The sequence below is a fragment of the Acomys russatus genome, chromosome 20 (assembly GCF_903995435.1).
Source record: "Acomys russatus chromosome 20, mAcoRus1.1, whole genome shotgun sequence".
Lineage (NCBI taxonomy): Eukaryota > Metazoa > Chordata > Mammalia > Rodentia > Muridae > Acomys > Acomys russatus.
Window position 1 is genome coordinate 6525769 of NC_067156.1, and position 144179 is coordinate 6669947.

Consider the following 144179-nt stretch of genomic DNA (forward strand, 5'->3'; position numbering starts at 1 on the left):
ACATTTTCTACCCCCGGGAATAAATGACTCATTAGTCTTTGCTGCATGGGTGGGTGGTACTGGACAGAGGGCACCACCATTCACTTTCCACCCAGGTACACAGCCACCCTCCACCTTCAAAATAAGGGCAAAAGCAACCAGGAAGATGAAGTCTCTCATGGCCTGCACAGTATGAACATAATCAGTTTTAGACAACACGGAGTATCATGAAGCAAGATGCAGCCTGACCATTGGGTTAAAGAGCGCACAGGTCAACCTGTACTTTAGTGTAAAGTGATGAGCAGACAAAAGGAGATGCATAGGCTGGTCGTACTAATGACAAAAGTTCTAATTACTTCTTTAGAAAGTATGTGTAGTGTGTGTGTGTGTGTGTGTGTGTGTGTGTGTGTGTGTGTGTGTGTGTGTATAGTAATCAGAGGACAGTTTGAAAATGTGGGAGTTGGTTCTTTCTGTCCACTGTGTAGATCCTGAGTGTTGAACTCAGATCTCCAGGCTTGACACTAAGCACTTTCAACCACTGAGACATTTTGTCAAACATACTGTTTATTTCTTAATGTGTTACTACCTTTTTCAGATTATTAATGAAATAATGTTTCTTTTTCTGATTCAGAAACAAACTCAAAGATCTCTGCATAGCAATTTCCCTGGCTTTTCCCTCAACACTCACTCACCCTTCCTCTGATACATGAAATAAAATGCAGGAATCTACGACTGTTCACAACTACCTCTTTGGCCACTGGAGAAAACATGCAACTCTGAGCAGCAGTTACTGAGTCACCCACCGAAAGCAGTGGCCAAGACAGATTTAGTCCAAACCATAGAGTCTATCTGTTAAAGCATACTTCCAACTGTTTCAATACCCAATAACTAGTAACTAGTACATGCTTAATTTAATATTTCATTGTTTTGGCTTTACAGCATACAGTCTAGATATGGACTGTTGGACAGACACATAAAGTTGTGACATGTAACCAGATGGAAACATCTAATTACTCTTTATAAATATTTAATACAGAAAAGCCAGAGTTTTCCTGAGAATTACAGGCTTTGTAAATTACCATGGCAACAATTAGTGTGCTACTCTATGAACAGGTACTAATGAGGAATTGGGGACTTTTGCTTTGATGGAGCATACAATTTTAATCAGTGAATTGGATATTAAAGGTACTCTTGAAAATAAGAATATATCTAACTTTATTAGTAATGTGTTTCTTCCACTTGTTTTCATTCGAATTATTTTTTCTCATAAAAATATAATTTATCATGTACCTACATTTACATGGTACAATAAGCAAATACAGTTTTATTAAATGAAATCATAAGAACACAATATTTCCTCTGTAACTTATGTCAATGGAGGTAAATTGGCTTAAGAAGTTCCTTTGAGAATGCGTAAGATGAATGAGCATAGATTATCCGTGAGTGGGTATAAGCTTTTAGATAATACCATAAGCCTTTATTAAAATTTACTGAAAAATGTAAGAATTGTCAAACCATCTTCCTTTACTATAAAAACATTATCAACACTATTATGACTATTAATTCAACAGGCATTTAAAGAACATATATACTGGTGTAGGTCTTAGGAATTGTACATTAAACTAGAGGATAAGGTCCCTTTTTGTTTTACAGATAAAAACTTATTGTGAAAAATGGAAAAGATACATAAGTATAAATTTTATGTTAATGTAATTTTTAAAATAATAGTTTTCTAAACTAATCCTAGTAGCTCAGTTTCACCTGGTTGGGGAAGGTTGTATTTCCTGTGCTGTTACTGTCCTTCATCGGGATGTTTACAGATGCTGTCTCCAAGGAAACAGAAATTGAATAGAACTATTATAAGGCATGTGAAGTTTTCTGTAAATAACAGATAGGATGTATCAAATACAAGAAAGGCCATGGGAAGGAACAAGAATGGAGTACAATGTTCAAAAGCTAGGGGGAAACTAAGTCACAACAGTGCTGAGATCATAGATGTGACCCGAGATAGAAGTCACTCACTGGTAATAAGAGTATTTTTCCTCATAAGATAACCATGTTGAAAACCTCAGAAATTGTAAAGGGGCATTTAACAATCTTCAAGAGTCTTTTTAAATTTATATTTTATTTATTATATTCACATTACATCCTGATTTTTATCCCCTCCCTCTCATCTTCCCATTCCCACTCTCCCTCCCTCTTCTGTCTATTCCCCTCCCCTAGACCTCTGATAGGGGGAGCCTCCTATCCCAACTGTCCGGCTACAGCCTATTAGGTCTCCTCTGCATGGCCTGCATCCACTTCCTCTATGTGTCTGCTAGGCTAGTTCTTCTTGCCAAGGGGCAGGGATCATATCACAGGCACCAGAGTGCATAATAGAGGTTCAGCAGCAGCCCCTGCCCCATATGGAGTATTGGTAGTTTTTCCATTACATCTGAACAGGGCATCTTGGCTCTCTGCATGCATTGTCCTTGGCTGGTGTATCAGTTTGTGCATCCTTCCCAGCTTTCCCCCATCCCCCACCATGTCCAGATCCACAGACCTTGTTTCTATCTGTGGAGCTCCTACTCCCTCCTGGAACTTCCATTCCCCACCCCCTTCCCTATAACCCTCAGCACACTGCCCAGAGTCTTGCTTCAAGCCCTAGTATCTTTCTCGATCCCCTACTGGGTGGAGTCTTTCAGAAGACATCTGTGTTGGGTTAATATCCATTTATAAGTGAGTATATATCATGCATGTCTCTCTGGGTCTGGATTACCTCACTCAAGTTGATCTTTTCTAGTTTCGTCCATTTGCCTGCCAATTTCAAGATTTCCTTGTTTTTAATAGCTGAATAGTATTCCATTGTGTAAATATACCACAGTTGCTTTATCCATTCTTCAGTTGAGGGACATCTAGTTTGTTTCCAGATTCTGGCTATTATGAGTAAAGATGCTATGAACATAGTTGGGCAAATGTCCTTGTTGTGTGATGGAGCATCTTTCAGGTATATGCCCAGGAGTGGTATGGCTGGGTCTTGCGATAGAACTATTCCCAATTTTCTGAAAAAGTGCCAGATTGACTTCCAAACTGGCTGTACAAGTTTGCGCTCCCACATCAATGGAGGAGTGTTGTCCTTTCTCCAAATCCTCACCAACGTGTCCTATCACATGAGTTTTTGATCTTAGCCATTTTGACAGGTGTGCGATGGAATCTCAGAGTCATTCTGACTTGTGTTTCCTTGATGACTAGGGACACTGACCATTTCTTTAAGTGTTTCTCAGACATTGAATGTTCTTTTTGTTGAGAATTCTCTGCTTAGCTCTGTACCCATTTTTTAAAATTGGATTATTTGGTTTGGCAGTGCTCAATTTCTTGAGTTCTTTATATATGTATTTTGGATATTAGCCTTTTGTCAGATGTAACGTTGGTGAAGATCTTTTCTTAGTCTCTAGGGTGTCACTTTGTTCTTCTGACATTGTCCTTTGTCTACTGAAGCTTTTCAGTTTCATGAGGTCCCATTCATTAATTCCTGATCTTAGATCCTGAGCTATTGGTTTTCTGTTCAGAAAGTTATCTCCTGTGCCAATGAGTTCAAGGCTTTTTGTCACTTTTTCTTCTAACAGATTTAGTGTGTCTGGTTCTATGTTGAGATCTTTATTCCACTTGGACTTCAGTTTTACACAGGTTGATAAATATGGATCTATTTTCATTTTTCTACATGTAGACATCCAGTTAGACCAACACCATTTGTTGATGATGCTATCTTTTTTCCATTGTATGGTTTTAGCTTCTTTGTGAAAAATCAAATGTCCATAGGCATGTGGATTTATTTCTGGATCTTCTATTTGATTCTATTTATTTCTATTTCTATACCAGTACCATGCCATTTTAGGAAGAGATTATTGATCATTGGGAAGAGAAATATTGATAGAAGCTGGATCAGAATAAGTTTACACTGCTGTCTTTGAGGACACAACAATCCATAGAAATGCCTGGGCTCTGGAAACTAGAGCGATCAAGAAAGCCGATTCTCTCAAAGAAGGCCTGGAAAGGACAAGTGTGATGAGATATTGTAGACACCTCAATTATAACCCAATTAGACCTTTGTTAGAGTTTTAGGTGACAATATAAGAAAATTATTTTGTATTTTGAGTCACTCAGGTTGTGCTAATTATTATAGCGTGAGTAGAAACTAATATAACGGTTTGAGCAGCAGAATGAAGGGACGTACATGTGTTAAATAAGGTCTGTTCCTCAGCTGTGTGGAACAATTTCAGCGTGGCAGATGATGACAGGAAGACCACTCAAAGAGCCACCATAGAGGTCATCTACAGCCGTTGTGAAGATGATCTGCAGCCAGTGAGCCCAAAACAATTGTTGTGACAAGTAGGAATATGACTAGTAAAATGTAGATATGAAATCAATATAGTTTTTTAAATTAGGGATTTTTAATTCTTTTTTATTATGATTTATTCACAATCCAGCCTGATTGTAATCCCCTCCCTCTTATCTTCCTGTTCCCACCCTCCCTCCCTCTTCTGCCCTATTTTCCTCCCCTAGACCTCTGACAGATGGGGGCCTCCTCTCCCACCATCTGACCACAACCTATCATGTCTCATCTGGATAGCCAGCTTCCCCTTTCTCTGTGTCCCCAAAAGGGCTCTCTGCCAAGGGACAGTGATCAAATCACAGGCACCAGAGCTCTTGTCAGAGGCAGTCCCTGCTCTACCCCAACCCTTCCATGTGGAGAATGAGCTGTCCATCTGCTACAACTGAACAGTGGGTCTAGGTCGTGTGCTTGCAATGTCCTTGGTTGGTGCATTGGTTTGTGCAGGTCCCTCTGGGTCCAGATCCACCAGCCTTAATAGTCTCCTTGTGGAGCTCCTGACAACCACCCCCAACTCCACCTTCCTTCCCCCCTCCCCGCAACCTCATCCTTCCTTCTATCCCCCAACTCCTTCATACAACTGGCAGCTCTTCGCCCAGAATCAGACTAGGAGTATTTGTCCTGATCCCCTGCTGAGTGCCTCTGAGAATATAGTTTTCAAAGTCACAGGATTGGATGAATCTGTGTTAATGTGCACAGTCCAATATGGCAACCCTAGCTGAATGGGCTGTGAATTAAAATTAGCGAAATTAGATATTCACTTTCAAAAACAGACACGCACGCGCACACACACACACACACACACACACACACACACACACACTCACACACACGCCCCATCCCAGAAACAGTCTCATGTGATAGTTATTGTACTATATTGGACGCAAAAAGAACAATTCTTTCAACCAGAAAAATGCACTGGTCTGGGATACTAGGGGTAAGACAGTATAAAAGAAGGCCATAAGAAGGAGTGAAAATAGATTAACTCTCAGAGTGGAAAAAGAGAGTCAGCAAAGTGGACTGAGATTGCTTAGTGTTTGTCTTTTTCAAGACTCCAAATGATCAAAACAGAAAGATGAAACTCAAAAAGTGTTTCTATATGTGTTTAGCATTAACCACGGGCATGGATGCAATCAGCTAATGGCTAGAGGTATTAACTGCCTCTCGGGTTTTAGTTATTTTGGAGTCCTTTCTGAATTGGAACCTTTCTGAAGAACAAAATCAGCAAAGAAGAATGTAGGTAAGAGAAGAAGTGCGCAGCACTAGGGAAAAGCATTGTGACTGCCATTGCAATGTACCACGCCATCTTTGAATGGATGATGAGTCTGAGAAGAGGGGCTGCCGGAGGAGAGAGGAGGGCGGCCGCCGCCCGTAGGATAAAACGACTTGAGAAACAGAGGCAGCTCATTTCCTATGACCATTCCCAGACTAAGACAAGCTGGAATTAAAGTTTTCTCTCTTTTTTTTTTTTTCCTCTCTTTCTATTGTGGGAGAATTGCTGTTTCTATCACTAATAAATGGCCACTGGCATAGGATTTATCAACCGCGCACTTGTCCTTAGCAGCAGAAAAGCACGCGGTGTCTTAGAAGCAGTTGGCCTCTGACACTACACTGTTCAATGGTTTTGATATGTGCGTGTAAAGGCCAGAAAAGGGCAAGAATCTTACAGGGAGTCAGATCTTAGGTGAGAGACTAATGGGGCTGAAAAACGGGAAGACAACTTTAAGAGTTGGGGTTACTAAGAAGGGCAAAAAGTAGCAATCGTAAGGAGGCAGATCCCCCTGCTTATGACAGTATGATACCTTTCACCCAATTAACATTTCTCCAGTTCACTTAATTCTTTGAAGCACTTTTTTTCTGTTCTGGGATAATTTTCAAAAGTAGACCCAAGTTCTCATCCCATAGGTGTTACCTTATGGACATTAAGTGAAGGAATATTGGAAAATATTGGTAGAATTACCTCAGAACACAAAATTTACTGAATGAAGAGAAAGAAAGCTGTGGCAGATGGCAGCTCTCATTCATGCAGCTCAGGTTTGCTGAGCACTTACTCTGCCAAGCCTTTCCTTGTTTTAAGGAACACAAAAATCTTACAGATGTTGATTATTTCTGAGGAAACTCCTATACCTGAGTGCAAAGAGAGTTTAAGGTGCAAACACAGCTGACTTCTCAGCATTGCGTTCTTAAAGACAAGGAAACTCGAAACCAAAGAGCAACAGCTTTACCTGTCCAATTCCATCAATAGGAATTCCCATGGTTTATAGGAAGATATCCAATGGGTTAGATCTCAAGGATTAGGATAAACCCCCTGTATCTTTAGCTAGATGTAGATTACTCATTCTAAATTAACATGTGTGAGAATATCAGGTCAGGGCCCAGTCATTAACTCGTCAATAAGATGTCAACAGTGTTATTCCCACTCAAGTTTCAAAACTGACATGAACATAAAAATATAAGAATACAAGATTTATGTCTCAGTAAACAAGGCATGGGTACAGAGCTCCTCTTTCTTCAGGTTATAAGAGGATGTGTTTGAGGCTTAGAAGATGGCTCTGCTGCTGAAGTGTTTGCCTCTCAAGCATGAGACCTGTGTTCAGTCCTAGTGCCCATATTTAGAACAGGAAGCCTAACATGGAAATATTCTTACAACGCCAGTGCTGGAAAGGCAGAGACAGGAGGATTCCTGTCACTTGTTCCCTAGACACACTAATCAAATCTGTGAGGTCTGACTTCTGTGAGACCTGCATCAAAAGTAAGGTGAAAGGTAACAGAGGGAGATACCCAGTGTTAACCCTGTCACACACACACACACACACACACACACACACACACACACACACACACACACCCGTACGCACATGTATAGTGGTGGTCTTTATAGACATATACACACAGTGGGGGGGTCTTTATTTTCAGGACAATTAAAGAAAGCAGTATTTACTCTCCTTTTTCAGCATAACCCTAAATGGCCTTTGGGGGTGCAGTTCCTTTTGTTAAATCCTGTGATCATTTATCATGGAATATGAGCTGTTATAATGACAGAATTGACATGTGACATAAGTTCTACTGAAGGTCATGGTTCACATTGGTACTAGTGATCACCCTAGAACTGAGGAAGAGAAAGGAAGTCTGGTGATAACAGTACCCTTCACCAGTGTGTCTGTTGAAGCGTGTGACAGAGATGTGGCCAGTGCCTGTGCTCAGGGACGTTACAATTTAATTCACCCTGAAAAATCCTGGCTCTGTGACACCAAGAATTTTGACTAGCTCGATTACTTCCTTCTTTCCTTCCTTCCTTCCTTCCTTTCTTTATTTCTTTTCTCTTTCTTCTCTTTCTTTCTTTCTTTTGAGAAAATATAATAGTCTATACAAAATGTTGTCTGATCTATCACCTAGTTACTCAAAGCAGGCATGGATAGGTACTGGGAACTCGGAAATTGGGTTTTCCCTACTTTTAATGTCTGTGTGAGTTTTATTTATTTTTGTAGACAATTAGAGACTACAAAGCATAAGCCCTGCCTAATGACACATGTGTGGGGTCTCGGTCGCTAGGAGGCTGAGGAAAGACAGCCACCAAGCTTAATGCCAGTTAAGTGGGGGTTCAAGGTCAGCCTGGATAGCTTAACATAAACCTGTTTCAAAATAAAGAAGAAAGTGGGCAGGGGACCTGGATATGCATGTCAGTGAGGGCCACCTGCCTAGCATGCACGAGGCCCAGTGTGGGGTGATGAAGACAGTGCTCCTTGCAGTCAGGAGTGTCCCAAAGCAGCTCTGGTAATGCACATCTTTACAGTAAGCTTCTCCTAAACTTAAAACTCACCCTGATGACATCTACTGTGACTAGATACCTGTCTGTGATTCTCTCTGTATCTATCTTTTTTCCTCTATCAGCTCTTTCTTTCCCTCTTTCAATTCTCTTTATCTCTTCTCTTTCCTCCCTCCATTCTCTCCACCACCAGCTTGTGGAGTTACACAACTGTAGGACTTACTAAAAAGAATTTGGGGAAAACATAATTCTGGGATCTGAAAAATTCTGGATCTGAATTCTGATTGCATGGTCATTGATAGTATAACTTGGATCAGCTGCTCAGCTGACCCAAGAATGGATGCCTGAGCTCAGAGAACCAACTGGAACAGCGTCGCCTACTCCACAGAGACTCCCTGAGTAGCCAAATGAACACTGGTAATTAATCTGACAGGTTACTAAGACATGATCGTGATATTTATCTTTTAGTGTGTGTGTGTGTGTGTGTGTGTGTGTGTGTGTGTGTGTGTGTACATGTTCATATACGTGAAGAGAGATGTATGCTAACGTATGTGCATGCATGTGAAAAACAGTCAACAAGTCCACATTGATGTCTTCCTCATTTGCTGTCCTTTTCACCTATGTATTTGTTTGAGACTGGGACTCCTGAATTGCCTAGGTTGCTTGGCCTATGACAGCCATGGATTCTCCTGTCTTAAATCCCTTCCCACCCTCTGTACTGAGGATACATATTCACAATACGATTCTTGCTTTTACTGTGAGTTCCTGTGATCCAAATCCAAGTTATCATGCTTGCATAACTGGGACTCTAGCCATGGAGCCATCTCTCCTGTCCAACACTCTGATTTTCATATGTGAATTATCTTCTTTTTGTTTCAACGTGGTATGTTTTTAAATGCCTTCGTCTCCACAATTCTATCTTTTTAAAGTGTGTACTTTGATGCTATTTTGATGTGATCTGCCATTATATGTTTACCAACACTGTTACCTGTAATGGAAGTTTTGAGTTTTGTAAACTCAGTTGTGTTATGCAAATATGTTTTTGTTCTAATCCCAAGTGTGGGATTTTACTTTGAACTTTAGTTTGTCCACCACTCTTGTGAGAGGCATGGCTTTTGCTGGCTGGTAAAGGCTGTCCTCCCACAGCACAGAGAGGAGCATGGTCTAGGACTCTGAGGATGTACGTAAGAGCACAGAGTGAGCTTGCTGGAGGGAGGGGAATGTGTTATTGGCATGTGGCTTGTAGCAGTTTGAAGAGACCATTGGCAGTGTAGTGGTTTGGAGCAGACTCTTTGGGGCTCAATGGCTTGGAAGAAACTGCTGGATGTTCTGCTATTGATGGAGATGGGTATAGTCCAAAATGCCCCAGTAGATGCTAAACAGCCAGGAGATGTAAAGGGGCCCCCCTCTCCCCACTAACTTTTTTTTCCTATGTAAGGTTGGGAGGTTGAAAGGGAGGTTGAGCCCTAAACACCCCAGATAATGTAAAGGTTTTTTAAAAAGTGTTACAATTACAGCATGAGCAAAGTTATTATAAATGTGGGTAGTTATAAGACTATTACCTCTGTAAAGTAGAAGTGGGCAGGAAACATGTTGAAATTTGCTAACCAGTAAACCAGGCAGACCAGTAAGAGGCATTTCTTTGACCTCTCTCTTGAGTATTTCAGAATTCAGTATATTCTGCTCTTGTTTTTTATCCACTGGACCTTGATAATTCTCTATCTCTTGCTTTTTTCTCCACCTCAAAAATATAGATGCATATACACTATAGGTGAATGCATACACTCATACGTAGGGAGAGCTGATCAGAAAACACATCAATAACAATGGATTAAAGCTCAGAAACCATGTTAATACACACTCTGGCCAGGCTAGGTGATCATAAACAAGATTAGCTTGCTCAGGTGATTATCTCTTAGTTCCTGGATGCAAAGAATTGTTTTTAAAAAATTACCAATATCAAAGGTACATAAAAGCTAATTGAAGGGTTTCCAGTTTCCAAAGACAGAAAATTTAGCCAATGAAACAAATAAAATGTTGCATTATAAGCTCAAATGCAGTATATATCTGTGTCTGTAGCTCATATATATATATATGTGTGTGTGTGTGTATGTGTATATGAATATGTATAAAATATACACTCATATAAAATACACAGATGAAAATACACAAAAAGAAAAGACAAACATCCTTTTCAGAAGGGTTTCTCATTATTTGTATTGATACACTAACCTAAAGGTCAGAGAACTAAGCTTTTGCTACTTGGATTTGGTCTCCACATACTGATTTTCTTCTTAGGCACACAGAGCAGCAAGAGGGAAGAACAGTTGCTTTACAGTTGAGAATCCTGGCACTATCCCACTCTGTGTCCAGCCAATGTCTTTCAGCAAAAGTGTAGATGGTAGATACTGTTCAATCTGATAATGTTAGCACTTTGGCCCTGTGGCCAATCTTTACCCTATACAACACTCAGGTCTGATAATAAGACAAAAACAAACAAACCCCAACTGGGAGACATTCACTGGTATGTCTGAGTAATACTTCTCCAAATTGTCAGTATAATCTCAAACAAAAGTATCTGCGGTGAATTGTCACAACAGAGAGGATCCTGAGCATAGATGCTGGCAAAGCAAACTACTGACATAGATGTACCCCTCAACATAAAAAGGGCATCACATTAAAATCTAGTGGCTCTGAGTAAAGTATTTCCTTCCATTAACAATGGTTTGTCTCTATTGCTTCATTAATTACACCAAATGCACTATGCTAATGAAAGACATTACTAATGGGGATTTAAGTGCAGGCCCCTGGTAAGCCTTTCTCTTATTTTCCTTTTTTTTTTTTTCACTTAGTTTCAAACTGTTCATAAAAATAATTTAAAATGAAGGGACAAAATATGGCTGTTTACTGACATGAAAGAAGCTGTGTTATTGTCGAATCTGGGTGCATGCCAATGTTATGGAATGAGAAACCATGAAGATGCAGGCCTCCCTGCTCTCTGGTGATGGCAAAGTGACTTCCACCTGTGCTTCTGGAGGCACAGCATCTTCTCCTTCACCATCTTCTTCCTCTGCAATCTAACCATGCACGTGATCCACCACAGATCCCATGAGCATGGTCCCTCACATAGACCTTTTCCATCTCTCAATTGTGACCTCATTTTCAGCAAGCATCTTAGCTGACTTCATTTGAACTTCTTTATTCACGTAAGATTTAAATTCTTATCAACCTCCATCCAGTAGCTAATCATCCTTAAAACATATGCAAAATCAGGTCTACAAAGTCATTTTGGGGAAATCCAATGAAAGAGTATGTGGTAGTTTCTTGTAGAATCTCCAAGGGGAGAAAATCGTTATGGGAAACTGATGTGAATGCAAGAGGATAAAATGTATAATACACATGGCAAAAGCATAATATAAATATATCCCTGTACAATAAACTATAAATCGGGGTGTAAAAACAGACTGGCCTCTGTATCAATATCTCTACATCTTTGAACCATCCAGAAATCAAAACTATTTTGGAAAAAACTGCATCTGTGTTGAACATGTAAGACTTTTCCCCCATTGTTTATTAGGCTATAAATTCAGTAATGCTACTAATGCATTGAATTTACATTGTATTGTGTATTATAAATCACCTAGAGATGATTTAGTATACTATAGGCAAAGGCTGCATCAAAGAAGGAAACTGAACATCTGCTCACTTCAGTATCCATGGGCGAATCCCAGAAGCAATCTTTTATGGATACTGAGGTACATATGCATACGTTCTCACCAACCATGCATTGGAATTGTGCAGCTGCACAAGAAGCAAGAAAAAATAAATCTTGATGTTCAGTTAATTAATATGAATTTAATGCATGTTTGTATGATTCATCAGACCTTGGCTGAATTCAGCAGGGTTGACCAATATTTCACCTCCTATTGCTAATGCCAGAATTTCCTGTAGTGGTTAGGTGACTATTGTAAAAAGAAGGGACATGTGGCCCATGTGTCTTCCCACTGTCCAGCAAGACTATATACATTCTCACAGCAAAAGTGCAAAAGAGGAGCTTGGATTGGCTGGTGCTTCTCCAAACATCTTGTATGCACCACAGCCTGGGAATGACACTGGCCATATCAAGATACAAGGTCCAACATCAAATCATGGATTGAGGGAACACCCTCCTTGAAGACTAAGGACTGATATATCCCTTTTCATAGGATATAAATGCGTTTGAGATGATGATAATGAATAATTGAGATGATTAATAATGTCAATATACTACATATGAACTACGCAGTCAGTAATGGCGATATTAATTTATGAAAATTCACAAAGGATATGCGTTTGAGTACATATTTAAACCAACTATAGGAGTGTACATATAAATGTGTTCACCATTTGGTGTGACTTAAAAGAAATTCTACTTTCACTATTATGTATAAAGGATCAGGAGGTAACAGGATGTAGCAGCTTTGTGTCCTGGAGTGAAATTATGATTCAGTTATTAACTCTGCTGCTCAGTAGCCCACAAGAAGTAATGTGGCATCCTTCAGCTTGGCCTTATCTATTGTGACAAGGCTCCAGGGAGCTGATGCACATGAAATTCATTTCATGTCTCATTCACAGAATGCCCGAATTTGAAAACACTTTTATGATGTTGCAGGTTTCAGTTACCTAGTGTGTGATCTCACAAACTCGCAGCCTTCAAAAGAGAGAACATTAACTTCTCAGAAGCCTGAGTTTCTTTGTTAAGGGGGACCCTTGAGGCATTGTTGCCACAGAAACACACAGGAGCACACAGGTTACTTTTGATAAAATGTCATGTTCTCTAAGGGTTATAGGAATAGGTATTTTATGCAAACTCACAGTTGAATAGATGGCACAGGCTTAGATAAAATAGAGCCAAGCTAGCCTTATGTATAATACATTAACAGGCAGATCATAGTGTTCTCACATCACAGGTTTCTCAAAATGGCTCTTAACCATAAGAGGTAGAGTATGATGTCCGTAGCAGCAGATTGATACTTAAATGTGCAAATAAATGTAAAGAATGTTCTTATAATATCTGAGGAAAAACAAAATTAACATATCTCTTCTCTTAGAGTAGGTTAAAAAGCACAAAAGACATGAGAGAAAGGAATGACTCCCACTGCCCCACACATTTCTCAGTGTTTTCCCAATGTTACATTTTGCCAGGTGCATTACTTTTCTCATTTACAAGTTAAAATAATTGCAGCAAACATTCTATTTTGGTTGTATTTCCAACAACCCAACAACAGACAATAATGGTGATCTTGCAAATACTTGGCTTTCTCTTTGTTGAAGTTTATGGCAGATGTCACAGATTCTGCAGCTTTTTATAATGAATACTGAATCAAGTTTCTAAGTCCATCATATTGCCCATGCCCCCCTGATTATTTCCATATGGAATTAGAAATAATCAAATGAGAAAACACTATGATTTCCCTGAACAACTCAGTCAGCCCTCTTTGTGTGGCTTGGTAAAGGTAGGCAACACCTGCTCATCTCTGTAGTATGAATTCTCTTCCTTCTCTTCATGAGCCTCCCATGACTGATCATTCTCATGTGGAGAAAATCTCTTGTGTACTGTATGAAAGCATCACCTGTCCGAAAATTTAAAAAAATATGATGGCTTATTGACTGAGGCAGGAAATAGAAAATGGGTGTTCTGCCAGAGAGAGATGAGCTTTGGCAGAGAGTCAGAGAGAAGATTCACCTCTGACTCTGGGGAAATTGGACACATGAAGCTGAGGAGAGTTAACCAGCCATATGGCACATAGAATAGAATAAGTGGGTAATATACACTATGAGCTAGTTGGGGAACAAGCCAAAACTTATGGCCTAGGCATTTTTTCATAAATAATAGAGACTCCAAGAAACTGGGGCACTGCTGGAGAACTTATGGTTATACACTCATTTTGATACTACCAAATCCATGGACATATCCTGATGAAGGAGCATTCACATGCCTGGTCCTCTACACTTACGTGTCTATCTGTCCCATTTCTTGGATTGTTAAGGCAAACATAAGGAGAGTGGAAAACTAAATGCTGCTTTGACAGCAGATGACAACTAAGCCCCATCAATGTGCTTAGAATCTAGTGCCTGTAGCTTGGGTGAATGCATGTGTGCCTGAAGGCATGACTTAGAACCTGATCATCCTGGAATAGATACATTTCCTCTTGTCATACTGATGGCTTCCACCAGAATTATGTATAGCAAAAATCTAACTGAGAAAGACTCTTGCACAATGTGTCTATGAATTTATTGGTCTGGGTTAGGGTGAGAGCAACACTGACGTCCTCACAAGGTTTGTTTGTTTGTGTTTTCACTCCACTGAGAATGCTGGGGAAGGAAGAATGTTTATATTATAGCCAGCCACAGATCATTTGAGAGGAGAGAAGCTTGTCATGGGAAGGTTTTCTTAAAATTCGCAAGTTCTACAACACAATCTTTTTTTATTATTATTAATTTACTCTTGTTACATCTCAATGGTTATCCCATCCCTTGTATCCTCCCATTCTTCCCTCCCTCCCATTTCCCCTTATTCCCCTCCCCTATGACTGTTCCTGAGGGGGATTACCTCCCCCTGTATATGCTCATAGGGTATAAAGTCTCTTCTTGGTAACCTGCTGTCCTTCCTCTGAGTGCCACTAGGTCTCCCCCTCCAGGGGACATGGTCAAATGTGAGGCACTAGAGTACATGAGAAAGTCATATCCCACTCTCCACTCAAGTGTGGAGACTATTCTGACCATTGGCTAGATCTGGGTAGGGGTTTAAAGTTTACCACCTGTATTGTCCTTGGCTGGTGCCTTAGTTTGATCGGGAACCCTGGGCCCAAATCTGCCTATCGTAATGTTCTACTTGTAGGTTTCTAAGACCCTCTGGATCCTTCTGCTTTGCTATTCTCCAATGCTTCTCTCATCTAGAGTCCCAATAGGATGTCTTCCCCTCTGTCCCAGTTTTCTGGTAAGTGAAGGCTCTCGTGGGACATGCCCCTTGGGCTAGTATGCAGATATAAGTGAGTATATTCCATTTGAGTCTTTCTGCTTCTGAGTTAACTCACTCATTATGATCATTTCTAGCTCAATCCATTTATCCACAAATTTTGGGAATTCCTTGTTTTTAATAGCTGAGTAGTATTCCATAGTGTATATGTACCACAATTTCCTTATCCATTCTTCTACTGAGGGACACTTAGGCTGTTTCCATGTTCTGGATATTATGAATAAGGCTGTTATGAACAGGGTTGAGCAAATTTTCTTGTTGTGTGCTGGAGCATCTTCTGGGTATATTCCAAGGAGTGGAATAGCTGGGTCTTGAGGAAACCCTATTCCCATTTTTCTGAGATAGCACCAGATAGATTTCCAAAGTGGCTGTACTAGTTTGCATTCCCACCAGCAATGAAGGAGTGTTCCTCTCTCCCCACATCCTCGCCAGCATGTGGTGTCGCTTGAGTTTTTGATCTTAGCCATTCTGATGGGTGTAAGATGGAATCTTAGAGTTGTTTTGATTTGCATTTCCCTGATGACTAAGGAGGTTGAGCATTTCTTTAAGTGTTTCTCAGCCATTTGATACTCCTCTGTTGATAATTCTCTGTTTAGTTCTAAGCCCCATTTCTCAATTGGGTTATTCGGTTTGGTGGTGTTTAATTTCTTGAGTTCTTTATATATTTTGGATATTAGACCTTTGTCAGATGTAGGGTTGGTGAAGATCCTTTCCCAGTCTGTAGGCTGTTGCTTTGTTCTCTTGACAGTGTCTCCTGCCTTACAGAAGCTTCTCAGCCTCATGAGGTCCCATTTATTAATGGTTGACATTAAGGCCTCAGCTGTTGGTGTTCTGTTCAGGAAGTTGTCTCCTGTGCCAGTATGTTCCAGGCTCTTCCCCACTTTTTCTTCTAAGTGACTTAGTGTCTCTGGTTTTATGTTGAGGTCTTTAATCCACTTGGATTTGAGTTTTGTGCAAGGTGACAAATGTGGGTCCAGTTTCATTTTTTTACACATAGACCTCCAGTTAGACCAGCACCATTTGTTGAAGATGCTATCCTTTTTCCATTGAATGGATTTGGCTTCTTTGTAGAAAATCAAGTGACCATATGTGTGTGGATTCATATCTGGGTCTTCGATTCGATTTCACTGATCATCCAGCCTGTTGCTGTCTAGCACATGATCTTAAGCAGGGTACTGCTTAGCATGTTCTAAGGGCTATTAGGACTCAGTGAGCAACTAGCAGACCAGAACACGACTTGGTGAAGCTGATAGAATCCCCCATAGCTATTAGGAGCCCAGAAGTAATGTTGGATTCTCTTTCAGCATCTTCTTATTTGAAGACATGGGGACATGACATAGGGACATGCCAATTCTGTGTTGAAGTCAACATGTGTATGATAGCTACAGAGTGCAATGCACTGATGGATATATATGGGACTTCCCAGAAATCTCATACATGGATAAGGGAACATCAGAGTACAGTCTTTGTTGTCCAGAGGCTTCTATTTACTTTATTTTGATGTTAAGAGAGATAAGTTAGAAGAATTTTGATTATGGTAATATAGTTCAAATGTCATGTATCTATGTGAGATCCCTGTGTTTAAAAGTATTGTTTTTAATTTTTCCTTAGAAATGAATTTTGTGGCTGAGTATGACTAGGATACCCAAACCCAATGGTGACTGCTTTTTAACTTATTTTATATACTATACCTAGAGTTATCAAAATATAGTTACATAATGCTTCCCCAGCATTTAATTAATCAATTTCTTTAGCCAGTTACAAATGCAAAGTACATTTCTCTGGCAGATCTCCACAAGGAAGCAGTGGGAATAGGAAGGGAAGTCACACTTTCTGCTCAGGCAGGCTTTCTCTCTCACACACACAATAGTGGTGGGAACTCGGCTTGAAGAATGAATAAATTGGAACTCTGTCGGCACGGAAGAACTCTTTTCAGCACAGCATGTACAAGATGTTATTCTGTTTGCTTTTAGGATTTGAGAAGCAATTCTATGTGGGTGTTCTGTAAGAACAAGAAATTGCCATTCCTGTTTATTTTTATATGGCCAAGACACTCCTATATAATGTGGTCACACTAATATAGTGCTTAAAGAAAATCAATGTTTCGCCCACTCATGCACACCTGAACACCCACATGCCTCCACAAAGAATGCAATTCAGTTAATTTATTTATAATCATCAGATGTAAATTTCCTTTTAAGAATTGGTTTTGGTTGCTTTGAAAGTGCTAGTTTGCTTTCTATTGTTTTAGGCCTGTTTGCCATGCAAAGAAAATACAAAAGACTTAAGCTATTAGAATGGGGGCATAAGTAACTTCGGAGTGCTCAGCCCTAAATAGGATATTGATATCAATCCCTTTTCACCCAAGGCTGATGATACTTTGTGGAGGAGGAGCTGTAAAGATGTGAAAAGCCAGAGTTTGGGGACAATTGCTGAAAATGACAACTTCTGGGCAGGGCAGGGAAATTGCCCTGATGAACTCATAGAATATTGTCACTTGCACAAGATGTGAAGAATAATAAAATTCCAAAAAGATGAGAGAGTTGCTCTTGAGGCCATGTCCCTAGCCAAAGAGCCTTTGGCGATTGATGGTTTGCTGAAGTCAGAAGGACCGGTTTTCTTCAGGGTTGTGGCCCCAGGTAGGTTGCTCTACACGTCATTGAATGGCCCCACAACCATATACAGATGGGCAGCACCAACTGTACTTAATGTATTTGAAAAACATAGTCAGAATAGGATGAGGCAGAATGATTTGCAAGAGTTTGAGGACAAAGCTGGGGTGCATATAATCAAAATACAATAAATATATACATGTATAAATTATATAAGAATATACAAAAATTATACTTAAAAAAAAAGACTGTGAGAAGGTATGAATACAAAACTGTCATTGTCTCCACATTCAGAAACTAAAAATAAAAACCATATCCTAGAATAAAAGCTATCTTTCGAGGTTTTGTCATCCATGAAAGCACCATCCTCTGGCTTCCTCAGAGCTCTGCATCTATTGCAGAGTATTACAGGAAAACTTTCCGTTTTGTTCAAGACCCAAAGGCCAAAAGATGCTTCCAGTCTCCATAAGTTGTTTCATGCGCCCTTTCTTTTTCTTTTTTTAATTTTATTTTATTAATTTATTCATATTACATCTCAATGGTTATCCCTCCCTTGTATCCTCCCATTCCTCCCTCCCTCCCGCTTTCCCCTTACTCCCCTCCCATGGGCCCTTTATGATTGGTGAAAATGTATACTCAAACTCAGTAAGTAGTCTGGACTTGATGATAAATGCTGCACTTGGGTATTATTTCCAGTCAAGTGTGCAAAACTCCAGAGAACTGATTGATAGCCGTGGGATTGCACTGTGAGGGTGAGGCTTCTCATAGGACTCAACAGTTTCACTGATGAAAGGACTCGATCCAACAGTGAACCACACACCTGTAATTTCAGCACAGGAGACATGGGGATAGTTGAGAGATTCTTTTTCAGTTCTTGTTACGACATCAGGATGGGGAACCTAAATGTCAAATATGCAAGGTGCTGAAATTATCCTGTGTTCTGGTCCCATTCACTACTCGGGACAGATTGACACCAAATTTTTAAAATAAGAGAAGAAAACAAAGATCTACAGACACCCTCACCTCAGCCATGTTTTCTTCAAAGACATTTCTTTGAAGTTAATGTTTGAAAGCTTCAAGTATAGTACAACTATTTGAAATTAATATTGCTCAGCCTACTCAAAACCCACCCTATTTGGAGGGAAGAGCAATAGTACAGTACTCAATGTAGATTCCGAAGTGTTGATACATTTTCAGTGAGATGTATGCTATTGAACTGAATCTGCCTTAGGTTAAGGCTTAAATCTTTAAGGGATTAAATGAAGAATGAAAACTGCTGTTTTAATCAAGGTTATAGATGTATGTGTACATGTGTAGTGTGTGTGTGTGTGTGTGTGTGTGTGTGCGCGCGCGCGCACGTGCGCATGCTAAGGTTTCAGAATGATTTATACAACATTAAAATAACCAAATGTAGGTGTGTTTGGAATTACAGTAATAATGAACACAGCACTCCATCTCTTCAGAGTGCCTTATATTTACACACATGGACACACAGACATTGTCTGTATATCTTTCCCACAGTTCTATAAGATAGAATTCAGGTGAATACAGTTTACCAAGTGTTTCTAGTTCTACCAAACTTTCAGGATCATGGAAATTTGTAGGATTTGAAGGGAAAGGAAATTTTTATTCTAATAGGAAAATTGGGTAATATGTAGGAGGACAAGAAAGCAAAGTACCAAAGGTAGAGATTCTGTCCCTTCTGAAAACAGGAAGAGGCTAAGTGAGTGGGTGTGACAGGAGATGATGGGGCTCGGTTTTCAAGCTGTGTCACCAACAGCTTTTACTCCAAGTATTGCTCACTGCATCCTTTCCTCATGCCTCCTTATATATTTTGGTCTGGTTTCACTTTAGCTCTTGCTACTTTTCTTCTTTTCCATATGACTTATCCTTTTGTGTTTTCCCCACTGCGAAACGCAAAATGCATGTCCCTGACAGTCACTGTGGGGGGATGAAGCATACTCTCCCAGAACTATGACAAAGAAGGCTTCGCAGTAAGAAAAGAGGCTTAACTGATAATAGAATAAGGAAAACAGAAGATTATTAGCAAGGTGCGTGGCATGTGGATGGGAAATTGTGGGACAAGAACACCAAAGCTGGTGAATCCTTGCTAGACCAACTGACTCCTTAACAGGAGTCTTAACAGGACTTTTGCAGAAGGCTAAGGACGATGAATTTAACCAGTCATTAAAGTCATTAAACCCATGTAGCAGGGTTCTTGTAAAAGCTTGGCTAACAGAATGAAGGACGGGAACAGAGAGTGATCTGTACTTTAATGAGCCTAGTGAGAGTGAGGTCTCTGCACCTAAAATTTAACACATTTTCCCTTCTTCTTTTTTTTTTGTGCTCTGACCCTCCCTGGAAAGAAATTCTCTACCAGATTCTGGGCTGCAGCCCCAGGTGTTGGCTTCATAGGCTGAGGAGTAGCCTGCAATGTGGCAGTACACACCTGTCATCTGAGCACTACAAAGGCAGATGCAGGAGCATTGCCACATGTTGAGGGTCAACCTATATCAAGAAAACAGAACAAATTAATCAGACAAGAAAATAAGTCTAAGAAATAAGTACACATGTGGTGTAAAGAATAATCTTGAACAAAATTCCCATCATCAAAATTAGACACATATCCTTTATTTTCCTATACCTGGTTTTAGCAGATATCTGCATTTTCCTAGTCCTGACTACTCCTCATAGCATGGGTATCAGCTGTGCCTCTGCATTGGACAATATCCAAAATATATCCCAAACAATTTGTTCCTCTCTGGAACAACTATCACTTTAAGTCACCTTAACCTGCCCATCTCTCTGAATTACTCCAACTGCCCTTCAGTATCATCTTCTAAATTTGTTTTGCTCTTGTTCTATTTTTATCTCATCCTAAGTTTTCCATGCAAAAGTGATAGGGAGGATGACATTTTAAAACTGAAGTTGCATCATGTGACATGACAAAAAATTTCACCTCTACTGAATATTCCAGAATATACATTTCCTATGAGTTATGATTTTTCAACTCTATAATTCTGTAAAGTAATAGTCACACTGTAGAAATAATGCTTCAAAATTTGAACTTAGATTTTTCTCTAAATTTGATGTCTGTGGCATGTCTCTCTCTCTCAGTACAAGCAGAGACAATAAGTTATGATGCCTTGGCAGCCACACAATCAGAAGAGAAAACAACACTCTGTAGTATATCCTGTTGGCATGGATACTAGCTTGATGCTCTCAAATTCCATTTTGCCTACAAAATGTCTAGCTCATGTGGAGTTGTGATATGCTACACATTGCTATAAATTATATTTTGTGTTTGCTGATTGTGCCCAAATGTAAGCTAGACTAAGTAGGTTAGTCTATGCTTTCCTCGCCAGAACTTAGGTGTATTAAACATATTTTGCATTTACACATTCATAATAATTTGATTTGCAATGAGTTTTAGGGGCATAAATTCATTATAACTTAGTAATCATTTGCTGTATGGAGTTTATTTTATTTATGTGTAATAATATAAGTGTATATGTAAAAAAGAAATACATTAAAATTCCTTATAAAGAGAATCATCTGCATTAAAAATGTAATAAAAACTTATTGAGTAGAGACCTGGACGTATGTGGAACACTGTCTTTCTTTCCAAACTCATCTCCTTCCAATCTCTCTCTAAATCACTGATTCCTGTCACCTCAAGTGTGTGTATATGTGTGTTTATGTGTGTGTGTGTGTGTGTGTGTGTTTATTGTGTATATATGTGTGTGTGTTCTCATGCACACAGTTTTGTAGATGACAGGATGCCCAGTTATGAGTATTGCACATGCACTGAGAGGCCAGGAGTTAATCTCAAGTATTTTCCCGCAGGCATCGCCTTCCTGATTTTCTTTCTGACACAGCGTCTCTAACTAGAATAGAACTCGCCAAGTATGTTACGCTGACTTGTTGATGAATCCCAAGAATCTTTATGTCTCCTTGTTCCCAGCGGTAGAATTAAAAACACATGACGCCATGACCCGCATTATTCATATGAGTTGTAGAAATCACACAAAGAGCCTCCTTGCAAAGTAAGCAATTTAATAACTTAGGAGTCTATACAGCCCAGGAGTTTTGTTTATGGTTTATCTATGGATATATCTATGTATATAACTATACCTTATCCCTACTGCTTTTCTTTATATTTGGCAGTAGACAACTCCTTCTTAGGACCTCCCCCAAGACGTTCTATGCTCTTTTCCCTCTTCAGTGCTTTGCTACCTTCCTTCACACTACTTACTAGATCTCAGTTCTGTAGGCATAAGGTTACTGTGTAACTCAAATATTGATATCTGTTCCTCCACATACGGTTGGAACCCTTATTTGGAGATCGGAGAATCTCCTATCTCAATATTGTGTAAATACTGCTCCCCAGTTGTCCCCTGTTATACCAATAAGCAGCTTACAAACAATTGCTGGGCTGGACTTCCTGACAGCCAGGGCAGGAGCTGAGAGAGGAGAAAGTAGGGGATTCATCCACTGGCAGAAGACCAGGAGGGGCCAGGAGAGAGTAGCAAGGGGAGCTACAAAGCACAAGTACGGCTGGAGTGCATGCTAGCTGAGAGAGTTAAGAGTAGATTAAGAACTGTTCAGGTCTTGTGCTGTGAAACTTGTTAAAATGATACAGAGTCTTGATTATTTGGGTTATAGAGGTTGAGAGAGAAACAGTGAGAGAAACATGGTTTTATAAAAAATAACTTTAACAATTTGGGCCCCACTTTGAGCATCACCTGTAGGCTTTGATTTTTTTTAAAAAACTTACTTCATTTAAGGTTCCTTAATACCCCTACCTCATTTCCAACCCACCAAACCTAGTAGGAAAGAAAGAAGGTTAGTAGGGACAGACAGAATGTATAGAACTTTTTAGACTCAGTTCCTTGGGGGTGATTCTACTCTTTGTTGTCAGGATTCAAGAGGTCTAGATAAACAGCAAACAGCAGCAGCAACAGTGGAACAAATCAGCAGCAGCCTTCTTGAAGCATTCTCTAGGGCATTTCTCTCTAGGAACATCTTAAAATGATCTCCCTCCTCCTCCTTCTCTTCCTTCTCTTCCTCCTCCTCCTTATACCCTCTCAGAGTCCCCACAAGCGTGTTTTCAGCTGGCAAAGGCCAGATGTCCCGCACAAGACAGTTTACAGCTGACAAAGATCACCCACTCTCTCATGAAGCTGTTAAAGGTAGTTTCACATCCCACATTTGGGATCATAACAAAACAAAAACATGTTTATATAACATAATCAAAAGTTCCACTCCAGAGTTTTGCTGTTCTCTTCCCTGTTCTGACTGTCCCTTTGTTAAACATCAAGTCTTACAAAATTAACACTCGTCTAATATAAGAAATTGAAACATAGTAGACACCCAATGGTTAGTTTTCTTAATAATGAATGTCCTCAACAGTGTCTCAACAGTAATTTCTAGGATTTTTTAATCTTATCTTTTATTTTAGACAATTTAAAATTATTTTAATACCCTATGAGCATATACAAGGGGAGGAGTTCCCCCTCAGTCACATTCATAGGGAAGGGGAATAAGGGGAAAATGGGTGGGAAGGAGGAATGGGAGGATACAAGGAATGGGAGAACCATTGAAATGTAGTATGAATAAATTAATTTTTTAAAATGTCAAATAAATAAATAAATATCAATTTCTGTATTCAACTTGTCCAACTATGCTCAAAAATCAGCTCACCAATGAGTACAAGTTATGAGATAGAAATGACATGAAGAGCTGAAGGGGAACGGTACGTGTGTAAAAAAAGCAGCGTTCACAACACTGCTAGACGTGCTTCGCCTTTGTGGCATAAGCTTGCCAACAACAACATAACAACAACAACAACAACAACAACAAAAGGCTTTAATGTGAGTAGTTAAAAATGAAGTCAAGTCACAATTAAGTTCCTTCAGGATTATTCAAGTTCCAACAGTGACATAAGAATGGGGTAGACTTGTACCTGCAGAATTTCTGGGCTGTCCTGGACTGAGGTCATGCCTGCTGCTGCACCAGCGTCTGCCAGGGGCAGCAGTCAGCAGGGAAATTTGGCTAATACTGGCTTCAGAATCTTTTGGATGGCCAAGACAGTTGGCTGGAGGGCTAACAAAGGCCTGACCACTGTGTCAGAAAGGGATTGCTTTCCCTTTCCCGAAGCACATTAAATGTGGCTCAGCCTTTCTCTTGGGATAATCATGAAACTAGGTTCATGATTATAACGTCAAGTATCGATCTCAAAAGGAGTCATATGATGTCATTGGTGACTCTGGTGTAAGGCTTAGTCAGGTACACTGTTGGCAGATGATAGGACCTTGTTGTCCATGAATGAGTTTCAGAATTCCATCTTCAAAAAGGTTAATACATTATTTTTATAGGAATTTTATACTAAAAAATAAAATCTTTTTAAAATTCTAATTAAGTTACTGATAAAGATATCAGACAACTGGCTTACGGAAGCAACTCAAACACTTGCCTAGTCTCAAGCTTCATACAGCCAAAGTGAACTCCGGCCTTTCGGAAACAATGGAGTTTCAATTATGGTTTTACATTTTAACTATCCAATACTTTACTTATTTTCACACTTATTTTAACAGGACTTGTCCCACTTCAATGCCCCAAAAGATAACTTAATTTTTTTCGCCATGAAAAAATAAAAACAGAAAGCAAGCCCGTAACAGAAATGAAATTTGAATAATCATTATCTTGTAACCTCTTTCATGACTCATATGTCCTCTGGACAACATTATGTCTTTGTTCATCACATCTATGGGAATATTTCTAATAAGGGATATATAAACAGTTTTCCTACTCTTTCAAATGTGTTACTTGGATTAGTGTATAGATTACATTAATATTCAGGCTACATTAATTAATAACAGATTATTCATAGGAGCTTCCAATGGTTCTCTTTTAAGGCCTTTCTCTTCTTCCAACTCAACATTATTCAATTTATTTTTTTAATGCCATAAATCAAGCCAGTAACATAACTTAGCCAGAGCTATGGAAACCAGGAAGCCTGTCACCAGCAACATGAGAGATGCCCTGATGTAAAAGCTATTTGGTTTTGTAGGAAGTTATATCAAGTTCCCAAAGCCAGTGTGTTTCTCCTGCTACAGAAGGTTTACATTATGTTTCCTTAAACACTCTGGGGTTGAGGAGGCCTGACATCAAGTTTGAGATTAGGTTAGATTATTCTGAAAGAGACTGAAAAGTATCTGGACATGATAGATGCAGAAACACTAAGAGGCGTGACAGAGAAGGAGGGAGAAACCGTGAGATGCGAATGACTCTAGGGAGAGACAACAGTAGAGCTGTTAGGAGACTTGCCCAGGTTTGACTTGAACTCATAATGATCCTCCTGCCTTAGGCTTTTCCTGAATGCTGACAATACAGATGTGAGCCACCTCTCCTGATTATTAAAAAGAATTTACAATAAATATTCAGTTGTCATTTCAACGTTTTAGATTTCTACAATGTAAAAACCCTTCTATCGGTTGAGAATTAATTAGGAACATGCTCTTTGAATGTTTTCTCTGTGTGTGTGTATGTAAGAAAAGACAGGAAATCTGCTTATTTCAGTGATGTGACTAAAGAGGAGACAGTCCCAGATCCAGAAGTGACCACAAGAATGCAATCCCACTCTGATTGTGCAGTCATTCCTGAACAGTAACTAACTTGGAGAAATTTTAAAGTCAAAGCTGTGTAACCACAGTTAAGACAGGGAAGGACTACGGATGGTGGAGAGGAAGTCACATCTATGCTATTTCAGAAGCTAGAGATAACATAGCACAATGTTTACACTCCTCAGCCACATGGGCTAAAGAAGAGACCACACTGAACACCTGGGGAGCAATGAGTTTCTGCAAAGATGAGGAAACAATCTGACATACACAATATACACATATACATATACACACATATATACACACATATATACATATGCACACATATATATGCATACACACATACACATATACACATGTACATGTATGTATTTGTATAAAATGACTTGTATAGGATGTAGGCAAGAAAATATAGTAACAGGACAGTGAAAGCAAAAAATCTGAACAGTAATTTGAGTGGAGCCATGCATCTTAGAAATGTATGATTATAGGCTGTGGGTCTCCATGAGATTCTTTTAAAGACTAAGCCAGACTTTTTTTTGTTTGTTTGTTTTTAAAAAAATTTTGCCAGACATTTCTTGACCAGTGAGTGTGCGTTATCTGACCTTGTAGAATGTGATGAGATGAGTGTACAGCACACTTAACATGTGAGTTCAATCATTCTCAGTTATGTCCATGTCTGAATTGGCATCCTGATCTTATCTGCACCAGGAGGCTACTCTCTGACAAAAAAAATTTGGAACATAGAAAAAACAAACTAGGCTCACTGTATCCTACAAATCACTGTGCCTACAATAAACAGTAAGTACATTCTTGCAGAAGGTTAATGTGTTGTGACAAATAGAAACAGTGGAATTAAAAGCAAGGCAAGACTTTTGCATTTCTTGCCCAGAAGTTCCTCTACCTCATAAATTACAGAAAAGACACAAAGTAGCAACTGTCAAAGCAAGGACTTTTTTGGGCACTGACACCTTACATGTAACCTCACCCACCAAGATAAAGTTCCGTTTTCAAAATTTTCCACAAGTGCTAAATAAAGGAAGGTTCTTCTTTTGAAACATTATCTCATAAAAAAATTGATTGGCTAGTGAGATATGAAACAGGATGCACTCAATGATTCTCCCACATTTTTTTCTAAGAGTAGTTTTTCATCTCAGGTAATGAAACAACAACAAAACCCACAGGATTCTTGACTCAAAGGGACCGATTCAGTGTTCCACAATAGCTCAGAAACCTATGTACTTGTTGCAGTTCTAAGAGATACCCTTCCTTTCTGTCACCATGGAAATTGACATCAAATTATTTTCAGTGTGTTTTTGAAAGCAGGATGAGTGCTTCTAGCACACAATAGAGGTATTCATGCTATTTAATGAAACTGATCACTGCGCTAATGGAAGGCTACTTGATGATGAGTGATATTTGGAAAAATCTTTCTTTTACTCTCAAAAAGCAGGGAACATCCGCTACTCAACAAGTACACAAGGCATTACGAGTGACAGAGGAGCTAGTGCAGGCCCAGCTCACTCACACAAGGTAAAGGCAAGGAGATGAAAGATCGCCTTTCAATTTTAGTTTCTTTCCACTTAAAAGGAAAATGGAGTGGATACAGTAACTTCAAATGCCTCCAAACAGAGTAGGTGAATTAATAAATGTTGTGAAAGCTTACAGTCAAAAAGGGAGCTTATAGAGAGGAAAGGCAAGATGCCACTGGCTGTAGGACATCTAAGAGATTTTATTTTATTTTTTTCTATTTTTTAATATATATATTTAGTTTATTATTCATACCTAAAACAAACTACATACAGCAGGAAGAACCATGTGACAATCACTAGTTATATAAATGTTGCATTCATAGTGATTTTTTTGTTACAATTATTTTTTTAATTTTTAAAAATTTATTCTTGTTACCAATGGTTATTCCATTCCTTGTATCCTCCCGTTCTTCCTTTTCTCCCATTTCCCCCTTATTTCCCGATTTTAAATAAAAAACACATTAACACAGAGAGGTAGCCTGACCAAAGTAGCCACAATTAGCTGGTGCTTTCCCTAAGGAGACCCACTGTGGAGCAAAGTAGCCAACTATATCAGGTGTATTGTCTTCCCATTCTTGAATTGGGGTACACATGCTCTGCAATTGCAGGCTTTCTTCTACACTATATTTTTCTCCATCATTTTCTGGAGATTGTTGAGAAGGTCCCTCTCAATGGTCCCTTCATCACAGATAATAAATACATGATAGGTTAGCGCTCTGAGAAGTTGTCCCTTTTGTGCATAGACCTCTCTCACTATGCACAAAAATGAGGTCTCCATAGGTTATGGCCAGGCCTGCTGCACAGACTCTTATGCTAGGACTGATGGTGTGGGGGGAAATCCACTGCCAAAGTTCCAGATGAAGTCAAGGCTGGAGAAATTAAACAGACCTGAGGTTTACTCCTACTGACGTATCCTAATGTTGAGCTAGACAACTAATATCCCCTGTCTCTGTCTCTGTCTCTGCCTCTGTCTCTCTGTGTCTCTGTCTCTCTGTCTCTCTGTCTCTCTGTCTCTGTCTCTGTCTCTCTCTGTCTCTCTCTCTCTCTCTCTCTCTCTCTCTCTCTCTCTCTCTCTCTCTCTCTCTCTCTCTCTCTCTCTCTTTCTCTGTGTGTGTGTGTGTGTGTGTGTGTGTGTGTGTGTGTGTGTGTTTGTGTGTGTGTAGGTTAGAGGCCAGTGGCAGTATCTTCTTCAGTTATTCTCTATATCTTATTCTAAGTCAGGGTCCTGGACCAATTTGACTAGGCTGGCCGGCCAATGAGCTCCAGAGATCTATATGTCTTTACTTCCTCAAAACTGGGATTGCAGAGGGTATAGCGGAGCTAGGATTGCAGATGGTATATTACAACTGGGATTGCAGAGGGTATATCAGAGCTAGTATTACAGAGGGTATATATCATCAGAATGGGGTCTGCAAGGGTATATCAGAACCGGAATTGCAGAGGGTATATCATCAGAACTGGGATTGCAGAGGATATAACTCTATACCTTATTTTAACATTGGTGCCAAGAATGTAAACTTCAGTCCTTATGCTTTTAAAGAAAGCATTCTAGCAATTGAGACATCTCCCTACATGCCTAGAATCATTTCAAATTTTGTTCTGGGCTTTTGAGGTGAGATGGACACCTCCCATGCTCTCAGGAGCCCAGCCTAAGAGATAATAGCACCTAAGAACTCTTAGACTCACACACATTACCTGCACTATATTCACTAATTCAGTAGCCAAACAAACTGTAACAGCAATCCCATTCGAGTCCACGTGGCCATGCTTGCCCAGGTTTCCGCAGAGAAATGTGTATCTGTCCATCTTGGTTTATCTATCCACTAGCCCTTTTCTTTCAATGTGGCCTGGGGGTGATCTGGCAGAAAGAAGTCATTCCTTCACTTCTCAGCTCTAGAAAGCAAAATGGTACTTGTCTCAGCAGTTCCGTCTGCACTGGTGGGTATCATTGGAATTTAGTGAGACTCCTTAAGAAGCATTTGCATTAACATTAAGAATGGGTTGAGGCTAGGCAGGTGGAGAGTACACAGATACAATTCTAAGATGTTTTAAAGAAAGAAATTATTGTAATCAAAAGTCAATCATGTGTATTTCAGTGTATAATTGTCCTTCCTCCAGTTAGCAGGGAATTGGGTCTCTGTCCCCCCATATGCAAATCCTCAGACACTCAAGTACATTATATAAAATAGGGCATAGCATTTCATGTAAGCTGTGCATGTCTAAATGTATACCTTAAATCAACTCTAAATTACTTTATCACATCAAGTACAATGTAGGTTTTAAAAGGTAAAAAAGAGAAATAATTGTTGACATGTATCATTTAGACCCCCAGACAGCCTAGAGCCAATGATAACCAATGAGCCCCAACACAAAATCATAAATTTACTTCAGATATTGTAAGATTTTTGTGGCTTATTTTTGAAACCCATTTCATGACTCTTGGGCATGAGCTTTGTAGATGACAATGTCATGAAACAATGTCAAAAGACTGGACAGTCCTGACTTAAGGGATAATGACAGGAACAGATTCATTGGTGTTCTGTTCAGATGAATTTTTCAAATACGAATTAATTAAATCTATATTTATAAAACTTTGAGACACAAAGGGAATATTATTTTTGTATTTGAGAATAATTTGCTGAGAGTTAAAGTTAAAATGTTATATTACTGTTTTCAAAGATTCTTAGTCACATTCCCCTTTATGGGTATGATTTTCCCTCCATCAGCCACCGTATGATTAATATTTTTTTCTTTTCATACAAGAAATAGAATTAGCAGATGTGGTTGCACATCATGGTGGCAGAAGTCTGAGGCAGAGCCCTTCCCTTCATGATGACTGTGAAGGTCTAGAGGGAGATTCTGAGGACATTACCGCCCTCAGGATCATGCCTCATCACTCTGTGATTTCTCTCCTCCAGCTGGGTTTTCCTGAAAAGGTTTCCATATTACCTAAATAATGCCATGCACACAATATGCCTATATGGGACCTGAAAACCATAACAACGTGTAGGAGCATAGACTGAACCCTCTAATGTCAGAGCCAAAATAAGTTGTTTTTTTCAAGTTGTTTCTGAAAGACATTCTGGTAGGCATAGTAGAAGAGTAACTACTACTCTTCACTTTAAAAACATATTATCATTAGGCTCAGTGGTGCATGCCTGTAATCCTAGCACTCAGGAGGCAGAGGCAGGCAGATCTCTGTGAGTTAGAGGCCAGCCTGGTCTATACAGTGAGTCCAGGACAGCCAAGGCTACACAGAAACCCTGTCTGAAAACAACAACTACTACAAAATACACATTATTATTTAGTACTGCAGCCTGAAAGGGAGAGGGAATTCATTAGTTTCACTCTAATGTTATGACTCTACTCTTCTATGAAGTAGTTCCTGCTTTCCTTTCTGTAGATGAAGTACATGAGCTTCAAAGAACCATAAGGAGTCCTGAGTCACTGAACAGAGCAGAAGTCCAGACAATGGTGCATGGTGTTTATCCACTACTTTATCCTGAAATGTTTGAAGACATAAGCTTTTATATTGCATTGTGTCATAAATAGCTAGAAACACCACATGGAACCATAAAGTTAAATAACAATATTAGTAATTAACAACACTAAGAAACTACTAAGAAAACTACTGTCTTCCTTGTATGTGTTATATACCAGTGTGCTAATGACTTAAACACATATTTTTCCTTTATCATTCAAGACCATTTTGTGACATACCCTTTTTGGAAGGTTGTATGAATCAAGAGCTATTATTATAACAAAACAGAAAAGGAGTCCAAATATCTCTTAAATCAGTCCAGATGTTTTAAATTAGGAACTATGACTGAATATCCTGGACAACTCATCTGTTTGTTGATTCTGTAGATAGTCCAGGGTGTTTTCTGTGTGCTGGGCATTGCATCAGCACTGAGTTTTGGTGAGTAGTCACTGTGTGTTTCTTTTGCTCTGGTGGAACCTAGTGGGCAAGTAAATTAAGTCCTGCCAAACAATGAAAGGTATTATGCAGGCTAATAAGACAAGGCACGGTGGAGGATGATCTGATCACATGGCTGGTGATCTGATCACATCATGGATGTCAGAGGATGCATCCCTGTGACATCAAAATAGGAAACAACATCTAAAGAGTGTAAACACATTAGTAAATAAGAATGAAGATGAGAGATTTCAATAAAAGGTGATAGTAGAAGCCTTGAGACTTTGGTAGATTTTAGAAAAATCATATCTTTGGTGGCCAGAGATTAGCAACGGGAGGGGGGTGAATGATAAATGACTTCCAGTGAGGCAGTGTTAGCTTACTGATAGCTATGCAAGTCCTGTGTCTTAGCTCAGCTTTTCATAACAAATTTCCAGAGATGAAGTGGCTTAAACAAAAAACATTTATGGATCACAGGCTTAGAGGCTGGCAAGTCTAAGGTCAAGGTTATGGTAGATTCTGTTACGATGCGTTCTCTTGTGTGGACACTTGTTTTCTGTTTGTAACCTAACAAACATAAGCAGAGAGAAGAAGCAAGCCTTCTGTGTAGTGGATGTAAACATGTTTTTTTTTTAATCCCACATGTGGGATGGGGGACAGACTTGAGTGAGGGTGTGTGTTGTTTTTCCACTGAAAACAGACTTGTGAGAGAAGAGGTGATGTTTGTCCATTAGAGGAACCACCTCTCGCTGGGGTATGGTCTTTGACAACAGATAAACATTCTAATATGGACTCTGAGTTCTAATATGGACTCTGAGAAGATGTGTGTGTGTGTGTGTGTGTGTGTGTGTGTGTGTGTGTGTGTGTGTGTGTCCTGTAGAAAGAGACCCTTCTGGAGAGAGATGCTCCAGGGAACACTTTGAGGTTCCAAGTTCTGACTGCTGCTCCAGGTATCAGCTGCTGCTTTTGCAGTCACCTTCAGTGAATTGCTAGATTGCTGTTTAACAGGGCTACTGGAATCCTGCCTACTATGCTAGTGGAATAGCTCTAAGGAACTGAGTCTAAGAAGGTCTACTTCTCCTGGTTCCATTAATCTCTTTTCTCTCCTATCTAGGGTAGGTGGGTTGGAAGGAAGGTATAAGTATTAAAGAACACCAAATAAAGTAGGTTTGAAAAAGTTCAAAGCCTACACTTCTGTATTTCTGCTTCTGAGGGCACTAATTTCATTCACTTGGAGTCCACTGTCATGGTCTACTGCCTTCGCAAAGGCCACACCTTTCAATAGCATCACAGGGCTAAAGAGTCAACCTAAAAAACTGGCCAAGCAGTGAAAGGAAACAAGGGATAAACAAAGACCCCACTAATTTCTTCAAGACTATGTCCAATAAGTTCTAAGATTGCCCCACCCTTCCCTGTTTCCCAGCATCAGCACTATATGGACCAGACCTTTAACACCTAAATCCTTGTGCATTTATCTGAATAGTAGAAAACCTTGACACACATAGAGATAACCACATAGATATTTTCTATTGTCTAAGTTTTTTTAAATCATAAATTCCAGACAGGGATGGTGGCACATTCCTTTAATCTCAGCATTCAGGAGGGAGAGACAGGTGGATCACTGTGAGTTCGAGGCCAGCCTGGTCTACAAAGTGAATTTAGGACAGCCAAGACTAGACAAAGAAACTCTGTGTTGATAAACTAAAAAAAAAGCCAGGCATGGTGGCATGCATCTTTAATCCTAGCAACTTGGGAGGCAAACGCAGGTGGATCACTGAGAGTTCAAGGCCAGCCTGGTCTACAAAGGGAGAACAGGACAGCCAGGGCTACACAGAGAAACCTTGTTGCAAAATAAATAAATAAATCATAAATTCTACTTGGTCACTATATTATGTGTTCTTTTATAAGAATGTTAGATTCTGTTGCTAATTTAAGATTTCTCATTAATATTCATAAGTGAGATTGCATTATAGTATGATTGGTCTTTGTCAACTTTGGCATTCATGCAAATTTCTCTAAATAATTTTCATACTTTTTTGATGTTTAAGATTAACAAAATAGCTTTGAAGACATCTAGCCTTGTAAGGTTGGGCGAGGTAGCCCAGCTAGGACAAAGTGATTGAAGGCAAGCAATAGAGTCCATGTCATAGACACACCCACTCAGCTTACTAGGGGACTCACCTGAAGATCAAACCACCCACTGGTTACATGAGGGTAGGGGACCTAGGTCCAGTCTATACGTACTATTTGGTTGGTGCTTCCATCTCTGTAAGGTCCCCATGGGTCTAGGTAGTTGAATCTGTTGATCTTCTGGCAGCATTCTTGTTCCCTCCAGGTCCTATTATTCTCTCCCAGTGTCCCACAGGATTCCTAATGCTTAGCTGTGAGTCTGAGCATATTATTCCATCAGCTGCTGGGTGGACCCCTCAAGGAATGGTTAATTTAGGCTTCTGTCTGTAAACAAAGCAGAGTATCTTTAACAGTCTCAAGGGTTGGCTCTCTCACCATTGGGTGGGTCTCAAGTTGGGCCAGGCATAGGTTGATCATTCCCTCAGTCTTTGTCTTATCTCTGCATATCTTGTAGGCGGGGTAAATTTTGGTTTGAAGATTTTATAGGTGGATTGGAATTTCCCTCTCACCACTATAGGTACTGCCTGGCTAGAAGGTGGCCTCCTCAGTTTTCGTGTTCCCCACTGCTAGGAGGCTCACCAAGAGACATCCCCATATCCTGTAGTCTTCCCTGTCACAGGTCTCCAGCTTGTCTCAGTGGTGCTGCTGCCTTCGGTTTTCCTTCTCTCTTCAGGCCCTCAAACTTCCCCTCCCCACTCTCCCTATACCTGATCCCCACCTTGTTTCCCTCCCCACATCATCTCCTATCCAGTTCTCACTCTACTTCTTCCATCGTCTACTCTATTTCCCCATCTGAGTGATATTGAATGATGGCCTCCCTTGGGCCCTCCTTGCTACTTACCTTTTTGGTTCCTGGGTTGTGGTATGACAATCCCATAATATATGGCTAATATCTGCTTATAAATTAGTACATACCACTTATGTCTTTCTGGATCTGATCTACCTTGCTCTGTATGATCTTTTCTAGTTCCGTCCATTTGCCTGCAAATTGCACAATGCCTTTGTTTTAAATAGCTGAGTACTATTTCACTGTGTAAATGCCTTTGTTTTAAATAGCTGAGTACTATTTCACTGTGTAAATGTATCTTATTTCCTTTTTCCATTCTTCAGTTGAGAGACATCTGAGTTGTTTCCAGGTTCTGGCTATTCTGAATGAAGCTGCTGTGAACATAGATTAGCAACTGTTCTTCCATTATGGTGGGGCATCTTTTTGGTATATGTCCAGAAGTGGTATATCTGGGTATTGAGGTAGTACTATTTCTTATTTTCTGAGAAAGTTCCAGATTGATTTCCAAAGTGACTGTACAAGTTTTCACTCTCACCAGCAATGGAAGAGTGTTCCCCTTGTTCCACATCATTGCAGAATGTGCTGTCACTTGAGTTTTTTATCTTAGCCATTCTGACAGGTGTAAGATGGAGCATCGGAGTCATTTTGATTTCCCAGATGGCTAAGGACATTGAACATTTCTTTAAATGCTTCTCAACCATTTGAGATTCCTCTGTTGAGAATTCTGTTCAGCTCTGTACACCATTTTAATTGGATTACTTGGTTTGTTGGTATTTAATTCCTTAAATTCTTTATATATTTTGCATATTATCCCTTTGTTGAATGTAAGGTTGGTAAAGATCTTTTCCCAGTCTGTAGGATGTCATTTTGTTCCATTGACAGTGTGCTTTGCCTTATGGAAGCTATTCAGTTTCATGAGGTCCCATTTATTAATTGTTGATCTTAGAGTCTGAGCTGTTGGTTTTCTGTTCCAGAAGTTGTCTCTTGTGCCAATGAGCTCAAGACTACTCCTAACTTTTTCTTCTAACAGATTTACTGCATCTTTGTTGCTGAGGTGTGTTTTTTGTGTGTAGCCAATGATGGGTCCTGTTTACTCATCCATTCTGTCAGCCTGTATCTTTTTATTGGAGAATTGAGTCCATTGATATTGAGAGATATTAATAACCATTGATTGCTAGCTCCTGTTATTTTCTTGGTGGTGGTTGTAGTGTTTTCTGTACTTTTTGTTTTGTGGCAGTGGAGTCAGTTATTTCATGTGTTTTCATGGGTGCAGTTTACCTTCTTTTGATTGAGTTTTCCTTTAGGACTGGGTTTGTGTAGATATTGCTTAAAATTGGTTTTGTAATGGAATATCTTGTTTTCTCCATCTATGGTGATTGCAAGTTTTGCTGGGAATAGTTGTCTGGGATGACATCTATAGTCTTTTAAAGTCTGCAAGATATCTGTCCAGGCCCTTTTGGCATTTAGAGTCTCTATTGAGAAGTCAGATGTGATTATGATAGGTTTGCCTTTATATGTTACTTGGCTTTTTCCCATGAAGCTTTCAATACTTTTTTTGCTAGCATTTAGTGTTTTGATTATTATGTGATGGGAGGATTTTCTTTCTGCTCTATTCTATTTGATGTTCTGTAGGCCTCTATACTTTTGGTATCTCTTTCTTTGGGTTTGGGACATTTTCTTCTATGATTTTGTTGAAAATATTTTTGGGCCTTGGAGCTGGGTATCTTTTCTTTCTTCTATTTCTACTATTCTTAGGTTTCATGTTTTCATAGCCTAATTAATTTTTTGGATGTATTGTTTCGGGAATATTTTTATTTAACATTTTCTTTGATGGATATATCAATATCTGTGATTATGTCTTCTACAACTGAATTTGTTTCTTCCATCTCTTGTATTCTGTTGATGATGCTTATCTCTGTAGTTCCTGTTTTCTTTCCTAAGTTTTCCATCTCCAGGATTTCCTCAGTTTGTGGTTTTATTTTTTTGTTGTTTTGTTTTTGTTTTTGTTTTTTGTTTTTTTCTGTTTCCATTTTCAGGTCTTGCACTATTTTATTCGTTTTCTTCACACAAACCCAGTTTGTTTGTATTTTTCTGTATGTCTTTAAGTGATTTATTCATTTCCTATTTAAAAGCCTCTAATTGTTTGATAGTATTTTCCTATATTTCCTTAGGAGATTTATTTTCCCCCTATCATCTTCATAAGCATAGATTCAAGGTCATTTTCTTGTGGTTTAGTTGTGTTGGGGTACTCAGGACTGCTTGCAGTGGGATAACTGGTTCTTGAGGTGCCATATTGATCTGGCTATTGTTGATTGTATTCCTCTGCTGTGTTATAGCCATGTGGCTGTCTCTGGTGTTGGCTGGTTGCTCCTGGTGCCAACTGGTTTTTTCAAAGTTCTAGGGAGAGCCCTGGGCAGGAGGCTGGTTGTTCTTGGTACAGCCTACCTTGGGATAGTGAGTATGGTTGTGGACTGAATGCTTGATCTCAGGGAACATCCGGCCATTCTCTTCAGGTGGTTGTGTTCTAGTTAGACCCACAGGCAGGCGATTGGAATGAGGGTGTCTAGCCTATGATCTTGAGGACTGGCCGGGGGAAATGGGAATATCTGGTGGGCAGAGGTTGGAGCTGAGCACCCCTGCAATCTGGGAGCTTTCCCTGGGATGGTGGAAATAGCTGGAGGACTAGAGGCTGGAACCACTTGCTCCTGGTACCCATGAGCTCTGTTCTCACCTCAGAAACACAGATGCTGGCATTTTGGAGTCCACAGCACAGCTTCTTGTTTGTTCTGGTGTCACTGCAGTCCTGCTACTCAGAAACCGTGTGTGTTGGTGCTGCCATCATGTCACTGTGAGAGCTGTTTTGATACAGGTCAGAGAAGGGAGATTGATCCCACTACCAAAAGCTCATTATCTTTCCTTCATCTGATTTCTCTCAGAGTTTCTAACTTAATTGACATCAGAAGATAGAAATCGCTTTTTATTATATTTTGACCTGAATTTGATATATAAGACCTTTCCTATGGAAAATGCATTTGAAGGTTAAATTTATTAGATTCAAATATATAAGTTAAACAATGGGCCCTGGGTACAAAGATTAAAAGCCATTTTTTTTCCTAGCAAAGGATAGTAATAATACATTGTAAATAGGCTCAAAGATCATTGGCATTTTATATGATATGTCATTATAATCACATGTTAACTTGAGTATCACTAATATTCTTGGAATGAACTTAAAATTCTGGGTAAAACATAAAATTTTTTCTGGAGCTTATGTGGTTTGTTTTATCCTCTATTTACCCATCATCTTCATTTCTATAGGTCATGAGACATAAATAGAGTCCAGAAACAACAAAATGCACTTCTCTCCTTGGCAGCATAAAAAGAATTCTAAGATGTGGGCAGGACTTCACTTATGACATAGCATTTTCCTCCTGCTAGCGTGGTGTTGCACATCTGCATTGCAAGCACTGAGGATGGTGGTGTGGTAAGATCCAGAGTTCAAGACCAGCTTAGCTGTGTAAGAAAACTGCTTCAAAGAAGGCAAGAAAGCAGAATGGCAGAAATTCCTATTGGTTTAAAAATACATATTAGAAAACAAAGGAGATGAAAAATGACATCAATTCAGGGTTTAATGTTGAAGCCAACAATTTCTATTTTCTTTTTTATAACATCTTTACACTAAAGTTTTAAAAAGTGGGGTTTCTACATGAAATCAAAGAGGTATACTTACAACAAATCAAAATATTTCATCACTTGCCTCTGCTGTGGTTTCTACATGCCCCCTATGTGTTATCTGTTCTTCTATTTGGAAGTGAATACAGTCAGTTTCCACAATACACAGGAGAGCCTTCCTGCAAGTGCCCTGTTTCAATGGCCTCTTACTACTATTTGCATTTCCAGGTGTACTGGACCAGGATAAAGGCATCCTGTAGCATTCACCAAACATGAGGCTCTATCCTGTGCCTGAGAATTCAACAATATTTCCTTTAGTGGCAATAGCCCTACTGACATTACCTAATAAGGTTCTGTAGGAAAACCTGTCCCACTTGTTCACCTGTAAGAGGGGATGTTCCAGGTTGGCAGTGTGGGCTGGTGAGCTGAAACTTACCTCCAAAGGGCATGAGCTGTCTGTGACTCCATGACCTCTTAAAGGATGGTGTACAGATGAGCCCTAGGACCACTGGGTGCTTATCTAGCCCATCTGGGGTGGGGAGTCTTCCAGGGTTCCTGTAATACAGGGGAGCATATGGAAGATGACAATCTTCATGCAAGAAAGAGGGAGTGAGGAGAGGAGAAAGTGATAAGTAAAGACAGGCACCAAGGCCAAAAAGCCTAAACAGAAACCCCTAGTTTAGTAAAAGAAAAGAATTTTATCACAAGTTTAAAGGTAGGAGTTCTATATTTATTAGTAAATAGCAAGGAGGTTAGTCAAATGAAGAATTAAAAAGAAAAAATATGGCAAAGGCTTTTAAGCAATAGCTTAAAGAAAGACCATTTAGCCAGGAGTGGAGGCAAGTGTTTTTGATCCCAGCACTCAGGTAGGCAAAGGCAGGCGGATCTCTGTGAATTTGAGAGCAGCTTGGTATACAAGGTGAGCCAGGAGAGCCAAGGCAACACAGAAAAACTCTGTCTCTAAAAACAACACACAACAACAACAAACCATTTAAGAATATTGGTAGTAACATATTCCCCAGGTAAATTAACCAACACTCTTTCCTTTTGGCCATCATTTTAGTTATTCCTTAAAAAATGGATTTTAGGGGTAGAGGACACGGGTTGGTGTTAAGGCTCTTTCTGCACATGTGTGGTGACATGAGTTACAATCTCTAGAAGTCACATAAATGTCAGATGGCCGTGACCATCCACTGTAATTCCAGTACTTGGACGGCAGAGGCAGGGAGTCTCCCTGAGCAAGCTGGCTAGCCAACCTAACCTAGCCATGTTGATGTGCTCTAAGAGACCCTCCTACAACAAGTAAGTTGGAGAGCCAATGTGAACCTCCAGCCTACACACATACACACATACACACACACATTCACACATATACTCACACACACACACACACACACTCACGCACTTCCACACACAGGCACAGACACATGCATTCACACAGCACATACATATACACTTGAGAAACCAAAAAAAAGTTTATTTTACTTGTCACCTGCAAGTATTGCCCATAGAATTATCCAAGGTTGGAAAATTTTAAATTGCTGTAGTCTCCCAGTGGCATGAAAAGCACCTCTGTGCTGCTGAAGCCATATGCTGTAAAGATTTCTCTTTGGCATGTATTTGTGCAATTCCTCAATTCATACATGAAGGCAGGAAACAGATAAGCAAGAAGTTATAGAGGCCCCAGGAGGAAGACAGAGATTAGTATCATCTCAATGTTTCCCAGTACAATAGAAAGAAGAGTTCTCAGCCATCCAGACCATTCTATCCACTTTATTAAAAAGCAATAAGGTAGACAAAGATATGCTCATTTCTATCTCAATAATAATATGTGTCAGGATCGCTTTGCATGAAGGTTAGCCGAGCCATCCATCATTACTGCTGAACTGCGTGTTTTTTTTGTTCCGCGTTGATAGATTCTTATTTTAACCTTAGAAGTTCCTCAGGGGACTCTATTAGGGACAGCATTATTTTTTATTCTGCTCTGTTACTTCTCTTTTGTAAACTTTGATGTATGCAGACAACACATTCTGGCTAGGGAAATTTAATTAGGTGAGTCTACAAATTAATTGGTGCAATTAGACTGCTTCTAACTGCCTTGTGTTATGAATTTATTTATATGGTAATTATTATCAGATGTCTGGGATAAAAGCCTACAGAGCTAAAGGTGTTACCTTTCAGATGTGTGCTCAGCACTCCACATTAATTAGCCAGAAACAAAAAAAAAGGAATGAAAGCATGTACTTCAAAAAGGAGAAGAGGGGGGAGGGGACCCTTGTGTCACATGAAGAGCTGTTAAGCACTGTGATAACAAAGCCTTAAAATGACTATCTGTATGTATATTGGCAAAATTGAAAATGCTAGACATTACATAAATCACTCTAAAACTATTTTCCAGCATACAAACTAGATGGAAATGGGAGCTACATGGTCTGTCCCTATAAATGGAATCTAGTTCTGCTTGTTCAAAACATTGACTGCTAGAGTCTATTGCAAGAAATTGATGGTTTTGCAGTAAATTTTGGTTTCAGCCTGTGAAATCATTAGCTATAGGAAAGTTTACGGATAAGACCTAAGAAAAGAACAACAATGCTTCAAATGGCTTTCTTAAGTCCTTTCCAGTGAGAATACTCACTATAATCAGGAGAAGAGGGAGTTAGGACTAATACTGTGGCACCACTTGGTAGGAAGAAAGACTGAAGAAGCTGGTACTCCTGGAGACATATCCAGAGAACAGAAGTTTGAAAGTCAAACAGCAGAGTGGGAATGAGTCATTGGAAGAAATGCAAATGGATGCAATTTCTCACAAAGTGCTTTAGAAATGGATTTATAATCGTGGAGAAATATTCATGCCTGTGGTCCAGTCACCAGAAAGTAAATTTCCATCTTACGTAAGTTAATAACTAATCTTAAAGTAGCTTTACACTCTGGGGTCATAAGTCAGTGATAGGTCACGTATCTGGCAAGTGTCTGTTTAATCCCAGAACAGAAGTAAGCAAACAAATCCAAATTATGTGTAAAAATTCTCAACATCTATATGGACAACCTTCAAAGCCTAGAAACTTATGTAATGCTCAGTGTTATTATTGCAGACTTGAAAACTGAAATAAACGTGTCTTTAATCCAGTCATTATCACACCTGTTTTATAAATATCAATCACCTATTGTATGCAAGGTGTATTTTTACATATAATACCATAATATTTTCCCCTGTGGGGGATTCATTCCTTTGAGAGAATTTGCATAATTAGCACTCTAAATAAAAAGTAATGTATGTTCAGATTCACTGTGTTAAGATTATATGTTTTGAGCTACTGAAAGAGGCTGGTGTTCATTCATGGAGTATTCTGTTTTGAATAGATTAGTCTTAGAAAGGGTAGTCTTAGAAAGACCTTTCTGAGTTTTTGACATCTGACATGATACTCAGATATTGGGAAACTCAATATTCAAAGAAAATAATACATAGATATATCATCAGTTATTTTGCATAATATTATCTTATCGTTATTTAACATGCGCACAAAACTCTGATTTCAAAAAATAAAAATCTATAAATTTAATTATTTGATACTTTAATAAGTATATGTTAATGCCATCTACTACATGTGTACATTCAAAAATTTCAAATATTCAAAGACCAAATATTGTTAATCTTGCATAATTAGCTAATAAAATTATTAAAGAAAACTTACTAATTAAAATACTTAAAAATCACTGTTTAAAAGTGAGCACTCCACACATGAAGATATTCTAATTAATCATCAAAAGAATTAAGTAGCATTATGTAACCTATTACTTAAAAACATACAATAAACTATCATGACTTTATATCAAGGGTCATTTTGAATCAACTGTTTAAAGTAAGTTTACTCTGAATTCCCATTCATGGAAAGGCAAATAGTGACAGCTCAAACTATGGCTGTCTGAATATTTTTGCATTAATATTTGTCTTATTTAGTTTTTATCCAGAATCATAAGGCTAACTCTGCAATCTTGCTAGACTTGGACTGCAATGAGGACAATATGGAACCCAGAGAACTTCTGTGTGAGCAGATTACTGGGTACCGAGAGCAGATGGCTTGAGGACACTCTCCTGAGCTACAGAAGAAATGCCCTGGTGGGTAAGATGCCTGCCTGCAGGTCAGAAAAATTAGCAATGGTGATCATCTTGTTGGTTTTTCTGTTCCTGGACCCAAAAAGCTCTAGGAATTCCATTCAGGATGCTTGTGCCTTCGGGAACCATTTGCCATGGACAAGATGCCAGTACCGGTATGCGTCATGACGAAGTTAGTTCTCATCCTCAAATTTCTCCCTACACATGGACTTGCCATCCATCTCACTGTGGTATATGAAGTCACCAGCTGGTCACATGAATCCTGGAGTAAATCTGTACGTGGAGAAACCCTTGTATCCAAATCTTTTCTCTCCAGTGCTCTGAGCATGGAAATTTCCTGTTGTCTTTGAAGCTTTGTCTGAAAATAGCTTTAAGGAGATGCGATCTAAGGCCTCTCCAGATGAACATGGTGGCGCTGAGCTGTGGCCAAAGCAAGTAGCAACAGGGGACAGTGGATTTCTTACATGTATATAATGAATACATCCTGGATTTTTCCCCATCTCCTTGCATCCTCTTATTTCCCCCCAGCTCCTGCCAGCTCACTTCTGCTTCTTTCTTCTTCTTCTTCTTCTTCTTCTTCTTCTTCTTCTTCTTCTTCTTCTTCTTCTTCTTCTTCTTCTTCTGCTTCTTCTGCTTCTCCTGCTTCTTCTTCTTCCCTATATGCATAAATTTTTGCTTTGTTTCATTTCCCACAAAGTTTAACTCAGGCTCTCTGTGTTACTGTGTGTTTAAAACTACCCATTGGTGCCTGATTGTCTTACCAGTAGGTACACAGATGAATAGTGTAACCCCCTTCATTCGTCTTTCATAATCTGAGAGTTACCATGACTTCACCAGTAAGAGCCAGGGCACAGCCATTTCCCCTTCCCAGGCTGACCAGTGGGTAGGCCTGACGTGTTCAGCACAGTAACAGTTGGCATAGCTACTGTGAGCTCATGACTGCTATGAAGTGTCGTGCTTAGAAGAGGGCGTGTTGCAACCTTTCTCCCCATCTTCTAGCACTTACATTTATTGTATCTCATTTGTCTGATGGACAAAAACATAGACATTTAAAAGGCAATTTGGGGCTGTGTCAATTTAGTCGAGCATCAGTAGTAGTTGGTTTTCTCCCCAAGCCCAAGACCTCCTCCTTCATAGGTTTTCAGCTGGGTTTATAGTACCAGACATGGGATCCCTCTTGGAGAGCACATCCTATCAGGGAGCTATAGATCACCATCATAAGAGTTGTGCCACTAATCCAACAATGGGCACATCCTGCCTGGCAGGATTGGACAGTAGTGCATAGAATTCACAGACGAGTAAAACTGTTAACTCCTTACCTGCACTGTAGCAACTTCTATGCACCATGTAGAACTGTGGACAATAGTCAACATGGAGAAACTTCTAGCTCAGCTCACCTGATTTCTCCGTGTTTTGCATCCAAACAGTGTGGTGTCTTCATCAATAGTGCTCTATGGGCAACCAAGAGGAAAGGCAAGAGCCTGACTTTCTTGGGAGGCATCATCATCAACAGCTCCTATTGTGTGCCTCGCACTGGTCTCTTGTTGTTTGAAAGGAACCCGTTACTTTAAGGACCAGAATCATCTAGCCTTGCACCATATATACTGTTAGTCTCTCTTTTACATATTTTGTTTAGATTACCAGAGAGTAGGCTTCATATAGGTGCTTCAGGCGTGTATCATTTTTCTTTATAGATGAAAAATTCCAGTGTGTATAAGTACCACATTTTCATTACTTATTCATCAGTTGATGGGTATCAAGGCTGATTCTGTTTCTTAGGTGTTATAAACAGAGCTACAAGGAACCTGATTGTGACAGTATCACTGCAGTGAGATAACTTTTTTTTTTTTTTTTTTTTTTTTTTTTTTTGGTATATGACTGAGTCACATAGTTCCATGGAGTTTTTTGAAGGAACCTCTCTAGTCAGTTCCAAATTAGCTGCACTAGTTAATAACGTTCACATTGTACAAGACATCCCTTTTCCCCTTTCTTGTATTTTCTTATTCATTCCTTTCTTTCTCCTGTTCTCTTTTTCCCTTCCTTCTTTCCTTCCTTTCTTTGTTCCTTCTTTCTCCTTTCTGCTTCTCTTTTCTTCCTCCATCTACACCTCTACTCCTCCTCCTCTTGTTCTTTTTCCTCTTCCTCCTCCTTTCTTTCTCTCCTCTCCTATTTTTGGTCAGTGCTGCACATATAACCAAGACCTCATACATCCTATGAAAGCATTTTTCCCGCTGACCTGATCCAAGTCCCCCAAATGTTGTACTTAGCTTTGTTCAGCTTATTTGTATCTCATATTACAGGACTATTAATATGTTTTTAATTTGTATGTCTATGTTAGCACATACTTATGAGTATTTCCTTAGGACAACTTCAAAGGTTATGGAGAGGGGCTAGCTCATGGATTATAACCACATTTAATGTTTTTGGAGATTGTCTCTGAGTTGTTCAGTAATGCATCAACATATTTCAATATGGGGAGTTGTTTCATTTTGTAAAATTTATCTGTTTTATACAAAATATTGGTCTATTTTATGTAGAAAAATTCACATATCTTTACTGTTGGTTGCCCTATTAGTAGCATTTTATTGTTTCTTCTCAATTGGTCATTGAATTTCTTTTTACACAATGCTTTTTTCTCCATTGTATTTTCATCAGTCTACTGAATGTATTGATATCTACGATCCAAACTACAGATACACTGTCTCTTTATGACTGCAAACTTTCTCATTTTGCCTTTTGCTTTTATAGAATGCCTCCTTAGCACTTAAAATAGCTGTGTGTGTATGTGTATACTTGTGTGTTTTCATGGTATTTATGTCTGTCATCCTATTTATTAGGGTTTCTTCCTTCTATGTCTACTTCTGAACTTCCCACCCAGAATCAAGAATAAAAGATACCCACAGTGTCCTTCAGAAAATGATTTTTCAGTTTTGCATTTTATATCTAAATGTCAGATCCATATGGAATTTATGTTGATTGTGCTGGGAGTCAGGCATCTAGCTTTAATTCCTTCCAAACAGCCCTGGCTCTCGCTAATTCTCACATTTTCTGGAAGACCCTAAGAGTATGCATGGCTCCATTATTCCATTTTTATTATGGTTTATGTGGAACACAGAGGCTGTAAAGAATGTGTCGGTCTACCTGCTCCGTCTGACTGCCAGCTCTACCTGACAGTTATGGACCTGTGCTAACTGAAGCTCTCAGAGCAACACTTTGAGAACACTTTATTTCTTTTAACTCTAAAAGAAAATTGTATCATTCTGTTGTAGTTTCTGAGTCTGGAAAATAAAACCTGGCACCCTAGCAAATCTAAATGTAGAACATCTAACTGCTGTTCTCTCACAGCATGTAGAGAATGGCTGGAAATACTTTCTAATATGCCAAGCTATAGCTGTAAGATGAAAGGTGCCTTTAATAAAAGCCTACTCCAGGATACACCGTTACCTATTCTTATGGTATCTATGTCCATATGCTACCTTGATATCCAGAAAAAAATAAAGTGCACCTGACTATTCTGATTCCTTAACAAGCAAACCCGAGACATCTGGAAATAGTTTCCAAAGCCCTATGTCTCCATATGACATCTCATTCATCTTTCTGTAATACAAATGCTTGGAATGAAGACAGAGAACAAAGACCAGTTGCACAATGATTTAGACAGGTCTTTGCACATGTGCACTACAGCCACCATGAAGAATATTCCCTGTAGGCATCTAAAATGACTCTTGAGGATACGATTGGAAAGCTCTTATCTATGTTGACAGAATTGTAATGCTATTTTTTAAAATTTATTTCTTAGGACGATAAGAAAACTAATCTTTTTTAATCCATCAGCTCCATCTATTTTTAAACAACTGGACTTATATCTGATGACCTCTGTTGAAGGCCACACTTTGTTCATAACTGTCTTATATTTAGAACAAGTGATTTGCATTTTCCTCACCAAATTGCTTCAGTAATGTATGATGTAAGGATTTGATAACTCATGTGGAATAATCACTCCTGTGCACTGTTTCTCAGGCTAAGCTTTATTCTCACATAGATAAAATAACTTGGAAGGTACTGTAGAGTGTAATCCCAAAATCCTTGACATCTGCTATTAAGGCAGTCAGTGGGATTCCTTCAAGCTAATTCATGGGTTCCAGAAAATAGTCTTCCAACCACTGTCTAAATTTTTCATTTGCAGTGAAAGATTCTTCCATGTATATCCTCACCATCATGAGAGTGTTACTTGTCACTGTGTTAAGAGAAGACAGGAACCAGTTGGAATCAGAGTCCATGCTGATTCTGCATGGAAGGAGTTATCTGAGAAAGTCAGGAAAACCGAAGGGATGCTCATGGAGCATTCTGTAGAGATCCTGTGGAAGAAAGAGGAAGTCTGGAGTGCAGCTTTCTTGTTCAGCATGGCTCATGTATATTTATTGCCTTGTGACAGGCAGTAGTGGTTCCTGGACTCTTCCCCATGAGTTTGGAACACTGTGATTGAAAGCAACTTGGGGGTTAAGGTTTATTTGGATTGTAAGGTCTGATCAGTCCTTCTCTGAGGGAAGCCAAAGAAAGAACCTGGTAGAAGAAATTGAAGCATACACTATAAAAAAAAAAAACCCTAATTACTAGCTTGCTTCTTTTGACTGGTTCAGCCTGTTTTTTTTATACAACCAGGCCCACCTGCATAGGATTGTCACCTGCCACAGTGGACTGTCCCTTCCACATCAATCACTAATCAAGAAAAGGTCCCATTGACTTGCCTACAGGAAGTCTAGTGGTGGAATATTTTCAGTTGGCTTGCCCCTTTCCAGATGACCCCAACTTCTGTCTAATTGAAAAAAACAAAAACAACAAAAAATACATTGAAGCAAAACAAAACAAAACAAAAGAACAACAGCAAGCTATTGTTTTATAGACTTAATTCAAATCTTCTTTCCAATTTTTGATCAAAAGCCCTTTACTCTCTGGGGAAATAGTTATATTTTCTAAAATTATTAATGATATTATAAATATTTTCTTAAAATACGGACATATAAACATGAATATCGTGAACTAAGCCATAGACCAAAAGAAAGAATAATCAAGGGGATCTTTATGTTTAAATGGCATCTAAGTTTTCCATCCCTACTTCCTAACCCACTTCACTTGGCCCAGAATCCACTTCAAGGACAGTCTAATGTTTTAGAGCAAAAAAGACTGTTATAATGCTCTGTAGAAAACTCCCAGTGGCTCTTAGTAATCTTAGAAAGGTGTGACGGAAGCTTCCTCCTTGCAAAAATGGTAGACTCCCCTGGGTCATCCCTCTGTGCCTTCCCACCTGAGGTTTTCCTGGCAGAGACTGCAGTGTGTTCTTCAGTCGGCCATACACCAGTACTTGAGGTCCCCAAGATAATCATTAGAATATCTTCCTTGTGTTCTTGGCACCAAACTCCATTCTCCTCCTCCATTTATTTACCTTTCCTTCTTTTTCTGTCTCTACTCATCATGACATCCAAGTTCCAATCCCTCATGGTTGAGTTTGCTCACCACAGAATGCCCTGACCAGATGCTTTCTTAGCCATAAACCTTTTACGAGCTTTCTATCCTTAGGTAGGAGATCTTATCTATGGCTTCCTAATACTTCTTAGATGGCTGCCATCCTGTAACTGACACTGACCTAGTTCCTTCATTAAAACAGTGAGTTTCTAGTCAGCAAAGAATACATCTTGTGGAAGTTTGAATAGAAATGGCCTCCATAGATTTATGTATTTGAATGCTTGGCTACAAGGAAGTGTGGCTTTGTTGGAGGAAGTATGTCACTGTGGGGGCGGGCTTTGAGGTCTCATATGTTCAAGCTGTTCCCAGTGTGGTACAGTCTCCTTCTGCTGCCTATAGATCAAGATCTAGAACTCTTGGCTGTTCTAACACTATGTCTGCCTAGACTCCACCATGCTTCCAACCATGATGATAATGGACTAAACCTCTGAAAGTGTTAGTTGGCTCTACATTAAATGTTTTCCTACATAAAAGTTGCTGTGGTCATTGTTGTCTTTGTCATAATAGTAAAACTCTAAATAAGAATTTTTTCCTTGATGCTATTATAAAATACCTTGACCAAATCAACCTAAAAGATAAAAAAGTTTACTTAGTTCACAGGCCAAGTTAGAGTCCATTGTGGTAGGAGAGTTATGGCAACAGGAGCTTGAAGACATTAAACACCTTGCAACCCATGAGAAGGAGGTAAGGTATTTACTCATGCCAGTGCCTGGCTAGCTTTCCTCACTTTGTACAGTACAGAATTTCTGAATAAGGAATGGTCTGGCCTGAATGTAAGACAGATATTCCCAGACCAATTAACATAATCAAGATAATCCCTCAGAGGCATTGTTAGAGACCGAAAGGTGATTCTGGATTTGTCAAGTTGACAGTTAGCATTGGCCTTCCTAACTTTTATCCCTCCTTGTTCTTCCAGAACCAGCTGATGTATGATAGGGAACATTTATAAGCTTACTTGAGTCAACATACATGTTGTATTTCTTTTCTATCATGAATGAAAGGAAGTATTAAAATCATTCCATTCCCCCTGAGAAAATGAACCCAACCCGCACATGACTCCTTCTTAAAGAAATTTTTCAGGAAAGTGCCCAGCCATCACCATATCCAAAGTTGGGCCTACTGAGGATGGATATAAAACTTCAGAAGACTATTTCACAGGGAATCAGGGATTATTTACAAATCACTGTCTTGAATTATTATAGTGCCCATTTGCAAGAGGAACTGGAGCTTCAGAAGCAGAGCTCTTCCTGATGTCTTTATGATCAGATGTGATAAGGTCAACTGAAAAGTGACATAAAAATGTAAGGTAGAGCCTATGACCATATAGTGGGGGAGGAGGTCCTCCTCAGTCATAGACCTAGGGAAGGGGATAGGGTGAAAGCGGGAGGGAGGGAGAAACAGGTGGGTACAAGTGAGGGGAAAACAATTGAGATGTAATCTGAATAAATTAATTAAATAAAAAAAGTAAGGTAAGCAGTGGCTTAGTACTTTTCTTTGTGTGTGTGTGTGTGTGTGTGTGTGTGTGTGTGTGTGTGTGTGTTTCTTTTGTATTTTTATTTTTAATTTTTTTATTTTCAATTTGTTCATTTTACATCCCAATTGTAGCCCCCTCCCTCATCTCCCAGCTCCACCTTCCCTCCATCATTTCCTCTTCTCCCTCCCCTAGTACTCAGAAAGGAGGAGCCCACCTCTCTTATCATCTGACCTCAGCCTATCAAGGCTCCTCTGGACTGCATATATCCTTTTCCTCTGTGGCCTGGCAAGGCCGCCCAGCCAGGGAGAAGTGATCAGCAAGTGGGCCCCAGAGTCTGGGTCATAGTTAGCCCGTATTCCTCATATTATGAACACGCAAGGAGACTATGCTGCCTATCCACTACATCTCAGTGTAGGGTCTAGAGCCTCACCGTGCATGGTCTTTGAATGGTGCATCATTCTCTGCAGCTCCCCACCCCCACCCTCTACCCCTGGTCCAGATTTATTGGCTCCATTGGTCTCCTTGTGGAGCTCCTATTCCCTCTAGGTCCATATCTCCCAACTCTTCCATAAGACTCCTTGCACTCCAACCCAAAGTTTGGTGTGAGTCTCAGCATCTGCTTTGATTCCTCTCTGGCTGGGGTCTCTCAGAGGACCTCTATGGTAGGCCCCTGTCTCACTCATTCTCTTCAATTGTTTCAGCTGTCTTTTCTACTTTCCCTTCTGAATGAGAATTAATCATCCTCCCTAGGGTCCTCCTTGTTATTTAACTTCTTTCGCCTTTTTTTTTTCAACAGCATACAACAACCCTTTGGATGTTAAGAACACCAGAAAGAACATCAATAAAGAGACGTCTCTGTTTTGGTACACACAGAATGACTAAGAAGCAGGTACTGATAGACTAGAAAAGGAGTGAGCTAGAACGCAACTTGAAAGCCATTTTATATTGCCTTGCTCTGACTTGCGAACTACCGCTAGTGAAAGTGAAGAAAAGTGGGCTTCACCAGATAGTCCTTTCAGTTGCATGGAGATATTTTTATCTGCACCATAGAAAGACATCTTTCTCCATTCTGGTCCCACATGGCTGGTCTGCAGCTTCACACAATACAAGGTATTTTAAAAGTTGGATCATTTAGCTTTCCCACCTATAGCAAATGTGAAAGGTTGGCATTTGAATTTCCTGAAGTATTAATCTCTAATGAAAACAATGTCAGAGCCTTAAGCACTTTAGCATTTTTGGACACATTATAAATACACAGGATATATTTTATCATGGGTTCCTGTATTATATAGCACAGGGACACAGAACAAGCACTAGGGAAAAATGTTTGAGGCAATCCTTTCAACGTGCTTTCCAAGGCCATTTCAAATAACTCCCCAGTCCTTGAACTCCCTGGTGATCATTTTAATAATAACAAGAACCATTTGGTAACTGGCCTGGGCTTTAGATTGCATTTGGCTTTGGGTGATATAAAATCTACTGTCTCTTCTTATTAAGCAGGCACCATTCTAGCCTATTATAAAGGGATTTAAAGCTCCCCTAGTACCAACCAGATCCTTAAATCTTCAAAGTGAAGCTAAGTATATCTGAATCACTTCTTTTCCTAGTCTTCCTCCCCCTGATGCCTTCCCTTTTTCTCCCTGTCCTCCACTTCCTCCTTTCTGTCATTTCTCTTCCTCTATTTTTCCTGTTAAATTCCTTTTTCTATTTTAATTTATTATATTTTATTCAGATTACATCCCGACTGCTATTTCTTCACTTGTATATTCCTGTTCCCACCCTTCCTCTGTTTTCTGTCCTATTCCTCTCCCCTAGACATATGATAGAAGTGAACCTCCATTCCGTATGATCACAGCCTATCAGGTCTCATGCAGATAGCCTCCTTCATCTTTTTTTGTGTGCCTGCCAGGTCTCCCCACAAGGAAATGCTCAAATCAGGTTAACAAATGTCCATATCAGATGTAGTCACTGCTCTCCCCACAACCATGGAGAGTGAACTGTCCATTGGCTAGATCTGAACAGGGGCACTAGGTTTATTGCATGCATTGTCCTTCGTTGGTGCAACAGTGGTACATTTACAGAATGGAATGCTATTTAGCCATTAATAAACAAGGAAACATTGAGATTTGCAGGCAAATGGATGGAGCTAGAAATGATCATCTTTAGTGAGATAACCCAGAACCAGAAAGCCATGCATGGTATATATTCAATTATATGTGGATATTACCCCAACATAGATGTCCTCTGAAAGACTTCACCCAGAGGGGATTGGGACAGATGCTGGGACTCGCTGCTGGACTCTCGGTGAGAGTGGTATGGAAGAATGTGGGGATTGAAGGACCCAGAGAGTTCAGGAGACCTTCAAGACCAGTGGATCTGTACACAGGGGCGCTGCCTCTCCTCTTCTTAATCTTCCTCTGCTTCCTCATCCTTTCTCTCTCTCTCTCTTGATCATCTGTTCCTCCCTCTTTTTAAAACCCCTTTAAGGAACTTGCCATCTTTCTTTTGTGAACTGGCCCTTACTGCTGACATAGTTATAGAAATCTTGCTCAGAGTTCTTGTCAGCTACAGGAATCTGTTAGGATTATATATTACAAATGATACTCAAATTGGACCATCTCTTTACCTCATAGACTCTACTGTCTTGATATTCATGTGATTGTGGAACCAAAACAATTAGAACAAGACTCCTGAGATCAAACACATATGCAGTGATTTAAGTGAGAATTTCTTCCATAGGCTGAGATATTTGAATAGGTGCTCCTGTTTAGAGAGATTTTTTTAAGACCAAGCTCAAGCCATTTCATGTTTTGACTCTCTGCTTCCTGTAAACAGTTGAAGATGTAAGCTCTCATCTCTTGCTGTAGCCTCCTTGTCTGTCATTATGGTGATGATTGTCTCTTAAACCTCTGGAACTTTAAATGCCAAATGAATCTTCTCTTCTACAACCATTCTTTTATCATGCCAACATAAGACTAAAGTCAGTGCCAGGCAGTGGACTATGACTGAGACAGCCCTGACCATGGTTCCTGAAGGAATAGGAAAGGTGTTGAGACTTCAGATTAGAAAAGTAGTAGTAGAACAATGTAAACAAAACTTTTTTGTTTTCTTTTGTTTTGTTTTTCAAGACCTGGTTTCTCTCTGTAGCATTGGCTGTCCTGGACTCACTCTGTAGATCAGGCTGGCCGCGAACTCACAGCAATCCACCTGCCTCTGCCTCCCTGAGTGCTGCAATCACAGGTGTGTGTCACCATGCCAGGCTCACTGTAAGCGGATCTTCAAGTATCATCCTAGTAGAAGCTTGGAGGTATGTGGACTGTGAATGCCCAGCCTGAGGGGTTTCAGAGCTCACAGTTTTAGCAGCCAATGTAGAGACCACTCTTGTGCTACAATGCTAGAGCATGTGTCTGTTTTCTGATCTTGTCCTTAGGACTTGCCTACATTTTTAAAAAGTGGCTAATATCTTTGGCAGAGGGAATTTTAATTGTTTCTCTCGTAGAGTTATTAGTAATCACTCTTATAGAAGCCTGCAATGCAAAAGAGAAAACAGAATGGAAAGAAATATGAAATGTACAGTTTGGAGAGGACAAAGACACTAGTGAGCTTAATACAAGAGACAAGACTTTAGCTACAATTGTTAAAAAGATTAATGTCATTAATACCAAATCTGCAAGGCAACAAAGGGGAAGGTGTCAAGCAAGACCCCACTCCTGGTACTATAACCTGTACTATTCAGGGTTCTCTAAAGGAACCGAATTGGTAGAATACACTGTCTACTGAGTTACATTATGTAGTCTGAGCAGCCCAACAATGGCTGTCTCACAACACAAGGCAGTCTGATGCTTGTTTAGTCCACAGACTAAAGGTCTTTTCAGCCCCAGTGTGCTGCTGCTGTCTGGGAGCATTTCTAGAGAACCACTGATTTTTCGTGTGCACAGGAATCCTGAAGAAGTTGATTTTACATAAGCCACAACATCCAAATAGACAAACCTACCAGCAGAAGTGAGAGCAAACTGGTAAAAAGGAAAAGCTTCCTTCTTGCAGGTCCTTCTGTATTGGCCAGTACCAGAAGGTGTGGCCTAGGTTCAGGGTAGGTCTTCCCACACCAATAATACAACCAAGAAAATCCTTCACAGTGGTGCCCATTAGTCTGGGTTTTATTTGATCCAAGGTGGACTCAAGTTGACAACCAGTGTTAGCCATCACAGCACACTTTGGAAAAAGGCTTTAGTTTTATGTCTGACCTTTCCGTCTTTCTGAAGCTTTCAAAAGAGACTGGTATATCAGGCTGGGGGGTGACCATGTCTGAATAGCATAGTACCGCTTTTATATAATTCTCTTCATTTTCAAGTGTCTAATTGGGTTCAGTTTTAAGACAGATCATAGATTAGTTACTTAGAAATATATCCATTTATTGAACAGAGGAGCCTCAGTTTGTCCAACTTGTATTTGTGGACCAAGGGCCAGATCTTGCCCACCCTGGTTCAAGGTATGTTTCTGCTGTTTGACACCATGAGGCACTCAGCTGAAAGCAGGTGTCACATTGTGTGTCACCATGGAAGCAGTGTTTTCACAGAGTCGTGCCCATGAATGTGAAATGTTTAACAATGAGCAATTTGTCTGAAGCTCCTTTTACTCCCCATATCCTTGGAAAAATGAAACCACAGGAGGCATGGAAATCTCTAAAGGGCCTTTATACACAGATTAATGTGGTAATTCTCTCATTACTATGTTCTGAGGAAGAGCTACTTGCAGAAGCCTCTGTGCTTCTCCTTCAGTTATAACATGGCTTTGCATTAAGTGTTTTAATAAAATGTGAAATTAAATGATCATCCCTGGTGTGCCTCAGCTCTTGGTCAAGGCAAGAAAAAAAATGTAGTTTCTGAGGTACATAAAAGTACCATAGAGACTTTTTTGTCCCCAGGGAAGATTTCATTGGTCCGATGACATGATTCCCATAGTCTTGCTCTTCTCTGGTATGATTTTTTCTGTACTCTTTTAATCTATTGAAAATTATGAATAATGTAAGCAATTCACAGCTATGTAATATGGATTCTATCAGAAGCTAGGCGTTTTAATTCTCCTCTCTCTTTTTATTTTCTTTTTGCACATTTAGCAAATAGTATTGCTTGAACGCACTCACTGACACCGATGGTTTGCACCATTTGTAACTATCTTGTCCTTCCTGTTGTGATGATAATAAAAGTGGCAACTTCTGAGCAACATCAGCCTCTAGACAGTTGGGCACATTAGGAAAAGAGGAAAAAGAAGCATAGACTAGTAAAGGAAGATGGATTATGGTCCTCCTCTGCGGAAACCAGTGGAACTTCTTTTCATTTGGTTCATTCTAGAATAACAAAATTGTTGTTCATTTGGTTTCATTTGGTTCATTCTAGAATAACAAAATTGTTGTTCAGCAGTGCCGAGGCTGTTGTCATTTTTAAGCAATTGATATTGCCTAAAATGCAAAAAGGCTTTCCATTCAGGTAACAGGGAAGACTATAGCAAGGATTTTCACAAACTGATTGTTCCTATTAAGTATTAATTTTCCAATGATTTCTTTTGTTTTTGATTATAAGCCTAGCTTTTAACAGCTGAGTCATCTCTCCGACTCCTGATTCTTCATTAAAGAGACAGAACACACACACACACACACACACACACACACACAGAGAGAGAGAGAGAGAGAGAGAGAGAGAGAGAGAGAGAGAGGTCCTTCATGTTTCCTGTTCAGATCATGTGCTAACCAATCATTGTGCAAGGAAATTGGAATCTGTTCACTATCAGCTCATGTAAAATTCATAAAAACCAATGAATTCAATTTATATATAAATATAAATACTGCATAGTTAGGGAGTTTTAAATGTTTTCGTTACTTATTTTGTGTGTATTTATGCATGTATGTGCTGTGTGTATGTGCTATGCTGCATGTACATGTCATGAGGCATGTGTAGAGTCAGGATAGCTTGATAGGACAGTTCTCCTCTTCCACTACCTGGGTCCCAGGCTATCAAATTCAGAGCTTAAGCTTGGCGGAAGTTGCCTTTTTCCCTGAACCATCTCTCCAGTTCCCTGAGTTTATTATGTTATCCACACAAGGACAGGAAATAAATTTAAAGAGGCAGAACGACAGCGAAGCTGCAGACTCATCCCATACTTCTACCATTCTACCACCTGTCCCATGGATGACATTACTATGCGAGTGTGTTTCCACTTCTTGGCAGTAAACACTGAGTGAAACCTTGCTAGTATCTTTAAAAATGTATGATTTTTATTTTTGACCAAACATGCCAAACTAAAGGTACATTGAATCTTGTTTTATTTCCCACTTTGAAAAATTGACATGCAATTTAGTTATTTCCAGGAAGACTGATATATTTTTCTTGTGTTAAAAGGGATTTCTACCAGAGCCTTAAAAACACTGAGTAGCATTACTAAAAACAATCACCAGAAGTTCAAGGTACCTTTCACCTATCAATCACACATTGACAGTCCCCTCCTTTTGCACTACAAACAGGAGAGACGACTTACAGGTTTGTAACTACTAAAGTTTTAAATTCAGATTTTCAAGAGTACTCATTGATTTTCTGAAAGGAAGATTTCCTACTTATGAGAAAAATGGATTAATTTATTGCATACTGCATTGAATTTTCATAGGTTTTGACCATACCTATGTAGCTATGTGTGTTTGCTTACATTATGACAGTATTTAAGGCATATTTATACTAGTTTTGAAAGTGCCAAAAGAACGTGTATTTCTTCCTTTGCGATCAAAATGTAGTTAAACGCCAAATTCTTTTCTTTTTAATATTTTATTACTTTATTCCTATTACACCAAGCGCCCAATTCTTAATCATGGTAACTTCTGCCCATTGGTAAAGGGAGAAGTCATTGGCTAAAACCCACTGCTGCCACCTGCTGTCGCTGGACAGGCACTGCCTCAGTTTGTTGCCCTTGCGCATCAGGAAGATTATCATCCTTTGGGGAGAGAGACTGAGACTAGATGTTAGACACACAAAGGCAAGATATGGTGGAGTCAAAGAAGTGAGGGAGAGAGTAGTCACCAGTGATGAATTTGTAATTAATTATTTAGGAAAATTTTGTCTCTTCCCATTGACTCACATTTGTACAGTCTAGGTTCCAGGCATGGCTTTTTAATATGCCTGGCATTTGAATTCTTTGAAGGCTTTAAATTGATGGATACTAAAGACAATGCTGTAGCTTAAAGCAATCATTCATATTGATGAAGTTCACTATAAATAGATGTGTGCTGCAATGACCCATGTGTAAAAGTAATGTGTCTTTTTTGTTGTTGTTCCATTTCTATTGATTGCAAACCCTCTGAGGATGCTATTGTCAATAGCTCTGCCTTCATCAGAGGAAACTCACAGATCACCTAGTCAGTTTGCTTTACAAGGCAGAGACAAGCCCCCAAAAGAAACCAATGCTGTATTCCAATTGAATTTATCAAACAAGTACAATCACTTTTTTTCCGGCACGGGAGAGTTTGTTTTTGTTTTTTTTTTTAATATAGAAAGTACCTTTCAATGGACCCAGAATAATGATTTTAATGACTTTAAGCTCCATATCCATAGTGTGTATGCGCATGTGTGTGTGTGTGTGTGTGTGTGTGCGCGCGCGCGCACGCACGCATGCTCGCACGTGCATACCTAATCATGAAGGGTACTGCAGAGCACACTGTCTATCATGTGTAATAGGATTAGCAATATGAAGAAGGAAGCTCTTAGATAATTCTGTGCCCAGCTGACCAGAAAGCTCACAGGTGTTCATGGAGAGCCAGGAAATGTCCTCCTGAAAGATGGAGAATTATGTTAGGAATACAAATAATTCATCAATTCCATCAGGAACTCTGGGTAGGTATCGTTTGAGACTTATTTTCTATGAATCTGCCATGTATTCCTGAAACAGCATCCAGCCCTGTTGTGTCTTTTCTGTTCTGATCTCTTTCTAGAAGCCAAGGCTTCACTGAGTGAAATCAGGAGTCAGCCTCAGTAGTGTGACTGAAAAGAGTGTTAGGACATTTTTCTTTTGAAATGCCAAAATACAAACAACATGAGCAATTGGCTGATGCCTTCTCATGATTGTAGACCTGAGGGTCCCAATTTTCTTGCTTGCCAGAGACTGTCTCCAGCAGCTTCAGGCAAATATGACGGCTAATATATCAACCTGACCAGCCCAGAGCAGTCATTCATTCACTCAAGCTTACTTTGGGAATGTCCGTGAGGATATTTCTATAGAAAGTTAACAACTGAATTAGTGTAAGGAGAAATGTGCTCCATTCTCTAATAGGAGTGGACCCCATCTAGTTAGTCAGTTGGAAACCTGAATAAAACAAATTCTCCAGCCTTTGAGTTGGATTATTGTTTTGATTTTCTTGTCTGGGTATTCAAATTAGAATTATTGGTTACCTTTCTCGTTGCTATAATGAAATCCATTGCTATAACTAAATGGGAAGAGGTACAGTTTGGAAGAGTAGAGGTCATCATTGCATAGGAGGCATGGTCTTGGGAGAACAATATGTCTGATCATGCTCCTCCACCCCCAGGAAGCAGAGAGCAATGGATGCTAGTGCCCTACCAACTTTTTCAGTCAATCTGAGACCCCCCCTCCAAACCATAGGACAGTACCACCCACATTCAGGGTGAATCTTCTATCTTCAATTAACTCCCTTTGGAAACTCCCTCACAGAAGCTCTAAGAGATGTGTCTCCCAGGTGATTCTAAACCATGTCATGCTTGCAATGAAAGTTCACAATCACAGTAAGATGACTCTTCTTAGTTTTCAAGCCTTCCAGATGTTTTGCTGCATCAACACAATCATTTCTCTTGGCTCTCAGGCCTGAAAATTCAAATGGGAAGGATGACAGTGGCTCTTTGGGCCTCCAGCTTCTGCTGGCCTTCTGGGCACTGGCTGACATCCACAGTTCTATCATAAATTATCTCTGGTTCTCTAGTAACTAATACATATATGTGCCATACAGCCCTTATCAGGAGTAGTTCACAGTGAGGCTGTCTGAGTTCACAATGCTGTCATAGTCTTATAGAATATGATCTAATGAAGAGAGTGACCAATGTCTTATCTTTGTGTTTAATTAAAGGAAGTTCACCAGTCCTGCCTGCACTAGGAAAAAAAGGAATTCGTTCACATGGCTTTATTCACTGGGTGTTTCCCAAGGGTCTGTCTACCACAGGAAGTTAAGAACAGGTCAGCATGACTGAGAAAAGCCAAGCAGCATGGAGAAACATTAGGCTATGGAAAGCCATGGCCATCCCTACGCCTGAAGGGGAAAGAAGACAGGCAGATCTCAGAACTAGGCAGGCCTTGAAGCTACAGCCAAGGCCCATGGACAATTGAGGTCCATAGCCTGTAGCCACCACCATCCTCTAGGCTGACAGAAATCCAATGGTAGTAAATAGTTTTTGCTTCCTTCTAACTCTCTGTAGACTATCGGAGCCTCCCATGAGCCAATCTGACAGAAAGATGTACAGCAGAGTCTAATTAGACGCAATCCAAGGGCATCAGCCAAGGAGGGCAAAGAGCAAGGCGGGGATGAGGAAAGAGAGCATCTGGGGACAGAAAATCACTCTGAAATGGATGCAGCTTTTGAGTCTTTCAGATCTCAGTGAGACTAGTAATGTCTTAGAGGGCAAATGGGAAAATGGTAATTTATCTATATCCTTTCTTCTAATTAGCTTGTGAACAGGTCAGAGGACAACGTACAGGAGATAGTTTTCTCCTTCCACCATTCAAAGATCCTTCCTGATCATTGAACTAGGGCCATTAGACTTGCCATCAAGTGTCTTTCATTGCTGAGCCATTCCTCCAGCCCTTGTTTCTCCTTTATTCTGTAACAAGAATAAAGATTAACCGAAGGATCTACAATCATACTCAGAGAACCACAAAGTCCATTCCAAATCGTCTTCAGACCAACACCGCCTGCCTTCCTTGTGGATAACCTGAGCCCGGAGAACACAGATGCTGGTCTAACTACAACAGAAGAATCCACAGTGTGCACCAGCCTGGCCCAGTGCTGTGAGGAGAAGGAGGCACCTTATAGAAAAGGTGAACAAATCCCCCCAACACAAGGAACAGGTGACACCTGGTAGCGGCTCACATTTGAATTTACAGTGTAGTGTTAGTTTTATAAATGAGTTGTGAGCCTCCTCCAACTGGTCAGGTCGGCTACAGAAACAGGGGTACACTCTCACTGTGAGAGTGTTATTTAGGAAGCAGTCTTTTAGTAGGCAATTTGACAAAAGTTGAAGCCATTTGACTACTAAGTCAGCATTTCCAGATAGCTGCCCTGGGGATCACATTGCTGGGAGGTGTGCCCTGGGGAACAGGAGCTCACTGAGTCTAAAAAGAATGAGGAGTGGGGGAGGAGAGGAATCTCAAGGAATTAAGCCTCACCACTTCTCACTATGTCTGGGGTATGTGCAGACTATAGGAGAGTGAGTTGCAATTATCTATCCCACCGTGAATTTAGAAGTAATATCAGTCTTACTAATACACACATAGGCTTTAAGTATATCACATAATTGAATAATGCCAAAGTTATAAGAAATGTGGAAAGCAGGGGAAGATTTTAGAGACAAAAGATTTAAACAGTAACCTATATCTAATAAAATTTATCCTGCTGCGGAAGCTGGTATTGTCTTAAACTTCTATTAACTATTTGTTCATTACAATAAATTACTCTAGCCGTGGGAAGGCTCATCTGAATTCCACACTCAAGTATGCTTACTGGGTCTGAATTCATAATGATGAGCCAGGATATGGAGCATCAATGATGAGATGGTCCTAAATCTCTCCTCAATATACATAAGCTGGAAACCATTAGGCGCAGCACTTCACGCTCTCTGGTCTCTCCAAGCATGCGCTCAGACAGCAGACAATGAGACTCATGAGGAGATAGGTGTAGGGGAATGTTTTTAAAACTCCTCTGTTCAAAAGTCTTATTTAATACAAGAGCAAACCTGCTTTTAAAAATGAGACTGTTGAGTATCAGAGTGACTGTAATGGGAAATTTGTTTTATATTAATAAAAACATAATGGGAAATTTATATTTTCTGAAGGAAACTAAATGATCTATATTAGAAAAAGAAAGTTTTTTTTTCAAAAATTCCTTTCTCTCATATTCATTTTAACATGAAAGAGACACTATATAGTTATGTAATAGGGCATTTAGGGAAACTTAGCACTTATCATTTTACCATAATCACCAATCAAAATACTTCAGGGAATGTAACATTGGAAATGTATTTTATAGAATAAAATTTGTATCAATTTCCTCTTAGAGTAGTCAAATTCTATTATGTAAAGTAGTCATTTTACATTGAATAAGATGGGATTAGAAGGAGCATGGTGGGATTTAAAATACCATCATCCCTGCATGGCTTTCTTCTCTCTATGTGTGTCATGCCCGCGGTCTGTAATCCAGACACTGCATGCGACACAGCCAAGCCCTTCTTAACTCTCTTTTCCTTGTCATCCCTCACTTCACTCTCACTGTTCTCCGAGTACACTGGGAACTGCGCGTAGGACCCAGGGGTTTGCTTCCATACAGGGCATGTTACTTTGTACAGAAGATTCCCTCTCTTTGAACCGCCTTTGGCTTTCCTCAGTCATGTCTACTCTTTCTTATCCTGTGAGCACAGTCTCCCCTAGAGACCTGGTCTTGCCCATGTCTGTAGCACACTGGGACTGCAAAGCTTGTTGCACTTGCGTTTATGCTGTCTGCCTCGATTGACAAGCTGTGAGATGCCTGAGTCTTGCCTGGCTTTACCTCAGGACCAACACAGCAGTTCAAAGACTTTAATAATTCTTTGTTTAATGAACAGATGATTAAATCAATGACTAAGTACTGCCGTTTATCTATTGAAAATCGATAGTGTATTTCATACACACAGGAAAAGAATAATGAAATCAAATCTTTATGTTCCCATCTATAATCTGGTCCAGTATTAAGAGGAAGAAACCGGGTTGGTAAATCCTTCGCTCTTGCTGGCTCTTGCTGGCTCCTGCTGTCCCGGATTCACGTTCATGCAATTGTAACCTTAGTCTGCAGACACTTCTGCTAAACCACAAGTTAGTTAATAGTAACGGCAGAAGCAGATGATCAGAAAAGGTAGTACTAACCCATAAATGTGTTCTCGGAGCAAATATGAGAGGAAGAAGCAGAACCCAGTCTTCTGTTCTTGATTTTTCAGAACTAGCGCAAAACATGATGTAGTGTTCTGTCTGAATCGGTAGAGGGCAGTAGACCCTTCTTTAAGCGATCAGCGCAGGAGCAGCTGTAACTTAGCAACAAAGATCCAACGGATTTTTTTTTTTTTTTTTTTTTTTTTTTTGTTGTTGTTTGTTTGTTGTTGTTGTTTGGTTTGGTTTATTTTTTATGTATATTTTCAGTAAAACCCTAAGTCTTTTCAAAAATATCTTTATTCTTTAAACCCCTTTTCTGTTAACATAATTTCATAGACTTTTACAACCTATTTCAAACTGAATATCCTCATGCGTTGAAGGGCAAGATGGTGAAGGAGGAACTAGGCTTATGGGGATAGAAAAAAACAAAACTCAATCCTTTGCTGCCGTGCTATCTCACCGAGTTGCTCAATCTTTCCATTCCTCCGTGTTCCTCCCTTTAAAACATAAACAATGGATATGTATTTCTTTATTCAAGCCAAAGCACCGGCTTTGATTCTGACTTTTCCTTTCTGTTTCTTCATAGGTGAGCAAACATTATGTACAAATGTCTGTCCTATGCGAGTATTGAGAGGTGTCATATCAGAAGCCACCCTTGTCAAGTGAGCCCTATTTTTCTGTCCGTAGTTTGGAGTGGGCCCAGCCAGAGAAGCCCGGGAAGAAAGGACCTGGCCCTGGTGCAAACCTCTTGGACCTGTTAGTTGCTGGCTAGGGGATTAAAAGGATTAAGTCGGATTGGCTGGGATGTTGCTAAGCTCAGTAGGGCTCTTCAAATGGGAAGTGAAAAGCATTCACAAGAGACCCTCTCTGTGTATCTGTTGTGGTCTCTGCTGTGGTCAGCTCTGGCTTTTGGAAGAGGCCTGAGTTGCTTTCAGAGGCTGTAATAGTACCACAGACCACTGGACTATAAAGAACAGAGATTTACTTCATGCAGCTCTAGAAACTAAGGCGTTTTAGCTCAAGGCATTGATTGATTCACGGTCTGTTGTAGCCTGGCTTTTGGTTCACAGACAGACACCTGGCCAAAGGGGCAGAGAGAAAATTTTCTGCTCCTCTTTCACGAGGGCACTAATCCCATGCCCAGGTCCTCTCTCCTTATAAAAGGCCCCGCCTCTAAATACCACCATACTGGGGTTGGGTTTACCAAATGAACTTGGAGGGACACTCTACTGCAGAGTGTGAAAACCAGGACAATAGGAAACATCATTGGTGGCTGATGATGCCACAACACCAAGTAATAGACTAAGAGACAAGAGGTTGTGGGCACACGAGATGGAGGATGCAGACTAAGGCAGCAAAAAAACGTGCTAAGACTGAACCAGCACGCCTATCTTCCAGAGGCCTGGAGAGTGTTTTTAGTTAAATGGTAAATAGGGCTGGCGAGATAGATAGATCTACAGTCAACTGCTTGACTTGCAAGGAAAATGACTTGAGTTTGATTCCCAGCATCCAAATCTAAAAAACCCCAAGATGGTGTGATGCACTTGTCCAGCACTGTGAAGGCAGAGACAAGTGGATCCTTGGGCTTAATGGCCAGAGTTCCAGACCGGTAAGAGACTGTCAAGAACAAATGGTGGCTAGCTGCTGCAGAATGACATTCATGGTAGTCCTCCACCTTCTGTATGTATGTGTGAGCATGCACGGGCACTCTCACACACAAACACACACTCACACATGCAAATAAGTACTCAGAAAATAAACAGTAGTTTATTGGTGCACTTGATAGCACCTCATCAAATTAACTTTCTTGGACAATCCCTCAGCTGTAAAATAAAGACAGGAGACTGCCATAGGTCATCCATTAGTCTGAGCAAGTCCAGCATGACGCTATCCTGATACCTAGTAGAAATGAAGTCACAGTCCCCATCCACTTGCTCCTCAGGCCCGTTCACACCTTGCATCCTAGTATGTCGCTCATTTCAAAAGAGAATATTTTCTTACAATCTTTAATGCAGTAATAGTAGATGCCAATTAAATATGGCTGGGCTCCATATTCACCTGGTGCTAAAGAGTCAAGCCACTGTGGAGTGGAAATATTTTATGTAAATGTAAAGAAAAGAAATTGTTTTTGTAGTGACAGGCTCAGACTGGTTTTTCCTGCTATTTAACCTGGGGTGGTTTGTATGAATACAGACCCCATGAGCTCATAGGGAGTGGCCCTATTAGGAGGTGTGGCCTTGGTGAAGGAAGGACGTCACTGAGGGTGGACTTTGAGGTTCCAGATACTCAAGCCAGGCCTAGTGTCTCTTTTCCAGCTGTCTACCAATCCAGATGATCGAGCTCTTGGCTCCTTCTCCAACACTATGTCTGCCTGTGTACTGCCATCCTTCCCATCATGACGTCAATGGTCTACGCCCCTGAACTTGTGAGGCAGCACCAATTCAGTGTTTTCCATTAAAAGTGTGGCCATGGCTATAGAAACCCTAAGGATGACAATTCCCTAAGCACCACCCCATTCCAACTATTGATATATCGTTTACACTGCATCAGCAATCTAGAGATGATTTAAATACGGATGTGTATAGGGCAAATGCCAACATTACGTCATTTCTACACAGGACTTGAGAATCCACACGTGCATGTCTGCATGGGGGAGTTCTAGAGGCCCTTGTGGCTTCTTAGGCACTACTGTGCCTTGAAATGTCTCAGTCCTGTCCAAACCCACAGACTTCAGCCCTCTACACATCAGTTGTGATTTTGGTTTCATGTTGCTTTTACTCAACATTATTCTAATCTACCTAATGTTGGGAATTTGTTTTTAATATTGTAAGTTGTGTTAGTAGATTTTCTAGGATGAATTCAAGGTGGTCAGCATGTGAGGCTTTAAATGAGCTGTGATGGAAACTGTGTGTTCCAATTTCATATGAGGTTTATGCATTGATGGACTTGGGATGCCCAGTTTCTGTTTGAAGTCATCTTTTGTCACCGTCAGCATCCAGGTTAAGCTTCATAAGAAAATTAATCAGGTGTTTCACTTTCTTTTTTACTCTCCAGAATTCTTCTTTTTAATTTGATTAATTTATTCAGATTACAACTCAATTGTTATCCCATCACTTGTATCCTCCAATTCCTCCCTCCCTCCCACTTTTACCCTATTCCCCTCCCATAGGTCTATAACCGAAGGGGACATCCTCCCCGACTATATGGTCATATAGGCTATCTTTCAATGGGTTTTAAATTGTTTGGTTTGAAGGTTTGACATTAATCATTTTCTTGGAAGTCAAGCTGAGTGAGCCTTCTACTCCAGGTTGCTCTTTAACACTCCATCTTCTATCAAAATTGTCACTTTATGCTTCCTGTATCTACTGGAATCTCAGTTGTTCGTTCCTCTAGACCATCATATTTAACTCCATGTAGTATAAAAGTCATGCTTTTGAACCTTGAGAGATGGTTTGCAGGTTTTAGCAGGGGAGTGCAGCTACTCTACTGGTATAGAGCCTCGACTACAAACTGGTCCTCCTCTACTGGAGGTCGTCCTCCTCGACCAAGTCCACAGCTTCAAGAGGGACACACAAGAAGCAATGAGGAAGAAAGGGGACACCTGCCTCACTAGACAGATCAGCCTAATCAACCCTGGTGATCAGTGGGGTGACAATGCCAAAGCCAAATCCTCTATGGTTGTGTAGCTCAGTGTTCTTGTGTGGTTCCTAACAGTGGGGCTGTCCCTGACACTTTTGCCTGCCTTTGCGACCCTTTTCCTCCTACTGGGTTGTGTCAATGAGCCTTGATGTGATGGTATGTGCCTGATTTCTATGGAAGCTTGTTATGCCATAGTTGGTTGATGTCCCTGGAAGGCCTGCTCTTTTCTAAGGGAAGGTAAAGTGGGGTTGGGTCTAGGGAAAAGGGGAGGTGAGGGAGAGGCTGAGGGAAGGGGAGGGAAGGGACACTGGAGTTAGGGTGTAAGATATGAGAGAAGAATAAACAAAAAGGAAAAATAAAATAAAGAAAAAACTTGTACCTTTAGTATTCTCATTAATGATCTTTTTCTTGTTGTCATTTCTATCTTGTGTTTTTTATGCTTCTTTGTCCCTACACCACTGTATTTATTTAAGCTTTCTTATCAGTTTGTCTTTTTGATGAATTTTTAAAAATGTTTGTTTGCTGTTTGTTTGTTACTTAATTTCTGATTGTGGTAGCACTAGTCCCTATTTTCTGAGAAAGTGCCAGATTGATTTCCAAAGTAGTTGTACAAGTTTGCATTCCCGCCAGCAATAGAGGAGTGTCCCCCTTTCTCCACACCCCAGTCAGCATGTGCTGTCACTTCAGTTTTTGATCTTAGCCACCTCAGAGTCCTTTTGATTTGCATTTCCCTACTGACTTGGGATGTTGAGCATTTCCTTAAGTGTTTCTCAGCCATTCAATACTCCTCTGTTGAGAATTCTCTGTTTAGTTCTGTATCCTAGTTTTTAATTGGGTTATTTGGTTTGGTGGTGCTTAATTTCTTGAGTTCTTTATATATTTTGTTATTAGCCTTTTGTTGGATGTAGGGTTGGTGAAGATCTTTTCCCAGTCTGTAGGTTGTCACTTTGTTCTGTTGAAAATATCCTTTGCCTTACAGAAACATTTCAGTTTCATGCAGTCCCACTTACTAATTGTTGATCTTAGAATCTGAGCTGTTGATTTTTCTGTTCCGGAAGTTGTCTCCTATGCCAATGAGTTCAAGGCTGTTCTCTACTTTTTCTTCTAACAGATTTAGTGTGTCTGGTTTTATGTTTATGTCTTTAATCCACTTGGATTTGGGTTTCGGGTAGGGTGATAAATATGGATGTATTTTAATTTTTCTACATGTAGACATCCAGTTAGTCCAGCACCATTTGCTGAAGATGCTATCTTTTTTCCATTGTATGTATTTGGCTTCTTTGTCAAAAATCAAGTGTCCATAGGTGTGAGAGTTTATTTCTGGTTCTTCAATTCTATTCCATTGATCAACCAATCTGTTTCTACACCAGTGTGATGCCATTTCTATTACTGTTGCTCTGTAGTACAGCTTGAGATCAAGGGTGGAAATTTCTCCAGAAGATCTTTATTGTACAGGATTGTTTTTAGCTATTCTGGATTTTTGTTTTTCCATATGAAGTTGAGACTTGATCTTTCAAAATCCGTAAACAATTGTGTAGGTATTTTGATAGGGATTGCATTGAATCTGAAGATTGTTTTTGGTAAGATGACCATTTTTACTATGTTGATTCTCCAGATCCATGAGCTTGAGGACCCAGCTATACCACTCCTGGGCATATACCTGAAAGATTCTCAACCACACAACAAGGACATTTCCTCAACTATGTTCATACCATATTTATACATAATAGCCAGAATCTGGCTCAATTGAAGAATGGATAAAGAAACCTTGGTACATTTACATACTGGAATACTATTCAGCTATTAAAAACAAGGAAAATTTGAAATTTGCAGGCAAATGGATGGAACTAGAAATTATCATCCTAAGTGAGGTAACTCAGACCCAAAAAGACATAAAAGGTATATACTCACTTATAAGTGGATATTGGCCCACCATAGATGTCCTCTGAGAGACTCCACTGAGCAGGGGCTCAGGACAGAGATTGGGACTTGCAGCAGACTCTGGGCAGAGATCTGAGAGTTGTGAGGAAGAGTGAGGGTGGAAGTAGGACCCAGAGGGGTCAGGAACTTAACAGGGAGACCATCAAGGCCAGTGGATCTGGACCCAGGGAGGCCTGCACAAACCAATGCACCAATCATTGACTGTGTATGCAGTAAAGCTAGACCCCCTTTTCAGATGAGGCCAACGGACAGCTCATTCTCCATGTGTGTGTTTAGGGGCAGATAGCGAAGACTGCCTGTGACATGAAATCTGGAGCTCCTGATTTGATCACTGCCCCTTGGTGGGGAGGCCTTTCAGGCACACAGAGGAAGAGGATACAGGCTACCCTGATGAGACCTGATGGACTGTAATCAGATGGTGGGGGAAGAGGGTCCCCCAGCCTGTCAGAGGCCTGGGAGAGGGGAATAGGGCAGAAAAGGGAAGGTGGGAATGCGAAGAAGATAAGTGCAAAGGGATAACAATGGGGATGTAATGCGAATAAATTATAACAAATAATTTTTTAAATCTAATTGTGTGCTTTTATTGTCTGTTGCTGCTTTGCTTTTAACTCAGTTATTTTTTAGCTGAAAACAATTTTATTACATTTAATCATTGATGTGCAGGTATATGTGTGGGTGGGACAAACTATATGCACTAGAACTTGTGTCCTCATGCATATAGAGGTCAAAGGGCAACTACAAGGAGTCAGTTCTTTCCTTCTATCATGAAAGTTGTGGGAAATCAGCCTCAAGCTATGTGAATTGGGGAGGGGAGCCTTTACCCACTTGGTCGCCTTTCATTTACTTTTGTGGCTTTATGAGTCATGTTTATTTAATCTTCTAGCAGATAAATTGATAATATATTTAGTGAGAAAACTTTAACTTTGAGCCCCCCCTCTGCCATGGAGAATATTATTTGCTGAACTTTTACTTTGGCTTTCAAGAATTGTAACTCTGATTTTCTAATTTCTCTTTTGAGTCAAATCTCCAACCATCCCCCTCCCCTTGAATGTAGCTAGCTTATAGAAGAGAACTCCAGATCTAAAGGTCCTTTCATGTATAATTTTCCTTCTTGCAATGTAGTCTGAAACTTATTTGTATTATTTCTGCATTTTAGAATTTGACTCTTCCTTTCATGTCTAATATTTCATGCTTTCTGGTTACAACAATGTGGTACTGTAGTACTGCATGGTATACAGAGAGGTGCAATCTTAGCTCTTCACTTTTCTCCCAATATTTATGAACTTGATTTGGTTTTGGCTTGTGATAGGAATAATAAAGTATGTTATGATTTTTGGTTGATTTTATCTGTTTTTCCTGCATCTCACAGATTTGTAATTTATAAAGGACATTACTGTGCATCCAGGCATGTCAATACAATAATGACTATGTGTTATGAATCATAGTCTTTAGTACTAGCCTTCATTCTTTCTTTAAGCCTTTATGGGAGTGGGGAGGTCAACAAGATGATTCAGCAGCTAAAGACACTTGCTTCCCTGGGGGCCACATGGTAGAAAGAGAGAACCAAATGCTGAAAAGTATCTTAGTCCTGCACATGAGTGCCATAGTATGCACATGTACCCTGACATTTTTCATTTGCACACAAAATAAGTTAATTAATTAAATATAAACAAATAGGGGAGAGACAGATAAAGAGAGAGAGAGAGAGAGAGAGAGAGAGAGAGAGAGAGAGAGAGAGAGAGAGAGAAGTGAATAAATAATTTTGGAGTTAAGTCTTTGTCCAGTGTCAATATTTGCACTGATCATTCATTTTGTTCCTCTTTTTCTTTTGTTTTCTTTACTCTTATATTTGCTCTTTTAGTGTGCTTTAAGTTTCTTTGTTTTATGTATAGCCTTATAGACAGTAAAAAAAAACAAGAATTTTGTTATGTTTTTGAATCTGAAGTAATTAGAGACTGAATTACATATATTTGCATTATTTTTAAACCAGTCCTTTTGTTGTTGATTCCAAGGTGCTGATTTACTTTGTCTTTTTAGTAGATATTTTCAACTTTTAAAGTTACATATTTGAGTTCAAAGGTCTAACTTTATTATTTTTTAAAATTACTTGTAGTTTTCTAATTTGTAGGTAGTGTCTCTTGGTTCCCTACTGTGATCAAAATTGAAATTACTAAGTAATTTCTTTTTCTCCCTCTTTCCCTGTCCATAGCATATAATTTAAGGTAATGACCTTTTGTACTGAGATAACACTTATCTGGTTATCAGTGCACATATTCTACTTTTCACACTCTCTCTACCTTCTGCCCCATTTTAGCTCTTAAACTCTATGTTTTCAGATAACATAAAACCACACACTAATCTATCTAGTCTATTTGATGTTCACTTAATGTAAACATTAAGCAATGTCAAATATGTGAGCCATTTATTAGTTATCTGAAGCTCTTCCTCTAATGTACACAATTTCTTCTCTCTCTGGAATAAAATTAGTCTTTTGGGATAAACAATAGGATGGAAAGAGACCCTCATTTGTTTCCTGGTAACTCATAGCAAAGTTTCTCATGTGGATATTTCTGTAGATATCTGATGGTGAGGTCTATATGCTGGGCATCATCTTCAATGGGCTTATAGACACCTTCAAGAGTCTCCTAGGTGGAGATGATCACCACTGAGACATGTGTTTGTGGTAGGTAGTGATATAGTATCTTGTGTGAATGGTTAAGGGTGAACATGCTGGAAACTTCGGAAGTGAGGGAAACTGTCAGTTATGTTGGTTAGGTCTTCACTGAGCTGGTCTAATTGTCACTTGAGTTCTTGTTTGGTTTCCTAGTCTGTTTGCTAAACATAGTACTTTGCCCTTCTGGACTGAGTATTGCGTGTGCCTTCCTCGGCTGGTTGTTGTATTATAGATCAAAATCCTGTTTTTACACCTGGTTTGTCTCTCTTCTCTCTCTCTCTCTCTCCTCTCTCTCTCTCTTCTCTCTCTTTTCTCTCTCTTCTCTCTCTCTCTTCTTCTATCTTCTCTCTTTCTCTCTCTCTCTCTCTCTCTCTCTCTCTCTCTCTCTCTCTCTCTCTCTCTCCTGTAGTGTATTTATAAGAGAAAGGAATTATGTTACAAAAAACACAAGTGCATGACAGAGGTAAGAGAGGGGTATGCCATGGAGGCTACCCTTTAGTAGCCAAGAAGGGAGATGACCTGGGTCCTCACCAAAGACCCAAGAAGTATGATGGAAGATGTACTATGTGCACAATGCCAAGGGGTTGGCAGATAGTATGATGGAAAGTTGGGAGACTTTTAAGTTCATTTATTTTTTCACAGAAATACAAAGCAGGGGTGTCAGGTGGGAGTAAACAGGAAGACATTCCTGGCACTCGTCTACCATTTGAAGTACATCTTACAAAATAACAACAAGATGGGAGTTTAAGTCTCAATGCAGACTACTTAAGACATGCTGTAGTTTAAATGAGCCTGAATGGTTGTTTCTGAACTGTCTCTTCTTGTATGGTGACATTAGGAGCCAACGGGACCTTGGAGAAATGGGACACGGTGAGACACAATTAAGTTACTGATAGTGATGATCTCACAAGCAATCGGTATACCAGGTAGCTCGTAGGGGGGTTGTTATGGAATCTTGACCTCTGAGTGCTGCTCTGGTTCACACTCCTACCACGACTATATCTGTCAGTATAATGCACAGTTGACACAATACTGTTGAGAGTTCCTGGCACCATGTTGTGAGCTAAGTGAGCAGCCTGTCCTTATTCGATACTCAGCTTCATGCATTCTGTTGCAGCATTGGAAAACAGAATTAATAAGGACTTCAGCCACAAAGCCAACAGGCTTTCATAAACAACTGTGCTAACATGTTCACATTTTCACTCATATACATTTCATCAATTATTCCTTAATAAGAATCTATTGAGCATCTAAAATGTCCTAGACACTGTGAACAGCCTAGGAAAATGACAGGTGTTGTCATAGTCACTGAGATTGAGCTGGACTTAGTGTGGTGAGAGAGATGGACAAAGAACAGCTTCCCTTCATTTGATCATCTTTAGGGACCCCCCTTGCTGAGTATCTTTGAACCATACCTACTTTAGCACTCTGTCCTGTCCTACTAATAATGACAATCTAGTACAGTATTGCTTGTGGCCATGGTTGTTCCTGGAGCACACTCAACATGCAGGCAGTGCATAGAACAGTGAGCAAGTTATCTCCACAAAAAGTTGATGGGGCAGCCCCACAAGCAAAGCCTTAAAGGGTAAGTGTAAAACCGAACCCCATGCCACATGTCACAAAGTCAGTGTCTGAAGTCCTGGAGGCTGCAGTATGGGTGGAGAGGCCCAGTTACTTGCTAAAAGCTGTGGTCTTTTAAATTCAGACTAATAGGAATCACTTTGTTTGGGAGTGTTATGGGTACTTCTGGGGTTTGGGTGGGGGTTGTTTTGGAAGGGAAAAATGCACATTTTGTTTCAGACGTAACATTTAGGTGGTCCTGTGAAAATGGGTGGGAGAGAGAGTCCAGATTGGGTATAGTGTGTCATATTATGGTTGAGTGGTCCTGTGACTTGCTCTAGAAAGAGAGAAAACATAAATGCATCAACATCAACACTTATTTCTTTATTCATTTTTTGTTCATTTTCTCCAAGTGTGCAATTGACACAGCTTGAGGAAAGTTTTGCAACATGGTGTGGAGAAACACAACAGAGTGACACTGTCAGAAAATCCTCCTTGTACTCCAGGATGAAAGGTAGAATTTGACACAACTGACAGGAATTAGAATTACTGGAGAAGTCAGTGAGGTGGCGCACGCCTGTAATCCCAGTACTCGGGAGGCAGAGGCAGGTGGATCTCTGTGAGTTCGAGGCCAGCCTGGTCTACAAAGTATGCCCAGGAGAGCTAAGGCTACACAAAGAAATCCTGTCTCAAAAAAAAAAAAAAAAAAAAAAAAAGTGGGGGGAAAAAAGAAACAAACAAAAAAAAATCACTCTGTATTCCTTTTTCTCCCTTTGTTTTTGGATAAAAGATAATTGGGTTTGAGTTTGAGTCTAATGTTTGATTAGTAAGTGTGGATTGATGGTAGAAATAAATAAGGACACTGCTCAGGAGACAGACACCGGACATTTTCATTGCAAAGTTCTAGTTAAAGCCTTACAGGATGATGACCCTCCAGGTGGTTATATCTGAAGTGAGACAATGGAGGGAGGATACTAGCAATTAAGAGACCAGCCAAGACGAAACGGTGAAAGAAGGGCATAGGGAACTTGCAAGTATTCCAGAGAAGCCTGAGACAGAGCTCCCGGGCAAGCCCTGAATCACACAGTGGTGGCCTTGCTGAGCGAGTCACACAGTGGTGGCTTTGCTGAATTCAGCTCCAGATTACACAGCACATACAGTAGAATGAAGACAAAGCAAAAAAAAAAAAAAAAAAAAAAGTATAAAAATAGTAAAGATTGGCCACAGATGTTATCCACCCCAAGATAAGAATAATAGTTAGGAAGCATCACCCTGAGGTAGTAATAAAATGGATGAGCTTGGAGAGATTTGAAACTCCAAACAGCTATCTCCTGGAAACCTAGGTTATATATCATGGTAGATGGTAGATGGTGCACTTGTGGCCCAACACAAAAATGGAATATGAGGCTGTCGAATAAAGGCCAATGATATACTGGGTTACAGAGCCCTGGTCTCTTTTGTGAAAGTGTAAAATGCATCCTAAAGTGTAAAATGCATGAAATAGTCACTACCTAAGTGCCCTCTCGAAACTGAAATAAAACAGTAAACCCCAAATGCAAAACGTGACTTCAGTCCTGGGCTCTGTACAGGCATGTAAAAGACAGGAGGACATGCAAGAAGTGATGTCTACCTATCTTCCTTAAATCATGCTTCATTACTGCTGTGCATAGCTTTAGGAGGAAGCCACTGTGAATACGATTGGTCAGACTCAGTGCCTCTTGTTCTTTGTTTGGCAGGCTTTCCTTAATTGTAAAAGCGACCAATCTGTGTATCACCTTCTCTGTGGATTTTAACCTCCACTAGCTCGTAGACTTGATAGTACTCTTTCAATCATTACACTGATGTGGAAAATGAGGCATGAGATGAGGTAGTGCCTTTGCTATCTAGAGTTGGTACAGCCTGTGTCCTGACTAATCAAACCCAGATAGTTGACCTCTGTGGCCTAAAATATACCAACCTTATTTGCTCAATCAGCAGTGCTTGAGCCTATAGCAGGTTCCTCTAATTAGTGGCTCCCATTTCCTCATACATATTAAAGCAGAGAAGGACTATTTTCATGAGTTCATATTGAGAGATCAAACAAATCCGAGGCTGTTATCTCACGATATTTAAATTATAAAAAGCAAAATAAGAAACATTGATAAAGGCAGCAAGCACCAGTCTATGAGACCCGCCCTATGGAAGAAAGCCAACCTCTGTCACTAGTAATGATACTCCTGCTATGCTTGCAGATAGGAGCCTAGCAGAACTCTCGTCTGTGAGGAGGCTCCACCCAGCAGTGGATAGAAATAGATGCTGAGATCCATGGCCAAACAATAGGCCGAGCACATGAAGTCTTGTGGAGTAGTGGGAGGAGGGAATTGAGAGGATTGGGAGAGCCAGAGGGGCCAAGGACACCACAAGAAAACTTACAGAGTCAACTAACCTGGGCCCATGGGGGTTCACAGAGACTGAACCACCAACCAGAGAGCATGCATGGGCTGGATCTAGACCTGATACACATCTGTAGCAGATGTGCAGCTTGGTCAACATGTGGGTCCTCTAATAATGGGCGTAGTGGCTGTCTCTGACTCTGATGCCTGCCAGTGGATCCCTTTCCCCTAGCTGGGCTGCTTGGCAGGCCTCAGTGGGAGAGGATGTGCTTAGTCCTGTTATAACTTGAGGGGCCAGGGTAGGCTTGTACCCCTTGGGGGCTTTCTTTCTCTGAGAAGGAAAGGGGGGAGTAAGGAGAGCACACATGAGGGTGAGACAGGGAGGAGAGGATGGTGGGGCTGGAATCAGACTGTAAAGTGATGAAGTAAATAAATAAACAAGTAGCACAGGGTAATCAGCCCCTCTAAAATCCCCATCAGGCCATGTAATGGAGGCAATGAGAACCAGCTGTAAGCGCTATGTTGGTGAAACGCATGAAAGAAGCAGTTAAAGATATTAAGGACTCCTTGACCATTTACAACATACCAAGGTGTATTTGTGTTAGGATAAGTTTACAATCCTGGAGAAATATTTTTTTCATTATTAGCTATTGAGGACCATGGATAAACTGACTAACTGAACAATCAATTATAATGACTTTAGGCTATACATGCAAAGCCAAGCCTGTTGCATTGTCCCTTAGGAAATATTTGGGATTCTTAAGAGGTGTGTGTGTGTGTGTGTGTGTGTGTGTGTGTGTGTGTGTGTGTGTGTGTGTAAGTAGGTAGGTCAGAGTTGACAGAAACTGTATCATTCCTCATCTTGATTTTGGAGATGGCTTCTTGCTGAGTCTAGAACTTAAAGACTCAGCGAGCTCCAGGCATTCTCCTGTATCCACTTGTCCGCTCTTGCTGGGATAACTGGCACACACCACCGTGGGCTTTTTCTGTGGGTTCTAGGGAGCTGAATCCAGGTCTTCAGGGTTGCACAACAAGCCACCCCTTATCAATAGGGCCACCACCTCAGCAGGCTTTAGAAGGATCTTGAGAAGGTGTAGGCATTTAATTTTATGGAGACCTAGAATATAATACCTGGAAAAGTTGTTTGTTGTTTACATTGTCAAATTAATTAGAATGTTAAAAATTGCTTTTGGATATCTCTGGGAGATAGAATATGATTTGCAAGAGATGAATGTTAGGAGGACAAATGATTTTTAAATGTAATGTATGTATGCTTTTCTTGAAGGCAGAGTATACAGGAGAATCAAAAGTAATGGCAGCTAATGGCCAGTTAACAGGGCTTCTAAACGGGCAATCTGCTGGTGTCATTCCCAGGCCAAGCATCGATATAGTCTGCAGTGGTTAACATTTTCCCCCAGTGCAGAGGGGAAATCAAGATATCTTTAGTCTCTGTAAATTTACATCCTGCTTTTAGGCAAGTAAGTGCAGGGAATGTTTTTACATTTCTACATCTTGTTGTCTTCAGCTCAAAGCGTCCTTACACCAAAGAAGCCTATCTCAGGATGGCATGCTCAGTTCTCCCACAGGGCTGGTTTTTGTTGTTGTTGTTTTGTTTGTTTGTTTTTGTTTTATTTATTTGTTTATATCACGGATTATACCTTTGGATTTGCTTTGAAATAATACCATAGATCATGTACATTTATTTAATGTTTATTTATCTTTGGTGATATATTTTAAATTTTCATTATCTTTAATGATTGTATGATTGCCTGTTGCATAAAGACCCTTTCATACAAATCCATATATATTATGTGTTGATCACATTGTATACATCATTTGAATAATTTTTCTGGAATTCGTTCATTATATATTTTTTAAAAGACCCTGGCCTGCTGGTTAAAGGCACTTGCCAAACCTGATGACCTCTGTTTGAACCCCAGAATCCCCGTGGTTGAAAGAGAGAACTGCCTACTGAAATACGACCTTTGTCACATGCATGCCGTGGCAACCCGCCCACACACAGACACACAAATAAAGAAATACAATTTTAAGATCTTTACAGATTTCCAGATTACTGTCCATATGTGGAAAGGGGATTGGCTCTCCATCGACGGTGGGGTGCTGTCTTTACTGGAGCGTGTAATAACCCCGCCCAAGGGATATAACAAGTGGAGCTGGGCTTTCGACTTTGGATTTCCTTCACGAAAATGGTGGCCAAGGGCAAAACAGACACTGAGAATTTTTGTCACTGAGACCATGTTACCTGAATAAATGACATGTTAAGCCATGCTTGTCCATTATACCTCCTGCTGAGAGCTGTGACGAATCACGGATTTCAAACTGCCATCTTGGAAAAAAATAAGATCCTCAGGAGAGGCCCATGTTTATCTTCCTCAGGTCTATCTCGTCCTTAAGGACAAGCATCTAGCAAAGAAGGCTGTTTGCCAACTGACATTGGAACTTTGCCCTCTTTTTTTCACTAGATGTTTCAAACAAGGAAACTCCACGTGCTTTTATTAGCTCTCTCGATCAGTTGCCAATCTGTAATTAGTGAAGAAGCAACGTGCAGAAAAGCTTTTTAAAATGCATAATGCAAACAAGAGAAAAAGCATGCCTCATAGCAGTAATAAACATCTTCAACAACTTTTTCAGAAATTTATTTTAATGCTAGAATACCTAATATATATATGCATGATATGCATGCATATAAAACTATATATACCTAATATATATTATATAGTCATATATATTTAGATATGTATATGACTAGTTGTATGAAAATACCTGGCTTACATTTTGGAGCTATGCATCTTCCTTAGAAGGTTGATTAGTAAACATGCATTAAATATTAATTATGCTTATCATGGTCTGAGAAACTACTTTTCTGCTGACTGTATTTTCCAATAAAAACAAAGCAAAGCATAATCAATATATTTCAGACTCTTAAGTACACTGTTTGTTTGCTTTATGAGACACATTGATGTTGATTTCTTCTTTCTCAACTTTGGACCCAAATCACCTTGCAACTTTCCAGCAAAAGCCTTACTCTTTAATGCATCTTTTTTCCCCCCTTGTAACACTAATTTGCTTCATTAAGAGTAAGATCAGGTAAAATTTGATACAAAGAGCACTTCATGTTTAGCCGAGGGTTGTTTTCTTTTCTGCCATGGAACAATCAATTTCATTTTATATATGCTATACCAGTGATCTCCAGCATTGTTCAAGGATGCTGCTACCGCATGGTACTGGCACAGCAACAGGCTGGTTGATCAGTGGAATCGAATCGAAGACCCAGATATGAATCCACACACATATGGTCACTTGATTTTTGACAAAGAAGCCAAATCCATTCCATGGAAAAAGGATAGCATCTTCAACAAATGGTGCTGGTCTAACTGGAGGTCTATGTGTAAAAAAAAAAAAATGCAACTGGAACCATATTTGTCACCTTGCACAAAACTCAAATCCAAGTGGATTAAAGACCTCAACATAAAACCAGAGACATTAAGTCACTTAGAAGAAAAAGTGGGGAAGAGCCTGGAACACATTGGCACAGGAGACAACTTCCTGAACAGAATATCAACGGCCCAGGCCTTAATGTCAACAATTAATAAATGGGACCTCATGAGGCTGAGAAGCTTCTGTAAGGCAGGAGACACTGTCAAGAGAACAAAGCAACAGCCTACAGACTGGGAAAAGATCTTCACCAACCTTACATCTGACAAAGGTCTAATATCCAAAATATATAAAGAACTCAAGAAGCTAAACACCACCAAACCAAATAACCCAATTGAGAAATGGGGCTTGGAACTAAACAGAGAATTCTCAACAGAGGAATATCAAATGGCTGAGAAACACTTAAAGAAATGCTCAACCTCCATAGTCATCAGGGAAATGCAAATCAAAACAACTCTGAGATTCCATCTTACACCCATCAGAATGGCTAAGATCAAAAATTCAAGCGACACCACATGCTGGCGAGGATGTGGGGAGAGAGGAACACTCCTTCATTGCTGGTGGGAATGCAAACTAGTACAGCCACTTTGGAAATCTATCTGGTGCTATCTCAGAAAAATGGGAATAGGGCTTCCTCAAGACCCAGCTATTCCACTCCTTGGAATATACCCAGAAGAGGCTCTAGCACACAACAAGAAAATTTGCTCAACCATGTTCATAGCAGCCTTATTCATAATAGCCAGAACATGGAAACAGCCTAAGTGTCCCTCAGTAGAAGAATGGATAAAGAAACTGTGGTACATATACACTATGGAATACTACTCAGCTATTAAAAACAAGGAATTCCCGAAATTTGTGGATAAATGGATTGAGCTAGAAATGATCATAATGAGTGAGTTAATCCAGAAGCAGAAAGACTCAGATGGTATATACTCACTTATATCTGCATATTAGCCCAAGGGGCATGTAACACGAAAGCCTTCACTTACCAGGAAACTGGGACAGAGGGGAGGACATCCTATTGGGACTCTAAATAAGAGAAACATGGGAGAATAGCAAAGTAGAAGGATCCAGAGGGTCCTAGAAACCTACAAGTAGAACATTATGATAGGCAGATTTGGGCCCAGGGGTCCTGCTCAAACTAAGGCACCAGCCAAGGACAATACAGGTGGTAAACTTTAGACCCCTACCCAGATCTAGCCAATGGTCAGACCATTCTCCACAGTTGAGTGGAGAGTGGGATATGACTTTCTCACGTTCTCTGGTGCCTCACATTTGACCATGTCCCCTGGAGGGGGAGACCTGGTGGCACTCAGAGGAAGGACAGCAGGTTACCAAGAAGAGACTTGATACCCTATGAGCATATACAGGGGGAGGTATTCCCCCTCAGGAACAGTCATAGGGGAGGGGAATAATGGGAATGGGAGGGAGGGAAGAATGGGAGGATACAAGGTATGGGATAACCATTGAGATATAACAAGAATAAATTAATAAAAAAATTTTTTAAAAAAGGATGCTGCTACCTAAACTTTGAAGATAAGAAGAAAAAGAGAAAGGAAAGGAAACCAACATTGACCTCATGCTTATCTTACCATGCAACCATTGCTGTGTCTGCTTCATGGACACTGCAAGCCAGATTCAAATTCCCCACCTGCTGAATCCTAGAGTGGTTACTGTGGCTTTGTCGACATCAGTTTCCATGACCTGTCCTAAGTCACTGTCCTTCTGGCACCATACTTACATACATAAACACCAGCAGCTATGCTTACTAGGAGTGCAATGAAAGGTAACCTTTTTCCTCCTGGGGTGTACAGATCTCCGTTGCCAAAAAGAATATATGGTTGATTGATAAAAATATCTAGATTTTTCACTGTTGTGTTAAAACTAATCCTAAGACAGATTTCTCCGTGAAGGGAACAGTGTGCCTTGACAAGTTGGGGAGAATACTATCATCATTTCACACAAAATATATGGCAGGCATTAATTTTCAGTGTCAGATCAATTCATTGACCACAGCTATCAAGGGCACAAGAGACTGGACAATTAATCCCTTTTTGACATGAAATTGCTGTATAATAGAAGTGTAGCCATCACTGTCTACGCAGCCAGCTGTCTGAGACTATGCTTTCAGGGGTGACTAAGAGCAGGGTGCAGGACATCTTTGACTCAGCTCTTTGTGTTCTGTTCTTTTTGATAACTGTTTTGTGGGGAATTCTTGTTTTCTTCCCAAGATTCCTCCATTTTTTTCAAAAGCGCTGGTCCTAAGGTAGAAATATTTTTTAAATAAACTTATTGCAATAGTTCTCAGGTCCTATAATTTGATCAATATTCTCTTTGTCTGTCATGAATGTGTCTGTATTATATTGGTCTTATATCTAAATAGATCATAGTTAAGCATGCATATATATAATATATACCAGGATTTGATATAGAAACATACGTCTCTATTCAATTGGCTTTAGCTGGTTCTTGTCTGAAGCTGTCAGTCTCCTGATGATAAAGTTTATCTGAAGCCCACAGTTTCTCTCCAGAGTTAAGATTGACAGCTCATAATTCAGCGTTAAGTTATCAAAACTGGCCTGATTCTTATGTTTTATATCAGAAGTTTCATCAGAGCTAGAAGAGGCCCAATAAGCAGCTTTCCTTGACTGTTCAGCCCAGTATCTGCCTAATTGTCTGTGCGTAGTTAGTTGGCTTTCAGTGAGGACTCTGCAAATGAATAGAGGAGTTCCTTTTAAAGACATGGTGGTAATGTCCAATTTTTCATGAATTGATAGCAGCAAGTTTGGGGCAGATTGCATCTGCAGATATTAGTCAAAGTCACTACTAGTTAACAAAGGTGCTGTGATGGTTGCCTGAGACTGTTTGGCAAGCAGACAATGTAGCACCTTTGCATGCTGTCAAATCTAAGTAGCTGTAAGGAGGGAAGAAGGATACACTAGAGGCATCCAGACATAAAATTGAAAATCTAGACCCCAGTTGCTAGGAGGCTCAATTAGAGATATACTCCATGGCTGCTCAGAGAGATGGATGCACCAACCAAAAAGCATGCATGGACTAGACCTTGGCCCCCTACACATACGTAACAGATGGTCAGGCCAGTTCAATCTTCGAGTGGGTCCCCTAGCAAGTTGAGTGGGTGCTGTCTATGACATGGACTCTGTTGCCTGCTTTCAATCACTTCACCCTAGTTGTCTGATCTTGGTGAAGGAAGAAGTACTCAGTCCTGATGCAATGTGATATGCTGGGTTGGAGTGGGTTGAGGGGGGTTCCCTTTTCTGAGGGAAGGGGTGATAGGTGGAAGAGGGTGGGAGGTGGACACCAGAGGTATAAGAGGAATGGGACTACAATAGGGATGTAAAGTGAATATATAAATTAAAAATAAATTTTAAAAAAGGAAAGAAAATCCGAGCCCCAAGGGGTCTGGATTCAAAGCCTGGTTCTACTATGAACACTGTGAGACTCTGAATCGATACTTTACATTTAGTGAAGATTCATAATATCAACTCTGTAAGCTTCATATGAGAATGTTTGATGAGTTAAAGCTGACAAAACAGTTCTCAAAACAACTGTATGGGCCAGAGATAGACAATCTCTATTATTGGTCTTCTCTTTTTATTTTGTTTTGTTTTGAAATATTTTATTGAAAATAGATACTTCTCTCCTAGCACCCTAACCACAGTTTCCCCTCCCTCCACTCCTCCCAGCTCCCTCCCACCTCCGCTCTGCCTTTGATCCACTCCCCATCAGTTTCCCTTCAGAATTGATAAGGCTTCTAAAAGAAAATAGATGGACAAGACTAAGCAAGATACAGTGAGATGAGGTGAAAGCCCTAATAGTGTGGCTGAACAAGGCAACCCAATAGGAGGAAAAGAGTCTCAAGAGCAGAAGAAAAAGAAAGTTGTTCCCACTCTTAGGAGTCCCACGAAAACAAAATGACTTTCTCACTTTAATTAAAACAAATGAACAGAAATACTCCTTCTTCCAACTCTTTGGGAATAAGTACAAATATCAAAATAAATACAAAATACACTTGTCATCCCCTCTAATATGTGAAAGTGAACTATCTCAAAGCCTGCTACTGAAATATTTTTCATGACTCTGCACTGAGCACTCAGTTCTGATTCCTTTGTGATGTTGTAGTTTGCTCAAATACCCTGAATAAAATCCTGAAGTTGTTTAGTCACACTATCCCTTCTCTCTGAATGTATGGGATGTGGCAGACATTTTGCTTTGTTCCTATGATGCTAACACACATCAGAGCTGAGGAATATAGTGTAAATCCCACTGTCTAGAAATCAACACTCTTCCAGAATTAAAAAAAAAAAATGTCTAATGCTCTTGAAACCTGGAGTGTAGAGAGGAAAACTGGCTTTAAGCAGCCATGTTATGCTGATGATAATTTCAAGATATTCCCAGTTTCCCTCATGCTCATGAGTTCTGACATAGGCCTCTGTAAGGTTTGAACTCTTTCAAATCTACTTTATTGGAGGTTCTTTAATGCTTTTACCTCCCTTCCAACCCACCTACCCTAGATAGGAAAGAAAAGTTGTTATTGTAAGCAGGAGAAGCAGACCCTTTTAGACTCAGTTCCTTGAAGTGATTCCATTGGCGTAGTTGGCATGATTCCAACAGACCTGTTAAACGGCAAAGCAGCAATTCAGTGAAGGGGACTGCAACTGCAGATGCTGGAACCCAGAACCTTGAAACATTTTCTGGAGTGGTTCTCTCTAGGAGGGTCTCAAAGTGGAATGATGGACAACGAAGAGTCTGTACCAGGATGTTTATCAGTTGGAAAAGACCATGTTCCCGTAAGAGGCAGTTCTTCTAGTAGAAAAACATCACGTGTTCTCTCACAAGTCTGTTTTCAGCAGAAAAACAATGCACACCCTTACACAAATCTATTTCACATTCCATACTTAGGATCAAAACAAAACATGTTTACATCCACTAGAGACCTCTCAACAGAGATCTTTGTCAGCAACTTGCCCCAAATATGAGCTTTTTTAGACCCAGACCTAGATTCTAGACATTTCTGAATTAAACTAAATCTTCTTCTTCATCAACACTACCTTGGATCAGGCTCATCAGTCCCCTATTAGCATAAGGTTATTGTGTAATTCAAATGCTGATTTCTGTACTACCCATATCTGTTTGGAAGCCTTGTTCTGATAATCTCCTGCCTAAATGTTGTATAAGCATTGCTTCCCAATTGTCCCCTGATATGCCAATAAAGCAGCTTACAGACAATTGCTGAGCAGGAGAGAAAATAAGGCTGGACTTCTTGCCAGCCATGGGTTAGAAGAAGTAAGGGATTCATCAGGGGATTCAGCTACAGACAGAGGAGCAGGAGAGATGAAGAAGATGTAGCTGGAGCATAAAAAGATCTAAAAAGAGAGTAATGAGGATTTTGCCAAACATGGAGTCAGAAGAACATAGAGAGTTAAGAGCAGACTTAAACTGCTCAAGATTGTGTTGTAAAGCTTTATAAACAAATACAAAATGAGTCTCAGTTATTTGTGTGATAGTCAGGTTAAGAAAGAAACTAAGAGAGACAAACAAAATTTTATAAAAATAACTTTTGGAATGACTTTTCAGACACCCAAGACACTGGAGTTTAGAGTTCCCTTGGATGCTAGAGACCCTGAGCTCTGGAATGCCATTCAGGACACCAGTGCCACGCTGTAGACTTACTTTCCAAATGCTCACAGAATTCAATGATTCACACCAAGAGCCTTAGACTGGAATTCACATCAGATTAAAACAGGTAAACCTTGAATGCATTACGCAGGTCCTTGTCACCTATCTGCCGCAATGCCCAAAATGTCAATGAATCCCTTAAATTTCTTTTTACTTTTTAACATTTTTGCTGTCTCTGATATATAAATATCAGATAAATATTTATTTATCAGACATATCCATATATACTATATATTGCATATATATCATACACATATGTATGGAACATATATATTGTTTCATCCTAAGACACACATATATTCATATATTACTTTATACACATGCACACGCACATACACATATATATGTATATATATGAAACAGAATCTCAGTTTGTAGCTCCAGGTGGCCTGGAGCTCACTGTGTTAATATCATAGCCTTGATCTTGTGATAATTCTCCAGCCTCTCCATCCCGAGGACTGAGATTATGGACATGAGCCTCTGCATCCAGCTGAGTCCTTCACATCTTCAAAGTCCTGTGTCTTCTCTGTCTGTAAGATTTCCAGAATTTCTTTAAACTGCACAGACTCCCCACGTGGTCCACCTATGCACCTGTCTATATCACTAGTTACATAAGGACGACTTCAGCGTACGACTTTAGAACCCTATTAGAATCAATCTTGTGATCTTCTATTTAACCTTCAATTTTACTTTTAACTTTATACTCAGGAAATGATGGATTAAGTTACAATTCAAAGAACATCACAAGGCTTTTTAGTCACTAACAAGTGGATTCAAGTCCCATCCCCACTGCACGGCTAACCTGTTTGCTAAAACTTGACTCATTGAATTTATGATTTTTAACTTAAGAGTTTATGTTCACACAAATAACCTTCAGTAATTTTTGACTCTCTTGGTGTAGTTGTTTTGATTCTGTGTAGATGGACCCTGTTTACTGGTTAAGGCAAAACCTTCTTAAATGTCAGGAAGTAAACAGGGATCTCAGGACTCTCAAGTATCTATAAGGGTCATTAGTCCAAGGACTGCCAAGCAACCAGCCACCCTGAGTGATTCCAAATGCCAGTTAAACAGATGCCCACCCTTGATAATATCTACTAAAAACCCAGCAAGTAAACCTTCTATGTAGCTCTGCAGATTTGAGTATTGAAAGACTAATGGGCCCATATGAAATAATCTTCCAACTTCTGGGCTTAGGAAAGCCCTAAAAACAAATTAACTTTAATGTTTTTCCAAGGTTTGTTAACCTTGCTTGCTCAACAGCTGCTCTGCTTTCAAATGAAAAGAGAAACGGCATCTTAATGGCCCTAAGGTTGCCAAAATTGGGGCGTGAACAAGCTTTCTGTGCTTGTCAGACTCCTTCCTCTCTGTGAAGTCTCCGGACATGTGCAGCACAGCCCTGATGAACGACACAGATACCCAGCAAATAGGGCTGCCATGAAACTTAATGTTCACTTTTGATACCCTGGTCCTTATTAGAAAAAGGTCACAGATGCAAGCATTTGCATCCTCCTGGGCTATTTCTGCCTATGTGCTGTCTGACTCTTTGCTCCTCACTGCACATTCTACCAGTACTCACTACTCAACATGAATTTTGATGGGTGTGAAAATGGTTTTTCAGCCCCTGGTTCTGTAGATCTCCCCTTTGAAGGGGAAAATTAAATCATTGGGTCCGAAACTGCTGAAAGCCCATTTCCATAAAATTGGCCCTAGAGTTTTCTTTAAATTTATGCTGATAGCATAATCACTATAATAAACAAGTCTCTCTTCAGAAGTCCTTAGAAAATGCAAGCCAGGAATATTTTTTCCCAGAAACTGATTAGTTAAATCATGCCAGACCAATGGTAGTAGCAGTAATCTGTTGTTATTTCCTGTCATAGGAAAAGCATCACTTCTTAAGAAATAAATCCTCTTTCACTTACCCGCTAGTGCTAAACAGTATATTGCTTCTAATACTTTTTTAGGTTAGGAAATGTGTTTCAACTGATCACATTGTGTAGTCAAAGAGAATAGCACAATTTTACATTCTTTCTCTGAATTCATTCAAAGAACTCATCTCTATTGTCTATAAAAATCTAAAGATTTGGATTTCTAAGCTAGCGCGCAGTGGCTTTTCATATAAAGGCACATGTAGTTGTCCCCTGATAGTGTAGACCTGGAGTTCAATTCCCATAACCCATGAAAGGAGGCAAGGAGAGAGTCAGCTCCATAAAGTGATCCTCTGATCTTCATGCGTGCACCAACACACATGATACCCCCACATACACATGGCATGCATCAGGAACATACACAATACTTTGATTTGATTTGATTTAAGTGTGTTTCTTGTTTTTGCTACCTAAGTTTCTCTTCTTACTTCTCTAAAGTCTAGGGCACAGTAATTGCTTAAGTTGTATTTAATATGGATTTAAACTGACATGGAACTTACCCAGCTTAGCAAATACATCAGCAATCTTTTTTTTTTCTTTCCCCCTTTCTTTTTTAAATTTTATTTAATTATTTATTTTGCCAGACCAACCACTAAGTGTACTATTATAGGCTTAGATGGCCACATTACGTTAGTTACATTTCATGACACTACCAAGTTTTACATTTGAGTTCAACATTGTTTTGGACTCTGCCACGAATGTTGGTTACAAAGAACTGATGAGCTTGCCAACAGTCAATGTAAAGGGTTCAATAAAATAGACCAAGCCCAGAGCAAGGAGAAAATTGGACGTGGGGAGAAAAGAGTTTCTCTTCTTCTTATAATCCAATCCCTTTTTACCAAACGGCTTAAATCTGTTGGCTTTAAAATGTCATGTCTGAAATTGGGGCTGCCCTTGTAGTTGGGTGTTGAAAATGACATGTACTAGGAGCAGCTCTCAACCTGTGAGTCATGACCCCTTGGGAAAACCTCTGTCTCTGAAAATATTTACACAGGATTCATAATAGTAGCAAAATTACAGTTATGAAGCAACGATGAAAATAAGTTTATGGTTGGGGGTCACCACAACATAAGGTACCGTATTAAAAGGTGGCAGGTAGGAAGGTGGAGAACCACTGTATTTACTACCAGACACTAGAGTATCTACAGAAATTACTAGCCCGGATTTACCCTTGCTTAAAATCTTTTCACGATGTATCATTTTTATGAGAAAGGATGGAGTGTAAAGATATGCTGCAGGGTGAGCAAGCTATGAAAATATGACTGTATGAAGGAAGTGATAGAAAGACAGTACACAAAGCACACACTGCTTTGGTCAGGAGAGGAGGAAGCAGGGCCTAGGGTTTGACTGTTGGTGGGCACAGACTTACTACATGATTGAAATGCAGGAGAATTAGACTGTCATGATAGTTGCACAACTTTAAGAACCCAACCCAACCCAACCCAACCCAACCCACTTTAAAGCTGTGTATATTGCCAAGGTGGAGTGTTTGGTAGACGACTGATAACTTAATTTGAATGTTATTTGAAACCAAGATCAAATGTACTTGGCTCGAGATGAAGCCATCCACATGCCTGCTATATTGGCACCTGAGGTTTTTGTAATGCGTTTCCAGGATGAAGTCAGAGGAGACAACTCAGAATGCTGACCGCAGATGGAAAGACGGCTCTCCTGCTGAGCAAGCATATACTCTACAAGATGGCAGCCTACTGCATTCTGCTGGGTTCTCTGTTCTTTGTGACATGACTTACCAAAAATCCTTCCTGGACCTGAAATTTTCACTCACCTACCCAGCTCTGCCCCAACAGTAGCCTGTTGAGGAGATATGTAGTGAAAGCCAAGTTAACAGAATTAGAACAAAGCAAGATATAGTGCAGCAGAAAGCTGGTATTTTGATTTCTTGTGCTTTTTACTTAGCTTGTAGCTTAAGTGGGAGCCACAGCACTTCTGAATTTATGTTCATAGAACTCAGGAATTCATATTTTTTAAAAGTTCTGGTAATTCTTTTTTTATTTTTTATTTTTTTATTCATTTATTCTTGTTACATCTCAATGGTTATCCCATTCTTCCCTCCCTCCCATTTTCCCCTTACTCCCCTCCCCTATGACTGTTCCTGAAGGGGATTTCCTCCCCCTGTATATGCTCATAGGGTATCAAGTCTCTTCTTGGTAACCTGCTATCCTTCCTCTAAGTGCCACCAGGTCTCCCCCGCCAGGGGACATGGTCAAATATGAGGCACCAGAGTACGTGTGAAAGTCTTACACCACTCTCCACTCAACTGTGAAGACTGTTCTGACCATTGGCTAGATCTGGGTAGGGGTTTAAAGTTTACCACCTGTATTGTCCTTGGCTGGTGCCTTAGTTTGAACAGGACCCCTGGGCCCAAATCTGCCTATCATAATGTTCTACTTGTAGGTTTCTAGGACCCTCTGGATCCTTCTATTTTGCTATTCTCCCATGCTTCTCTCATCTAGAGTCCCAATAGGATGTCCTCCCCTCTGTCCCAGTTTTCTGGTAAGTGAAGGCTTTCATGGGAGAGGAAGAAATTAGGAAAACCACACCCTTCACATTAGGCACAAGCAATATAAAAATATAGGAGTTGCTCTTACTAAGTAAGTGAAGGTCTTGTTTGAAAAAAATTTCAAAACTCTGAAGAAAGAGATTGAAGATGACATGAGAAGATGGCATGATCTTCCTTGCTCATGGATCGGGAAAATTAACATAGTAAAAATGGCCATCCTACCAAAAGCAATCTACAGATTCAATGCAATCCCTATCAAAATACCTACACAAGTTTTTAAAGACATTGAAAGTTCAATTCTGAACTTCATATGGAAAAACAAAACACCCAGAATAGCTAAAACAATCTTGTACAATAAAAGGTGCTCCCGAGGAATCTCCATACCTGATCTCAAACTGTACTATAAAGCAATAGTAATTAAAACAGCATGGTACTGGCACAGCAACAGGCTGGTTGATCAGTGGAATCAAATCGAAGACCCAGATATGAATCCACACACATATGGTCACTTGATTTTTGACAAAGAAGCCAAATCCATTCAATGGAAAAAGGATAGCATCTTCAACAAATGGTGCTGGTCTAACTGGATGTCTATGAGTTCTGGTAATTCTTTAAAGTTAGGCTTGACATTAAGAATTTTTTCTAACTTTATTATTCTTTTTTGAAAAGCCAAATAAAAAGATGAAAATGCTACATTTCACAAAACTGCCAAGACTGATATTTGTAAGCCATGTTGTTTGGGGTTTTAATCACTGACATTGCTTATAAATAATCAATCAAATTAAGATTTCTATGTTAATAGTTCAAAGGCCAGGTCACCTGTAGCCAGTCACCTTTAATAGTGGTTTTTTTATATAACTAACACTTAATGAACAGATTGTTGTAGAACACTGTTCTCTGAGCACAACAGCCATAATAATTTTGACCAGATACAGCTATGGCTATTCAAGATGGGGCCTGCAGTCCCTCCTTTATAAGGGGTGGGTCTGGGAGGGTTATTGGGCCACTCTTTCTTATGCCTCCTAGGAAGCTGTATGTAATTCTGCCCCATCTATTTATGGTCTTATGGTCTTGGAAGGTGCCAGGGTACACAAAGAGTAGGGTAACTAAGGCAGATAGGTTCCATGTCCTCAGCTATCAGAAGTCATAACCCCCCAGTGGGTTGCATCACCCTGAGTGTTGCAACTGCCTTTGGGTTCACATGAAATTGTATGTAACTCCTCAACCATGTCTGTAAGGCAAATAAGTTCATTGACTTACCAGGATGGACTCTGAGGAAACCATTCCTCAGTCTGTCATTGGTACCCAACCTGACATGAAGGCTATCTCACCTCATTCATTTATCTCACCAGAATATGTTCACGCAACATGGTTTTAAAATGTGTGTAGATGATATAAAAATGTATGGTGACATGTAAATATATGTATGCATGATACATAACATATGTTATATATCTTTTAACTAACTGAAGATTTTTGAAACGTGATCTTTGACAGGGAACAGTGTCTAAGCCAAAATTTCCTAAAACACCTTAGTTTATTAAGCACAATGAGCAATGGCTACTGATATCTTTATCTTCTGGCTCTGCTTATACACAGAAAGGTTATTTTATATTGCCTCATATATCCTATGAATGCTGAAATTTTTATAGGCATGTTTGTTCTTTTTTACTATATTGAAAGATAATAGGATCTGGGGTATGAATGAATGGTAGAGTTCATCTGGCAATCACAGTATCCTGGACTCAGCCCCTGGCATTGAAAACCATACATGCGCTAGGACCTCTACCTTGAGCTTTGCTGGAATGCAGTTGTTGCTGATGTTGTTATGAAATGAGTTCTCATACAGAACACACTGTACCACTCTGGTAGCAGGGATTGGCTGGCTGAAAGTGTCGCACCTCATCCCTTTCTTGTTTAGGTTAGTACAAGTGTGCTCAGTCTTATGCACGGCAGTATTGTTATCTGTTAACGCTGCAGCATGGAATATTTGCCATAAGAGGGTAAATTTCTTAAGAACTCATCCAGGTTCACCGCCCATGTGTTATGCACACCTGATTTTTTGATAAACATCACTTGCAAATGGCACTCTTTGCTTTGAGGGGTAATGGCATTTATTTTCCTCCGGGAAGGCATTTCCATTTATAACACACGCGATTTTCCCTACAGGTCCTTCCCATTTGGTTGTTCCCATCCGTGATCCATTGGGCTACTTAGCAAATGACTGCCTCACAAATGGAATATGCATTAGCTCAGCTATTATCAGTCTTTGCCACGAAGGAGGACTGGGCAGCCTCCGCCAGCCTTGTCAGAGGGTAGGGAGCATAGGAATGTGATTGGTTTCTTGTTGGAGGCTCTCATAGTGCCTGGATTCTTCACCCCCCTAATGCAATTCCTTATTTCAGGCAGATTACCAGTGAGTGGAGATTTTTTAAATAACACTGTGCATCCCACATTGATGTGGTGAATGCACAAAAATAGGAGAGGAGGGTAGACAGACAGAGAAAGCTATCCTCTGAAAATAAAGCCAGGAACTGGTCACCCAAGTGTTCTGAGGATATGGAGTTGTCTTGGGACTCAAGCAGATGTTAAATGTACCCCCTCCAAAATGGGACCATCAAGCTAGCAGGAAACACCCCACAGAGAGAAGTTAGCCAAAATCTACACACATTGATTCATATCAATATTCAAAAACCTCTGTTGTTTTGCGACAAGGTCTCCTGTAACCCAGGCTGGCCTTAACCTCACTGTGTAAGAGAGATGACCTTGAGTTTTTGACTATACTGTCTCCCAAATGCTAGGGTTCTATAGCATCCATCATCATCTCACCTGGGTTTTAAGCCATGCTGGGGAAGGATGGCACAGCCACAACTGAAAAGAAAGTATGTCCATCTAGAGCTATTCAATATTTATCCAGATTTAGTCAGCCCTTGGCTAAGCATTGTGCCCTGGTGATAGCTAGCTGGCAACGCTGTTAAAGATTTTATTTTAAATAAGAAGAGGAGAATTATTTATGGTCATTAGAATTTGCATGGCTTTTGTTCAGGAATAAATTATAGACTCCTGATAGGAGCAAAGGACCTAAGAGTCTGTAGACTTAATAAAAGCTGGGGTGATGTCTCAATCTTCAGTATGATTTAGGAACTGCAGACGACTTCTCTGGAGACGAATCTGTGGCTCATTTTGGGTGACCAATGAAGTGAGGGAACCGAACTATTCTCAGTGTGTCAGTTAACTGATCTTGGCAAGACCAGAGCCTACTAAAGAGATTCGTTTTGCTTAAAGGATGAATACTTGGCTCTACTTCAGTGCCACTCTGGAGCAATTTTCTTATTTGCTATTATGACTAAAGAGTAAATTCATCACCTGAGCCACCATCTTTACACAATGTGCCATTTTAAAGAGGCTCCACTGCTAAGGGCCCCTCCCTCAGCCCACTGCTGGCATGAAGAGCAATGTGGACTGGAGAGCCCAGTTCCATCCTCTCTCTCCTCTCCACAGTGTGTGTACTTTTGATCTCTTCCGTTCTACTAGGGTCTCTTCGGCATACATGCACTCTGTAGCTCACATCTTCAAGCAGAAAGGGTGCTTCCTTTAGCAGCACTTCTCTGGCTTCTCTTTCACTGGCAACCAGGATCCTGGGCTGATACTCCATGTTGACTGTCTGGACTACAGCACCTTGTGCCCTATGCAATGGTAACACTAATGATCTCCTCCATATGTCTTCCTGTGGTTTCTTCATGACACCAGACTGCACACCACATCTTGCTTTTAAAAATTCTTATTCCAATTTCTCATTTGCATTTTCCTCTTTCTAAAACTTCTGGTTGTTGTTTCTTTTCCTTTTGCGGCTCCCACATTTCCCTCTAATGCCCTTTCAACATTGCTGCCGACTTTCACATTCATTCCTGCAGAGCTTCAAAGCTAGGCTTTCATCCTGGGAGCTCAGATCTATAGCAACAGGATGGGACCACCATTTCAGTATTGTATCCATAATGTCCCTTGTAATGCACATGCTTCACTGACTGTCACAAAATCACTCAAAGTGGTCACAACCAGCTCCCCACATTTCATTCCACTACTTAACTCTGATCAAGCCTGACCTTGGGCAATTTCTCTTTTCTTAAAACCCGTTTTACCTTTTTAACCATATATGTATGCTTAAAAATGATGTATATGTGTGAATATATGTATTTATATATGATGTACATATGTGTTTATATATGTTTATATGTGTAAATGCCAGCACATGAATGGCATAATGCTCATTTGGAGGCCCAGAGTCCTTTGGTTGTTTGCAGCAGTGTAGGCCAGGCTAGCTGCATGCCCCTGCCCCTGCCCCTGCCCCTGCCTTCCATCTCAGCACAGGAACACGTGGGATCACAGGTGCTTCCAGACCGTAGAGAATATTGTTTTCTGTCGCTGAACTCCATTGCATGCATTTTGAAAGAGAAACAAGAAACTTACCTGCCCTACCGTTTAATATGTAAATCCTCCGGCAGAAGGAGATGTACCATACTCATTTTCACATCCTCAGCACCAACACACAGGCCTTTGAGAACCATGTCACCGGCAGTGCAGTGAAATGAGGTCCCCTGTACAGCTTCGGGGTTTTTGCACTAACAGGAAGCATATTAGACCAGAGAGTCCCAAGCCTTGGCGGAAGATCTTCTCTGGGGTAGCTGCTCAGTAAAGGGTTCCTTTCATTTCTCCAGGCAGCTAACAAAACACAGCCATGCGGCTACAGGTCACACCCTCACAGGCAAGCACATGAAGGCAATCTCAGAAGAGCACAGAGGTAGTGGGAAACACCTGAAGCTTTGGCTGTGAGGGATGACTGCAATTATAGGGGAAATGTGGTGGTATGTGCCAGGGAGAAGGAACAGGTCTGTCTTTGATGTTTAACATTCAATGGGCTACGAGCATTCGGTCTGCAGTCATGGATAACAGCCTTGACAAATGTGAAGACATTTTAAACGTAAACCTTACAAATATAAAATTCTCAAAGGAAAAATGAATTGGAAATATAAAATTCCTCTAGGACAATCGTATCCTTTCCTCGCTTCCTCCCTCCCTCCCTCCCTCCCTCCCTCCCTCCTTCCCTCCCTCCCTCTCTCTCACAGTGAGCTCCTATGACCTCTATTCTACTCTATCCCTTTCAATTTTACTATTCTAACATTAATCGTATGCATGTGCGCACATGAGAAGGAACACACATACACAGCACAGCTCATATGTAGATTCAGTGGACAACTTGTGCGTGTCAGTTTTTGCCTTCTACCATGTTGGTTTTGAAGCCTAAATTCAAATGGTCAGCCTTGGCATCAACCAGCCTGGATTTGACTTTCTGGACACTTTCCATAGGTAAATCAAAACAAAATCATTACTTTGGTTGTCGCTTTATTTCACTTAGGATAATGTCTTCAAGGTCCATCCAAATTACGTCTTTTTCTTCTGCATGTCAGAATTTTCTTCTTTAAGAATTAATAACAGCTCTTCGGCTTCTGCTTTCTCTACCGGCATTGCTTTCTGGAAGGTCTATAGATGAGGCGGCCAGAGACCTTCACTCCGCAGCAGGCCAGGAGCCATGTCCATCAGTCTTCCCAAATCTCGCAGAGCTTGCCAACACCAGAAAATGTAGCCCCTGCGGCCGTGGGAAAGGCACCTACCAGGACTGTGACAAAGCGGCCCAGGTCTGCTTCAGCAACATTTCCGTGGCCAAAGCGGTTGCTGATGCCCTTAGAGGAAGCCTTGGACCTAAGGGAATGGACAAAATGATTCAAGAAGGAAAAGGCAATGTGACCATTACAAATGATGGTGCCACTATTCTGAAACAAATACAAATATTGCACTCCGCAGCCAGAAAGTTGATGGATCTCGCTAAAGGTCCAGACACAGAAGCAGGTGATGGGACCATATCAGTTGTTATCATTGCTGGCTTTCTTTTTTTTTTATTTAATTAATTTATTCAAATTACATCTCAATGTTTTACCCTCATTTGTATCTACCTGTTCCTCCCTCCCTCCCTCTTTCATTTATTCCCCTCCCCTAGGTCTGTGACAGAAGGGGGCCTCCTTCCGCATCATATGGTCACAGCCTATCAAGTCTCATCCTCGTAGCCTGCTTATCCTTTCTCTGAGTGCCACCAGTCCTCCCCACCAAGGGGAAGTGGTCAAATATGAGGCACCAGAGTTCATGTCAGAGTCAGTCCCCTCTCTCCACACAACTGTGGAGAATGTCCTGTCTATTGGCTAGATCTGAGTAGGGGTTCGATGTTTACTGCATGTAATGTTCTTGGTTGGTACAGTAGTTTAAGTAGACCCCGCTGGGTCCAAATCCACCCATCATGGTATTCTTCTTGTAGGTGTCTAGTACCCTCTGGGTTCTTCTATTTCCCCATCTCCTATATTTCTCTTACCTAGAGTCTCAATAGGATGTCTTCACATCTATCCCAATCTGCTAGTAAGTGAAGACTTTTGTGGGATGTGCCTTTTGAGCTAGTTTCCAATTATAAGTGAGTATACACTTATAATTGGAAACTAGCTCAAAAGGGATGTCCCATGCTCGCTCTCTTTCAGACTCTGGTACTAAGCTTCTGCAGAAAGTTATATATCCAAACATCATCTCTAAGCCATTCCAAAAAGCTTTGGAAAAGGGTCTTGAAATCCTTAATGACATGTCTCAACCTGTGCAACTGAGGAATAGAGAAACTCTGTTAAATAGCATAACCACTTCATGGAATTCAAAGGTTGTCTCTCCAAAGAGTGTTGTTGCAGTGGCGAAAGTGATTGACCAAGCCACAGCTACCAGTGTAGAACTTATCGACATTAAAATTGTTTAAGAAGCTTGGTGGAACAACAGTTGACTCTGAGCTGATGGAACTTCTTGCTCTTACCCCAGAAAGCGGGAAATTCTGGCAAAACAGGGGTTGAAAAGGCTACAATTGGGCTTATTCAGTTTTGCTGATCTGCTCATACAACAGATAATGGATAGTATCTGACTATGCACAGGTGGACCGAGGGCTTTGAGAAGAGAAAGCCTATATTTTAAATCTGGTGAAGCAGATTAGGAAGACAGGATGGGATGCCCTTCTCATGCGGAAGTCAATCCTCAGAGAGGCACTTAGTGATTCTGCCTACATTTTCTGAATAAGATGAAGATTATGGTGGATAAGGATACTGAAAGAGAAGACATGGAGTTCATCTCTAAGACAATTGGAACCAAACTACTTGCTCGTATTGACCAGTTCCCTCCTGGCATGCTGGGTTCTGCTGAGTTAGCCAAGGAAGTCAGTTTAAATGGTTACAGACAACTATTCAAGGTTACAAGTTGTACAAGCCCAGGTAAAACCTTCACAATTGTTGTCCGTGGTCCTAACGAACTGGTAGTTGAAGAAGCTCAGTGTCCTGTTTATGATGCTCTCTGTGTTATCCACTGCATAGTGAAAAAGGGAGCTCTTATTGCAGGAGGTGGTGCTCCAGAAATAGAGTTGATGCTGAGACTGACTGAGAAGTCTCGAACATTGAGCACTTCGGAACTCTACTGTGTTCATGCTTTCGCGGATGCTGTGGAAGTCATTCCATCTACCCTAGCTGAAAATGGTGGCCTGAATCCCATATCTATGGTAACAGAAGTAAGAAACCAGCATGCCTGAAAAAGAAAAACTACAGGCATCGATGTCTGAAAGGATGGAATTTCTAACATTTTGGAGGAAATGGTGTCAGTTAGTGCTTTGACCCTAGCAACTGAAATTGTGCAAAGGAGCATTCTGAACACTGATGATGTGGTAAATACTCAGAAATCTGGATATGGCTGGCCAACTGGCACCATTACAGACAGAAGTACTGGTGCTAGAATGGAAGGTGATCATTTTGGCATTCCTTCCTGTCTGGAGTTTGCTTCTTCAGAGATTTTGGGCATTGTCTTCTAATTGGCATTTGTTTGAAATTGTATTGAAACAATTCAATGAAAATAATAAATAATTGGTTTCAGACTGCAAGAAAAAAGAATTAATAATATTCTGTTTTCATGCATATTCTACTTTTTTCCTTCATTTATCAGCAGGTAGGCACTTGGGTTGTTGCTATCTTTTAGTTATTTTAATGATGGCCCTTATAACACAGATATACAAATGCCTGTTTAAAGTTCTTTCTTGTGGTTCTTTGTTTGTTTGTAAGTCTGTATTTTTAATGCATTTTCCCTGCTCTCTACCCCTCAACCTTGTAACAGTACAAAGGGGAAAAGATCACACATCGAGGCATTAGTGCCAGATCTTCTCAAGATCATTCCTGAAAACTTCTCTGCATGGACTCACAGACTTGAGCTGGACTTTGCCTCGATGTTATTGGAGACCATCTTAGCACAAAATTACATTTAGAACTAACACCAAAATGAAAGAGCCCCAATATGGACTTACAGATGTGACTTCTGAGCCACAACATGGACTTACAGACATCACTGCTTTTTCTAATTATCTGAAGGGACTTTCAAGACCCCCACAAGACGGGATACCAGCATTGTGTCCACACAGAGTGAAACTTGTGTACTGTGCTTAAATATATTCTTCTGCATAAACTTCTGGAAATGGAATTAGTAGATCATATTAAAGTTTTCTTTTTCATTCATTAAGGACCCACCAAACATATTGTGCAGTTTTATCACTTTATGTTCCCATAATGTACATGTGAAGCCTTCAATGTCTTCATTGATGTTAATGTTATCTGTCCTATGGTAAAGCGTTATCTCCTTGTGGTCCTAACTTATCTTTCCCTAAAGATGAATAATATTAAATATGTTTTCCCAGGTTTATTGCCCATGTGTATGTTTTCCTTGAGAAATGACTATGCAAGCCCTTCACCAATTTTAGTTGGTTGGTTGCTATTATTATGAACTATCCTTTGTGATAGATAATAATCATCCATTTAAAAATTATCTATCCACTAAGTTTATATAGTATATTTTTGTTTATATTACATGGGTCATAACAAACTATAAGGAAGAGCTGCTGACACTGCCGATCTCAGTAGGCCATGTGCCTATTACAAGTAGATGTTCTATTATTCTGGCAAAGTGTGAGATCAGACCTTAGTAAATGAATAATCAAGTGATATGTACCCAAAACTTATATTTAGACATTTGTTTCCAACAAAGGGCCTTTGTCAATCAACAGAACTAACCACTGAGAAGGGAAAATGGTGTATGACTTATTAATGGTGTTTCAGACAGACAGCTTTCCTAGTTTTGAGATTAACTTTTTTCTAAGTTTTCAACCTGTTAAAATATCACAAAGCACAGTGATTTGTATTGTTTTATTTTACAGTATTTCACATATATGCAAGCACTTAACTTAGAGCTGTTCCACATGGGCCACGTAGTTTGTTTATTATTCCTATGATGCCAATGTGTAAGTGGTTATTTCCTTTGCATTCTAGTTTATTTCAGTGGTAATGGAGATCAAACCGAGAGGGGCTTTCTCCATGTTAAGCAGGTCCTCTGCCACTAAACTAAATACAAAACTCATGTGTTTGTGAATTTTATTCAGTTTTCCATCTGAATTCTTAAACATTCAAAATATTTTGTTAATGGTGTCATTACTCGAAAGATTTTAGCTCGGTGGTATTATAAATTGAGAAAATCATTTCCTCCATGTGCCTATGGCATGCCATTCCAGTGGCAAGGCAACTTGAGTCAGCATTTACCGACTTTAAAAATAACGGCATAAGGGCTGTTCAGAGCTCAGCAGCCAACTGCATGGCCTATGTTTAATCCCCAGAACTTACATAGTGAAAGAAGAGAACTGATACCTCAAAATTTTGCTCAGACACACAACTAGGCAAACACAAATATAATAAAATATAATTACATAAAATATATGAGTGTTGACTAGGTTTAAAAAGGAAAGAAGACATAACTCAGTAATTGAGAATATCAAAGCACTTGTCAGTAAGCACCTATGATACATACTATCATTTGTTGTGGTATTTTGTTTTGTGAAGCACATTTGGAGTTTACTAAGAAGTGGCTTCATTACAGATCTTAACATGAGTGATCAAAGCAAGGCATGCACACAAAAGGAAAGGGCAGGTTCACACTCCTGAGAAGTGTGAGCGCCTCATAATTCCCACACTTCGGGTTATAAAAACTTTTCACATTTTAAGTTCCTTTACTCACTGAAGGAGTTAACATACTTACTAAAAATGCTATGTGGGGAATATAAAAACTTTAATGGGGCTAGCATCTCTAGGATTATACATGAACAGAGCCAGCAGCATCCATTCTCTTACACCTGTTGCCATAGAGACATCACATGCTGTTGTGATGCAAGGGGTCAGCGGTCTTGTGAACTTATGAACCATACTTGAGAGTAGATGAGACATGAGCAGCATGCGTTCAAAGAAGAGATTTTAAATACAAAGCCAATGATTTTGTATAGTTTAAAATATTTGAGTTGTACTTTTAAAATATTGATCATGTGAGTATCTACCTTGAAGGATTACTCAGAAAGCCTTGGTCAGAAAGGCACACATCAGAAGCTTTGCATTCCCTTGGCCACTCTGGTGGCCAATTATAAACAGCAGTATCATATTTTATCAAGAAAAAAGTTAAACCAGACAAAACTGATAAGCCTTCCTGAAATAGAAAGCCCGGTGTCAGAGAACCCTTAATTACTGGTGCCGTGAAGACAGACACAGCATCTGCACAGACAGTTTCTGGAGAGTTGTGACACCATCACTCGCACTCACATTCACACAAGAGCCTGCATGGAAGCCAGACCTTACACCTCCACCCTCAGTGATCTCCCATAGGCAGAAAATCAGAAGCCATGGCGTCCTAAAGAGACTTTCTGGAAATAGACAGAATGTTTCATCCTTCAGTATTCAATGGCACCCAGGGGCTCTGGCCTAATGCCTTTCAAAGAAGAGAAACAACGTTTGACAATATCGCACCCCCAACAAGTACACTTTATTTGAAAAGGAAAGACATAAAAATATATAGAACTGGGAGCCAGGGAGATATAGCTTAGTCAGTGAGGTGGTTGTCACCAAACAGGAGGCTTGAGTCCAAATTGTTTGAAGCCATGTAAAAGTCCAGACGTACTACTGCCATAGTTACCTCAGTGCTGGGGAGACAGAATCAGGAGAGTCCCTGGAAGGCACTGGTCACTTGGTCTAGTCAGTCACCCGTCTCCATGCTCATTGAGAGTCTCTGTTTCAAAAAATTAGAGACAGAGAAAAGAGTACATTTTTTATGGACTTTAGGTCTCCACATGCATGCACCTGCTCAACCTGCTCAAGCACCAGCACAAATGTACATGTATGCAACACACATATACATTCACACAACACACAAATATGTGTATGTATACAACACACATGTTCATGTGTACAAAACATGTATACACTCACATAGCACACATATATACATGTATATAACACATGCATGCATGATACGGCACACATATACATGCATGCAGCATGTATGCACATATGGCACATGCATAGGCATGCATACAACATACATGCATAAGCACAAATACATGTATACAGCACATATACACATGCACACACCACACATATACATGCATACAGCACATGTGTACATAGTAAAACACATATACATACATACAACAAAGAGCCAGACATACAGACACAGAGATGTTTTCTTTTCATCACCCAAACATAACAGGCAGGCACCTAAATGCAACATCCTACCCTCTGAGCAAGCACCTGAGCCCCAGATAGAGGAAAACACACCCTACTTCTGGAGACATCAGCTCAGGACTCCTTATCAGAGCAACATTTTATAAATGACTGATGTGAACTCTCAGAGGTTCTTAATGTACCAATGGCAATCAACGTGACTGATGCTGTTTGAGGAGCATTCAGATTTGCTGTGCAAATTGTTTCCATATCCGTATAGACTAATAGGTCCATGTAAATCATCCTTAGTATAAAGATACTATGATCTCTATCAGGCACCCACTATCTCAGGGCCAATAAAGCCACAATTCAGAGAAGGCTTCCTTTCAGATGCAGTAGTTCTTATCTTCTGCTTCATTCATTCATTTGTTAGTTTGGTTCTGAGTATATAATATCTCTTATTACCATATGGTTCATATCACTTAGGAAAAGATCTAACTATTCATTTCTCTCCATCATCTTTGGGGCTTCTATGATGATCAGTTTACAGCCAGCTAAAAAATGGAGATTCATTTTCTGCCTCCATCCAAGAACCAATGAGACACTCATTCAATGTTAGGACATTGAATATTAACTATATTTTAGAAATAAATATGTAAAAGATGAATTTTCATTAGCTAAAAAATGGTTAACTTGAATTGACATTAGGAAGAATAATTTTCACTAAGCCATAACAAAGACAAAACATGAAACTGGCAGGATGATTCAGCACGTAAAGGCCCTTGCTGTGCCAGCCTGGAGATCTGTGTGGCTTCCTGGCATCCACAGAAAGGTGGAAGGAGAGAACAGACTCCACAAATTGTCCTTTGACCAACACATGATCACTGTGGTACATACACACTCTCTCTGACACACACACGCACACACGCATGCACACACGCACACACGCATGCACGCACGCACACAGAAGTGGGAAGGGAGGGCAGAAAAGAGAAACAGAGAGAAAGAACAAATAAATATTTTTAAAATTTCCTACATACGTTTATTACTTTCTGTAAAAATATAAGCTATAAATTCAAGGGTATTCTTTTCCATTATGTAAGGTACCATTTGGGTACCATTTCTTCCTAAGGGACATCAGAGACACTAAGAGACATCTTCTCATTCCAAATCCTAGTGCTCACTTCTTGTACTCTACTTTCTTTCCTCTGTCCCCTTATTTGAATTTTTTTAAAGCCTCAGTTGTCTAACATTAGCAGGTCTACCTGCTTAATCAGGAATGCATGGATATTATGGTTTTCTGAAATATTATGTAGTCATAGATTCCTGTTTGGCATTTTGTGGGGCACTCTAGGATGATGGATAGGGAAAATATTATTGCTTAATATCTGGGTATCAAGGACTGGATCAATAAATGCTTCTGCAAAATTGTGTCATATTTACTAACATGTCAATTATTTTATTATATGCTCTATGATAAAAATTAATAATATATCTTAAAGATATTGAAGTAATCCAACATGGCATTCTATATTATAATTCATGTATAATCATTGTTACTATAAAAGTTGGCTTTGTGCAATAAAATATGTTACGCAGTGAATTTCTTGATTACCCAAAATGTACAGAAGTTTTGTCATTCTTTGCACATAGTAAAATTATTTAACCTACAAAGGTTTCCCACAGTGAAGGAAGCCTGAGACTGTTGTTGCTTGGAGATATTGGTCAACCAGTTAATAAGCAAAGGGAAGCATACACAATTTTAAGTCTGTAATATTTTCTTGTGAAAGGGGCCTCTTCTAACATATGTATACTACACATTAGCGCCTTCCCCAGTCCAAGTGCCTCTTCTCACACCCACTCATCCTTATCAATTACCCTCTCATTTTATTAATTTGAATTACTGTATTAGCAATATTAGTGATTAGCCTATAACACACTATCTAACTAAAACTTAAAAATGAGTCCCCAGAGGTTCTGATCGGCCAAAATGAAGATGATAGAAGCATCCCTTGCCTTGTGTATGTGTGCTCACCAATTCTGTAATATATTTAATGACATCACAAGATTGTGTTTTCTACTTATTTGCTGATTGATTTTTTTTGAGGCAAGGTCTCTCTCTATGTAGTTCTGGTTGCCCTAGAACTCAGTATTTATACCAGACTGGCTTTAAACCAAGAGAGGTCAGCTTTCCTCTACCTTCTGAGTGCTAGGATTTTTCTTCTTTTTTATTATTAATTCATTCATATTACATTTCAATTGTTATCCCATCGCTTGTATCCTCCCATTCCTCCCTCCCTCCCGCTTACTCCCTACTCCCCTCCCCTATGACTGGGACTGGGGGGACCTCCGCCACCAGTATATGCTCATAGGGTATCAAGTCTCTCCTTGGTAGCCTGCTATCCTTCCTCTGAGTGCCACCAGGCCTCCCCATTAAAGGGACGTAGTCAAATATGGGGCACCTGAGTTCGTATGAAAGTCAGTCCCCACTCTCCACTCAACTGTGGAGATTGTCCTGTCCATTGGCTAGATCTGGTTAAGGGTTTGAAGTTTATGGCCTGTATTGTCCTTGGCTGGTGCCATAGTTTGAGGGAAACTACCCATCATAATGTTCTTCTTGTAGGTTTCTAGGACCCTCTGGATCCTTCTATTTCCCCATTCTCAAATACTTCACTCATCTACAGTCCCAATAGGATGTCCTCTCCTCTGTCCCACTTTCCTGGTAAGTGAACACTTTCATGGGACGTGCCCCTTGAGCTAGTGTCCAGTTATAAGTGAGTATATACCATTTGAGTCTTTCTGCTTTTGGGTAAACTCACTCATTAAGATCATTTCTAGTTCAATCCATTTTTCTACAAATTACAGGAATTTCTTGTTTTTAATAGCTGAGTAGTTTTCCATAGTGTAAAGGTACCACAGTTTCTTTATCCATTCTTCTACTGATGGACATTTAGGCTGTTTCCATGTTCTGCCTATTATGAATAGGACTGCTATGAACATGGTTGAGCATATGTCCTTGTTGTGTGCTGGAGCATCTTCTGGGTATATTCCAAGTAGTGGAATAGCTGGGTCTTGAGGAAGCCTTATTCCCAGTTTTCTGAGATAGTGCCAGATAGATTTCCAAAGTGGCTGTACTAGTTTGCATTCCCACCAGCAATGAAGGAGTGTTCCTCTTTCTCCATATCCTCACCAGCATGTAGCATCACTTTAAGTTTTGAACTTAGCCATTCTGATGGGTATAAGATAGAATCTCAGAGTAATTTTGATTTGCATTTCTCTGATGATCAAAAACATTGAGCATTTCTTTAAGTGTTTCTCAGCCATTTGATATTCCTCTTTTAAGAGTTCTCTGTTTAATTCTAAGCCCTGTTTCTCAATTAGGTTATTTGGTTTGGTGGTGTTTAATTTCTTGAGTTATTTATATATTTTGGATATTAGACCTTTGTCAGATGTAGGGTTGGTGAAGATCTTTTCCCAGTCTGTAGGCTATTGCTTTGTTCTCTTGACAGTGTCTCCTGCCTTACAGGAGCTTCTCAGCCTCATGAGGTCCCATTTATTAATTGTTGACATTAAGGCCTGGGCCGTTGGTGTTCTGTTCAGGAAGTTGTCTCCTGTGCCAATGTGTTCCAGGCTCTTCCCCACTTTTTCTTCTAGGTGACTTAGTGTCTCTGGTTTTGTGTTGAGGTCTTTAATCCACTTGGATTTGAGTTTTGTGCAAGGTGACAAATATGGGTCCAGTTTCATTTTTTTACACATAGACCTTCAGTTAGACCAGCACCATTTGTTGAAGATGCTATCCTTTTTTCATTGAATGGATTTGGCTTCTTTGTCAAAAATCAAGTGACCATATGTGTGTGGATTCATATCTGGGTCTTCGATTCGATTCCACTGATCAACCAGCCTGTTGCTGTGCCAGTACCATGCTGTTTTAGTTACTATTGCTTTATAGTACGGTTTGAGATCAGGTATGGAGATTCCTCCGGAGCACCTTTTATTGTACAAGATTGTTTTAGCTATTCTGTGTTTTTTGTTTTTCCATATGAAGTTCAGAATTGATCTTACAATGTCTTTAAAATTTTGTGTAGGTATTTTGATAGGAATTGCATTGAATCTGTAAATTACTTTTGGTAAGATGGTCATTTTTACTATGTTAATTCTCCCTGTCCACGAACAAAGGAGATCCTTCCATCTTCTGTTGTCCTCTTCAATTTCTTTATTCAATTTCTTTATTCAAAGATTTAAATTTTTTTCCAAACAAGTCCTTCACTTGCTTGGTGAGAGTTGCTCCTAGATATTTTATATTGCTTGTGGCTATTGTGAAAGGTGTAGTTTTCCTAATTTCTTCCTCTGCTTGTTTGTCATTAGTATATAGGAAGGCTACAGACTCTTCCGTGTTAATTTTGTATCCATCCAATTTACTGAAGGTGTAGCTGTAGGAGTTCTCTGGTGGAATTTTGGGGGTCACTTATGTCATCTGCAAATAGGGATAATTTGGCTTCTTCCTTTCCCATTTGGATCCCCTTGATCTCCTTTTGTTGTCTTATTGCTCTAGCTAGGACTTCAAGAACTATATTGAAGAGACATGGACAAAGTGGGCAGCTTTGTCTGGTCCCCAATTTTAGAGAAATTTCCTTGAGTATCTAGGATTAAAGTAATGTGCCAACACACTCAGCAAGACTGAATACTTTTTGCTTTCAAACATAATATTCCTCTAGCTGGAATCAAATTATAATTATGTTTACATCCTTGGTTTAGGCATGTTCACGAGATTCTATGTTATATCATTTTGAGTGCTAAGTAACCAATATTAAATTAAGCACATTTAGATAACAGACAAGAAAAATGGAAATTCATTTTTATTAGTTATTCACCAGAATTACCTTGCAATAAAACTATAAAATGATAACACCGATAAAAATCACCCAGACTCTAACGGCAATTTTTTAAGGTGTCCTGGAGTCATGCGCAATATCCAACTTCCTGATACATCAAGAGACCATACACACAGGCATCCGTTTTGGCATTTATGGGACAAAAGCCCCTTGGATGTGGAGCTCCATGAGCTGCTCAAGTGGGAAAGTCACTTTGGTTTTGCTTAACATTTTACTCATCCTTTCATTGACATTTAAGAGCAGTAATTGCCAGTGAAGCCCTCAGTAATGCTTTTAAATGAACCGTGGTATATACGTATGTATGCATATACAATGTATCATATACTATATATGTTGTTTACACATATATATTTATATATGACATACATTTTCACATGGCATTACTCAGCTTCATTGTTACCTCCTGACTGACTCATCCTAACAACGCCATTGCTATATATGCATCATTGCACCATTGAAAGTGTCCACCTCCTTCTTTAAGGTTTCTGAGGGGATGGAAAGATAGGTCATCCGTTAAGAACACTTATGCGTCTTGCAGAAGACCCAGGTTTAGCTGTCAGCGCACAGGTGCTGATTCACAATCATTCATAACTCCAGTTCCAGTGGATCCAGCGGTCTCTTCTAACCTCTACAGATACCAAAGACACGTGTTGTGCACAGACAGAAATGCAGGCAAAATATTCATACACATAAAATAAACAGATAAATCTAAAAATAAAATGAGCCCAGCCCCCTCCCCAAGAAAAGTCTTGAAGATGGTCAAATTCATACACCTTCATGAGGCTCTGAGTTCAAATCCTCAGAGGCCATGGTGCTGTGTATCTGTCACACCAGTACTTCTATGGTAAGATGGGAGGCAAAAGAATCCCAGAAAGCTTCAGGGCCATCTTGCCTACTGTATCAATACAGAAGCAAAGAAGAAGTCTCTCCTCTGGCTATTGACATGTACTTCTGACTTGAGGGAAGAGGTAAGAATCACTAAGCAGTCCTGGTGCAGGCTTGGTTCCACTCTTTTTTTTTTTTTTTTTTTTTAACTATAAAATAAAATTTATTGGTGTCCTGCTCATGAAGTACAATGAAACTTTTATTTATTTATAGAGGGGTATAGACTTTTCTAGTGACTTGAACAGTAAAGTCTTCTCTCCAAGGCACTCCCTTCCCGGTAGACCTAGAAACCACTTTGTTTATCAGAAGATCATGCTGATGAGGGTGGAATTACATAGAACAGAAATTGGCTTTCAATCAGCAATATAGTATTGAGCTCTGAAAGATCCCAATCAACTACTGTTCTCGAAAACAAAATGGTCAGTGTGAAAGTTCTAGATATTCTTCACATTGGATTGCCAGATTTTGTTTGTTTGTTTGGTTTTGGTTTTTCGAGACAGGGTTTCCCTGGGTAGCCCTGGTTGTCCTTTGTAGACCAGGCTGGCCTCGCTTGGTTCCACTCTTCATCGTTGTGGGGCTCCAGCATCTCCTGTGTGGCTCACAGATTGTCAGAACTGCCCGAAATCTCTGTCCTGCAGAAACTTCCTCCTAGCTGGGCCCTGGCCTGCAACCTCCCCCTTTGCCCAGAGGGAGATTCCTGGAGAAACTCCCATTCCTTGGGCCCATTGCCTCAGTAGTCAGCTGACCAAAAATAGGTTCTCAGATGTCTCTGTAAAACATCTCTACTTCCAGGAAGTGATAGTATATGTGATACTTTTCCCAATTTACAAATCCATGCAAAGGGGCTGCCCTGTGCAGCTCATGATAAAAATGAGTAACACTGGTTACACCATTGAGGAGAGATTAACTACCTGTCATATTTATAAGAAGCTTTTTATCAACTACAACACATGAATGAAACAGCAATGCTTAATTAGCATACTTTTAATTATCACTGAACCTATAATATATATGTGTTTACACAGAGAGTCTCTCTCTCTCTCTCTCTCTCACACACACACACACACACACACACACACACACACACACACACACCACTCATGTGTGCACCTGGACTGACAGGTGGACAGTATGGTACTGAATGGAGCTGTTCAATGGGATGCTTTGTATGTTGAATGTGCACTTAAAGATAAACACAAAACCATATTGCTCTTACTGCCTGCTCTTCATCAAAGAGTGTTTTTTAAAACTTGTAATTTAGTAATAGCAAAACTCAAGGACAATTTCTATTTTCAAATGTATTTAAGAGAGCTATGGTTAGCCTATTCTTCTATTCCATTGCCAATAAAAGCAGTGGCTCTAATTCTCTGAAATGATAAGTTTCTGTATTTATTAAGGAGGGAAATAAATAAGAAATCTTTTCAGATTTTCTGACTAAAGTACACAATTACATGGAATATTCAGGAAGATAAAATTATTGTGTCTATTGTAATTACATCATTGGATTCTGATTCTTAAACTTAAAAGTAAATAACTGCTTAAGATTTTACCTAGGTTATATCTAAATAATTTTCAAAGGACTCATATTTTTGAAGATTTTTGGGACCTATATTCTGAAGCAAAATATAAAAGAAAAGTATAACAAATTGCTCATATAAATTATATCTCATATATTTAAATCAATCAAGACCAGAAAGAAATATCATGCATGCTTCTTCAAACACGATAGCCATTCTTGCAGCATCAAACTAAACTGTAGCTCTTCCTTAAGTGGGAGTTCCTATCATTTGGGGGAAAATCATTATGGCAACAGTACTAAAATACATAAATCCCTTTCTTTTTATTCTAGCCTGCCACTATGATTAAATAATCTGAAATCTAGAAAAACTAAAAACAAATTACTATAAGGTCATGCTTATGTAAATTGAGATCATGCACAGGTGCTGTTTCATGCTATTAAGGTGTTATTATCATGTTTCCATTTCTCTTTAAGATCTATGGATATACCAGCATATCCAAATCATCATATGTGTGTGCATTTTCACAAATATGTTCCCTATACCATCAAAAGTAAGATCATTAGCCTTCTAGGAGGTGGGGACATAACTAGCTCTGTCAATGTTCAGCAAAAAGAGACTGCTTAGAAAAGTCAGAGAAGTCTTCTCAGATACTCCCTCGCCAGGTACACTTGTAGGCTGTCACACATTTACAAACATAGATTTTCTGTAAGCGTGGTTCTCAAACTACAGTTTAGACTACACCAAATACAACATGGGAGCTTTTTAGAATCACCAACTTGGAAGTTGACCTACCCAGTTAGAAGATCTGAGGTCCAGAGCTGTGGCTGACTCAGGAACCCTTGCTCCAGGAAAGCATGTAGGTGACTCAGATTCACACTGACTGTTATAAACCACTAATCTGTCAACTGTAGAAGTGAAGGGATGCTCACACATAAACATATTATTTTAGGAAAGGCGAAGGCATTGGACAGGAGCGAGGTAAACATGATGAAGAGCGGCTGTAGCTATCACTGGGCAGTGGAATGATTATGGTACTCTGTGTCTGCCTCTGAGCACATTTATTTTGGGCATTATTGTCAGCTAACTCAGAGCAGATTTGTATGGTGGCAGTGTAGAGTCGGCTTCCTCGCACTTGGAGACCCCGATCTGAACTCCTAAATGACTTATTGTTATGACTTCTTGCCTGCATACCAATGTCTACGTTTTGATTATACAAAAGAGAAACTCTCTCCACATTAGTGAATCTTTAAATGTTTTGGAGAGCAAAGATAAACTGTTATCAATTGAACACATGGGTCACTTCATAAATGGAAATAAATATTGCCTTGCACAAGCACAGAAGGCAGGCTTGGAACTGGAAGGCGACTTGAATTATCATCCACTTCATATTCCCTACTCCCTTTTATTTTAAGGAATGTGACCTTTCAGAAAAGAAGTTTCCTAATTCTGTCATTCTCTAAAAGCCTAAAATACAGAGTCCTTTTCTGTGGAAAAAAAATGAATGTGCAGTGAGTGGAGATTAAAAGAAGAGTGTAAGAGCTTGTGCAACACGGAGCACAATGGTGCAGATGGCAAATCACCTGCTCTCCCTGATCTGTGTGTGTCCTCCCATGGGCCATTGCACAAAGCAGGAGTCCTACATATCAGGGTTGTCCCTGTCCCTGAGGTCTTATCTTTTCTACATCTCAGACTAGATATGTCAAGGGATGGAGGTTATCCAGAACCAAGCCTGCACATAGCCAACACGGGGGACAAACGCTTAGGTGAATGAATCTGAAGCATGTGTCTTGAGTCTCAACAATTGTCAGACTTTTCCTGGAGACCACTCTTCAGCCTTACTTAGTGCATGCTCTAGGGGATTCCTACGCCCTCCCCTACTTTCCTACGCCTTTGCCAGTGTTCCCTGGAACTCTCAAAAAGATGCATTGCCTTTGACCACTGGTCTCAGTACCTCCTAATGAATATATAGGAGAGAGGACCTATATAATAGACAAAGATATTTGTAAAATGCATTTTTTTTTAAATTCTGGAAATTACATTCATTGTTAAAATCAGTGTGCTCACTACATACTGTTTTTGGAAGATTTGAGGAGTCCTCCAGAGCTTTTCTTTTTTCCTTAATGACATTATTAGTCAATTACAAAATGAAAGGGAAATACACAGAGGTAAGAGTCAAAATTTTTAATCAATAATTGGACAATGGAAACAATAACGAGGAACACTGCAAGACAGGGCAGGTCCTGCTTTGCCAGATTTAAGGCATTCACAGGCCAGTTGCCAGCTCTTCTATTTGTCCTGGGAAAAAGTTGGGACCACAGGGGAAGAGTCTGAGGAGCTCATGGGAAGATGCTGACCATCCCTCCGAGAAGCACCTGAGCATTGTAAGGAAGAGAGCATCCCTGCTGCTGCAAGCCAGATAGAGCTTTGACCCGCACATAATGTCTTCTTATTTCATACTCCAGCATCATGGACAATGGGGCCAGTAGAGTTTGCGTAGCTTATCACAGCCAAGAGGAACCTTTTCCTTAAGAATCAAATTTCAAAGAAAACAAATGTAAAGAATATGGACTTAAAAACCAGAAAATACAGAAATGCTTACAATTCTGGAGAAAAATGACTATCAACAAAATCTTCCTGCTGATGTGAGTATAACTCTTTCACAAAAGTGAACATAACATGACCATTTGAAGTACAATACCACCCTGATTGGAACATGGCCTTGTTTCCTACTATGCTATAAACATACAAGGCGTTCATTCGGAGCTGAGTGCTGAATAAAAAGGTAAGCAAAAAAAAAAAAAAAAAAAAAAAAAAAAAATACCCACTGGTTAAAAAGGTTTCTAATCTTCAAGTGTGATAGGAGAGCTCAAAGGCCAGTGGTAGGTCAAGGCTAAGTATGCCAGGAGTGGCCACTGTTATCAGAATAATTCATTGCAAACTTGTGCAATTAACTAAAGATGAGACTGTGTGAGAGAGAGAGAAAAAAAAGAAAACTGGTAAAGTGTGCTCTTTAGAGTTTTATTTTACCATTTTTAAAAAGTATCCGAAAAGTATCATGACAACTTCTTATCAAGAGGTAAAGAAAAGCAAATAAAATTGATATGAACTCTACCTGAACTTCCGCAAACAGATAATGAACACAATAGTTTCTGTATTAAACTCCAACACAGGATTTTTAAAAATTGTAAAGCAAACAGAAAAAGCACCTCATCTGTAAATAAGAAACCTTTCCCCAGACTTTCACTATATACATGGTTTATGTTTTCTAGGTGTAGTCACAGCAGAACACAGCAACTTTTCTGTCTGGGCCCCGCTTGTCAGCCACACATATTGAAAGCCATTTCCCCATTTGACTTCAGATGTATAGTACCAAACGAATTGCGATTCTTCTCCCATGACGCAAACATGGATCCATGACAGTTTTGGTTTTTTTTGCTGGTCAATGAGTTTTTTTTGGTTTTATTTTGCTAATGTCATAAGCACATACTAACTTACCATCCCCAATCAAAAGCTAAGGTGCAAGTGACTTTTTTGTAGTCACATGCTATTTCCACCAGCGTTTCAATCTTGCTTGATTCTGCCAAAGAAGAGAGCCATCACCTAAACTTCTGTGTTTTAGTTTTTCTTTAAAAATAGATGTTGCCCTTAGCATCAGAGTATAGTACCTTATTTCTAGCTATTTGGAAGTCTGGGGCAGAAGGATTCCAAGTTGAAGGTCTATCTGGGTTTCAAAGTGAGTTCAAAGCCACCCTGGATTTTCCCCTGTACACATTCCATATCTCTCTCTCTCTCTCTCTCTCTCTCTCTCTCTCTCTCTCTCTCTCTCTCTCTCTCTCTCTCTCTCTCTCCATTTTTCTCTTTTATTCAGTTTGTTCTTGGAGAATTCCATCTATATACAAAGGCCATTCTGTTTACCATAACTCTTCCACCCTTTGCAATGAACTGTAGTGAATTCCCGTTCATGGTTACTCAAGATACTGAGTGTAAGTGACAGTTGAGCACTCAGCACTAAACAGGGCATGTATACTATGCTCTCTCTCACATGTACCAAGTCCTTTCTGATTGCTCTCTCTAATTACTCTCCCACATCTATTACACTCGCCTCGTTGCAAGTCCTTTCCCATATTTATGTATTTGGAGGGTCATTTCTGATCATGGGTTTGGAGCTACCCACTGGTGAATGGTGGGTTCCTCCACACATACACAATACGAGATGGTCATTGTCATTGTCACTCCCCCACAATGGATTAGTAGCCAATGGTTCTTCATAGAGGTGTTAATGAGCCCTCCTCAATTCCTGAATGCGTGTTACTAGGCACAGTGATGTGTAGGACCTTTGCAGGCAGCTGCAGCCATGGTGAGCTCTGCACTACATACCCCTTCTTAAATCTTCCATTCTTTCTCCACATCTTTTTCAGTGAGCTCCCAACCTGAGAGAGGGTAGTGTTACTGTCCTGTTTAGTGCTGAACCATCAATCTTCACTTATCTCAGTTCCTTGAACAGCCACAGCTCTCTGCATTCACCACAGTTCATTGCAAAGAGAAATTCTGTCACTAAGGCTGAGGGTAGCATTGGTCTGTTTGGGAAAGTGCTTGCCACATCTCTAAAAAGAAGTATAAAAAAGAGCTGAGGGTAAGGCTCCGTGGTAGTCACTTGCATAGTATGAGGATATGAGGTGCTAGCACTTCCTAGAAATCACTCTTACCAGTACTTCATAAAATTAGTAATTGGAACAGCTTTTGATCATCCCTTTTCATTCTTTTTAACAAATCTCCAAGGGGAAAAAATCTCAAGTGAAAACAAAACAACTTAAAGGATAGTGGTTTAATAATCTAGGTATAGCCAGAGGGAATAATATGCAGCTGTTAAAAAGAATGAATCTGAACTATAGCAATCTGTCCTCAAGAAATTTCCAGGAGATGCTTTCAAGTGATAAAAGCAAAATACAACAGAGGGGAAGGCATCCTATTGGGACTCTAAATGAGAGACGCATGGGAGAACAGCAAAATAAAAGGATCCAGAGGGTCCTAGAAACCTACAAGTAGAACAATATGATAGGCAGATTTGGGCCCAGGGGTCCTGCTCAAACTAAGGCACCAGCCACGGACAATACAGGAGGTAAACTTTAAACCCCTTCCCAGATCTAGCCAATGGTCAGAATATTCTCCACAGTTGAGTGGAGAGTGTGATACGACTTTCTCACGTACTCTGGTGCCTCACATTTGACCATGTCCCCTGGAGCGGGCGACCTGGTGGCACTCAGAGGAAGGACAGCAAGTAGCCAAGAAGAGACTTGATACCCTATGAGAATATATAGGGGGAGGTAATCCCCCTCAGGAACAGTCATAGGGGAGGGGAATAATGGGAAAATGGCGGGGGGAGGAATGGGAGGATACAAGGGATGGGATAAACATTGAGATGTAACAAGAATAAATTAATAATAAAAAAAAAGATTAAAAAAATAAATAAATAAATTAAAAAAAAAAAAAGCAAAATACAAAAAGAGTTAGTTTAAGAAAGTATTTTTAAAACGGCAAACAATAACACTGGAAACAATCTGGCAGAGAAAAACAATGGAAGAACACATTCTAAATAGGTAGGCATGTCACAGCGTGGGATCAGGTAGAAACATACAGTTGACAGATTCCGTAGATTGAATTGCTCTTGGCTACAAAAACAAACAAACAAACAAACAAAGGGCGGTGATTTAATCTAACTACGGTCTTTAAACCATCAAAATGCAGGCAGTACACCAAAGACTAGCTATGTCCCCTGGATGGGGAGGCCTGGTGGCACTCAGAGGAAGGATAGCAGGCTATCAAGAGACCTGATACCCTATGAGCATATTTGGGGGGAGGAAATCCCCCTCAGGAACAGTCATAGGGGAGGGGAGTAAGGGGAAAATGGGATGGAGGGAAGAATGGGAGGATACAAAGGATGGGATAACAATTGAGATATAATATGAATAAATTTATAAGATATATTTTAAAAAGAAGACTAGATACATAGCTTTGTTTATAAAGCAGAGCCCTGCCTCCTCAGAAGAAGAGTTTTCTTAAAAGCCACAGGAGTTGCTTCCCGAAGTCTGGTAACACTCTCTAATGTTCTGGAAATTTCAGCGGGCATTGGGCTTCGCTGTCCTAAGGGCTAAAGTCTCACAATGTGTTATTATTTATCCTGTATTCCTTCTCTGACCTCTGCACCCCATGATGATGAAATTCATGGCCACTTGCACCTTGTCCATCCATCTGCTCTACTTGGTTCACTGAGAATTGAAATTCTCTTAGCAAAAACTGTCCCTTCTTTAGCTCCAGATAATGAAAGCAATAATCCCAGTTTTAAAGATGTACTTTTTCCTGTGTATTATCTATAAAAGATAATGAACACTTCTTGTCTCGGGGTGTGCAGTATTTCTGTTGCTGACAGCTTTGCTTTTAATCATTTGTTCTTATTAAAAAGCAGAAATAGGCAGGAAGAAGAAAATGCATGCCATTTGTGTCTCTATAGAGAAATTGCTTGCAAAGCTGTCAAAGTGTCTTTTGACTGTTTAAATTAAGAGAAGTAGCTTTTAAAGGGAATGGATGGGAGGCAATAAGATGCTAGGAAATTCACTGTGGGTAAACTCCCTCTCTCAGACCCTTGCATGAGATGCCCAGTGCCTTGTGGGTGTGTTTATACGTCAGTATGTATATTCTTTATAGCTGTTTGAAGGTGCACATACCTTAAAGACAAAATTGACAGAGTGAACTAATTGACATTTTTACTGTCTTGCTGCAGTTCTAGGTTGCTTTCTGCCCAGTCAGTGTGATACATTTGAAATTACCTGGACATAAAAGTTGAGTCAGAAAATAAATGTCTGAAACATTTTCTTCCATTTTTGTCTTATTAGTTTATTATCTGACAACTTCATAAATGTGTATAATATACTCAGGTCATACTCATCAGCTTACCATCTCTTATCTTCTCACCACTCCTACGGACACCCATTCTTTCTCACACGAATTTCACTTTGCCTTGTGATCTACGGCACTGAGCCAGGGCCACTCTCATTGGCGTGAGTACGATGCTTTCTCGTACTCGTACTTGAACAGGGACAAGAACCAGAGGCTCCATCACTGAACACAAAAATTCTTACCGGGACAGCAGGGCTCACTGCCTTTGGCCTCCCCGCACACCAGGACCAGCGATCCTAAATGAAGAACAGCCCTGAGACTCTTAAACACAAATGATTTTATCCAGCCAGATATCAAAGAAACAAGGAATTAGCAATTTTTCTCTACGTATTTGTTAATAAATTTTTTCAACTTGTATGTTGTTAATGTTTTATACTGTTTAGTTTTACACTTTTCCTTTTATGAAGAAAGGTGTATTCTGCACTTGCAGTTTGTATGTCATTTAACTGGGCCAAGAAATGCCAAGATGGCTGGTGGAACCGGATTCCAGAGAATGTCTGTGGGAGTGTTGCTGGAAGGACCTGGCCTTGGATGGGTAGGCCCAGCAAGGGTCAGCCCTTGCCCATGCACATACATACACGTCATCCAGTCCTGGAAGGTTTTTGAACAAACAGAAACACAAAGCAAAGGTGAATTCACGCCACTGGAGCTGGGACAGCCCTTCCTGTGCCCCTGGACACTGCTGCTCTGCAGTCCTGGGCCTTCTGATCCAGACTGAGTCTGATGTGTTCTCTAACTCTCAGTCCTGGGGTCTTGAGCGAAATCACCAGACATCCTGAATTCCAGCCCACAGATGGCAATCCACCGGTCTTCTTATCCTCCAGCATCCTGACACAGTCCTATAGCCACGCCCTTCTCTGTATAATGTACACAGTCCACTCCATATAGCCTCCCTCCATCTCTGCTCTTTTACATGATCAGCTAGACTCTAGAGCTGTACTCCATCTCTGGACCTACTACAGCTTTAATTTCTTTGAAATGCCAGAGCTAATACTGTCAGTTTCTTGATGTTTGTTACAGTAATTTAGGTTATCTGAACCTAGTATTTGTTACAACCACATTTAGTTCTGAAATTTTTGTTTGTATCTTTTCTCCTTTACATCTGTCTTTTTGGTTCTTTGTTTTATTAATGTGTTTTTTGTTATGTGCACATCTGGCTTTTGTTTGTTTATGGAGATTGTATTATGATCTACAGTCTTTTTCAAATGTGTGTGTGAGAGAGTTTGGTTTAAAAAGAACATTTATTTTATTATTAAAAATTATATGTTTCCTCACTGTGAAGCAGATGAATTTTGAGTGAACAAATGTAAATCTGAGTGCTTGGGATGTTTTTTTACTTTTCTTTCATTTTTCTCACATTGTTTTTGTTTGTAGTTTTTGCTTAGTCAGTCGTTTTGAACAGTCATGTTTGAACCCAGGCCTTGCACATGCCAGGCAAGCACAATAGTGTGGAGGCGTACCTCAGCACCACTTTCACTCTTTTAATCCAGGATGTTTATTATTAACTTAAGGGCATAAGGTCTTTTTAAACTTTTTAAATAGTTTATTCTTTGCTTCTTAAGCTTTTACATTGGATTCTTCTGTTCCTTGATTATCATGTGTCTTAAAGTAATTTTTAAGGGAAATTAACTAAAAATACTGCTCTGTGCTGGCTTTTTTAACCTCAGTTTTGAGTACAAGCTGCTGTGGTACAACATTTCTTCCATTGCACTTGAGCAGAATAGATCTATTTTCCCTCAATATCCCAAACTATGAAGTGAGGAGATGAAAAACAAAATCAAAGTTGTTTCTTAGTATAAATTTTGTCCAGATCTTTTTCTCCAAGATATATTTTTCTTTGAGGAGGAATCACATTATGTCAAGGCATGAATGTCTTTTTTTTTTTTTTTCTTTTCATTTTTCTCGCTTGTGAACAATAAGGTGAACATTTTGTGAATGTTTGTTTAATGAGTACATTTGGGTCTCTGGTAACCAAGAATAATTTTCTTTTGTTGTATCTATATTTTACAGTGCTGTCTTGCTTTAAAAATATTAATAAATACAAACAAAATAAAAATAGGCAACTAGAAATACTCAGTTACATCATGGGAGTAGTTCAGAAAAAATACACAGTCTCATCAGGCTTAAGGCCTGGCTGGTTGCTATGATATCAATAGTCTGAATTCCTAGATCCCTTATATATAGAGTCTAATCTGGAACACAGGCTTCACCGGATGTCAATCACACTATATAGACAGCTCTCCTTAGAGTCTGTAAATGTCTCCATTGAAGTGAAACAACTTGACCATACGACAAGCGACCATCTTTTCTTTGTTTTGAGTTTTGACCTACATTTCTATACAGGGCTTTGTTATGTTGCTTGTATCTATCAACTTTGTCTTGTTACAAAAATATCATTCCCTAAATTCATTTCTATAAGTCAAAGTATCATATGGAGAATGTCTGTGTAATTCAACCGAACATCACTGATCAGTTATAACCCGCAGAATACAAACAGTATATCTGCAAGGCATCATAAGGCCACCACGAGCTGTGTCTCACTATACTGAGTACTAGACTGTAAACTGCTTTGTTCATTTATACTGAATCCTCTCCAAACTGAATATATGGTGTTTTTATTGATGATATGTCAGAAAAGATAAATATCATATTCTGAACACTGTCTACCCTTTTATTCAAATATAGGATGATAAAAACCAGACGCTATATTGAGATTGTATATCTGCTTCATAAAACACAAGGCCACTAAACATTAGAAAACTCACCTTGCTTGTTGATGCCTTCAGTGATAGTCACTTCTACAACACCTCCGGGAGCTGTGATGAGATGCCATTTACCCTGAACACCTAGCTACAGATCTGTACCATAGGTTGAAAACAATATAAGGGTCCTTTATACTCATAAATGCTTTCACCTTCATGTTGCTAACTTTATAACATCCTGGACGATAAGCACTTGGGAGTTGCATTTTCTGTTCCTGCAACAGTGGCCTGGCGTCTTCCACATAGTGTCAGCGAGGAATTCATGTCTCTCAATCAAGGAGCAAAACAATTATTAACCTGCAGCCATACTCAACTTCTGTATCTCTCCCTGGAAGTGCATAGATGCTGATGCTGTGGACAGAGCTCTACCTTGAATGAGGGAATCAAGGGTCACTTCTCCCTCTTTGTAGTTTTACTGGGCTTCCTGAAGAGATAGCACTTAAGAAACAAATCCCTCTCAGGTATATGAATAGACCTGGCCCCACTTCCCAGAGCCAAGTATAGCAAGCCCTAGCTATTCCGGTTGCTGTCCTTGCCCTGGGGACAATTGCTGTTCTATTTTAACCACGGTCCTTTCAAGTGCTTTGGAATTTAAGAGGACTACACAGTTCCTTGGTGTATTGAAAACCGCACATATTCTACCTTCCCCTTTGTTCTTCTTCCTTGGCAGAGAACATTCTATCTAGCCTGTCTCCCTGTTTGCCCGTGAGGTTTGAGGTGGACTGTCAAAGGAAGAGAATAATTAATGATGTTTTGATGCCTGCCAGCAGAGAAGAAGCGCTAACCTATGAGCTCTCAAGGGTGCCATAGTTACTTAACAGCACCAGTTACTCGCCCGCCCACCTGCCTGTCCTCCTGCCCGCCAATCACCTGTCTGCTTGCCTGCCTGCCCGCCTGCCTGCCCAGCTTCCGTATTTTCTAGAAATCACTGCACGTGATGGAAATGTGGAGTTTTACTGTGTTATATCCACTCAGGTAAATTCTCCATTGAACAGCCACAGTGCTACCCCACAAGCATATGTGTGAAGAGTGTATTAGTGATGGTGGGAGTCAAAATCTTTCTGCGAGAGGCCTGAGACAGCCACCGAAGTTTTCTTCTCTTTCACTTCAGCATGCAGAGAGATTCACAAAACTTCCTGGACAGGCAATGTTCCTCCACATGAAATCAGAGCTCTTTTGTCCCATCTTTCAGTGGACTAGGCTGTGGAGGAGTAAATAAAGTATTCCGTGTTCTCTAACACTCGGCTGTTACCTTTGAACATATACGATGATTAGTAGGGCCTCCTCTGAGATTAAGTCTAAAAGCATAACTAACATCTAATAAAACTCACTGGTCTCTCTCTCTCTCCATGTTTGGAGAAACTCTAGTCCTGAGTGTAAAAAATACACATGTATACAGGGAAGATAAAAATGTAAGGATGACAGAAAAAAGAGAGAGAGAGAGAGAGAGAGAGAGAGTCAGGTGTGGTGGCACATGCCTTTAATCCCAGCACTCGGGAAGCCGAACAAGAAGAATTTCACTGAGTTCAAGGCCAGCCTGGTCTACGTTGTGAGTTCCAGCATAGCCAGGACAGCCAGAGCTATGTAGTGAGACCCTGTCTCAAAAGCCAAACAAAAATGTAAGGCTGGCAAGTGGAGTAGCCGGGGCAAATAGCATCATCTACTCTTAACTGTTTATTATGTATTTGGGCCATGTAAAAAGGCCATTAAAAAGAAGAAAGTCACTGTGTTATTCAGTTTCCTTTTTTTAAAAAAAGGGTACATTTCTTCTGTGAAATTGCTCTTTGTTTCTAAATGAGTTCTTTGTGGTCATGACACTATTTTATAAGCATGGACAGTTTTTTTTATAGAAATTCAGGTTTAAAGAAGTTTCAGAGACACAGGGAAAAATTTTGTAAGATAACTAAACCACATATCTCAAATTACAAAATCACAGAACAGGACTGGCAGATAATAAGCTACAGATCTACTTGAAAATAAAACACTCTGGGAAGATATTTTCTACTTAAAACTCTCTAGGGAATTACTTCCTGATATACTGTCATTGATTCAGGACTGTCTAATGCTAGTGTATGGTTGCAGTCTTGCCTTACCTGAGGATTTTCTACAATGTCTACAACATGATCGTAGCTATACTGTGGCACCAAATACACTTTGATCATTTTTAGATATCATAAATATATCATGTTTTATATTTATATACATAATTATATTAAAAATGGATCATTGTTGAAATGATGCATTCAGAGCCCCCGTGTAAATAGGGAAAATCTGACCTATTGGGAGTTTAAGGTAAGGGTCCCAGAAGCCTGCCTTGAAAGAGCTCTGTGGAAAGGCTTTAATGCTTCTGGAAAGAAACATCTTTAAAAAGAGATGTTCACACAAAATATTCCTGTAAGGAAAAGGCATATCTTCCAAGGTTGGATAAAGGCATGAAAGGTAGGATGGGAGACCAGGCATGAATCTGGCACTAACGAATCAGTTCAGTTCTGCATGTGGGTAAACTATGAGGTTCTGGTCTGGTCACAAAGGCTCCAAGCAGCTGGACTACATCAAGAGCTGCACAGGAGCTCCCTTGGAACAATGTAGAGGAAGTTATAGATCACCAAGTAGATACACAGTAAGTCACTTTGTCCACTGATACCTGGAACAGAGAACCCAAGACATAGCCTTTGTGTCCTAACACTGATGCTCTGTATTTTTAATATTCTAATTCATTTTAGTCTCAGAAGGAAAGATACTTCTGCATCCAACCTTTAACATACTAGGAGAGGTGCTCTGTTAGGGTTTGCATGTGAAATGTCATCCGCAGGCTTCTGTAGTTGAGCTCTTGGCCCCCAGCTGGCAGTGATATATTGAGAAGCTACAGAACTGTTAGAGGACTGGAGAGCCAGAGCCGACGGGTTACAATCTGGACCCCCGTTCCGGCCAAACTTTCTGCTGTGCAGACAGCACTGTATAACAGCAAGTGCCACACGTTCCCCACTCACCACAGGGCCACCAGCTCCGTGTCTTTTGCATCATCAGAGACGGCGTGCCCTCCAACTCCAGGCAAAGAAAAGCCTTCCTAATTAGCCAATCAAAATACCCTACACAGAGTTCATAAACTAGACCAAGAGGGCAATTCTCATTTCTAATCAACCTTCCTCCAGGAGTTGGCCACAGGATTTGGGGCCCAGTCCCTAATTTGCTTGGGCTGTAGGTGCTCACTGGGTAAAACAGGCACGTTGTTTTGTTTAGTGTTTTTTGCCAACATTCACAGTAATGTTCGCAAACTCCCTAGCACCTGGCTGGGTGACCGGCAGGTGTCTCTGCTGACAGTCCCCTAAAGGCTCGACTTAGTGCTCCAGAGGCACGAATTGTTTGTTCTCTTCTTATTTAAATGATGTGATAAGAACTTATGAAGAGAAATACTGCAAACATAGTGTTATTCTGCTCCTAGTGGGTCGTAAAATGTCACCCAATTTGGACTATGCTCCCTTTCAGCACTTACAAACATGGATGACAATAATTTAAAAGACAACGTGACAGAGCTGATTAATCATTTAATGCCCTACACTGAATCACATGTTCCACTGGCTTCCCAGAGGTGCTTGCTTATTTATCCCATATTTTTCTGTGACACTTCATAATATGATTCTATTTGCTCTTCAATAGGCAATCCCATTCAGTTATTATATTTTCAGAGGGATAGAAATAATACAGTGACATTTAGGGAATGTCCTGTATATATATATATATACAGGAAGAGGCTTAAGTGGCTTTAGTCCGCATATATATATATATATATATATATATATATATATATATGCATGCCAGTTTCTAATTTTTCATATTAGTCCTTTTTCCATGTCTTAAGAAAACACTAATAAAAATGGTAAATCCTTTTGTCTAATCATATTGATCCAAATATTGAATGTCTTCCTAAGTTGTTTTTAAAAGCTAATAGTCTGTAGTCTAGACAGATACTTTGTGATTAAGTACACATTCGGTCAATATTGTTAAATAAATTGGGTATGACTAACTATTTTGATACTGACTAACTCAGCTTACAGCTTTGTCCAAGCATTGTAGGTGCTAATAAATATTTATTGATTTAAGTTGTTTGTTCTTTAAAGCGAAATGTACTTGGCTTGAAACTAAAACAAGTAATTTAGATAACGCATGTGAAATGCCTAATATCACCTATTAAGTCCTTTGACAGTTCACACGCCCTTCCTCTGATTAGTGAGTTTCATTTGTTCCTTTTTTATTATCAAGCAAGGATTTACTTGTATAATAGCAAATTGCTTTTCCAATATCTATTATCTATTTTGTTTTAGTAATTGCACATTGAGTTTTAAGTCATCTCCCCTTGACTTTGTTCTAAGCACCCCTCTGTTGTGAAACAGTATTGCACATTATTTATAAATGACTTTAGAATAAAAACAAGAGAGAAACACCACGGATGCCAGTGAGAAAGTGCTTCTCACACGCAAGCCTTATTCATTAATAAGTGAGTTCACTTTGTAAAGAAAATCATTAATGTTTTGACTCCTATGAGACAATAACTCTGTAGGAGGAAGATTTGATCAAATAATGATCAGATGAACTGTAGGAGGGTACAGATTAGCTATGAAATTATTACTTCTGGGAATCTGATTTAGTGCTTTCTAATTTTTAAATATGAAAACACAAGATCTAGAAGATCAATAAGTCTGGGAAGAGAAGAAGTTAAAAGGTTCACAATGTGTTTTGTTAGCAAGGAAGATTTTTGTACACAAAATATAATTATGAAATTTGTTAAAATGGCTATATGTAAGAGTTTTTTGTTCTTTATATCTAGAGTTCTAGGGAGCCCTTTCTACAAACTCTTGTGAGGCACAGAGTTCCATTATGTGATCTGTCTTTGTCTTTGTTGTCAAAATGACAAAACATGGTTTATATTTTTTTATACTGCCTTAATTTAACATACCTATTTTTAAACACCTTGAGGTAAAGGTTTGTAACATACCACATATCTCTTCTTACGTCTTTTACATAGATTGTGGGGAACATATATTTATATAATGTGGGGAACATATCATTGGCATTTATGAAAACCATAGTGCAGTCTTCTGAGTAGTTATTCTGTAGATGCAGAGACCAACAACTCATATTCTCTGAGTCACTTTATTGTTACCTATGAACGATTAGTACATCTTGGAGATACAGAATCCTACAGCGAGCCTGCAGTAATACCGAGGTTCTGTTCCGAGCTCACCCATAATGTCGACTTAGGTGGCGGAGTCTGTACAGGGCCAATGTAACTATCTGAGTGAGATGCCACATGCCTGCAACAAGGCTCCAGACAGTATTACCATCTATGGCACTGTATGGATACCCACCAGCATTCTGCCCACCACACTAGATTAATCAGTTGCCTTGAGGAACTCAAACATCCATGTGTATGGGCTTGTCTTTGTGTCAAACCTGGATAGCAGGATGGCAGCACTAGAATACACAGGCTTTCTAGCATTAGGTTTCTTCCACACAACCACAAGAAAATGGACTCTCAGAACAGCAGGAACATGTTGATTTGGGTGCAACTATAATCACGTGAGTCTCAGGCCAATTCAGGGCCCTGGGCTATGGATAATCCATACACTGAGCCTTGTGAAGGCCCATGTGCACTTCTGTCTTTTTCATGTCCTGACCAGATTTGCAGCTGGGGTGTGATAGAGTGCCAGGCACCAAGTGTGCTTCAGGCATCTGGGGCTCAGCGCAGCCTCCTCCGGCTCCACGTAACTGCTTAGGACTTCCTGGAAGCTGCAGAGCTTATCTGCATCCACAGCTTTGGAGGATGCCCTAATCTGAGGTCTAAGCTGCCTGGGATACACAGAGGAGATTTACATGGGCCTGAAGAGGGAGGGCATCGCCTGGATCCTGAGACAGCTCTCTCTTCTCACTCTGCCCCAGGTTTTGATCCTTTCTGAGGGTGGTGCTTAGAGATCAGCTCATATTGCAGGAGTGTGATGGGTAGACAGGCATGGCTAGATGATGTGCATCCAATGTTTATATTACAAAATGCTCATTATTAAATCTTACATGGTTATAAAAGAAAACAACTCTTCAGATTTTATTGCATGTGGTAGGTAAAAACTTAAATTTTGATCATCTTAATGAAATAATAACAAGTAATTTGTTTTGAGGTTCTCTCACAAAACACTAGGATCCACGAATGATGCTATAAACTTGTAAACAGTGACCTGGCCAACATTAAACATGTGGTATTACACATGATTACTTTAATATAAATGACCACTAGTAAACTAGAGCATTATAAGAAAAAGTAACAGTATTACCACATTTTTCTCACAGCAAGAGATGTGAAATTAGCTAGGATTATTGATGTAGATGGCAGAATACAAGAGTTTAGTGTCTGGACAGTCAGCTTACAGCATTTGAGAAATAAATACGTACACACTTGCCTTTTTCTCACAATTTCACATCTTCCAAGCATTATGAAATCATGCTTTACACCTTCTTTACAACACAGTTTTAAACAAGAACAACACAGTTTTAAAGAAGAAACAGCTAACACAGACAGACACCTAAAAAAATATTTTTTCTTACATCTCAGGCACCCTTGTAGTAGCCCTAAGGCCCTAAATTTGGGTGTTATTTTAAACTATTTCTTATGCAATGCAAAAAAATGCTAGCTGCTGTTTCTTCAGCTTCACCAATGTCAAGTAGATTGGGGAGAAGTTTAGAATCTCATAAATCAAGATTACCTTTTAGTCCATTCTCTGCTACAAGAACATTGTTCTTAATGTTGAATTCAAGCTTCTTTTTTGAGTTATACCCTAAAATTTCACTCCTCAGCTTTTAGAGGGTACCAGAATTTCCTAAGGAGTAAAAGAAATTCCATATCATAGGAGACAAATATTCCCACAAGGTCCCATGCCTCCCAGAAGGAGTACTGGTAATAATGGTTTTAGGCAAAAGGAGACATTTTCCTTAGTCGTATAGTCACGGATAGTCTACTCTTGACTAAATAACTTTCCACCCATGGCCAGGAATATAATGCCAATAAAACTCACAGGGCCATACACAAAGAAGACAGGAATGTAAGGCTTACTGAAAACGAGAGAGGGGATAAGCAAAATGACTAAAATTCATTATATAAATACATGAAACTGTCAAACTATTTTTAAAAATCAGGTGACCAGGCTCATTTCTTCGTGACTTGGCTTTTTAGGAAAAGGAACGTCTTTTTCTGCCATTGCTAGGCTCATGGCAGAAGGTGCTCAATTTAGAAAGTAGGATTAGCAATAGAAAAAGCATACAGATCTATTTAATGTTGTTTTACATGACATGAGAGTCTTTATAAATGAACACCCAATAGCAAAACACAGTTGGACACAAGGGTAATTTACTTGTTCATAGGAACCTACTATGTGGTTTCTGAAGGAAGTTCAAAAGTTCCAAATGTAAAGCTGTAAAAATGATCCCAAATTAGTCAGTGGGTTAGTCGATGGGCACAGAAAGCATGAAAGAAGCACTATAGAGTGTACCTATAGTATACACATCTAATCCATGTGATCAAAATAATAAAAATGCATGATAGTAAACAAAATTCTAGTGTCATGTCCTTAGAACACCTAGCTAGCAAAATCATAAAATGTGTAGCTCTGTGCTGTGACTCCTGTATGAATTGCAGATAACCACTGTTCTGAGTAACAGCACTCAGTCTTTGCCACATTAAAAAATGGAGCATAACCTATATTTCAGATTAGAAGACAATTTAAATGCCCTTCATAGCCTTTCCCGCTCCTCTTCCTCGCCTCCTTTCCTTCTTCTTCCTCCTCCTCCCCTCCTCCTCCCCTCCTCCTCCCTTCCTCCTCCCTTCCTCCTCCCTTCCTCCTCTTCCCTTCCTCCTCCTCCCCTCCTCCTCCCTTCCTCCTCCTTCTCCTCCAACCCTCCTCCTCCCATCCTCCTCCCCTCCTCCTCTCCTCCTCCTCCTTCTCCTTCTTCTTCATCCAGGTTATCTACAGGGTTGGCTAGCTTGAAACTCTCCATGTAAACCAACCTGGCCTTGAAATCATAGAGATCCCGCTGCCTCTGCCTCCTGAGTACTGGGATTGAAGGTGTGTACCACTACACTCAGCACCTCTAGAACCTTTTAACCATCTTCAAATAACCCTATAGGTAACAGGCCAGGCCACTCACAAATGCTCCAGTGAAAAGAGGTGCTATTTTCAGGAAGAAACCCTACCATTAAGTTGTTTTCCTGCCTTCTTCCCTCCTGTCTCCTCTGTCTTAGGAGAGATTTGAACTCATGAAACAACTGTCATTTCCAAGTGTGTTACGGCTATAGTCTTAAGAAACCTATTCTATGTGCAGTGACAATGAGGCTTCTCTGACACAACTATCTAACCATCCCAGACTGATTGAAAGCATCCGCCATATAAAGCAAGTCAATCACTATAAGCTCTTCCACAAGTCACATCACTCTGAAACCCTTTCTGAAGACAGGAACAAAGAGCCTCAGCAGAAATAACTGGTGTTTTTAGTTTTTACAATTTGGTAAAGGTATAATGACTTTCATATTTATATCCTAAGTAGCTATAGTACTAAAATGGGAGTGAGAAAGAAAAGGAGATGGGAGGAAAGGAGCTGAGGAAAAGAGGAGAAAGAAGAGGTATGGGAGGAAGGCGAGGGGGAGACTCAGGTGCCAATACACAGCCTAGGTCATGTTGTGTTCTTCTCTGACTGTACAATAAGAACACCTAATGAGTTTTGAAAAACTCTGGCCATAGAGCCCAGAGTTTATTGCTTGTGAAAATTTCTAAAATCTCAGATGCTTCTAATTTTCCATGTGGAGAGAGGCACTCTGAAGAATTTTTAGCTGGCATTTTTAGGGATAGTTGGTGACAAGGATTGTGATCTCTTATCCAAAGTGAATGATTCCTTCCAAACGCACATAAAAGGAAAACTTATCATTAATCTCATTAAATGCCAAAACTGTTATATTCAAACTATAGAATATTATAATTCCTGTGACATTCAGCCAAAAACTTCACTGGCTATTCATTAATACAGTTCAATATTTGTCCAGATATGTTTATATTCTCTGACAAGGAAATGCATTCTAATTTCACGTGTTTTTATTTATCCACTAATGATGCCTATGAGAATCAGAGAATACTTTCAGGATTAACGCATCTGAGTTGCCCGCCCCTTCTAGCCTTCACGGAGTCCTCCCAGATCAAAAGACAGCACTTCCATGCAGCAGGTGGGAGGCACACTAGGATCACTGATAAGCAAAAATGGGAGCTGGCAGATTTAAGAGGTACACCACCAAACTTCAGGCTTGTGTTTATCCAATCAATAAATGTCATGGCTCTGAATAACTGGTGTTTAAGCTCATTTCTTGGTGGCAGAACAAAGGGAGGGTAATGAAAGCAGTGCAGTTAGAGAACTCATTAAAGTAAGTCAAGGGAAAGCTGGCTTTAAGATCATCTCTCTTAGGCGGACAGCACCAGGATCATCTTTTGGCTCACAATAGTATCAGTAGGCAGCCCGGTGCTTAGGCAGTGCTGTTTGCTCTATCTGTAGAAAGATTACAGAAAGGAGACCTATCAGTAGACCCACGGCACAGTCTCCCTAGACTGTGAAACCGTTTTCATTGAATCTTTTGTTGTTAATTGGGGTTTGTTCCTTTTTTTTCTGTAATATGAATCTTCTCCTGTGCTTTTCGGTGCTTGCATTGATGTGCTGGTTAGCCAAGCAGAAAGGCCACAGATCAAGACTATTGTCTGCCAGCAAAGGCTCCATTGAACCCTAATGGACATAGGAATCCAGCAAAACAAAGAGTCCTTAGTGCCTGGCATAAATGAATTCTACATCAGGGAAGGCCAACGGAGCCCTTTTGATTATCTGAAAAAGTAGTAATTAGAAGGTGAACCCTATTGTGAACCCAAAAAGGAAGAATAAAAACACACAAGACAAAAGGAAGGAGAATGTAAAAAAAAAAAAAAAAAAAAATCTCTCCATTGGTAGCTTTTCCCCAAGGATCTCATGGTAAATGTGAAAGCAAGCTGAAATTCTCTATGGCAGTAGTCTGTGGTGTCTTGTGTCAACTCCATGAAGAGACTTGCTACCCATCGCCTCTTTTCGAGAGAGTGGCTGCATTAATCTTTCAACAGGCTTAGGCAAGATATATTATGGCAAGATAAAGAAGGAAGAAATACTCAGCCTCTGTGAATGCACAGTTGTTTTTAGAGACACATAACTTCTAAGAGACAGCATTTTCTCCTCTAAAACCTTCACCGCTCAAATTTCATGTTTGAATTTGTGCTGTCTCCCGTGACTTTAACCTCATTTCCTTCCCTCCCCTTAAAGGCAGTCTTTACTCAACTAAGCCATCAATTAAACTTGTGTGTGTGCGCGCGTGTGTTTTACTTTTTGTTTGCCTCTGATTTTACAACTGGAATCAGATGACAAGCATAAGATGGATGCTGTGACAATTAGGAAGCTATCACGTAAAAGACATCTTAAAAGCAAATGGAGGCATAACTTGCCGTAGCCTGGAGAAAGGGAAGGTAAGCATCAAAAGAAGGCTCCACAGAGCCTCCTGCACCACCACCACCACAGGGCAATGCCATCCATGCTATTTCCTGATGGCACAACCCCTGCAGTGAAGGATGAAAGTCACTTAGTAATCTCATAAATATTCTGAGGGATAAAAGTCGCGTTATTATTTTATGATTGTTAAAACCAAGGCTAAGGAAGATTCAGTGACTTCTTGAAAGGTACGTATCGCTTAAATAGAACAGTAACAGGCTCTCAGGCCATAGGGAACCTTCTAGATATTTCTGTCTGTGTGTATATGTTCCGTTCCCAATGCTACACAGACTATCACCCAACTCCTACATTGAGAGCAAGTCTGTTGTGAATGCAGTTTAGGATAGCTGTTAGGAAAGTATCTCACTGACTTGCAGCATACATTTTCTTATCATTATCCAGTTTGCAATACCTGTGATTATCTATAGGGACGCACACATACACACAAACACACACACACACACACACACACACAAACACACACACACACAAACACACACACACGCTTCTATGAGTAGCTTGAGCTTCCTAAGTGTTTCTATAAACTTCAGAGCTCTCCCATACAACTTCACCCAACTGTCACATACTCGTTGGGATGGTGGTAGTCATGAGAGGCTGGTGGCCAGACATGTCAGCTTTCCCTCTTGGAATTTGCAATGTTGTGCTGCTGGCATGCAGCAATGAGGCATGAAGTTCTGCTTCTTCTTTGCTTATTGGGCTTATACCATGTGAACTACAGACATCGCTTCTGTTCTCATTTTCTCTGCTCTGGATATGAGCTCCAAATGAAGTATTTCCTTTGTTGCCTTCAACCTCAGAATTCATTTCTTTCTGCTTTTCCCAATTATGGCAAGTTCCTTTGTTTATGCAGCTCCAGGGGTTGGAAGACAACACCTGGGTAATTAGTTCTTGCAACTCACTTCCCTAATAAAGGTGATTCTCTGTACAGCAAGAAAACACAAGCTGTGTACCTCAGTTTGTGTGTGCTCTTTACTTAGCCAATCTAGCAATGCTTTAATGCAGAATAATCTCTGGGCACTACAGGAGAAGTACTAGGCATACTGAGCACTTGCTGGCCAACATCATTTCCTTACACAGAGCCAACCATCTCAGAATACAATAAACATTTACCTATAAGCCTCAGGAAGTGGGACATCAGGCATTCCACTTCCTTAATGTGACATTTTCCCTGTTATCCTTCAGACATGAATAATAATCCCTGGAGTCTGTGGATTCAGTTCCTGGAAGCTTTTCTTCTTAGGTTGTTTTTATGTGTGAAATTCTAAGTATTGTCCATAAAGGACTTGTCAGCATTACCTTCCAATTAACTGATAAAGCCCCTTGGAACTCCATGCCAGTGTGCGAGAAGCCTTGGAGGAAGAATGATCTTTGAATGTCTAACTTAATAGGATTTCCTGTGCCATTTGGGATTACCTTGTGTTCCAATTCAATTTCAACTGAGAAATGTTTGTCACATTTAATTGACAATTTAGTGGTATAATTGTATATTAAGAAAACCTACTCCAGTCAAGCATTAAAGTAATAGTAAATATCAGCTATTGGTCTCACTAGAATAAGTAAAACTAAAAAGCTGCCAAATAGTTCATTAGCTACCTATGGAGAGCTTTATCACAAACGCCATGACCCTGCCTGTCTTTTGGGTATGGAATCTAAAGTTTTACATGGGTGACAAATGTCAAAGAGAAATGAATTCCCACTTGGGATCCATCAAAGCAAGGCAGACACTGGGGCCTTTGCTCTGCTGAAGATGCAGAGCCCCATCTTGATGCTGAGAGCATCTGTGTATGATTACCTAACAGAGATAACTGCTCCTCTTTGGGCCTGCAATCTTTTGCATAATCCTAGACAGTCCTTATCTCCTAAAAGTGCCACTCTTACTTAGCACGAGAAAACTCCTCTCTGGCTAGCAAGCTCCTCCCCACCTTGGAGGAAGGAGGGAGTCTTCTGAGAATTCTGGATTATTCCTTGCAAAAGCTTAAATTCTTCCTCGATCACTCAAGCAAGCATTAATACTAAGTGTTTAAGCAAAGGACCTAAGAGAAGGGAAGTAAATGACACAGTTTTTTGTCTGTTGTCTATCATCCCTTCGTTCTACTTTTAAAGCCATGTCTTTGTCTCCTGGGAGAAGGGCCAATGTCTTCTTTGCATGGCATGAAGAGGTAGGAACAGTAAAAAGTTGTGAGTTTTGTAAATTGGATGAAAATTACCATAGTGCACTAACTTTTTCTGTGCCAAGATAAAAATAAAAAAAGCTTCTCCATCTCTGTGACTGAGAGAATGAGGTTAAAGTCTCTCACTCAGGGACTCTCATCTTTAAAAAAAAAGGATTTTCAAGTATCAGCAAAGGAAAGAATCCCCTGGTTCTTCAGCTATTTCAACAGGGAGGAAGACGACATCATGCAGTTGTTAACATTGTTATCAAAGACAAAGTCTGCAGCATGAATGAAAAGCAGATATTTTTGTTTCAAAACAGTATGTGTGGACAAGAAGCAGCCAAGGAAATTTTTGGGATGGAGAGATGGCTTAGTGGTCAAAAGCATTTGTAGCTTGTGTCGTGCAGGGTTTTCTACAGGACAGCATTAATAGAATGAGTGAATCTATCTGTCTGTCTATCTATCTATCTATCTATCTATCATCTATTTATACATATACATATATATACATACATATATACATATATCTGATTTATTAGAGTGGCTTAGATGCTGCTGCTTGAGTTATTCCAACAATGCAAGAACCTAGTAGTCAGTCCATGAGACTGGATGGTTCAGCAATTCCATTCTAGTGCTAGAGTCCCTACAGAGCTACTGGTCTTCAGTCCATGTCAGCTCTTGAAGAAGTAGGCTCTAGTGCCAGCAAAGGGATGCCTCAGCATCAGATGAGTGAACTTTGCCAGTGAGAGTGAGGGCAAGCAGGCAACAAGTAAAGCTTCTCTTTTCTATGTACTTAGCCCCAGTGCTACCAAAACTTATGGGTCTTCATCCTTCAGATGACCCAATCCAGAAAATCTCCCCAAGGCTGCCCAGCTGCTTAGATTTTAGTTGATTCCAGGTGTAGTCAAGTTGGTAGCCAAGACCATCCATTACACTTCTGGTACAGAAGACCTGAAATCCCAATCCCAACACTCACACTGGGGCTTCACAACCACCTGTAAAAACCCTGTACCAAGGAATCTGACACCCTGGCCTGAAACCCTCAGCCATGTGCATACATATGCAGATACTAACAGGCATGTACACATACACACACACATACATACATACACACACACACACACACACACACACACACCACAAACTAATAAAATTTAAAAGAGATCTTTAATTTTTCTTTTAAAAAGGAGATTTGGTGAAGGCGTCATTCCCTTTTCTGACACCATCAGCACCTCCTACATATAAATCCACTGTATAGCAGCCAGGACTCCTTACAAAAATCCAACCACATTAGCTACTTCAGTGCTACTGGAACCAAAATTCACTGCAGAATCTGAATAGGGTCAAAAAGCCTTATTTTGCCTCCTGGCTTCAGAGAGTTTCTGTCTATCATAGTAGAGGAGACATGAGGGGGCTCATGGCTCTCAGAAAAGGGAGCAGAGACGTCCCACAGAGAGTGTCCAAAGCAGAAGAGAGTCTAATTTCCTCAAAGTCTCACCCACACTGACCCATTTTCTCCAACTAGGCCCCATCCTTTTAAGGATGCAAGCCCTTCTAAAATAGTTCCACCTGTTGGGGAACAAGTATTCAAAACAGGAGCCTGTGTGGGATATCACTAAGTCAAGCCATAAAGCACAGGTTTGACTTACTGAAGCTAATCAAAGTCCAAACACTGTTGTTGAGAGGGGAAACTTCCCTGTCATATTGCTATCAACTCAAATGATCTAATGTTACCTAAGAAAAACTGCAGAGAAAGAAAGCACTCTGGAAGTCTGAGTTGAGCTACTCAGCAGGAAGGGTTGTAAATGGACTGTAGCCTAAGTGTCTGCAATGCCTGAGCTAAGCTCTGAGGTCAGAGTGGGTAGTGAAGAATTCTTCCAGCAAGTCCAGGAAAAGGCCATGGCCAGTGTACTGAACAAGGCACCAAATTGGCTGATCCTGGCAACACAAACCCCTGAATATCGCAGGACAAGGGACCATCTTGGCTCATGTTTATGTGACTTCCCCAATGACATAGCTGGGATTTGGGCCTTTATTTCAGTAAAAATAAAGTATTAGAAGAGTGCTGCCAAGTACCATGCAGTGACATGCTAGAACTGTGAATTAAGCCCTGGGAACCAATCACCTTTGCTGCTGACTAAATAAAAGTTAAGATAAAATTAGTGCCATTGGGTAACAAGACATGATTTCCATATTTTACTGACAAGTAATGTTAGGAATCATTACCCTAATGGTTTATGAACTTCTCACGTTACCAAATGACATTCCAGATAATATTATGATCAGGAGCAGAAGGTTTCATCCTTGTGTGACACAAGCAAGGAGGTTCTGCGGAGTGTAGATTTGTGTGTGCGTGTCTGGGTGTGTGTCCTTAGAACAGGTTCACCCCTTCTAGTCATCCTTCTTCCTGTCAGAAGGAAACACAGGAGAGAGAATGTTAAGTCGATCACTGACGAACTTTTATCATCAGGAAACCCCACAGAACCGTGGTTTTCTCATCTCTTGTATAATTAAGGTTTTTCTCTTTGACTGAAAGAACTACTTGTAAGACATAGAGCGATGGCTTAGCAGTTGCGAGCGCTGGCTGCTCTTCCACAAAACCTGAGTTTGATTCCTGGTACCCATTTAGTGGCTCATAACTGGTTTCAACTCCAGTCCTGGGGGATTTGATGCATTATTCTGGCTTCTATGGGCACCAACTATACAACTGCTGCATAGACACACTTGTAGGCAAAACACTCATATGCTCATCAAATAAAATAACTTTAAGAATTAACAGTGACAGTCTGCAGCTGATTCCATGGGTCACGGCAGCATATTAAGGGGTTGGCGATAGCAAGAGCTGAACACTGGCTCTTTGCCAGTGGCAAACTCCTGTATTGGGAATATCGAGGATATAGACTGTTTTAACATTTCTTTGGATGGTTATCTGAGGAAAGAACATGGGGAGAAAGAAAGTACAGCTGGAAATGAGCATGTAATGAAACATAGCCTTCTTGTCCTCCTTTTCCCCGATGAGAACAATCTCCTCTGGCTGTGTCTCCTGAAAGGGGCCTTTCTGAGCATAGTCTCCAAGCCCTCTGGAGTCTAGATAGTAAAACTAGGATGTAGCTCTCCACCCGCTGCCCTCTCTTTCTCCTTCTGTGATCAAAGAAGGTTTACTGAAACAAACTTGGTCAGAGGAAATCCATGGTCCATACGGAGAGGCATGGCAGTCCACATGATTTTGAGAGATGGGGTAAGGGTCTCCCTGGCCTCAAGGATCTGTGGTCCATCAATTCTCCTTAGAACCTGAACTGGGGTGTGATGTGGTGTTATGCAGCGTAGGAGACTTGAGGCTACTCAGATTTCTCTAGCATTTGCAAAGTTGTGAGAACTTACAGGCACGTACTCCTACAGCCTAGTATGTGGTCACAATCTCAGAATGGCAATATCTGGACTCCAAGTCTACGTTCATAAAACAACTATGGCCTTTTGAATAAGAAAACCTAAAGAGACTCAACGGGCACACATAGCACCCCTCTGAGTTTAACAAAAATTTTATGCAGATGTTTAACAATCAATAGAAAAGAAAAATGAATGATTAATGAAGGGTTTGCAATAGTCCGATTGGTGCACTCACTCTGGTACATATATTTGTGTATATATTAAATAGAGAAGACATGTTTATGTGAACCAATAAAAATAATCATAAAAAATGACCAGATTCTGATCAAAAAAGAAATGTTCAGTCAGTGTTTCATAGCAGAGGGTCCCTTTCCCCATAGGGACTTACTATCTGTCCAAAAATTGTTATAAATAAGCCATTTCAAAGTGCTTCAAGACATAATGAAATTAACAAACAGATTCACAATTAACACTGAGAAGAAATAGGAAAGTCTCTAAATGAGAAACGCCATTATGTAAGCACTATTACATTGGACCTTGCTCTTGCCCCTGCCTGGGAAAACAGCAGACAAGCAAATGTGGAAGCCAAAAGGGCAGAAGGCGAATGAGCTGCTCTGGGGCTCATTATCCCAGGGAATGGCAGGCCAGCATAGTCACCCACACCTGCAGAGTCCGGCCTCCCTCAGAGCGTCAGGCACACACATGTGTATCCACTACAGTGTTTTACATATTCTAACTTGGAACTCATTGTTAGCCGTGTATAATATTGTGTTTAAGGAAAGTGTGTGTGTGTGTGTGTGTGTGTATGAGTGCTCAAGACTACTATGGACATGCCTCAGTGATGGAAGCCAGGATATTTGATGCCAGAAACTGAAGAGATCAAGTGTTCTTAAACACCTGCGATCCACTTGACTGTGAGTGTAAGGGAATCAACCCCCTTTTGTAAGACTCAAGGTGCGCAATTTAATGATCTACTTTGAAAAATAGACTTACAAGAAGTAAAACTCATACATGAGCCCCGTGTTTTCTGAAGGGTGTGTGTAAATCTACGGCCAGGCAACATCATTGAGGAGAGAGTTGCTTTGATTTGCTCATTCACTTTGAGTTCTAGAGACAGCTGGGCATTTCATTGTTTTCTTTTCTCATTAGATCTGGTTGTCCTTTACAGTGTACTCTCTGTGGCTTGCTGCTTGCTCTTTTAAAAACTCACCAAAACATATGGCCTTTACAGGGATTGTCTTATACTATGTGTGCCAAGCCTTACAGTACATCCACCTGCTTCCTATCCCATGGATCACATAGGAACGTGCTGGTCCCTGAACAGAGAAGAATGCAAGCTCATAAAACCCAGAGCAGTGGTACCCCACCAGAAGAGCTTCCCTGCAGTGTTTTGAGAGAAAGTTTTTCGTTGTTCTCATGTAACTCCACATTAACAAATAGAGTGTATCCTCCCTGACACATCAGAAAATACAAAAGTGTATTGGCTTGATATAACTAGTTTTCGGATATCAAGCCATTGTGACTCTGATAGTGATTGGCCTAAAGCGCATTATCAATTAATGTCCCATGTGTTTATAATTGACATATAACTGTAAGAGGAGAAAAAAAACAAACAAAAACAAACCAACTAAACAAACAAACAAACGAAAACTCCTTCTAGTGACGAAAATAGGATCTTTGGCTTGGATGGTGAACTAATATTCCAATTGAGCCAGTCCAATCACTTGGTTAAGGAGGCCATTCTAAAGAGAGAGGTAGAATGGGCTTTGAATGAGGTACTGTACTTTTCCTGCCCAGGGTTCCCATCCCTCATACAGTCACTTAACAAATGAACCAAAGCCAAGTAGCACAGTGAAATTGGATCCAGCCTGGGCTACATTAGACCCTGGTACAAAAAAGAAGGGGAAGAGGGAATGAAAAGAAAGAACTCATACTTTGCAGTTGACTCATCCTCACTGCCAGAAAAAGCCTAGGTAACTTTCCTTGTGAAATTTTTCAAGGAGCATTTGCATTAGCTAAGGTACCTCTTAAAACTCTTTGCTATGCTCCTATAATCAGCACTAAAACATATAATGACTCAACAACAGTGTCATTACTAAAAATTCCATATGGTAGTCATCACCTCACTGAGTGATAATCTGCAAAGTGACTCCCAAGTTATAACCCCTCTGGGGCCAAGGGGGAGGAGCTTCCAAGAGAATTTGGGAGAGTATTCCTTCCCCCAAGCTATTGGAAAGAGGCAGGGCCATAGAGTATCTCTGGAGAAAGGCAGCTGGATGGGAGGTGGCACACAGTGCTCCTATTTCCCTGTCTCTTGCTGGGAGCAGGTTACGTGGCAGCAGGTGGAGGTGGGAAACAGCCACACTGTGTGCTTACGAACAAAACAAAATAGGTCGGCAACTGTCCTGCAGGCACTCCCGCAAAAGATCGCCAAATTTGTTTTTGCTTACTAGTTTCTTCATCGCTGAGAATATTTATGAATCTCTATGCAAATGAAGGAAATGTGCTCCATGCACAAGGAACTATCTCACCTGCATAAACTGTCATTAATGGTTTTTTTCTTCTATAGAAAATAGCCAATTCTGAATTTCTCATGTGCCAACATCCTTTCTAATAAACTTTGCCTTTTTCCCTTTATATCTACAGACTTTATTTTCCTCTTCAGCATTGCACAGTCCAGCTCCCAAAATGCACTTAGTGCAGAGTTCCTTGAGCTTAGCTGGCCAGGAAGTAGGATAAGCTCTCTGCCATTCTCCCTTAGCTCAAGGCTTTTTGCCACCAAATGTTCTGCAGCCTCCACTTGGCAAAATGAAATTGCTACTGCCCTCCCATGAACCCAGGATAAGGAGGAGCGGGTCAGAGAGCTGCCTCTCTCTCTGCACAGGCTGAACATAGACGTCCATTCCTTGTCTAAATAGAAAAGCAGAAGCAAACAATCTAGGAAGGTCTCAGTGGGTGTGAGTCGAGCCACCCCAGGATGCTATTTGACGTTTGCCGTGACTGACATGGAGAGAAATGTCCTTTGGGCAGTGCGGCAGAACTCTTACATCCACTCAAGTGTCATTTGCTATGTACTATTTGTTCCTTGCTATGAAAGTTTCCATCAGCAGGAAGGACAGCTGATATGTTAGGGATTGCAATGCTGGATCAGTCTGCATTCACTAGGAATCAAAGAAGAGGTGCCTCTTACATCTCCATGGGTCTTTCGGGATCTTTATGAAAGACCTTCCTTGGCCAAGAAAAACAGCTAATCCACAAATTCAACTTCCAAATGTTGGAACAATATTAGAAACGCCTTGATCATCTGCAGAAACATGACAATTCTTTAATAAGACATGTTTTATTTTATTCTTTTATGTAAACAATGCATCTTGATCATATCAACCCCAAACTTCCCCCTCTTTCTTCTCCCAGGAAGCCCCAACACCCGTCCTGTTCCCAATGCATGCCTTTGTTTGTTAGTTGCTCACTATGTCTAATTTGTGCTGCCGGATGGATCTTAGGAATCTTGTCTGGTAAAGGTCTTAGGAAGGGCAACCGCAACTCCAGTGAGTTCATCAGTGCATCGCCCATGGCAGGTACTCATGACAGCATCTCACCGCATTCCTCCTCGCTTTCTGGCTCTTACATTCTTTCTACCTCAGCTTCTGCAATGGCCCCTTGTCTTTGGTAGAGCTTGGAAGGAGTGAAATACAGCACATTTAGGGCTGAGAAGGGAACAGGAATATATTCTCAACATTTTGGCCAGGCATGAGTCTCTGTATTAACATTGACCATTGCAAAGAGAAGTTTCTCCCGCCAAAGTTGAGGGCAGTGCTAACCGCACAACACGCTGTTTCCACAATACAGTCTGATACAGATTTAGACCTCTGTGAGTAATTTGCAGAGGCTGGTGATTGTGAACATCTTTCCCAGTCTGCCATTAAAGCACAGGAGACATATAACTGCTCCAGAACTCCCTTGCCTAACTTAAGTAAGTGTTGCCAGTGAGTCATGAGTTCTTTTGTGTAAGGATGGCGTGAAATCCCACAAGGTACTGTGGATTGTGTTCAACAAGTCTCTTCTCAATTATTTGTGTTACCCCTCACTCTAAGTCTTGCCTTGTGGTCAGTCTTTCCTGCCTGTCCAGCTGTCCCCTTTGCTCTTCAGGAATTTCAGCATGGGACCGTCATTGTATTACCCCCAGGTTTTCTGTCCTATCTTTCATGTCCATTTCTTACATAAAACCCCAATGACAACTCAAGAGCTTTAGAGAAATGACCATGACCACCAGTTCTTACCCTGCATTTCATAATTCACTGATTCCCTGGCTTCTAGGTCTATCCGGCCTCGTCAAAATAAGCAATATGTCTTCTTTACATTTCTCTAAATCCTAATGTTTACTGTTAGTGAGAGTACAGACAAATAACCTGACATAAATATCAAGGATGGATTTGTTTAGTTTCAGGCAAATGAGCCCTATTCCTTAAAGAATATAATTAAATAGTGCCATTCTGAATGTAGTATTAGTGAGGCAAGCGATTAATCAGGACATTGGACACTTTGGAAAACATGTAGAGGAAATCTCTGTGGGGGTTGGGGAAGGTTCCCATATCCTTAAATGTCAAAACTGAACTGAGAAGATGGCTGTGTCTGTAATGTCCTTGTCATGTGAGCTTATGGACCTGAGTTTGATGCCCAGTACCCACATAAAAAAAAACTAGGTGTGACTCTTGCCATACTTTAGCTAGAAAGCAGGCACAAAGTGAATCTTGGGTGTTTCTAGTCAGCCAGGGTAGCCCTGCTACATATAGCAAACTTGAGGCCAATAAAAGACCCTGTCTCCAAAAGCAAGGCTAACTTCTGAGAAATGACACCTACAGTGTGTCCTTTAGCCTCCACATACACATGTACACATACATGTACACCCACGTACATACACATGAACAGGCACCCACATAAATACAAATACACATAGACAAAAGAGAAAATCAGTAAAGCAACAACAACAACTGCAATACAACTCTTCTACATCACTGGCATCTAGAACCTCTATTGCCTCATAACTTTATGTCATTTGGTAAAAACAGTAGCTTACGTTAAATGTACAGATTGCTTCAAGTAAACCAATGCTATTTCCCCACATTTTTATTGAGCGTCTTAACATACATGAAAAAAGCTCAAGTGACTGTATGTAATTTACCATCTGCATGACCCCAAAGCACATATGCCCTTCAGCATATTGCATCCCCAATTCACTTGACTTCCTCCTTCAATGTTCAGCAAATTAAAATAGTAGTAGATAGGCTAAGAATAACTATGTAATGGAGAAAAAAATTAGAGTAGAGATGAAAACAGCAACAATTGCCTCTGCATAAACATACCACTGAAGAGGAAAAGAGAAAACTCAAGGTTGGAATTGATAGAAGAAACAGTAGAAGTCAATAGAAAAACTGAAGGCAACGGCTGCAAAGTCAGTGTATGGAGGCTTGACAACAGATCAGCTGACTAGAGACACTCATTGGCCACCAGGGATTAGGCCCCTTTGCAGTAAATTTCAATCCTCAGAATGCCTTCACAATGGCTTACAATGAAAATTGATATACATAATAATGACTACACAGCCTCAAAGACCCTGAATGCTTCTAAACCACAAAGAATTTGATTGTGCTCAGCATAATTTTAGGAACAAAAGGACTTATTTCTGAATAAAAAGACTTAAAAATATTTTCTTCTGTAAAGAGCTGTTTCACTTAGCACCATCACAGTTTAGAACTAGAAAAACCTCCCGTTGCTGCCCAGTGTTGGACTGTGAACTCCGTAGAAACACTGACCCTGGTCTAGGGAGATGAGTAGTCAGTACAGTGTTTGTCAGACAAGACAGAGGAGCAAGAATCGGTCCCCAACACCTGAGTAAAACTGCCTGATGTGTAACTTGTGGCTGTGACCCTCACATGTACATCCATGAACATAAATGTACACATGAACATACACACTAACACATATAAACTACACACACACACACACACACACACACACACACACACACACACACACATACACACACACACACACACACACACACACACATGATAGAGTGGTATCAGAATAAATTTCATTTAAAATAAAAGACTGTAGCTACATCAGAATTTACAGCTATGGAACAGATTCAATATCTTCAAAATATTTGATGGCCTCAACTTTTGACACATCGGAAGCCAAGCATTTGAAGCTAAAACGCGTCCCTGAGAGCTTGGTTGGTTACACCCCGCCATGATAAACATGGTAGACCATAGAGGGAATGAAAGACGACAATGTAAAGCAGGTGAAATCGATCTGCCCCCACTCCTACCTGACCCACTTTCCCCTGAGTTGCTGCAGAAACTCTGTTGTTTGAGTCTTGAAAGGGGTGAGCCGGTCCTTGTTTTGTCCACAGAAATATTAATAACATCCAGGAAAGCATTCCGTCAACAGAGACTTGAGGTGTTCAGAAGAGCTGAGCTCCTTCTGCATTGGTTATTAAGGTACAGTTCAAGATAGTCTAGTCTATCAATTGCAAACATACGGCCTTGGATTTATGGGAAGCATCCTCATTATGAATTTAAAACATTCTGCTACTTGGTAATGAAACTCTGCACCTGCCATTGGTTGCTGCATAGTCCCCAGCTTCCACTAACGCCTAGACCTGTCAACCTGGTTCATTCTTATCCCTACAGTTTGGCCACTCTACATTTTTACATAAAGAAAATCATACACTATGTGAGCAACCATGACTGACTTCTTTTTCTTATTCATTCCTTTCCTCCATCCCGTTCTTCCTCCTTCTCGGACAAGGTCTCACTATGTATCCCAGACTGACCTCAAACTTGGATGCTCTTGCCTCTGGCTACCAAATGCTGGGATAATAGGCACATACTGCCTAACTTCTAGCGTGTCACTTTCTGTTGGGAGCACAACAGTCCTCGCACTCACAAGTAGCATTAGGGAAAGAAGGAATGTTGAAAAGCCACTTTTGTCTTTTCAAAAGAAAAGTTGTATAACTTGTGTTCTGCCCAGAAGGCTGTGTAGAGGTGACTAATAGCCTAAGTAACCCAGCAGTATCTGTAGGACCAACCCAGACCAAGCTCCTACAAGTAGGTGGCTAATAGTCTAGATGACCTTCTTATTATACATATAGCCAGGGGCTCCCCCAAGGTTCCACAACCAGGACCAGAGGTGGCTAATAGCCCAAATGACCTCTATGCTATCTGTATGACCAGATGCTATCTTAGGCGCTTAAGATGATACACATAGCCTATCTCTAGAACCCATCTTCATAAAGGCAGTGATGTATAATTCGAGATGCGTTTTGATGTAATTATGCCTCCTGTGCAGAGAGGATTGTGTTACACCAGTAAAGTTCTTTTTTTTTTTTTTTCCACATTGTAATATACTTAAATGTGCCTAAAATAAACTGCCCAGTGTCAGATTCTACAACTTTGAACCAACACTGGCTACTGAGTTGTGCTGAACTTGATTTCCTTCTTGACTCGTGTGGATTATTAGTCTGCTGGCCTTGGTATTTGCAGAGACCCCCAAATTTTCTACATTCAGTCTTGTTGTAGCATGTCTGTCTACTTCATCTTTTTATTGCCATGTAAAATAAGGTTGCATAGATAAGAGCCACTTTTACTTATTAAAATTCATTCATTTTCACCTACCCACTTACCAATATTTATTGCCTCTAGCTTTTAGGTTATGTTGCAATAAACATATATGTATACATTTTATGAACAGATGGTTTTACATCTCTTGAGTATGTACCTTGGAGTTGAGTTGTACCTTGGAGTTGAGTTGATGGGTCATAATGTAACTCTGTGTCTGGCCTTTTGAGGAACTGCTATACTGATATGCTGTTTTTCACTATGGCTGCACTATTTTAGATCAAGGTCTAATATCTTTTTTAAAATGAGTGGTTCTGCCTAAACCTGTCATTCTGTATCTATCTGAGTACTTAAGAAGCCAGAGGAAATGACACAAATTCAGAAGCAAAATATTATCACACATGAAATCAGTAATGTGCCTTATGCGCTAAACAGTTTGTCATTTTCTTTTCTGTAGCAATCCAGTCACACTCGTCACTGTTGAAGCCCATTCTTCCCTCTCAGATCTTTACCCCACATTGTGCCTTGCATGAGAAAATAATACCAGCTCTGTAAATCAGTGCCCCATGCCCATGCCCCATGGCCAGCATCAGTCTGCTTAGCATTGCTAGCAACCTCAGTCTCCGTATCCCATCCTTATCTGCTGTCCTCCTGTTTTCAGGGGTATGAACTAGAGTCTCAGTTATAGTGTGACCAAAAAGGAATAGGTGGCAGCAGCAAACACCATGGAATGAAACATTTACATAAAATTGCATTGCGCTGTGCTACCCATCATTCAAGAAAATGAGAAGTAAACAGATGCATAATATAATTCTCTGTTTATAACTTGTTTCTGTACTGTTTCTTTTAAAGATATAGAATGACTTGGCATTGATGTGTCACCAAATTAAAACTACCTATTTTCAACATGGGTTACAGTTTGACAAGAGCTTGGCTATCATTCTCTTCCTACTATTCATCTTACAAACCTGTCCACTTACATAATATTTTTTGTCTTTTCAATTTGAGGAACTTCTATAATTCTGTCAGTATAATCCATACAGTGCACTTGAGGCAGTCTCGCAAATATTTATCAGGTATCAACCATCTGCAAGGCATAATACTAAACATTCCCTTGAAGGGAATTTCTGAAGCTATTATTCTTTTGAATGTGTTCATTTGAGGCAGATATCCCTCCATGGATGATGGCTTTTATTTGGGGGAAACGGTCAAAAGTTATTCAAAGTCAATACTGATGGATGTGGTGGGTGAGAGCCATCAAGCAAGATGACAGTCTTAACGGTCAAAATTATGTGTGACTGTAAATTTATGGGCCCGATTTTCTTGTGTGGTTCATTAACCAGATTTGAAGAAAATTCTGCAAGAGGAGTTCCAGTAACATTTTGAATAACGGCAGCAATGGCGAGGTGTAGGGTGCCAGAATAACTGTTTTGATGGATGGCACTCTTCGTCGGATATATTAGTCCTGGCATGTTTTGCAAACATATTCACTGCTTATGATCACACATTATCTATTGCCTAGAAAATGCTGGACACTGTAGAAATTCAGCAGAATCCATAGCCAGAATAATGTCACTTTCTTCTGTTATGTCCCCACAGCTGACATAGAAAACAACCGATGCTCAAGTGACTTCTTTCCAGTCTCAGAGGAACCTGGAGTTGTCTGTTACAGCTAATAAACTGACACAGTTTCCAAGGCTCTTTGCCGTAGGACGCTATTGGTAGAGATGGTAACAGAACAAGGTCACGGCTCTTATCACTTGCTTATAAGTAACAAGTACTTTAATAGTTTTAAGACATAATTAAGGACCGAGTACTCAATACTGAGTATCAAATACTCAATCCATTCTAAATCTTACTTACAGTAGCTGGACTGAAATCCACCCAGAAAAACTTCTCGTAAGTAACAGGAGCCAAGAAATGTAGGTAAGGGCTATTCACTTTCAAGTGCTGTGCTTACAATTTGCCACAAACTTGGTGGTTTCAAATAAGAATTTATTTCAGACTCTGCAACTAAGTGATGGTAAGAGCAGATGGCTCTAGGAACTACGGAAGAACACAAGCCCATGTCTCTTCTCTAGTTTCTAAGGATATTGACAGTTCTGTTGCTCTCATTTAGTCAGGTTATTTTGTTGTGTTTATTACCAGGGTTTTAATCCCTCCACATGTATTTGTGTATGTTTTCCTCTCCTCTTTTTTTTATTTAAATTTAAGTTTTAAATTTATTTACCTTTTCTTTTATATATTACATCCTAAAATCAGTTTCTTCTCCCTCCCCTCCTCCCAGTTCCTCCCCATCTCTCCCCAATCCACTCCTTCTCTGTTTTCCTTCAAAAACGTAGGCCTCCCAAGGACATCAACCAAATATGATATATCAGGGGGCAATGAGACTAGACACATCCTCATATTAAGGCTGGACAAGGAAATCCAGTAGGAAGGGTCCCAAAATCAGGCAAAAGAGTCAGAGACAGCACCTGACCCCACTGTTGGAGTCTCAAAAGAACCAGAAGTTACACAACTGTAACATATATGCAGAAGGCTTAGATCAGATCATGCAGGCTCCCTGATGGTTGGTTCAGTCTCTGTGAGCCCCTATAAGCCCTGGATAGTTGGTTCTCTGGTTTTCTTATGGTGTTCTTGACCCCTCTGGTTATTAAAATCCTCCTTCTCCCTCTTAGCTGGATTTCCAGAGCTCAGCTTAATGTTTTGTTGTCCATCTCTACATTTGGTTCATGAGTTTCTGGATGAGGTCTCTCTGTTAAAGCTATTCTTCTAAAATTGTTTTTCACTTTCTCTTTTATCTTGGCTCTCACACAAATAATTGAGACTCTTTTTTATTTGTTTAATAATAAGCTTCACAATACAATAACTGAGCACTCTATTCTTAACCTTTTAAGATAATTTTGATTCCTCCCAGCATACATCTCAGAGATACTTGCCCTTTGTGGCTTTCCTTGCTCCAACTCCTTCTCCTGATTTTCCCTGGACCTCTCCTGTTGCTGAGCCCCCTACGTCCTCCTCTAACTCCTCCTCTCTTGGCTGGCAGGAAGTCCAGCTTTATTCTTTCCCCTATTCAGTGATTGGCTGTAAGTAAGCTGCTTTATTGGACTGTCTGGGGACAATTGTGGAGCAGTGTTTACACAACATGAGAGAGGAGATTCTCAGAAGAAGGATTGCAAACAGATATGGGGGGGGGGGTATAGACATCCGTTTGAATTACACAATAACTTTATGTCTACAGCTCTCTCATGACAATTGGACAAGGTACCAATCTATGAGCATAGGAGAATATCATTGGAAATCATTTCATTGACTTTTTTGCCCATTTATGCTTGATTCCATTCTAGAATTCTGGGTTATCCAGCCACTGGGTCATCGCCCTCCAGGCAGTGTCATGCTTGGGCTCCCTCTCATTGCTGGGTCTCAACTTGGACTAGTCATTGGTTGTCCACAGCCACAAGTTCTACGCCACTTTTACCCCAGCACATCTTTCAGGCAAGACATACTGTAGATTGAAGGCTTTGTAGTTGGGTTGATGCTCCAATCCTGAGACTAGAAGTTTTGCCTGGTTACAGGAAATATACAGTTAAGGCTCTCTACGCCCATTACTAGAAGTCTTTATTAGGGTAACTCTAGTAGATTTGTGGGAGCTTCCATTGCACTGTTTCTACCTCAACCCTGAAATGCCTTCCAATTCAAAACTGTCTCCCTCAGAACACGTTCCATCCTCTCTTCTTGATCCCTGCTGTTCCCGTGCCTACATGCCTACAGTCTACCTTTGATATCTATTCAATTTTCTCTCCCCAGGGAAACCTGTGCATTCCCATCTTGAACCCTCCCTCCTTGTTACTTAGCCTCACTGGGTCTGTGGATTGTAGCATGATTTTCTTTTACAGCTAATACCCACTGATATGTGAGTATGTATCATGTTTGTCTTTTGGGGTCTGGATTACCTCAATCAAGATGTTTTTCAAGTTCAATCCACATTTTCTTTATCCACTCTTTGGCTGAGGGCCATCTAGGTTGTTTCCAGTTTCTGGCTATTATGAATAAATCTACTATGAACAGAGCAAGTGTCCTTGTGCTATGATGGAGTATTTTTTTAGAAACATGCCCAAGAGTGATAGAGCTGTCTTCAGGTAGCTTGATTTCCAATTATCTAAAGAACTGCCACATTGATTTCCAAAGTAGCTGTACAAGTTTGCACTTCCACCAGCAGAGGAGTGTTCCCCTTGCTCTACATCCTCCCCAGCATGAGCTGTCACTTGTGCTTTTGATCTTAGACATTCTAACACTTGTAATATGAAATCTCAAGGTAGTTTTGATTTATATTTTCCTGATGACTAAGGATGTTGCCCATTTCTTTATATGTTTACTGGCCATTTTGAGAGTCCTCTGTTGAGAATTCTCTACTTAGTCCTGCATCCCATTTTTCAAATTGGATTACTTGGGTTGTTGATGTCTAGTTTCTTTATGTTTTTTATATATTTTGGAAATTAGCCCTCTTTCAAATATACAGTTGGTGAAAATCTTCTCCATTCTGTAAGCAGCCATTTTGTTCTATTGATGGTATCCTTTGCTTTACAGAATATTTTAAATTCATAAGGTCCCATTTTTAATCATTGATCTTAGAGATTGCACTAGGGATGCTCTGCTCAGAAAGTCATCTCCTGTACCAATAATTTCAAGGCTATTCCCACCTTCTTTTCTACCAGGTTCAGTGTATCTGGTTTTACGTTGATATCTTTGGTCCCCTTAACCTTGAGTTTTATACAGGGTGGTAGATATAGATCTACTTGCACTCTTCTACATGCCAACATCCTGTTAGACCAGAAACATTTGTTGAAGATGCTTTCTTTTTTCCATAGTCTATTTCTGGCTTCTTTATCAAAAATTAGGAGTCAGTGAGAATGTAGGTTTATTTTGGGGTCTTCAGTTCAAGTCCATTGATCCACCTGTCTGTTTTTATGTTAGAACCATCTAGTTATTATTACTATCGCTCTTTAGTTTTCCTTTATTATATATTTATAAATATACTCCATAATTTATTTTATTATACTAGAATGTTTTAGCTATCCTAGGTTTTTTATTTTTCTTCATGAAGTTGAATGTTGTTCTTTCTTGATCTGGAAAGAATCATGTTGGAATTTTGGTGGAGATTACACTGAATCCCTAGATTACTTTTGGTAGGATGGTTATTTTTACTATGTTAATTCTAACGATCCACGAGCAATCGGATATCTTTCCATCTTCTGATATCTTCTTCAATTTCTTTTATAAATACTTGAAG

The 144179-nt window shown here is 40.0% G+C and overlaps 1 pseudogene; it reads left to right on the forward strand.

Annotated features, from left to right (window-relative positions):
* Nucleotides 1-17689: 17689 nt before the first annotated feature.
* Nucleotides 17690-94397, forward strand: LOC127204740 (T-complex protein 1 subunit delta-like; annotated as a pseudogene).
* Nucleotides 94398-144179: the final 49782 nt, after the last annotated feature.